General features: G+C 39.3%; 2 protein-coding genes across 3 annotated transcripts; both read left to right on the forward strand.

Annotated features, from left to right (window-relative positions):
• Window positions 1-8,623: 8,623 nt before the first annotated feature.
• On the forward strand, window positions 8,624-25,140 carry znf865 (zinc finger protein 865). Its single transcript, XM_041808691.1, has 3 exons — window positions 8,624-9,028; window positions 12,511-12,613; window positions 19,370-25,140. Exon 3 carries the CDS (start codon window positions 19,837-19,839, stop codon window positions 23,959-23,961), a length of 4,125 nt encoding a protein of 1,374 aa, XP_041664625.1. The 5' UTR covers window positions 8,624-9,028; window positions 12,511-12,613; window positions 19,370-19,836; the 3' UTR covers window positions 23,962-25,140.
• Window positions 25,141-38,501: 13,361 nt separating this feature from the next.
• On the forward strand, window positions 38,502-92,748 carry dbpa (D site albumin promoter binding protein a). 2 transcript variants are annotated; one of them, XM_041808281.1, is made up of 6 exons: window positions 38,502-39,071; window positions 39,181-39,437; window positions 54,854-55,113; window positions 55,487-55,694; window positions 87,815-88,068; window positions 92,117-92,748. In XM_041808281.1, the coding sequence occupies exons 2-6, from the start codon at window positions 39,242-39,244 to the stop codon at window positions 92,330-92,332; spliced, it is 1,134 nt and encodes a 377-aa protein (XP_041664215.1). In that variant the 5' UTR covers window positions 38,502-39,071; window positions 39,181-39,241; the 3' UTR covers window positions 92,333-92,748. The 2 variants fall into 2 exon arrangements, with proteins under 2 accessions (XP_041664215.1, XP_041664214.1); XM_041808280.1 differs by having other exon boundaries at window positions 38,502-39,437.
• The last annotated feature ends 51,431 nt before the right edge of the window (window positions 92,749-144,179 follow it).

Genomic DNA, 144,179 nt, shown 5'->3' on the forward strand with positions numbered 1-144,179 from the left:
ATCTTTTTCAACACACAAGCGTTAAGCTACTGCAGCATCTCCCTGCAGCCACGGTGATATAAAATATGTCCACTACTGCTCCTGAATGTCTTATTTCACTTTAAAATCTCACAGACAGCTCAGTCTAAAGTCATCTTAACCTTGTATTTCTATATATTTAACTTTTTACTGTCGCATTATTTTCTGAAAGATTAAAAGGCCATTAACGGACACAGGCTCTTGATTAATGACTATACAACCCCAACATTTAAAGATATTACTTAGGCTTGTGAGGACAAAGGAGTTAAAGGGATATTTTTATTGTCAGATAATTGAAATAATAGATTATTACCTGAGTACATCCAGTGTTTTTTTAAGTGTATTGTCAAGTATTTTGGTGACCAGGGCTTCTATTGTTGTTGCCGTTGTTTCATAACAGGTAAGGATATCATGTGATTTTTACCAGTATTGAGTCCAACTTTAAAATTCTGATGTTATGACAACCCTAAAAGCTTCCAGCACCAATTATCTTTCAAAGAGGTGCAGGTGAGATTAGCCGTGCCCCTTTCTGGAGTGACCGGGCCTTAACAGTGAAATCCAATCAGCAGTTTGATTTTAGCTAACTTTAAAGCCTTTGTACAGTGAACTCTAGTGGGTGTATATCATCTTTGAAACATTGTGATGTGACCCTTTGCGTAATAATTAGTAAAAAAAAATGTTTTGGAATAAGCTCATGAAGAAGAACTAACCTCACGCAGACTCTGTACGGGTCAAACATTTGAATACCGACCCCTCTACCACTGTTGTCATTGCGGGATTTGTAAAGAGTTAAGGGGTTTTGATTGGTTCTCAGTTAACCCTCCTGTGCTTCTTCGATGCCACATGTTACCTGCAAGTTCAGCTGCTCACCTCGTTTGAAGGGAAGGGGGTGGGGGGGCAGACGGGTTCAAGGCGGGGGACAATGGACACTTCACACCAAGGGCTATACCGACTTATCTTCGTGTGTCTGTGCTCTGTACAGTGTCTGCTTCTCATTTCATTTCTTCTGCGTGTCAATGTTGAGAGGCATGCTTGTGCATATGTTCACTGATTTTTAGTTTTTCTCTTATCGTATAGGGAGAAAATATTTAAACATGCAAGGAAACTCTGCAAAGCAAAAGGAACTTAAGTGTAAAATGTATAAACACACAGACATTATTAGATTTTTGTTAAATACCAACGTTAACCAAATTCACATGGCTGCCGTTTACCCCAGATGTCAGGCTCAAGCTAGGAAATTTAGATAATCTGATGAAAAACAACTCAGTCTTTCATGCTACAAACAAAGGGAATCTGATAAATCATTAGTATTTCACTGCATCTCAGTTGGCTTGCAACTAACAAAGCAGTGGGTGGTGAAAAGCTGAAGAGACATAGGCGCATATTTTAGTTTAAGCAAAATACAGATAGGACATTTAATACTGTTTGTCAACAGCTAATCAGAAAGCAGCCACTTCCAAGCAATACTAGTCTCTATAGCTGTGTCCCAATTCAGGTTAAGCATCCTTCAAAGGACCCAAGACACAAAGCATCCAGTCTTTGTAGCCTATGTAGACCACTCAGGCCAATCTTTAATTAGATGGTCTGGTCTGTTGAGAATTTCCTGCCTGTCAATGGCTGTTCATACCCTGAAAGGCTTACTCCACCACTTTCAGAGCAGATTTTAATACAAAAACAAATGCTCTCTTTGTTTTACCTGCAAGTGAGGCAGAAGGCCCTGTTAGTGCTGCCAAATATCAGAAAACAAGGTTCTTTGAACAATTTCAAGAAACGATAGGTATCTCAAAGTTGTTTATGGTTGTTATGTTTCACATCAAAGACACTATTTTCTTCGGTTTCTCCTCTGCCATTTCCCCCTCCAAAGACATGGCATTTTAAAGTAGGCAGAGACATTTCTTTTCCCCCAAATGACTAACAGTCAGAGAGGGAGGGGTTCACTTGAAAAATATGTATGAAACAGGTTTGAGCCGCTGAGTGGAACACATAAAAGCTAAAGAAAATGCTGTCCCATCAGTGTGAACACAAAGCTGAGAACAACAAACCAGACAGCTTTATTCACTCTCTTAGAAAGCTGTGTCTCAACATTATATTATCATAGAATATATTTAATTTCTGCTTTATTAGTATTCAGAATGCTGCAAATTAATCTTTTGACCTTTCTCGTTAGCACTGCTCCATTTTCCCGACATCCGCGACAGTTAGGCCGTAACTAGCCAACAAAGCAAACGTCATGTAACGTATCCTGTTAAAGATAGTTTGAAGGCCTCTTTGACTTTTTGACATTTGTGTTATTAGCTTTTTTTGATGAGTTAACCAACTTTTTATCAAATTCCCTGCCACTTTCAGGTCCACTAGCTTGTTTTTAGTTGCCATACGATTAATCCCAGGATGTGGTGGGCCACTATGCTTGATCTTTAATCGGAAAAGTAGCACTTGTCAAATACACCGAGGGAGTCGTTGGGAAGGACAGCCATCGATACACCATTATGATGCAGTCTATCAAAGGCAGGGTGGAGGAAGCAGCCCCTGAATTAAGACACAGCTAAAGATACTAAAGGCATCATTTGTGTTTGCAAGGAATTTTCTAGCTAAGAAATTTGCTAGTTAATAGCAACGTTTGCTTGGAATCTAAAATATTTATTTTGAGAGGAAAGCGAGGTTGGTGTTGTAAATAATCAGGGGAAGAGAGTAGGGAATGACGTGCAGGAAAGGAGACATGGTTTGGATTTGAACCTGTCCACTAGGAAGACTAGCTTCCATGTATGGGCATGACCGAACCACTTAGCAATCTGCGCCCCATTTGTTTGGAATTTTTGATGCCAATTTTAGCCTTGAATGCTATTATTATTAATATTATTTACTGTCAGTTAATGCCACTTAATAGTATATCAGAAAAACAGCTTGGAATGTTAGCCTGATATTGAAGCTTTAAATGGACTGAATTTTTGCAAGTTTTTGGGCTTGGATGCTATCATAAGCTTTTGTTATACACCACCTAGTGGTATATCAAAAGACTTTAGGTCCCTCCAGTTTGTGGGTTGGTAACATTTGACAACATCAAATGTTAGCTTTTAGCTTTTTCCTAGCTAGCATTGCCAAGCCATCATTGAAAGAAAGGAAAGGTTAACATTTCTTAGAAAGGAAATTTGCTCAGGATTCTTGAGATTAGCTGGCTCAACATTTGAAGTCTGATCCATAACACCAGAATAATTAGTTAAACTGATGGTTCATTTTGTTTATCTATACAGGCCTGCAGTCCTACTGTGAAGCAGCCAACGCCAAGAGTACCAACTGTAACTCCAGTTAAAGGTTACTCTGCCTCGCTACTTCAACACTCTTTAACCCGATAAAAACAACAGTGAATTAATATCACTGATACCAGTGGTTTAGCCCTATTTTGATCAAGAAAATAGTGATTAACACACTATCTACACAGGATCAGTATTACCTGTGGACCTTTGTGTGTGCTGAAATATGGTCGATTATCTACCCTGGAATTTTTACTTCACAAATGACAGACCTGGTTGATTCACACAGTATTGAAAACACAGACCACCTGCACAATTATTTAAAAAACCAAAGGTTTCTAGGTAATACTAATCCCATGCGAATAGTGATTAAGATGTATGAAGGACGTGTCGGGTTAAAGCCACTTATACCCAAGAATTAAGTGATGACATTTAGCACAGGAAAGTGGGCCTTTACCTGCAAAGAGGGTTGAAGGCTGGCAGTGCTAGCACTGCAAATGTTAGCCACATTGCAATCCAACTTCGGTTCATTTACCCACACTAGCTGTGATCTGTCTTGGATAAATAGTGCTTGGTTTTGACCTTTTATTGCCTTGAATGTTGGCAGTGCTAATGTTTAATGCTGACTGGATGTTTAAGTTTCCCACAGTGAGCCTGATTTTAAAGAAAAATGGCAGCAGTGTGACTTTGGCGAGACATTATAAGAGGAAAGGTAGTCATGATTATGTCATGTTTTGTAATTTTTTAATTTTTTTCTGGCTGTGAGATGGACCTTCTAGCCTTTAACGCTGGATCCCCCTTTATGGGGTTTTAAGGGACTCATGAGGCCTTGTACAAGGTTTTCAGCTTCCCCTTGGAGTTGCATTTTGATAAAGACGACATGATTGATTACTGAGCGGAGCTTCCTGCCAGACGTTTTTAGTCTTTTACTACGACACATGTTGATGGTTTATGATCATGCGTGTAAAGATCCCCTCTTTGATCAGACACTTTATCAGTTTGTCTTTTGCTTAAACATGTATTTATTTTTTTAAATCTGTGAATTTTAATGTATAATCCTGATACTTTTCAATATTCAAACTTTGTAGTTAAAAAAGAAAAAACATTTGAGCTGATGCAATCAACGAGAAAAGACGAAAACCGCATGAAGATGTCAGAAGCCAGTGGTGGTGATGTCAGTGCTGACTCATGATGTCACGGCGTGTATGTGTTAATGTACATGCGTCTGTTTTTATTTGTGTACCTGTCGATGTTTCTCTCTGTGTCTTCTTTGGGAATGCTGAACCTCACTTTTGACCAAACTTTTTTGGGTCACCACATGGAGACGATTTCAAGTACCTGATTTGTGGTCGTTAAATGTTCATATCAACTTTTTCTAGGATTTAAACGGCCTCTTATTGTTAAAAATGTGAAAATTGAAAGGGATTTTGATCAGTCGCAGCTTTTCTTGTCGAGCTACGTTCACCAAAGCTAGGATTTTTCAAAAAAGGCTTCTAATGTGTCGAGTTTTGGTATTTGAATCGCCCTCTGATGTGAATTTGTATCTGCAAAGGCAACTTGTTTTTCACCTGTGCTCGTTTTAAGAAATTTTAAGGGCACCAAAGTTACACATGCAGTGTTTTTAGAAATGTGAAGGGTTAAACAACATGTACTTAAGTGTTTTTAAGCTGCTACTTGAGTGGGTCGTGGTGGAGAATGTACTGGAAGGACTGGAAAACATCTCATTACGTTTTAAAAGAGAAAGGGGAGGTAAATGTAAATGATATGGTAACGATATACGCTGATTTAACGTCTCATTTCCCCCATATACCTTTAAAGGTCTGATGCAGATGTTCTAATCCATGTTTATTTTATTGCTCCCCTGATACAGCTGTGTGCCAGTATGTCTGTCGTGTGTATGCCTGATTGTGTGCGTACATGATTGTTTACCATCAAGAGGGGGGCTGGGAGGGGGGGCATGGGCATATTTGTATTCTCAAAGCTACTCTGCATACCTCAAATTGTATGATACATTTATTTATTACATCCCCTTCTATGTCTATTTCCAAGAATATCCAAACAAAGGTCTCACAGGTGTGCAACTCTTTTGTTATTGGTGATCAATTCTTGCGTTTGTAGAAACCATACTGTTTAATTGATAATAACAATAAAAATAATACCACTACACCTCCTTCTGTGTCCTGTGTGATGACATCTCTCATTTTCTGTCTTTTCTTGTTGACAAGCTCTCATTTTTACTTATTTCTGAGATAACATAATGTTACTTTATGTAAGAAAAGGACTCACCGTGTTTGCATCATCCTTTATCAGACTAGTGTTGGAAATGACTATATTACAGCAGCTGTCGGTATTGATGCATGGCTTGCAATTAATCAAGGTCCATAATAAGTGCATTAATGTTTTTTGATTGCATTGAGCGCAGCCACAGTGGTTCACTTTAAAAAACTCAAAGACAGCTCACTGGACGAGTCAAAACTTGTGTTTCAATCATTCACCTTTTTTAACCGTTCTCGTACAGCCTTAAAAAATGTTCTCATCTTCAGTAAACCTGAAGATTTCTGTCCTGATGTACACTGAGGACAGTTATCCATGTTGTCCATACCAATGCTGAACTCAAAGGTGAACATTACACATTAACACATTAATTTAGATTGATTTATCACAAAATAATGCATTTAAAAAAATCAACACAAAAAAAAATCAGTCTAATATTGTACATCCAAGGCCGCCCATCTGTGGGGGAAGGGCAGTGGAGGTCAGCAAAAATCTGGTCCAGACTAAATCAGATGATAATTACCTTTTATTTGGACCTAAATTCACAAAAAATAGAAGAGAAAATAAACAACCAGTCATTATCCATTATTACATTTTGAAGCAACAAGAAATATTCATTTTAGTTCTTGCTGCTTGTCTCAAAATGTAAACTGCTTTTCATTAAATGTTATGAGCTTTTATTTTGTAATATTAGGTCTTTAGTGGGCCCACTGGACTAGGACAGTAATGTCAGTGTGACCTTTCTCTGCACCAAAGCTGATGGAGCCAGGCCCAGGAGGCGAATGCTAACCATGGGGCCTGTGCACCTCTACAAATCAAGTGTGCATGTGTTGGTATTATTAGATGGCATCTAGGGAGGGCCCATTTACTGGGGGCTTTGAGGGCCACAGCCATGTGTATGTGTGGGCCTGTCACTGCTCGTACAACCCTACACAGCAGCTCTTTAAACTTTACGAAAATACTTGCTGAAAACTCACTTGATTTTTTTTCACTATTTTATCCACCTGGTAATGCCATCAGCACCCTCAGGGAGAGATTAATAAGGAATTAAAGATTGATTAAAGATTCGCTGAATCATCTCAAATAAGAGGAAGAATGGAATAAAATTAAAATGAGATATTTTTTAAACTACTATTAAGAGGGTAACACAATAGGCTCATTTGTAATACAATCCTCACATTATTGATGCAATTAATCAAGATTAATGAATCACAAGCCTGTAATAAATCAGGATCATTATTTCTATTTCTGAAGTGGAACATCTGATTAAACAGAAATGTTAGCCACTTACTTTAAAGGGTGTTTAAATGTGGATTAGCATGCATTTCAAATGATAGAATCTAAGATGGATAAAAACATGAAAATATACACAGGTCAGTATTGATTCACAAGTGGCATATTTTGATAATAAATTCTTTAAAACATTAACAAGATCAGCCCTTTATTGATCCCCAGGGTTCGGTATTTCTAAAGGTTTTATCTGGATTAAAATGACAGGATTTGGTAATCCACTTTTTCTCTATCAAGGATCAGGTAATCCAGCAGTCTACAGTCCACAGGGGGCGCTAAAATCCACATAAAACTGAAAAATTTTCAGTGTTACTTTAAACAAAAAAATTTTATATCTCATAATAGGGTTCATCATTAATGCTTCTTGGTTAAATGTGACGTAATTAAAAAAAAAAGACAGTGTAATATTATGTTCATAATATAATGCACTCAAAATGAATTTTTTTGGTTATCAATAAACGGTAGCATTAATAATAATAATAAAAATAATGGTGTTATAATAATAATAGTAATAATGATGATAATAATAATGACAACAACAACAACAACAAAAATAATAATAATAATGTTAAGTATGGTACAGAAATTTAGATTAAAAAATAAGATATAAAATGTTAATTTCTATTCAATGTCTTTGTTGTCAAGAATAATCCGACTAAACCCCCTGTGAGATGTGTGCGCGTGTTTCTACTTATTGTGGTATTTTGCAGCTTGCGCCTTAATGATCTCTTTAATTGACTCATTAACATTTCACACACTTAGTGTGAAAGCACACACACAAAGACAAACACACACTCAGTGTCAGGGCGGATTGTGATGTCTCTTTCACAGATCCCAAACAAGCATGCACGCGCGCATGCACGCGCTCACAGATCTTTCTCCAGTGTGGATCCATTGATGAGCAGAGCGCTCAGAGATACAAATGCAGAGGTGGGCGTGATCGGTGGGGCTGAACAGAACCAACCTGTGCCTGGTTCTACCCGGAACCTTTATACAGACAGGAAACTACCATTTTAGGACGCGTTCGCGTGCTTCTCTAAAGCTCGGAGTTTCCAGGTTGAAGAGCCATGTTGACCAACCTGCCTGTAAGGACGAATTGTAGTAGTTGTGTTGATCTCTTCTTTTTAAAACCTTTATTTAACAAGAGGGGGAAATACTCAAGTTAAAGATGTTTTCTAAGTATGTCTTGTCCATAACAGACAGGTATGAAAGGAAGGACAAAAAAAGAAAAAAGGAAAAAAATGAATGAACTATGGAATAAACAGACCAAGATTTTGAGATGTGCCTTGTTGTTTGATTGCTATGTGGTGCTTCTGATCGACACCAGGAAGGCCTAGTTTATGATTTATTAATTTGATGTTGACAATTTTTTTTCTACCCATCATGTAAAGTCCTCTGAGCTAGCCTGTAAGTTAAAAAATTAAATTGCAGATGAAATAGGGATTTATCTATAACCTGACTGATCGTGAAAATGCCTGTTTTCCACCAAATATTGTGTTTCCTCAAGTTATTTGTTCAGCTATCTGTTAGCAAAGGTGCTTGGCATTTGGCCTCTGTGAATGTGACTTCTTTTACTTCTTTACAGAAAAATCGAAATATAAACCGTGTAGTGCCATTCAGCCTCAGCTGGTAAGATGTGACTTTTGGTCAATATCACTTAACCTTACCTTACCAGTAGTTTCCCATTTTTTCAGGTCTTGCTTCAGCTTAATAAAGCTCTATCTAAATTTTCACAATGGGAAACTGACTTTTCCCATTTCGGACATCACCTGAACGCAGCCTCAGCGCTAGCAGCATCGGAGGATCCGTCGTCTACAGTGGGGGACACCTAAAACTGACAAGGGCGGAAAACAGCCAACCGTGCAAAAAAAAAGAAGGAAAAAACACGACGGAAACTAAACAAAGCTGCAGTTTGGGTGTAGACGAGCCGAGAGCCGGTGGAGCAGCAGAACCGAAGCGTCAGACAATGGACATACCGGAGCAGGCCAGCGGAAATAGTTTTTGTTAGCGAGTGAAAAGCAGATGGAGAGCCAGCAGAGCCAGCAGGCCTCTCACAGTGTTTTTCCACGGATGAAGAAAAAGGCCCGCTGACAGGCAGGAGGGACCCAGGTCTGACGGCACACTCCCCGCTCCATGTTTTACCACCTTTCTCCCCGTGTTTCTGAGCTTTGCTGCACCCACACATCGGATGCTACAAGGTAAAAACATAAACAAAAGCCCAATCCCAGCAGGAGTAGGATGCTAATTTGTTAGCCGCTATGCTAAGTGTAGCTAACAGTTGGGCTAAACTGCTAGCAGTGCTATCGTGATGCTGTTCAGCCGGGGTACCTCCTGTATGTGAGTTTGAACAGTTTATTTTGAGTCTTTTTTTTATAACGACGCGTTCGTAATTCAGCTCAATTTGAAACACTCTTTATGTGTAAATGTTCCAAACTAACAAAAACAACGTTTTTTGGACCGTTAAAGCACCAACGGTTGGGTTGTCATGGTAGCCAAATTCTAAACTTCGATACAGTACTCATAATAATCAGAACGATATCGATACCTGTTTCGTTATCATTGTATGAAACAACAACAGCCCTTGGCACCAGATATTGGGTATTTCTGACCTTGTCCGTCATCAAAAATGCTAGAAAACTCTGACACACTGTCTTAATTGCACCACAATACTTATCCAAAGTTGCTGATTCGATAGTAGTGACAGCAACAAACACTAACAGTCATGAGGAGCCATGACTGGATAATTTGTTTTCAGATATGAGAAAAATAGAAGTAAACTCTTACACACTATCTCAAGTGAAGTCTCAAATACTATGTTGTTGATTTATATAACCAGTGTTTATAATCTCTACATCTGGGATATTTCCTTGTTGTTAGTTTGATAGTTAGATTCTTGTAATTCTTGAAATGCATTAAACATACATAAAGTATGTAAAACTCCTTACATGTGTTAGTTTTTCAATTCTAGCACTAAACATGGTAATATAGACCATTACTGCAACTCTTTAGGGTTGCCATGGTATTAGAATTAAAATAAAAATCAAACAAAGTCAATCCCCGTTTTACGCCCTTTGCATGAGCCTTTTTTTTTTTAAATTTCTTTTTGCCACCATGCCAAGAGCCAGTGGTTTTTGAAGATTTTATGCCAAAGACACACCTAAGATCAATCACAGTAGATACCATGACATTGGCAGATGCTGTCATAGTTTATGAACTTTGGAGCTTTTTGATGGATAAAACTAAAGCTAAAGCTAAGTATGAGCCAATCACACACTGCTATTACTGGTTTGCAGCACAACTAAACCCGCCTGTAGCTACCGCCCTGATCTGCATGATTCATCGGTCTTCAAATTTCTCACAATCCTCACAATATTTGCAGCTTTGCAAGAAGATGGATCAGTCGACAGATATGGAATCGGGACAGTCCATCTGCTCTCCAAGGTTATTGTTTTACTTGTATTAATAAACTTAGAAAGATTCCCAAGCCACACCTTGACTTGTCTTAAGGCACACTGGTGAGCGTTGCCTCACCATTTGAGAACCACAGCTCGAAGGACTCTCTGTTGAAAATGGTTGAACTCTTGGAACAGCACCTTGCTTGTCAGTGTCACTGTTTTCTCCCTGACCAAACAAAATCATTAGGGTATGGACTTTTAATAGTAGCTTTGTTAACAGCAGAACTCTTGCAGCAATGGCCCAGTGGTGGAAGAAAAAAACAATCTTAAAGCCTGTGTTCACAGCCAGTGCTTTTCCGCTGGCAGCGCTTATTTTTAATTCAAATCCAATGTGGCCCATCATCCTGAGCGCACAGTACCTGAGGCAGGAAAGATGCCCTTTGCATCAGCTGTTTTGGCGCCACACTTTAAGAGTTATTAGTTGAAAAAAGCTCAACTGAAACAGCGCTGGGCTCGTCGATGTCCCTTCTTCCTCATTTGCCAATCAAAATCAAAAAGGGGTGGTTATTTTTGACAATGGCAAAAGAGAAACTGATCTGACTTGTCTTTTTAGGAGGATGAAATTTTCAGGTCAGCAGCTTCCACCCAGGTCAGGACAGGATTCCTTTACCTTGTCTTCATGTTTTCTGTGTAATATTTTTATGAAATACATAAATATGAAGCACATGGCTGTTAAAACAATGACATAGATTGTACAGAGGAAAGTGAGGGTCAATTTTTGTAACATGGCAACAAGTAATGCTGGTTTGAAGTGCTGTGAAAATGAAGTTGTAGGCTGCTAATGCCAGGAGTCCTTTTCCTTTTCATGTTGTCTAGTAATTTTTATTGAATTAAAGTAAATGTTAAGCTCACAGAGCTATTTGAAATGACCTTGTGGTTATCACCTTTGGTTAACTAGCAACAATAAGCACTGGTAAGGCATCACAAAAAAATTGGGGGCTTTGACTGTAGGCCCTTGTTCTTTGTTAATCTTGTCAATATGAAACTAGTAATAATCCAACAATTTTATTTTCTGTTTGGGTAACATGTTGAGCAATCTAGAAACATCTGTGCAATCTAGAAAGTGTTCAGGAGTGAACTGGTCATTTTTGATGGCTTTATCTCTCTCCCGTTTGAATTTTTGATTTATTGAAGGATTGCCCCCAGAGATGCACTGTCTTGTTTTCAATGAAATAGACCGGTATTTCTAAAACTTTGGTATTATTTGATATGATTGCTTATTAAATAATCTATATATTAGAGGTGGTAATCTTTAGGCATCTCACAAATCGGTTTTATTACGATTCATAGGGCTATGGTTTGATTCTTAATCCATTATTGATACGCCTTGATGCACTTGTTTTTTTTTTGTTTTTGTTTTTGTTTTTTTTTTTAACATTTCTGTTGTCATCAGTGTGCCAAACATAATAAAGCATTGCATTTGTGTTTAGAAAAAAGAGATGAATCAAATCTCCTCTATCCTTTGGTGGAAGATGTGTGTAAACAGGAAATTTGCAGTTGCACTGAACCAAAGGTAGCAGCATCCTTTCCTTGTAACATATCTGAAATGACAAAAATAAATGCAGTTTTTCACAGAAGAACAACTGGTAATCTAAATCTTGCTGTTTCCTGCTGTGTGTCAGAGTTCCATCTTTTTGTTCTTGCTATTCCACAGTATGAAATACCTTAATTATCAGCAATTATTGAATTTGGGACATTTATAAATCGATTCAGAATCTTCCACCTCCACATCACGATGCATCTAAGAATCGATTTTTTTTCTCCCACCTCTGATATATAAATATCCTAATAACACCTGGTATCTAAAAGTATCAAAGTGTCTGTAATTTCGACTGCTATCTGACAGTTACTTAGGACAATACATTTTGTCTTATAACTTTTCTTTTTATTTATTGATGTCTATTGCTGTAAAATGCCTTTGCTTGTACATTTGGCACAAACATCCATTCTTAAAAACACATTTATACGTAGTCTTACATCTGTTTGAATGTATTTATTTAATTGTATATGATACAATCTTTGTAATTGTAATGATTTATGGTATCAGAAAGTACAAAATATCTGTAAAAGAACATCAATGTCATAAGAAAGGTGCACTGATGAGGAATAAATCAATTTGCAAGCAGACACTTGCACATTATTCTTATTTCTCAAATTTGCTGGCAACATTACTGTGCTGTATTGATAGTTTCTGATCTTCTCTGTCATTGGTTCATCTCTTTCAGGCCATCCACAAGGCGACAACGGGTGTTGGCAGTGGCGAAGGCGAGCACTTTCCCCTCTCTCATCCGTGGTCCAGTGGGAAGCTCCAGTCCTGCGGATCATCCGGTAAGAAGGAAACAACATGTCTCTAAATGATCAAACTAACTGTTGGTTTAATGAGCTCCAGTTTGTCACTTGTGCTGCTCCTCAGAGCTGTGTGATACTATCAGCACAAAATGTGTGACAATTAATTAAGTGAAGCACGTGCCAGTTAAAACTTTACAGACTGAATGTTTACTGACTGAATGTGCGAGTGAACAACCCTCAATTTTACTTTTATCATAAAAATTTCTGTTTACATTTGTAAGAAAATAAGATTTACCGCTTCATTAAGAGCTTGAAAACAACTTGTAGCTGTAAGATGGAGATCTAACATACAGTACTATGCAGAAATTTTAGGCATGTAGAGCGCTAACAGTTCTTCACAGGTCCTGATGTTCCACAACCCCAGGCTGAAGCAAGTAGGGAGGGTGGCCAGATTCAGTGTCGACACATTTAACATGTACATGTGTTGCTCAGCAGTCAAGGTTGAGCTTAACAGCATTTCTTTAGTCCGGGCCTTTGCACCCCTGGTAATTCGCCCCTCAACCACCAACAGTTTTCAGGTGCTTAGAACATACACACTACAACTAGGGGGTTGTGGCAACTCTCCTACCTGCCCTAACAGTACCCTAGGCTATGTTTAAGCGCCACATCTACCCATAACTCTGCTCTAAAGCTGTGGATTTGTTTTGTTTTTATCAGATTATTTTCCCATGCCCATGGCAATGTACAAAGACATCCAGAGCATGACCTGGGTTGTGTCAATCTTCCTTCCCCCCGATGGGGCCCACAGGTGGGCGTACTCGCCATTACATGCCTTACTTCCCTTACTTACCCTTCAGGGATAAATAAAGTTATTGTATTGTATTGTACTTCAGCCTCAAATTTTGGCCCAAACATGCCTAAAACTTCTGCACAGTACTGTATGAAAATAAACACATTTGAGTGTGACTCAAACCATAGTGTATGCCAGTAATACTGGTATCTGCCTAGCATGTGGTATCACTTAACGTCTCCTCTAGGGTATAGCATATTAAAAATGTCATGCCAAAGATCATCTCAGCATTATGTGGGCTCACTTAAAATGCCACCAGGTTTTGGGGAAACGACTGAAACCTCACCTTTGAAATAAAAAACTTTTAGTATGGTTTTTGAGCTGTTATTCATTTCGAGCCATCCTTTTCTCATGAAAAGTAAGAAAAACAACAATAAGTCATACATCATCTCACATGAAAGCTCTGTAGATGTTTTTATTGTGACATTTAAGGACCTGAAAATAGGAGTCAAGAGCTGTTTGAGAAACCCTGCTGTGCTGCGAGGCTGTAATTTGACAGTAAGACACTTTTTTATTAGTCTGAGAGCCTTGAAGACACGTTTTCTCACAGATGAATGTTGATTCCTTTGCACATAAAAGTAGTGCCATATCATTCAATGTCAAAGGGACTGCCAAATATTAAACATAAAGGTTACTTTTTTCCAAAGCTTCCAAAAAATAGATAGAAAATTGCATCATATATGTTGCAATAAATGAAATTGTTACCTCTTGCGATGTGTATAGTATTGCAATATTGTCAATACACAGTCTCGTAAGCAGACAGTTGTGAAGTAGACTTTTAACTACTATCTTGTGTTAAATACTTTACTGCTTGTCACATTTTAATAACACAGCGCAGAGCTTTAAGTAACACAGGTTTTTAATATTATTCATAGGGAAATAAACATTAAGTTATGGTCCTGTGATTTTTATTTCTACTGCGTTTTGAAGATTCCTCCTCAGACAGTGGATGAGCGTTCGCCGTCTGAGTCCTTGTGTCGCTCTGCTGAGCTTCAGACTGAACGCAGATGTGACAGCACACATGAGGATGTTTAACTCCTCTGGTTTCCGTCCCATGGGAGAGTTGTTCACGTCTGCGTGCAAAGCCAGAGGAAGGTCAGACTTCACCTCTGATTTTAAAAAGAATTGTAGCCAGCCAAGAAAGACGATCAAGAACTTCATTCTCTAATGATTCAGTTTTAGTGGAGAAAGTGAGAGGATTGTCTTTTTCTACAGTGGCAGCAAAAATAAATTCTCACTGAAAATCTGTGGAGTCAACCAGTCATCATCTGAGCATGTTTAGAAGTTTCAGTTGATCAGGACACATTTAATTGAAACAGTGTACTTAAAATACCATAGTGAATATATAAACCTCAGGTGCCCAATGTTTGGAACTTTCAGATGCAAGTATGTTGTTTTTTCATTATAACAATGCAGAGAAACTTTTGTGCACTGTGTAATATTTAGCTAATGATAATTGGTAACATTTCTTTCGGCAGCTTTGGGTTAAAATATGACCATAGAGCTTACATTTTTATAGCTTTGATACCTATTTATTCTGTTTATTATTTAAATGATTGAGATCTTATCATTTTAAAACCTTACAACTCATCGAAGTTTAAACATTTTGACCATCTTATTCAGGTTTGCTGATCCACCTGTGTCCAAAGGTCAATATGACCTCAGTTTCATAGCGGTTTTTTTTTTTTTTTTTTTTTTACCAGCGAGCATAACTAGGTTAGTTGGCTTTTAATTCTCTCAGTAGTATGTGTATGGTCTGTTTTAAATAACTCTGTGCTTAATGTTTTCTTTTATGAAAACCAGGAAAAATTCTGCCTTAGCAGCAGCTGAAGACGAGGAGTTTACACCCTCAAAAAGAGGAGTCAGATCAAATTCTCCTTCACCATTGCTGCTGATATCGGAAGTTTCACCTCTTCTTGAATAATAGTGGTCAGTGAGAGAAAAGAGATATTGACAACTGCAGCACTAGTCCAAAAGTTGGAAACTTGAAGTCTGTTTTTAACTGAGAACATGGAGAGCACAATAACAAAAACAGTTTGACTACATTGATTTTGTATTGAAAAATAATCTGCCAGTGGAGAAAACAGAAGCTGTGAACGACGGCCCTGAGCCTGTGCTAGTCCAGGACAAAAAAGTGTTATATCACCAAATATGCAAACTCTGTATATAGGTGGTCTTAGACCAGAGCCTAGACAGTTGTTTTTTGTAGTAAAATATCAAAATATCCACTGGGCAGAGGATGGGCAGAGGAGTTGCTACTATAAATGTTTTTTTCAATTTCAAGTAAGGCGTATGTCGGCAGAATCTTGTTTAGAATCATAATAGCAGTTTTAAAAACTCACTCATGCACTGGAAAACATAATGTAGAAAAGCTTGGTTTGGAAACAAGTTGTTATGTTTCTAGTTTGGAAATAAATGCGGTAATTGTACAAGGTGAGTGACTCAGTCACTCTGAGCACAAATTTCTATATAAATACTTAAATACAGCATTTGTTAAGGCTTTCATGAGCTTTTCACCTGTTGAACAGGTCTCCCTTTTTAGATTAGGTGATTAAAAAGCCATAAACTTATGTTCTGTTAATGACCGACAGGCATGACATACATGGTGGTACCAATCATCACCACCATTGTGCTTTAATTCATGTGTTGAGCTCATGAGATGTTCCAGATTTGGCCTTGTTTATCTATTACAGCCTTTCTCAACGGGGATGCATTTGGCATCATCAGCGGTGCCTTCAAAATTCCATAAATTTAACTAAAAAACTACCATGAATATGCAGAGCATTAACTATGCTGTCTTTGATAATCAAAATGCTCTAATTTACCCTTTTCTTGACATCATGCCAACGTTGGGGTCAGCAAATGAAAAGGCGTATGTGAGGAAAAAAGCACTACACAAGATTCAAGCCTTTATTTTTCAGGTCTGCAGGTTAACCAAAATGCACCAAATTGTGTTATTAGGGTCGATGTGCCCATTCCATGAAAATTAAGTTTAAAGAAAGTGCCTTAGAGTAGTGGTTCTCAGCTGGATTAGACAGTCTATTAAATGTCAAATCACACACAAATGTTCAAAAACGTTCATCAGTGCAGATTTATATAACAAAATATGTTGCAGTTGCAATCTTGAATAGATTGAAGGTATGACTGAAAAAGAGAAAATACATTTCACACACATTTACCTATAATAGCATGTACATTTCTACTAATTTTTGAAAGATCTTGTGGAATTGCCCCGTTTTATTGGGGAAAAACTGCTTTGTTATCCCAAGAATATTAGCCAAATTAGTTGAATTTGTTGAGAAAATTTTGAAATTTGCCTATTATCTCTGTAAAATAGAAAACAATAAAATATGTAGATGTGTGTCCACTGATGGCCTAGGTACTTCATAGAGTTCTGCCATTGTTTTTTTCCAGGCACAAAGTTGAAACAAACTGAAGAACAGCTCCATATCTCCCCAGTGGGTCCTGACCCACCAGCTGAGAAACACAACTTTAGAGGTTTATCTCATTAATTCTGTTTCTAAATACCGACCTAGTGGTCATAGGGATGTAGAATGTTTATTTTTTTTAATCTGTACATTTTGACTGGGTTGCCTTGTCAGAAAAAGTGGTATTATGCCTTTTGTTATGTTCCAAGTATGATTAAACCTTGGCGTAAAGGTTTTGTTTAAACTGTAATAGTATAGAGATTATGTTTAGAATGAAGGAGAAATCTGATACACCAGGTAGTAGTGACCTATATTTACGTGAACAAATCTCTCATCTTCTCATGGTCAGAGATAGATCAGAGATTGAATAAATGGACCAAAATCCCTATCAGGGAAGTTCATTAAAATGTCAGTCTCTAAATATCAGATTCTTTTTTTCTTTAATCTGAACAGGCCTCCAGAGTCTGAATGTCAGCTCTCAGCAGCAGCCCCTGTTGTTCTGTCACACATCTACCAGACCACCTCTTTTATCTGCCATTTAGCTGTGTGTGTATGTGTGTGGTGTGGACGATAGGCAGCCATGTTATCCAGCAGGAGCTGGACAGGAGTCGTGTGGCATTTTGAGCCACTGCTCTCTCTCCTTACTCTCTCCATCCTCTTTTTTTGTCATTCTGCTCTATAATAGGCACTATTTGATTGGATTTTATATCCACACATGTAAGAAATTCATTAAAAACCACTGAACAGATAAACTGATCTTCTTATTGCATCTTAATTTGATTTTAAGCAAACCAGTGGAAAAAAGCAGCAGTTCTAGTTCTCTTTTATCTGTCCTTGTAGCACTGTGTAGTTAATCTCTCAGCTTTATTCCTGTTCTTTTTTTTTTAAATAAAAATAAAGGCATTAAATCAGCTCTCTAACATTAAAACTGTCACAGCAATACTTAAAATTCAGTGTGGTTGCCCAGCCAAAAGATTTAAAGATTGGTCTCTGGCAGCTGTTGGGTTCATCAGGTTCAAACCGACAGATATTAAAAAACCCTGTCAGAGAATATTATTTTCCCATACTGAAACAATCCAGTGAAGGGAGCTTTCTAGGATTTCCACAGTTGTGCAAAAAATTGTGCAACAGCTGCTCTGGCCCCTGAGTGTGTATTTGTTTTGAAGATGGAAGGCAGTGACACAATACTCCTTTCACTAGAAGTGGACATACGAATGTATTTTTAGCCAGTGGTTACACTTGATTTTCCTGTAGGGTGTAAGCTCTAAAAAGCACATTCATAAAACTCATCATCTCTCAAATTAGATGTCTAAAATCAGAAAAGCTCCAAATATCTCCTGGATGTCTTAAAGTAAACATGGCAGTTTCTCTCTAAAACTCAGAACCCACATGATTTACTGCAGTTAAAAGTAAATGTAAGGCAACAAAATGTGAAGTATTCTTGATGTTTAAACATGATTGTGTTTAGGGGAGGCTTCTGTGATATTCTTTTTGAGAGTTTCTACGCAGAACAACAAATGTTTAAATTTGGGGTTTTCAGGTAACAGCTGAAAAGTGACTGATCCAGGTAGTGTGCTGTGCACTGTGTTCTGCATGCTGCTGATGAAGCCATTAATTGTAAATGAGTTGTGTGACACTAAAGGGCATCTAACCTTTGCTAAGCTGAGTGCTGCACAGTATAAGGTCGTGCATTCTGCCCAGTGCTCTGTGACAGCACCTCGATGTGCCTAATAAGAGGGAAGATCAGATCACAATGATGAAAATGGAGGGAAGAGTCTTGGTGCAGCTCTCCCAAGCAGGCATCAAATTGCTCCTTATGTAGCCTTTAGTAGACTTGGAAGTGGTTGATGTAGAGCTGCAGCTCCTGGATGAACCTAAACTCCCAAATTCTGTCTGGCCATGATGGTTTTTAAAATCCTAACCATTTTCTTCTTTGCTACTCTCCTCCTACTCTGTAGAAAAAATGCCACTGCTTTCATCTGATAAAAGGACAGTTATTTTATACATCCAAAGAATAGTCTACTTTTACTACTGTTACTAGCTATTTCTCAACTATGTTACCAGCTACCTGCTCTACTTTAAAAAAATCATCAGTCATTCTTATTTAGACCAGGATATATGTGGGGGAACTATTCCATAATGTCATAAGATACATTAGGGATGTGCCAGTACCACATTTTTCAAGACCAAGTATGAGGATCAAGTACTTACATTTGGTGACTTACCACTACCACACCTGTTCTTAAAACTATTTTCAAAGTTTGTTTTATTTTCATCAGGTGTTCTTCATCCCTCCTCTTGACAATTTGTCAGTGTATAGTTTTCATTCTCACTTTTTTCATCCTCATTTATGTTCAGATATCACCAAACTGCTCCAACTTTGCCTTAATGCTCATATAATGAGAGGCTGACATCAGGCTTCAAAATGATACTGCATTGTTTTAGGAATATGTGTACTCATGCTTGGTATTGGTATCTGTGAATCACTAATTGACACTTGTTTCTGTCATTTTGCAGACTATCCAGGAGCTCCATGCAGGGACAGAAGGGCTGTGAAGCAATGGTTCATCCTCTACTAAATTAATGGACACACTCCACTTCATGGGACTGCTGCCCTGATTTTAAAACTCCACATATGGTTATGGAACACTTTAAAGAAACACTACAGACTCATTTTTTAGTATAGTTTAGATTATTGCCTATTTATGATCCTTTTTTATAAAATCCCCTCAGAAGCACTTGAAAGCTTCACCCTTGAATGGGGAGTAAAAGTATTAGTGAAACATTTATATGATTAAATGCAAGCATCGGCTTTTGGTGGATTATAGCGGCTTGTTGGAAGTTTCCGGGTAGAAATCCTGGCAGGACTACCTCCGCTCACCTTGTTCGTGTGACCAGGGCTCACCGCTGTTTTCCAGCCTCAACAGACTTAGTGCACGTGGCAGTTGTGGCTTCGTGACACTTTGCCTAAGCTGCATTGGGAGATGTTCCAGTTCAGCAAGTACCCCATGGACATTCTAGAGATGCTAAGTGGCCACCAAGCCCACCAGTTCAAAGGCCTTGGATTAGAGCGGCAGCTGAGCCACCAACAGCAGGTTCAGCTGCAGCATCAGCAGCAGCTCCAGCAGCAGCACCAGCCCTCTGCCGACACCTCTGGGAGCCTCCTGTCCGGCCTCGGACTTGGATCTCTCCAGAGTTCTCGGAGTAATGCCTTCGCCGACTCCTCATCGTTGTTCGCCAAAATGAGTGCCCCACCACCTTCCATATCCCATCAGAGCCAGTCTTCGTCTTCATCTTCTTCATCTCACAGCTCTAGAAAGTCAAGCAAAATGAGCAGCAGCAGTGGGAGCGGGAGCTCCTCATCGGGATACCCTCAGTTTCTACGGCCTTTTCACCCGGCTGAGGCTGCGCTGGCTCAGGAGCAGCTCCACTCTGGGATGGGACGTTTTGACTTTGGTGGTAGTAGCAGTGGAGGAAGCGCAGGGGTCATCGGAGGGGTTGTGACACCTGCGCCACCACCTCCTCCCCTGCATCCTGGTCTGTCAGTCCCCCAGCCTTCCCCTGGCCCCCCTGTCTCTTCACCATCTCCTTCCACCTCTGTTTCAGCCTCGAACAACCCCTCCGGCAGCACAGCAGTCCCTTTAGTTGGCCAGTCCGACCCCCGCAGCCTTCACCAGCAGTTCAGCTGCATGCTGGCCGCTAACCAGTACTTCCTGTCCGGTGTTCCCACCAACAGCAGCCTTGAGCAGTTCCTAGTCCAGCAAGGCACTCACAATCACCTAGGCTTGGGTCTCGGCCAGGGGGCAACTGACTCAAACTCAGCCTTGGCCCCTCCCCCTGCCCTGCACTCCTCCCACAGCCACACAGCACCACAGCCTCAGCAGCAGCAACAACAGCTGACTCCTCATGCCTTATCTCATCCACACAGCCACACTCACCACCCGCACCCCCTCCACCCGGCCCCACAACCAGCCCCACTGGGTGGCTTTGATTTCCAAGGCATTCCAGTGCTATCCTCTAACCAGATAGCATCACTAATGCAGCAAGAGGCCGGCCTGCCCCTCCCCCTCCCCCTGCACCTGTCCCTTTCTAAAGACGAGACGGCAAAGGCAGGAGACAGCTCGTCTACGTTGCCTACAAGTGGTGGGAGCAGGAGGAAGAAAGCTATGGCAGGCTACCTTCCTCAGAGGAAAGCAGACAGTAGCAGCCACAGTCACAGCAGTCACAGTAGTCACAGCCACAGCAGCAGCGTTAGTAACTGCCATAACAGCAGCTCGAGTGGGCACAGTCAGAGCTCATCATCAGGACTTGTAGGAGGGGGATCTGGGGGGATAAGTGGCATCGCAAGTGAGCCCCAACATTCCTCTCTCCTGTCGTCATCTTCCCAGCAGTCATCCTCCACTGTCTCTTCCTCCTCGTCTGCCCCTTCCTCTAACTCCACATCCGTTCTTGTAGCTAATGGTAACCAACATAAACAAGAAAGCCACAGTAATAGTTCATCAGGCCAGCCTGAACCAGAGCCCCTCTACCACTGTGGTGAGTGTGGTAAAACTTTCACCCACCTCTCAAGCCTCAGAAGGCATCTACGCAGCCACGGCCTGACACCAGAAAGCCAAAGCAGGAAATCAGACTGTAACTCCCCAAGCCCAGAGAGGATATTCTGCTGTGGGGAGTGTGGTAAGAGATTCAAAAAGAGGGGTCACCTCATCCAACACAGTGTCACCCACTCAGAAAACCGACCTTTTGTCTGCAATATTTGCCAAAAGTCTTTCAACCGTCGAGAGTCCCTTACCAGACACGAGAAGATTCACGACGAAAAGCCTTTCCGCTGTCCTGCTTGTGGACGTTGCTTCCGCGAGAGCACCTCCTTACTCAACCATGCTGCTTCTGGTGCCTGTGGGAAGCCCCCAAGGAGCGCAAAAAACAGGCCAAACACTGGGGGGAGTGACTCGAACAACCCAACCAGTAGTAAAATGAGAGGCGCTGGAGAGTCGGTGGGTATTTCAAACGATAGCACAGCATTGACAAATGACAACAAATATGCAACTGATTATTCCAGAAACCGCTACCAGAACCAGCCGCCCTACAGCACCGGTGTTGATGACTACAGACGAACACAGCCATCGTCTTTGTACTCCTCAGAAAATACGCTAGCCAATGAAATGACCAACCAGACTCTTCGTAAGGCCCCTTTAGCTCCCACTCTTCATCCCCACCCACAGAACCAGCAACAGCACCACCACCAACAACCACAGCCGCAGCCGCAACCACAGCAACAACCACACCCACAACCACAGCCTCACCTACCCCTGTCTTCCCTTCTGGATGATTCAGAAGATGAAGTTACAAGCAGCGCAATGTCAGCCATTGCTGCTGCAGCTGCCGCCTCTTGTGATATTAACACAGAAAGTCGGGACGGAGAGAGGAGGGATATCATTGGTGGCCTGCTGGGGGGTTTGGGGTTTGGTAATTTAGGTGGACCATCATCCACATCCACCCTCAATGGTTCCACCATGCCTTTGACCCATCCCAGTCAGCCACACATTAAACCTAGAAAACCAAGAAAGCCTAGAGAAAAAAGGGATCCCAACACTACCGTGAGGCGGAGAAGGAGTCCCGCACCACCAGGGGATGGAACAGAGAGGCCGTACGGCTGCCAGATTTGTGGCAAACGATTCAGAAGAGCTGAAACCTTACGGCGTCATAACCGTGTCCACACCGGGGAGAAACCTCATGCCTGTGAAGTCTGTGGTAAAATGTTCCGTGAACCTTTCCACCTCACCAAACATCTAACTGTGCACTCTGGTCAGAAGAACTACAAGTGCAACCTGTGTGGGAAGCTTTTTGCCTATGCTCAGAGCTTGGTGAGACACGGGAAGCTGCACAGAAGAGGGGAACTGGACAACCAAGGGAGGCGGATTAAAGGTGCTGCTGCTGCCGCTGCTACTATCAATCAAGTCCCCAATTCAGGAAACTCTGATTACTTCTCCTCCTGCTCTCAAGGAGATAAATCTCCCACACATGGCACCCCCTCTCAGAGGCTTTACACCTGCACAGTGTGCTGGAAGTCATTCCGTCACTACTTCCACCTGACGGCACACCAACAGACAGTCCATGGTGGCGGAGTAGGGCTGGAGAAATCCTTTCGTTGTGAAGTATGTGGTAAAGCTTTTGCCTACTCCAACAGCTTAGTGCGCCACAAACTTTCCCAGCATGGCATTGATAGCAGCGGCCAGCGAGTCAACCAGACCCAAACTTCTGGATACTCGCCACTCTTCTACGACTCTGGATCAGGTTCAAACTACACAAGTGCGACTCACATGCAGCAAGGAGTGTCAGGACAGCAACAGCAACCACAACAACAACAACAGATGCAGCACCCTTTTCACTACCGCCCAAAAAACTTCCAGAAGTGTCAGGGACAGACGAGAAAGCACAGAAAGAAAAAAAGGCGAGTGGTAATCCACAGCATAATGAGAGATGGGAAGCTGGTGGGTGTCCCTCTGAGTAAAGACACCCGAAGGAAGCTAATGATTCTACGGAAAAAGAGGGGCAAACTGCAGGCACAGCTCAACAGAAAAAAGCTCATGGCTCAGCTGAGGATAAAGGGTGGGGGGATGACTGTGAGATCATGGACTGGCGGTGCTGTCAGAGTCACCGGGCTCACTTCAATGGATGTCCCAATCAAGCGCTTCCCCTGCCCTATTTGCCCCAGCGCCACCTATGCCAAGCAGGGTTTTCTGCTGATCCACTACGCTGTCAGGCACCCACCGAGAAACTCTGGGCGCTCTGCCCGTCTGAGGTGCCAGGTGTGCGGGAGGCGCACCAGCTCACTACACAAAGCCTTGAAACACAGGGGCCAGCATCTAAAACAAGCTGCATTCCAGTGCCACAGATGCCGACACCGTTTCTGGAACCCGAGACTGCTGGCCCGGCACAAATTCTCCTGCCGGGAGTTAACCTCTGGCAGCGGGAGCGGAAACTGGGGACTGCTTAAGATAAAATCTTCGCCGACTCAGTATGATATTGACCATTCATCAATTCAGCTAACAGTCCCGTCTCTGATCCAGCCTGAGAGATCAACAGTCCTGACTGAGTACAGTCAGTAAAATAAACAGTTTTCTAGAATAGATTGTTTTTATTTTTATTTTTTTTAATAATCCAAGAAGCAAGCAAGAGCTAGCAAGTTTTTAACAGAACAAGACGGGAGAATGGGGAGGGTTTAGTGTAACTACCGTAATATCCCCACACTGCTCCCGGGTAAATCTGTGAACAGTCCTAACGTACTGCAGCAGAGGTGGTCGATAAATTAGTGTGGACTTTAAAAAGCCTAAAACCAGAACCACCCTCATTATCGATTCTTTCCTTTCCCTAAGGTGAAGGAAATTTCGACCACCACAATTTTAGTAGCACCTGTTTAAAACAAACAAACAAAAAAACAATCCGGTGTCCTTTCCATACTATTTTTTTATTTTAAACTTCAGATTAGCAGTGTTTGCGCATACATATGGATTTAATGCCTAAAGTAGAAGTGGGGTACCTTTTAGTACCAGTTTATTTTTTCAAATTGCTCTCACATTATCCACTGTTGAACCGTTTAGTCCGTGTCTCTTGCTCTGTACGTGTTTATTTGTTATCCCAGTGGAGAATTTCTCACTTTTTATATCAAGATCTGCCCCCAAACTAAATTAAATCATGACCTGACTGTAAAAAACAAGCTAATCTGACTTTATCTGTCAATAAAGGCAATACTAGTGACGTAAAAGGATGGAAGGAGTAGAGACTAAACAGAAAAGTGTTGTTGACATTGTTTTTAATGTACACTACTTTTGTCGTTTTTTAAAGAGACGTGAACGGAGAGAGAAAGCACGACTCATACTGTTAATGTGTTCAGGATTTTAAAAGGAGAACAGAAATAACCGAGTGTACTGTACAATTCGTATTATATTTTATTATATATTGATTATTTGCTGTTTTTTACTCCAAGTATCATTTCTTTTATTATTGTTGGTATTGTACGGGTGGGAGGGAATGAGTTTGGGACTATCTTTGTAAAACAGTGGGACGAGTATATGTATCAATGTGATATCTTTCCCCCTCCCTGTACCCCTTTTTACCCACTCCCTCATCGCCACAGTTATGCCCAATTTTTGTAACAAAAGCGTGTACACATAGTTCATTACTTAGGTCCTGTCCAGATGTGTTTTTCTTTTTTTCTGTAAACTAAAACATGTAATATTATTACTAAATTACTATCCTTTCTTTGCCTAAAAGTGAGTTGTTGAAAACCCTCAAATCAAATAAAAAATTGAAATGTTACTTTACAGTGGGTTAGTTTATATTGAAAAGTGGCTGTTTGGTTTTTCATGCAAAGGTGACCTACGTGGACATAACATTCATTTTTTTTTATGTTGTCCTGTTAAACTAGAAAGACATCAACTTTTTTAATGTTGGGATAACAATGCTGGTCCTACGTTTTTGGCATCCCTCTGTTGGAGTACCAAGCGTACCTATTCCACTCTGAAGAGTGGAGATAGACTCAGTGCAGTCTGTTGATTGTCGAAAGAATCATTACTTCTTGTGATTCACATTATAATGTAGCTGACGTGGCTATTGCCGTCCCGCCTACAAAGTAAAGAATGGCTGGCTGCAGACATCCAAGCAAAATCAGGGTTAGTCATACCTAAAAGCACTGAATCAGTCTGGACTGCTGGGTGGAAACGCACTCTAGCATTTAGTTCAGACTGGTTCAGGTGTAATGGTGGGGGGGATATTTTCTTGGCACATTTTGGCCCCCTTCTGAGCATCATTCAAACATCACAGCCTACCTGAGTATTGTTGCTGACCATGTCCATCCCTTTTTAACCACAGTATAGCTATCCTCTGATGACTACTTCCAGCAGGATAATGCACCATGCCACAAAGCTCAAATCATCTCAACTTGTTTTTTCTTGAACATGACAATGAGTTCTCTTCTCTTTTCTCTTAAAGGCGTCTTCATTTTAAAACTGACATGGACCCTTTATTAAAATGCTTTCAAAATTAAAAAGTGTAAATCACAACAAAAATCTGATACAGACATATCTATAACATGTGGTCTGTTAAACATCAGGTACTTGGCATCTAAATCTTTGTTAGTAAACGATCTGATAGCACATTATGTTGATTACTTTCTTCCTGAAACCTGGCTGCATCAGAGCAAATAATCTTCCCAGGACCCTGGTGGAAACCCAGACAACAGTGGACCACAGGTTCCTGGGCCACTGGACAAGTACTACCCCCTGAGCAGGGATTTCCAATCGGGTGATTTTCTTAGCCTGGAACTATATAAAGACCCTGGTTACTGTGGTTGAAAACCTGAGATCCTCAGAGGTTCAAAGTTACTGGGCACCAGTTTAGCTCAGTTGGTAGAGCAGGTGCCCATATACAGATGCTGTAGTCCTCAAGGTTCAAAGTTCCTGCGGTCAAAAAGCACCTTATTGTGTGCCTGGCCTGAACTGGACTGTTTGGTAGGAAGTCAGCTTTATTGTCAAAGCACAGAACACTTTAGTAACTAATTTAATTTGTGAGTCTTTGCTGGAAAGCTCTTAACTTTGCCCTAAGATTAGTTAAGTCTTACTGAAACTTGTTTAATGCATTCTCTAAAGTTATCAGATGAAATTAGATTGTAAGCTTTTAAATGAACTCAGAGTAAGAAGTATCACAACACTGATAAAAGTTGAGTAAAAGTGCCTTTAAGTGGGGGGAGTGGGAGTAAATGTATGTTGTAACTTTCATAACTATTGAAAAGGGTTAGTATTTAGATACATAATAGTATCAAGAGGTTGAATATTCACAATAACTTGTTTTATTCACACAACCTCAACTTGACTGGTTTTTTTTATTCAGTGTTTCTCTGAGCTAATTGTCCAAAACAACCTAGAGCAGTCTGACACAAAATCTCTATCTTTAAATATCTTATCTCTGTAAACTCTCAGATTGTCTGAAAACTGCAGCTTAACCACATCTCCCATCCCCTCAGAGCTTGTTTTCAGATAATTAATCCACCGTGTGTATATTTTTATCCGTCCTCTCCTCCTACAGGGACACTGGAGTGCTTTTTCTCTCTCTGACACATGTAGCACTGCCCCCCCCCCCCCCCCCCCCACGCACACACCAGGAGCCCGCTCTCGCAGAGCTGCAGCTCTGCAAACATCAATGACGGGAGGTCAGGTGTGCTGCACCTGGAGTGAGCAGTCAGGTGAGCCATTTAAGCCTCGCTCAGTGCGCAGCAGCTGCCCCCCAGATTTCACAGGGGACGCTCGTGCACCGACACGTGTCTCAAAAAACATTAGAAAGGAAAAGAGTTGTTAACAGTTTAAGTGTTAGAATTAAACCAAGAATATTGACTCAAGATGAAAGTACAAATTCAGGACACTTGTACTGAGTTGGAATATTTGTTGAGCCTTTTTAACATTTAACCAGTCAGCACAAAGTCATGGTAGTGGTCATTCTAGATTGAATATTACTGAAGCCTGTGAGGGCCATGCATTCATACATTTTGTTTTAATTTTTCCCTGTGATGAAAAGTTAAGAGTGGGTTATTTCCTTTGGATTTCGACAAAAGGCTAATTTTCTTATGATCATTTCTCAAAATATCAAAAAAAAACAAAAACAAAAAAAAACAACCAAAAGGTCTTCCAACAACCAACCAAAAAATATTAGCCAGAAGTATTTGTGACTATTGATACATTCATGTAAATAAGTAAAATATTGACAAGCAAAATAATAACGAAACCTTGATTCATACCTCCCTGATGGATCAAGACAAAAGGATTGAAAAGGCAAAAAGCAGCACAAGTAGCACCCATTTGATCTGCTATCTGCTCCATCTAAAGGTCCCATTTCTAAAACAGATTACTTTTAGTCCAACTGAGGTTTGAAGCAACAACACTCTGCTTTTCAAGTCCTTACACATGGAGCTAGCACAGGGATTTTTGTCCATTCAGGGCTTCTGTAGAGGAAAAAGCAAACATGAAAGAAGAGCATTTCAAGGTTTCCTACTGAGTTATAGGCAAGGTAATGATCGTTTTGGATTTTTCATTAGTTGTACTTTGATTTCACTTTTTGTTTTCAGTCAGTTTAGTTTTGATTAGTTTAGACTGCTGGTTTTTAGGTTTAAGTTGGTTTTATTTTGCAAAACAGGTTTGTTTTAGTTGAGTTTTTATAGTTTAAGTGTTGTTGAGTTTTTCAGTAATATTAGAGAGCTGTCAGGGACGAGACCCAAAAGGGCCAGAAAAGGAAACATACAGTTTTTAAAAATACATTCAAATATGTTAGTCTTCACCCCTCATTCTATTTATATAAAGTAATGTTAGAATAAAACTCCTGGTCTAAAATGACAATTATGTGAAGCCTTCTTCAATCGAACCAAACCACATTACTCTCCCAGGGCTTGGGTGTGCATGTCAATCATTATGCTTTAGTCAAAGACTAAAACTAAGACTACTCTTGTCTCTAATTTTATTTTAGTTTAGTTTTGTAAGCACATAGTACAGTTTCTTATATATAGCCTTGTTTTTATTTTGGTTTGTCAGTTATCTCTCCACCACAAGGTCAGGGGTTCAAGCTCCTGTGGTCACATGTTATTGCAGGCAAGACCCAAATTGTGAGGTGGAAGAGGTACCAAACTATCATACTCAAGTAAAATTAAAGTTACTCTGGTTAAAATGCATTCAAGTAGAAGTTAAAATACTGGTCCTTAAATCTACTCATGTAAAAGCTAAAAGTAAGTTTATTCAAAGTACAGAGTACTGAGTCACTACTTTTGAAACCCAAGGGGCTTTTACTGTGAAATATGATGTTTCCTTAATGTGCAATAAAGACAAGATAATATGAATCTCTAACCAGGTTAGTTAATATAAGGTGTGAGTTAACCTGAAGTCAAATTCAACAGCTGTTTTGGGATGAAATGTGGACTCATTCTCTTGCTATGTGCGACTGACCATCACGCACTGTGAAAGTCAGACTACTGGCCCTTTTTTTTTTTGTTGTTGTTCTCAGGAAGATCTGATCTCCTTCTATTTGGCTTACAGTGTTATTTTACTCTTTACTTTGTGCTTTTTAAACTGTTACGAAATACATTTTTTCTCCCAAAATATACTTCAGCAAAATTAAAGTACTGCTTTTAGAAGTTATTGATAAAAGTACAGATGCACAAAAGCCACTCAATTATAGTAATTTGAGTAAATTTAATTAGTTACTTTCTGCTCTTGGTCTGTGGTGTGTGGTAGCCATGCAGTGCTCAACCCTATTTACTAATAATAGGAACATAAAGGAGCAATCACATGAAGTGAAACTGAGACGTTCAAACACAATGCTGATCTTTCACTTTCAGTAGTAGTTCAGCTTCAGTGTCTAATTTTTTTTTTTTAAAAACCTGTTTGTTTCTTTGCATTTGCTGCTTTTTAAACAACCTTGAATCACATCACACTGTACAGTATAGCTTTGGAGACATTTAAATTGCAGTGCTTTCAAATGGCCACTAGATGGTGCCATTTAAATGTGCTTTAAATCATGGCTGCTTCCAAAGACTGGAAGAGAGGAAGGGGGGATAATCTGCATTCGAAATGGCTCATGAGACTGGAATCACACATTAACGGTGTCAAGTTGTTGTTCCTCACTTTCTCTGATGCATGCCGGCATTCACACACCCCTCCTCTGGTGTGTGTGCATGGGATTATTTTAGCTTTACTACTGGCACATTCCTGTCATGTATATTTGACAGCATGCTGTCATCAGAAAGGACTCGCGGGCTCTTCCAGGTCCTTCCAGGAACTGTTGTTCCCTCAGCTGCTGCTTTAGATTTATTCATTTGTTGGTTTAATACCAATAAGAAACACGTGATGGGTCACACGCCTGCATGATTGACTCCTTTATGTCCTTATAGGCTGTTACTGGAATCATACACTTTCTATTTTAACCTTTTAGAAGGTTATCATAAATTATACAATTTCCAAAATCAATTTTTAAAGCATCAGAAAACAACATGAGAGCAAAAATATGATGGTGTATGAAAAGACTGGGGTATTTATTTTTTCAGCAGTGACAGCACACCTTTATTATGTCTTTTTTCATACATGTTTTTATTTATCTATAGTGACATTTCTGAACCTTGGTCCCTTAACAGATGTCATAGGCAAAGGCAAAAGTAGGCAGTCACCTGGGGCCTCGTGCACCAAGATATAGTCATAGGTGTGCATGTCTAAAATTACTAATAAGGGGTCAAGAGTGAATAAGAAGTTTCAAAAATGGAGATTAATTATCCAGGAGATTCCCTGTAGAGGAGCTTTGGCCTCAACAACGAAGCCCAAGTCCCTATAAAAGCCCCAAAAGATCTTCATAACAAGAAAACTAGTCAAATAGACCCTTATAGACCAATAGAAACAATAATTTGGTGGATTACTGTGTGGTAAAATGGCATGCAATAAACACAAATATAGTATCTATGGCAGAAGAACAGATATTGTAGCAATATTGAACAGCTTGTAGAAGTCAGACCTGACCTAAAGTGTTACTGTTATGTGGGTAATTATATTTCAGAAGATTTTTAGTTGTCTGGCTTCAAAGAAAATTTGGTTCACTCACTGTGAATGCTAATTCAGTAGCAAACTTGTGAATGGCTTTATCTTGGACTTTGCCTGGAGCCTTTAAACAGCTAAAACCCCCTCTAACAGGTGTTACAGCACAATACCATTAAAAGACTACAATTAAAAATACCTGCTGAAATAGGAGTTAAAATAATGCAGCTTTTAAAGATAAATATACAAAGTACATTTTATTTTCTATGATTTTTATGGCCTTTGCGTGTTTATCAGGATTTGATGCACAGAATTCATGTTACACAGTACCACAGTAGAAAACAAAAAGCAATGAAAAAGAAGGACAGCAGGAGCGCTCTGGTAGCCCTGAACTAAAGAACCCATGGAGAACTTAAACCAAAAATTATTAGTGTAAATGATCCGGGTCCAGGCACTCAGGATGGTTTGAAAAATTTTAAAAGCCCCTAAATGATAGGGTTAGAAAAATAAAAACATACTTATAATGCAAAACTAAAAAACTCTACCCTGAATAAGGCACAAGCAAAATAATCAAATCAATTCTTCCACAAATGGTTGTCTCTTTTCTTTTTGTATCTTTGTGTAAGCATTTTAAGTCTGGAGCCTTACTCACCTATCTTAGCTAGCATGTAATACACTACCATCTCTCATTAGCCAAGGGTGAAAAGTAACTAATTACATTTACTCAGATTACTGTAATAGAGCAATTTTTTGTGTACTTGTACTTATTTGAGTAAGTTTTGAAATCAGTACTTTTACTTCTACTTAAGTATGTTTTAACTAGAGTAACTGCTTTTACTTAAGTACAATACTCCTGTACTTTTTCTACCTCTGTTGACACTTCACTTTCAGATCTGTGGGATATGTGGGCAAAGTTTCTCATCATGCCCTCGGGCAGAGCGTTTGGATGTTTGGCTGTTTCTTTTGCTCATGTTTCAGAGGACTGTCGTCGTTTTTGACGTAAGACGCATTTGCACCATGAGTGAAGTTATCTACCGAGTTGGAGTTTTAACTGTGACTTTAAGTCCTCCTAAAGGACACAGTGTGTATTCTTCATCAGTATGCACTGCCCTACTCTGAGATTGACTTTCTGCTTTGTTCTTGCTAAAGATGACCCGCCTTGCCACAGATTTTCAAGAGCTGCTGCATCTCTGTCATAATTTATAATAAACACTTTTTAAAGTTAGTTCAACTATATGCGGTGTGGACCAATGAAAACACCTTTCAGTGTTAAATTTATCTCTGTATGAGTTTAATTAACGCTGTCAGTTTTGCTGTATTTTACTTTATTATAGAGATGCAACTTTTTATGAGCTGATCTGATTGGACATCTATTATCTTCAGCTTCTTTTTTATCATACAGCTCCTCAATAGCTGCTCAGTACTTAAGGTAAACCTTTTACTTGAGTAGATTTATAGACCAGGGTTTTTACTTCAACCAAAGTAAGTTTCAACCAGAAACTATATTTTTTGTTCTTCTTGTTCCACCTCTGCATTTAGCATCATGCTTTACATGCAGATAGCTTAAAAACAATATCAGCATGACTGCAGCTTAACAGTTGACAAAGACAAGACGATTTTTACTTCTCACGAGTCTTTTCCAAATTTGCATCCTCTGTCAACAAAGGCATGCAGTCACTGAAAGGAAGGTGTAATGGCGCTTTGTTTTCTGACAGTGCAACCCTAAACCTGAGACCTTCAGTGGGCACCAAAACACCAAATTTAAATCTGATGTGTTGCTTTACTTGCTTTTAGTGCATTTCCATATGGGCTGGCCAGACATAAACAACCCCAGGCAAAGACCAGTATGAGGCTCTTCCCTATTTAATTTAAAGCAACAATAGCAAGTAAAGAAATTAATTCAAACATCTCTTTTCAGCAACACAACTAGAGAACTACTACATGAACCAAATACATCCTTTAGAGGAGCTATACAACTCAAGCTGACATCTAAATCTGTTCACGTTTCTAGGCCAGGTGGGGCTAATAGAAATTAAAACATCTTTGCAAATTATATTTTTTTTATGAATTGCATGTCGTTTTACTACACAATAATCCACCAGTCTTTCAGAATGTCTACATAGATGTACTTAACTATAATTTGATTGGCATGAAGGCAATTTGGGGATTAACTATCAGCACTGAGAATAATTCAGATTCATTGCACGCCTATATTCTATATCTTGTGGCCTCTTGGTGCACAGGGCCCCAGGTAATTATCTACCTTTGCCTTATGGTAAAACAGCCTATGCAGTGAGGTGATAGTGTGCTTTCTGTCATAGCAAGGAGGCAAGTTTTGTTCCATAGAGACAGATGCAACCAGTTAGACAAAAAGCTCCTTTATGTATAGGAAGTCACCTAGCAGAGGAGTTTGATTCCCTTGTTTGACATCCCACTCATGATGCTCCCAGTAATGATATTCTCTAACCCAGTGTTACTCAACCAAGCTCAACCAAAGAGCCAAATTGTTGGAAAATACCTTTGCAAGAGCCACAATGTAAGTGGTGAAAAGTGGCAACAACTGATTTAAGTGGCAATGAAAATAAGTTAAACGTGGCAAGTAATTGTCAAACTGAAGCAAAAAAATGGCAAAAAGGGGCAAAGTAGGAATAAAACAGCAACAAGTGGGTGAAAAGTGGAAAAATGGGAAGAAAAAATGGTAAAATAGGGCATAAAGTGGCAAAAATAGATGGGAAGTTACCAACAAATGAGTAACAGGTGGCGACATATGGCCGAAAAACTGCTATAACATGGCCAAAAAATGAGTGTAAAAGTGACTGAAATGGGCAAAAATGTGGGAAAAATTGTCAAAAAGCAGTAAAGAGTGGCACAAATGCTGAAACAGTGGCATTTAATGGTAAAATGCAGCTTAAATGGGTGAAAAGTGGCAAAAAAGGGAAAAAAATTGCAAATAGCAAAAAGCAGGATAAAAGAGGCAAAAAAAAACTAAGGGCAAAAATGGGATAAAAGTAGTAAATATGGGCTAAAAGAAATGGCAAAAGAGGGTTTAAGGCAGTAAAAATAGATTCAAAGTTGCAAAAAACATGAAAAAATTGGCCAAAAATTGCAAGTAAGGGCAATGGAAATATACAGACAAAAAATAAAAGTTGAAAATTAAAATCATATTCATGTGGGGATTCAAACTGATTAATGTGACTTGTTATGTATAATTTCTGAGGTCATAGTTTCCCATTATAAAGGTTTTCTGTGGGAATAATATTTCAAATTGAGACATAAAAGAGCCACAAATCATCACAAAAGAGCCACACCTTGACTATCACTGCTCTAATCACTCAGTCGTCAGCAGAGTCTTGATGTATCAATTTAGATAAATTCAAACCTCAGAGTTGATACCAAAACAAAGTTTCAGGTACAACCCCGAACAGAATTCACAAAGTCGATCCAGTCGTGGAAAAGATTTGATAACCTGCCACTGGAAAACCACAGTTTCCCAGTGTGGGGACAGTGCATCTATCCATTTAGACATGTCTACCTATATTAACAGAGGACACAGGACAAACATCAGATATAAGAAATACATTTTAAAAGTGTGTAACTGGGATAAAGAAACCCGAGAGAGCTTAAAAACACAAAAATCTCAACAATATTCAGTCACAATGCCATTTCAAGTTTTATTTCCTTATTTTATTTTGAAATTGTATTCATATCTTAGTGATGGGTATCTATTATACGTGTAAAACATCGTTATTTTAATGTGACACATATATTTTTGTTCAGTATTGTTGAATTTATTCCAAAGAAATGTTGTGATCTTTCTCCAGCCCTCAGAATTGAAACACTAATCCACACAATCACCCTCCTCCTCCTCCTCCTTCCTTTGTATTCCCCCTGCCAGCCGGCCCGTCACGCGGCTCTAGCATGGGGAAACCTGTGGGCGGAGACTGTGACCTATTTTTGACCAATAAGAAGCCGAGAGAGCCAGCGAGTGACCTACATTCAGCCAATCACGACGCGGCACAGTCGCCGGTAGGCAACAGTCGGCGCGTGCCGGTTCCATGTGCTTCTTTGGTGTTGAGAGCGCGAGAGGCAGACAGGGACATTTAACAGGGAGAAAAACAGACGGAGCGAGGCTTTTCTGACCACTTTTAACTCGTAAAACAAAAAACGTACCCACTTTAGATACGGTGGTTGTTATATTTCACGTTGTTCACTCATTGTAGGCGTAAAATTCTACTTCAATGATCGAAATGACCGTAAAAAATACAGGTTTCTAATGTTTAGGACAAAAATCCCACATAACGGCTGTATTTCTGCCTGCCATTGCACCAAACGGAAGTGTTAACATTTTAACACAGTAGGAGAAATAATGTGACTACCCGCCCACATGTGAACACCTGATGCCTCTGTGTTTGCTTTGTCTCAGCTGTTTCACTCCTGTCACGTTGTAGCTCGAACAGACACATTTTCCTTTATTTCTGTGATCATATAGAGGTTTGGAAAACAAGACCATCACGGTAAACGTTGTGACGTGTGTGGACCAGGCATCTCACTGTGTTTTTTTTTTTACTCTCAGTCAGTGGTCATCATCATCGCTGTTGTTTTGGCCTCCCTGTTCAAATGACAGCGTGAGAGAAGAGGAGAGGGGCGGGGTGCGCTCACGGTCCATCAGGAAGGAGATCACATCAAGTGGGCGCGGCTTAGAGAGCAACTTTCCCAGCTGCCGTCAGCTATTGGCTGAAACTGATGGGAGGTGGTGTGTTGTATGCGAATCAATGTGGCGTTCAGGAACCACGGGAACAAACAATACTTCTGTTTAGAACAAGAACTAAACACCTAGACAAACATCAACTGAGCAAAATAATATAAGAGGAAAATTTGTTTTTGATTTTTTTTACATTTCTGCAGTGTGCACTTTAGTTTCTTTGGCTTTTTAGACCCCTGTAGACGCAAATATCTGTAGTTGCATTTGTTTTGAGGAGAGGGGAGAAGAGGAGCAAAGTTGGGCTGCTCTGATTGGGAATAGCAATCAGCCTTGCCGGATTGGGATGTTGCTCTACCTCCCTCTACTCCCTCATTTTTACAATAGAGGGGAGGACAGAGAATAACAGAACAAAGGAGTTGATTTTGACCCCCATTTGGCATTAACCTTCCTCATTCAAAACTAAACATTTACCTGATGTTATATAATGACTCATAAAATGGATTAATATTTGTCAATCTGGGCATACATTCTCATTCATTTGGAAGAAAAACTATTTATCACACCAACCAGCCTATTTTATTCATTATGCTTAATGAAAAATTGTAACTTTTTTTTTTTTTATTAAATAAGCGACATGTTATAGATTGCATTTAATCTTTATTTTGACAGTTATTTTATGTGAAATTGTGTAACCATGTGGCCATGTTTGGATGTGGTTACCTATATGTAACACACATAAAGAGGTTAATGATTGGTGATTTAAAGAAAAACGTCTGACCCACCCTTCTGACAGCCAAAGGTTAAAGCCTGTACATTAAGCCTTAGGTGCACCCAGCCGCAACAAAACACAGCCAATATTGATTTTAACACAAGTGGTGGTCATTCATAAACCCTGTTGTGTACGGTGTGTTATGCAACAGCCACTGCCTTTTAAGTATGGTGGGCTTTTAATACACACTGCTGCTGATTGGGCAAACCCTCAGACACACCCACCAAACAGCAGAAAATATACCTCTAAGCTGGTTAGACTCCTTTTTAAATAAACATGCTGTTTATCCTTGTCACTGGAGCAAAATAAAGAAGACTGTTTTCAGACTGCATGAGAGCAAGAAAATATTTTAATAAACTTTTTGCTGAATTTTGGAGGAAGATTGAACTTGATGTATTGTTTATTTTAGATAAAGGGAAATTATTCTTTGACAGGCTTGTGAGCAGGCTCTTTGGGATACCTTTATTCTCCTTCAGCCCTGTAGTTATCATAGAAACACTTTAATTTATCTAATTTGCTTGTGTCTATGTTTTTAATGTCAATACTGTAAAAACCACCCACTTTGTGTAGGTTAACAAACCTGATAGATGACTTCTCATCATGTTTTTTCCCCTGAAATGAACCCCCTGACTACTTTTATTTTGCACTCTTTTATATTCAGTAGTTTAATTTTCTAAAGCTAAATATATAGATAAATATCAAATTGAGTGAATATAAGGCTGATTCTGATTTTATTTTGACAACAAAAAAAGGACTTAACAGATGTCCTTTCTCACATCAGTGGAAGTAAAATACAGAATTACACAATCTGAAACACTTTTACAAAGCTTGAAATAAATTTACATTAACCAAAACATTTTAAATGTTCACAGAAGAAATTTACATTTAAAAGTGTAAAGTGTTAAAAACACTTTAACAAAAATTGACACAAATTTATAAAGTCTGTTTGGAAATTGCGATGTTTGAAACACTCAAAAACTTGAAACAAATTTACACATTGGATAGATAATTACTAAGTCTAGTACAAGACTACAAAACTTGAAACTTGGGTCACCCCTGGCATTTCGTACATTTCCTTTCAAAGAGATACCATTGTGTTTTTTTTTATTTTTTTTTTTAAGTTTTTTGTGTGTGTGTTCTATGACGTACATTTGTCTCAGTTCATGTAAAAGTGCTTCATGTTTTGGTTAATTGCATTGTAAAATTTAAAATTGAAATAAAACGTCTTTAGAAAATTTACAACACAATTTACACACAAAATAACAAAGTCGATAACATTTTAACAAAACTTGAAACACTTAAAAAATCCAGTACAAAAGCATAAAGTCTGAAACACTGACAAAGTCTGATACAAAATTTGATACAATTCAAGTAGGTCTGTTATAAATCACAAAGATACTTTTACACAATACAAAACAGTTTACAAAGTTGGGTATAAAGTTACTAAGTCTGAAACACGTTTACAAAACTTGAAACAATTTAACTCAATATAAAAACATTTTGTGTTTTATACATTTTGAAAGTGTTTATAAAATGCAGAACAAATTTACAAAGTCTGAAACAGTTTTACAAAACTTGAAATACATTTTAAAAGTTAGATTCAAAATTACAGTCTGAAGAACTTTTACAAAATTTGAAATTTGGGTCACCTTTGTCATTTTGTACATTCACTTTCTGTGCGATACCGTTGTTTGTAAATTTGTTTCAGAAATTGTGAAGGTGTCCTATGACTAGTAAATGTGTTTCACCTCCTGTCAAAGTGTTTCTTGTTTTTGAGAATTTTTATTATGAAATTTAAATTAAAATGAAACATTTACACAAAACTTTAAACAAATGTACACAGTCTGAAATAAAAAGTCAAAAATACTTACAAAACTTTTCTTTTACAGTCTGATACAAAATTAAAGATAGTCCCTGCCCTAACTAGTGACTATTGAATACGTCTCACCTCATGTTAGTGTTTTGGTAAAAAAAAAAAAAATTTTTAAGTGTAAAATTAGATTTTAAATGTAGGTTTTAAATTTTGCATTGATTTCATGAAATGTAAAACTGTTTTTTAAAAGTGATTCAGACTGTCTTTTTCCCAATCAGACATTTTGAATTCGTGTTGCACACTTTGTAATTTTTAATTTTTTTTTGTATGAATTGTTTTGAAAACGTGAATTTGTTCATTTGTGAAAGTTTTTTGCTCATGTAGATTTTTTTTTTTTTTTATGAAATGTAAAAATGTTTTTGTTATTGTAAATGTATTATTTAATTTTGTTTTGCACTTCCGGGCCACCATACCATCGTAACTGCCATCCATGAAATCATCAAGCGGAGTTTTATGAGTGAAAAAAAAAAAAAAAAACACATTCTGGTGTGTTTTCTGTTTATGAAGCTCATATTTCCGGGTTTTCCCATGCTCCGTAAAGGCACTACAGCGGACAGAAGGGAACGAGGGCGTTTCTGATCCAAGTAAGGGGCGTGGCTTCCGTATGCAAACGATCCACGCCCCCAAGCGCCTTTCCCCCGTGAGCGGTGACGTCACACGAGCAGCCCGTGTTGGTTCCAGCTGACTGGCAGAGAGAGAGAGGGAGAGAAGACGAAAATAGAGAGAGGAGCGTGTGTATGTGTGCGTGTGAGTGAGAGAGAGAGAGAGAGGGAGAGAGAGAGGAAAATAAGAGCCATCAGTCTCATCTATCTGCCTCTCATACTACTGGATATTTTTTAATTTTTGGGGGGATCTCTTTATTTCTTTCATCCTATTTTTTCGCTCATATTTAATCATAACTTTTGCTTTCGCTCATTTTCCCACATTTGGAGACTTCTCGCGCCGTCTACTGCTTCTAATCCTCTTTCTCCACTCTTTGCACCGGACTAGACAGATCCGTGGTCCAATCTGCTTTATTTTTTCCCTCCTTTCTGGACTATATTCTCTATACCGAGGGACCAGACCCGGCCGTGAGCCACCGTTTTACCTCCACAAACTCACCAGGGGGTCTACTCCAGCGCCTCCTGGATCCAATCTGTCCTCCTGTGTGCGTCTTTTACGCGCGGAGCTGCGAAATAAATAGGTGACATCTACTCCTGAAGGCAGAGAGGATGAATTAATGTGCCATCATGGTGCCATTTTGGAGATAAACCCCCCTTCTTTTTATTTCTTTACACATTTCACTTCATGGGACGGGCGGACCAGGGGGACATCAGGTGGAGATCTTGAGCACACGCGTCACCTGCCAGCGCACCTTTTGACGGCGCGCCTGTCAATTAGCATCACTAATTGGATTATTTTGATCTTGAACTCAACTGTCTGCAGGTTTCTCCTCTCCACCGCCTCCTACCCCTAACCTCCCCCCTCCTGCTCCTTCCTAGAAGTTATGTCAAGGCCTCTTACTCAGCTTCTACCGCCGGATCTCCCTGCCGGGGCAACGAGCCCCCAGTTCGGGTCTAGCAACCCGGCTGTGAGTGGCCCTCAAGGTGGACACCTAACCTCCATGACCAACCTGAAATCTCTGCTCCAAGTGCCAATCAAGGCCGACCAGAGAGTGACCAAGGACTGCTGCGAGATGAAAGGTGAGTTTGTGCACGTGTCTGTGTATGTGTGCGCGTGTGTGAAGGAGAGACCCTATAGGCGAGGAACTTCTTAAAGGGACAGAGCCACTGTTAGCAAGTCAACACAAGAAGAGATGCACTTACCATAAAACACATTAAAACGTACTGGAACGTGCTTTATGAACGTTTAGTGAGCCAGTTTAGTCTTTTTCTTTGCTGTCATGGTTTGTGCAGACCTTTTTGAAGGATAAAAAATCCTTTAACGTGATTGATAGATAGTCTAGTCAGCTGATTGGTCAGTCACAGCTCTACCCAGCATCCAATACTGGACAGCTTTTGAATCACCTTTTGCATAGCCAGCATGTTCACATGCAGCCAGGAAAAGTCACATTTGGCTAGTCCCACTAAAACTGGACATTTAAAATGCATTTAAACACAATAGTTTGACTAAAATCATGTAAAATCGAATGTGTTGATATGAAACGAAAGCCCAGTTCAGAACAAAGATTCATGATGACGAGCCCGATTTTGAATGTGGAGTCAGGCTGGCTGATGGTGTGTCCTGCATTTTCTTCATCAGATCCCCAATCACGCAGATCTATCATTTTTATCTTTTTTAAATAAACTTTCCACATGGAAACCTAAGCCTGGTAAATGTGCCTGTCACCTCCATCAGCTGTGCATGCAAGCAGTACAAGTGGCGCAATGCTAGCTACATGGCTGCACGAGCTAAAGCTGTCCTTGGAAAAACTGTTTTCATTGAATATTGTAGTTATAAGAAGACTTAGGCAGTGTTGTGTTTGTATGTGCTGTAAAAGAGGCTGGATAGCTCAGTGGTTTACACCGCTGACTTATATAAGATTGGTCAGGGCACAGTGAGTATCCAGTGTGGACCCTTGGGCAAGATCCTGAACACCATGAACACCTGTCCCAGATGTATGTTGCTCTGGATGAAAGTGTCTGCTTAATGATATTGTAAAATTCTGCTGCCATGACAGAATTTGCCATTGAATTAAACAGTGAATGTGCAGCACTGTCCATCATGTAGAGACAGATTTATTGCATGACAACTTTTTATAAATTTCTTTAAATTGAATGATGTTGAGAGTCATTGCTATGGACATGATGCTTTGTCTCTTCCTGTTGCAGTGGTGTGAACTGACAGTTGCAGAGCAGTCTGCCCCTGAGTAGTCGTAGTTGTTGCAAATCATTTTGGCCTAACAAATCAAGTTAGCATGGTTGGAGATCGTTTCACTCTTTATGTCTTTATTTTAGGCTCTGTCCACACGGAGACGAAAACGATGTATTGCTGTTTCGTTTTGAAAAGTTTTCCATAAAGGAGTTGTTTCAGGAACCACTGAAACGAATGAAAATGCTGTAGTGCATATACCAAGCCTGTACGTGGCGCTGTAACGCTCCCACGGATATGCACCAAAGGAGAAGAAGAAGATCACAGAAAACTGACACAAACTTTCCTCTAGTTGCCCTTCTGGTTGCTCTCCGTGTTGGATTTAAGAACATATGGTTTATGCGTTTTGCTGTGGTGGTAAAGGAGCATCAGATTTTGCTGTAAAAGTCATAACTAGCTCAGTAGTTTCTGCAGCACGAACACAACCCTGTAGTCCGCCATTAATATTTTGGTCGGACCCGCGCAGGCGCCTTAAGGCAGATACGCTCTGTGTGACGTAATCATTTCAAGAAAGATGCGGATAGCCGTCCATACGGAAACGAAACAGTAGTTGTTTACGGATTTATGCACTCTGGGACCCGTTTTCAAAAAATATCATTTAAAGTCACCTGAAACGCTGTTTCCTTGTGGATGAAACGCCGATCCAACATAAAACTTTTGTGTATACACCTGAATTCATTTCCGTGTTGACAAGGCCTTAGAGTGGCATGCGTACATGATGTGCGACCAAACTGCACGGCCATCTGTGTTCCATGATTTACTCTCAAATGCATACACCTCAGTCGGACCCAACACGACCATTTTGTACATACTCCACATTTGCCTTGTAGAACATCACTACTGAAGTCGCTGAACATGCTAATCATAGCGGAAGTTGCATTGCTGACTGCCTTCAGATGTCACTATGAGCTACAGGGATAGCATTCATCCTACTTTTTGTTTTGCTTTGTCCATGAAAAAATAAAGGCCCATACCGATCGCAATCAAGCTGATTGTCTATGCAACACTTCTTTTGGTCTAACACCCCCACGACGTAAACATTTTTCTCTGTTTGACCATGGAAAGAGATCAGAGTTTGTCAAGCCGGGGACTTCTGCTCAGTGAAAATCTCATTTGGTTTAGCCATTATATCTTTAAAGGTGCAGTGTGTAATATTTAGCCTATTAGCATTTAGCAAAACAAGCTTGCTTAAAATGAAACATAACATTTATAAGTAGATTGATCTAAATTAGTGTTGACATCTGATAACACCTTTTTTTAATTTATGTTTTAAATTAACTCAGAATAAGCCTTTTATTCACACATAGGGAGGGTCCCCTCCAAGGACGCTGCCATCTTGGATTTTTGCATTTTGCCTGTTTCTATGGCACCATAGAAGGAACCAAATAACAGTTAAGCATGTATTGATTTTTAAACTTCACTGGTTCCCACAGTTATCACCAGAAAAATGAGCACCACACTCCAGAATTGACTGTTAGATGTTGATAGTCCCAATTTTACACACTTTACCTTTAAGATGGCAACTATTGGACACAACACATGCATGCCACATTACTTGCTGATGGCAGACGTTTGTCAGTTGGATCTATATTGTCACTGATATTAAACCGATGCATCAGCCCATCCACACATTGCCATCTACCTTAGCAAAGTCAGACATACTTCTACCAGTTAAGTGATTCTGCACCCAGTCTTGTGCACTGGGACAAGGACAGTAGAGCCATTAATCAAAGAGCATAATTGAGCCATAAGTGTACCTTCATTTTAACCTTGCAAAGCAGATGGATACACCCGTTTCCATGTTTTTCACTGGCGAATCCATCTTGCAAAGCTCCCATCTGATGCGTTTGGGCCCGGTTAAAAAGTGGCAGGACCAATCGGCAACGAGGGCAGTATTTTCAGGCGCGGCAGAGTCGTGACGTAAACAAGCAGCAACAAGAGACCGGTGCAATTATGGCGGAAGAGATTGGCGTGGATGCTGCTAAAGCGCCAGTTTTATCAGAACTTAACATGTCTTTGTTAAAAGAAGTTAAAGAACAGCAGTGAGTTGTTTTCTTTTCAAAAATGAGAAAAGTCAAGTACTGACATATCTATAGTCGCCATGTTTCACGCTAATCCTCGGTAGCGGTGCACGCGCCGCTCAATAGCAGCTACGTTATGTGTTTTGTTGCTCTGATTGGCCCGTAGATGTGACAGACAGAACGTTCATCCAATCACACTACGAGTTTTTTTCAAATCCTCTGCCTTTTCTCAAACGTTTCCTATTGAAGCTTTCCCAGATGGATGTGGGAAACACATCCATCTGATGTGTCGGGTTACTTTGAATTAGTGGTGCATGAAAATGTTCCTGGTGTAATGTAAGAAGATCTGAGTGAGGAAATTGTATGACACTTTATGACAAGTCCATGTCAGACAAGAAACCATAAAATCCAACTGCAGCATAATAAAACCAAAGAGAGGAACCTGATCAGCAATAAATGTCTGGATTTGGGAAATTTTTAATCATTACTGCAGGAATTAGATTTGGACTGTGGAACTCTTGTCTTTTGAAAGCACGCACAATGTCATTTTGGCTGCACCATTTATGCAAATAAAAACATAAAAATGATATCTATAGATAAAAAAATCACAGACTGTAAAAATTACTGGACAAAGTCTGATTGGAGTCATCCATTTGGATACTGAAGACATCTTTTTAAGCTAAATGTAGTAGCAACCATACTAGCAAACGCTAGCTCAAAGAAACTCAACCTAAAAACAGAAAAAGAGATGGATCTGAGGGTCGGAAGCCTCCAACACCACACTGGCTTGTTTATATATCAGCCATGCCCCTAATTATGTATGACTTGATGTCCTTATTTTAACCAAAACACAGAAGTTATTAAAAAAATCAGCCCCTTTGCAGTGCATGCCCACAAAGACATGAAGTATTCAAACCAAAATTGTATTTTGGGCATGTTAACATGGGTATGTATGTGACTTCTGGTGCTTTTGCAGGCAGCCTCAAGTGGACACTTGAGGAACTGCAAGTTTTAGCCCAAAGACTTCAGCTTGTTATAAATACAACACCACCTGAAGCTTTACAGCAATAAAAGTGGCATATTATTGCAGTTTGATGTGAAATTCAGCTGAATTCAAACACCAAATGAACAATGAATTCATTTTGTTGGATTGATCAGAAAATAGTTCTTTTTTTTTTTTTTTTTTTACATAAAAAGGCTGTGAATTCTTTGTTTCAGCTCCTCTAATTGAATAATTTCACTTTTTCTTTTTTATATCTGATATTAATTTGAATAAACTTGAGCAAAGCAATTTATTTTCAGCCATCCAGCACTGTAAGAAGCTCTTTTTATTGTATGCTTTATCATCTTAATCAAGAAAATTAGCACTGGAGTAATTGGTTGTGACAATATTCATTCGCTGCTGCACTAAAGTGCAAAACAAACATCCCTACAGACTCAATATCACGGGAATATTGCAGTGAGTATTCACTGGTGCCTGTGTGTGTGCATGTGACTGAGTGGGTAGGTGTGATTGTAAAAGACAGAGGCTCTGCTTATCCAACACACACTTATACACACACGTTTTCCCCTTAAGCTCCTTCAGGCGTGCTGTATTTCTTATACTCCATTAAACATTTCCTTTTATGAAATGGGTAAGATGAGGGGTTTTAAAAGGAAAAGTAACCTCCCTGCATACACAGGGATTGGTTTGCGTTGTCTCAGAATCTCTGGTGTGTTTAAATAAAGGTTAGTGAGTGGGTTTGAATTGTTTCCCATCCACCAGCTGCCATGACAAACACTTACCAGGCTGCCTCTTCTTCCTCTCTCTCTCTCTTCTCTCTGTGTGGATGTCATAACTCCCAGTCAGCTGCTCTCACGCACTCACACAATGGTTTTGCTATGCCTGTGAGAATGTGGATTCAGTTCTTAAGCTTTATAAAAACCACAAAAGATTTAAAGGTTTTTTGACAATATGTTAGAATGTCCTCATAACATTTAAACATCCCAATTAGAACAAAGGACTATCGAGAATCAGCACTCATGTACAAGGACTGAAAAATACTACTGCCAAAGTTCTCCCTGCAGTTTGGGGACCCCTGGTGGCCTCCCAATAAAACAGCATTTTCTTTTTGTACCTATTTTGTTATTTTTTCCCCTTACAAAGCTTAAAGAGTAGCAAAACCCCTGAACTCAAAACTTAAGTTGAAGTAAATCTACCCTGGAACTTCAAACAATGCTTTTAGAAAATCGTTGACAGGACTCCTTCCTACTGTCCCTCATCAGCCACAACATCATCCAGTCTAGACTGCTTTTCAAATGTGATTGCTAGCCATAATGTAATTACCATTCAAGGTAGATTTACCAAGAGCTACCTGAGTGTGAAACAATGATACATGATCACATAGAAGGCATAAGAATGCTTACTATCCACTTAATTTGAGGAAAAACATGTTTTCTCTATGATCGCAGTCAACTGCACTACATTCCCCACAATCCTCTTGTGTCTCAGTAATGTCTTTGATTGGTGGAGCTTGAAATTCGGCTGTTGGTGAAGTTAACCGTTTTGGGAAAAGTGGGCAGCTACTGTTGAGCTCTGTGGTGACGGCACCACATGTATCACTGGGCACTGGATCAGCTGATTGAAAATTTTCAAAATAATTCAGTTGTAGTGGACATTTTCAACCTGTAGATGGTAGTCGCTCTGCATATTCCATCCATTTTCTTTACCGCTTATCCCGTTCGGGGAACATGCAAACTCTGCACAGAAAGGCCCTGACCAGGGACCTTTTTGTTGTGAAGCAGCAGTGCTAACCCCTGCACCACCGTGCAGCCAAAAATATAGAGTGTAAATACTCTGAGCGAAAATTTGGACCCTAAATGTTCAACAGTACTAAATCCACTTAAACATGGATTTTCATCTAAAAAAAGTAGTCTGAGGATTTTTTTTGACTCTTTAGATATCCTCTTATGAAAAATGGACTGTCAATTATGAGTCCACAAGTTCAGATGAAACTCAACACCTGTTCAAAGAGAGAAAGATGGAAGACAGCTCTGTCCAGTTTCTCGCTGCTGTCAAGTGACCACTGCTGGTTTCTTGGTGTAAATGCACCCTCTTATTTGTCCCTTTGCACCTCAAAATATAGATATCCTCATGAGAACAATTAAAAGCATTCAGTCATGTGACAGAGGCAAGAAGGGCAAAAAGAGTCTAGGGAAGCAGCAGCTTCCAGTGACCACGACGTGGAGCTCCAGCCTTTAAAGTGACGCATGTTTACACGCCATAACAGCCACAGAAAACCCTAGATAATAATTTAGACTATAAGTTTTGGGCTCTTGTGACATTTATGCAGCACAATTTAAGTCACTAAAGATCTATACATTGTGTAGTTTTGCAGCACAAGGCAAACTAGTTTCATAGTTAGGACAGGTTTGGGAGCATATGCCAGTTCATCGCTCCTGTGCAGATCCAACCTACTGCTGGCCATTGTCCAGTACTGCACCAGGCCCATGCCCTGTCCCTCCAGGTATCTTCTTATTCTTATACTGCAAGGAAAAAGAAGCAGTAAGGATCCAAACCTCTTTTTTTATTTTTTGGAAAAGAAAACACTGGGTCTGCCACTGACAGAGACTTTCATAGGGGTATTTGCATGAGCATGTGAGTCATGGCGCTGTGCCAAGTAGGAGAAAAAGCACATCTTTTCAATTCGGCCCATTTGTTAGGTGGCTGTGAGTACAAATTTGGGGCTTTATTGTATTTTATTGTCAATATCCGCATAATACATTGGTAGAGAATGGAGTTTAGAGTGCGAGGTAGAAAGAGGGAGAGAGAGAAGAGGGCTGTAGCGTAAATCATCCATTTAAATGACTTAGAAGGATGCAAAAAAAGAAAAATTCAAACCTGTTCTGAAAAACGAATGACCATTGAAAGTTTTGGAGTCAGTGCACAACATACGATTGTACTCTTTTTTTTTTTAAACTGTGGCTATTTGGGTCAATAATCCTGCCATTTGGGAGGAGAATAGGGAGGAATTGTTCATGATGAATTTTAGATGAGTGCTGATTTGCTCACATTAGGATGGATGTTATTAAAGACAGACATATTTTGCTCAACACAGTCTTAAAGTGGGATTAGGAGAGGTCCATGTAGCAGCGGCAATGGAGTATAGATTAGCATTATTTCCCTATTTCCTCCTTTCTGGGTTTTCTCAGCCTTTTCATTGCTTCTGGGTGCATTAAAATGAATGAAAATAAAAATAAAACAGGTTAAAACATGTTAGACCAACTTCCCCATTCTGTACGGGAGGGACTACTTCCCAAGTTTCCTCTGCAGTTTGGCAACCCCTAGTGGCTTTTAGGTGTAACTGCACCCATTTCCTGCTCATGTTTTTGCTCCTTTGCATGAGGAGGAAAAGATGATGGTGAGCACTGATGACAGGCTCTCCAAAGGGAAAGAAAGCAGCTCGTTGTGCAGAGTGCATACTCTCCTAGTGAAGCATGATGGATTCAGGGGTTAAGAATGACAGAAAGGTGTCGATGTGCAGGGTTTTTTGGCTCCCTCTCCTTCCACAATGCACAGTTGATGTTTCACTCCTCCTGCTTTTTTTCCCCTGGCTTGCTTTGTTTGACGCCTTCACAAACACCCACTCCTCCATCGAGCTCCATCTCTCCCTCTCTGTCTGTCGTTCTCTCTCACACGTCCCTGAGCTTTTCCTCTCACTCGCTCCTGTCTTGCTCTCTTCCCTCGGTCCCTCTGCTGATTTGCATTTTTCTCAGGCTTTGTTACAGTATGCACTCTCATCTCTGTGCCTCTTCTCCTGTGCATGTTCCCGTCGTCCTCTTTTCATTCCGCTCCTAACAAAGGGATATCCCCATTTATTTTTAAAGTCATCTTTAGTTCTTCTCTTAGGAGCATGTAAATTGAACTCTTGGTGATACACTGATGTAAATAATTCAATAAATGTTTGTACATATTTGCTCAGTATGAACAGATCTAAAAGAAGGGACATTAAAGACAACAACAGCCAGTAGCTTGCAGCTTCAAGCTTGCACATTTTAACATTTCAAACACCATTTTCAGGCACGCCACTGTTTTTTTTATCAGACCTTATCAAAACTAACCAAACTTTAAGCTTATTAGTAAGACAGTTGCATGTCAGCAAGGTTAAAAATGTCTCGGAAGCCACAGCTTGTGTAGAAACTTGTGTCCACACAGCCCAGCTGGTTAGATGTGGGTGTCTTTAAGGAACGGGTGTCTCCACCTCAGGATTTACAGTCGAATGTTAAAGCCAGTCAGCTTCTGACTGATCGTGCACATCTTTCTTTAATTTCACACTCATTGGTCCATGTTCTCAATGGCAACATGTTTTTCCTCTAGACCTGGAATAAGAATTCATTATATGATAGGAAGTGATCCATTCTTTTTCTCACTCCTTATACTTTTCAAAGTTGACGAATATCATGTCTGTCAGGGAGATCCAACCTGCAAATCTTCAATCTGGCACATCTGTGCTTGGTTTGAAAAAATCACCAATCAGCAATTTTTAAGTTGAATAAAGTAGAAAAGATGAGCAAGATTTCATTGCACTAACCTGGCATGCCAGGTAAACTGTTCTATAGATCTACTGTATGGATATATTTCACATTATCTGGGAAAGCTCCCATAGGAAGTGTTTGGGAAGGGCAGGACTTTTCAAAACTTTTCTGGAAGGTGATTGGACGAATGTTCTGTCACATTCATTTCAAGCCAATCAGAGCAACAATATGTGCAGCTCCAGTATGAAATAATTAGACTGACGTTGTCTCAGGTTATGTTTGGTAGAGCTTGTTGGTGGATAAAACTCAAGGCTGGTCGGTAGAGGTACAAAAACATACTCTAGACCTGAGGGTCCCACTTTTTTGGCACCCTGTCAGAGGGGTACCAAACTTACCTATCTGTCCCAAAAATGTGGAGCTACACACACAACACTGACTAATAGATGACTGATTTCAGCTTAAATTTAAACTTTTAACAAGATGGGAGGAGGGAGAGAGAGTAAAATTAAGTCACAAGTAAGATAAAAACTATCTTTTCCTTTGCTTAAGGAAACCTGACCTCAGAACATTTTAATTGATGACCCCTGCTCTCCACCAAGAGAAGCTTTCAGTGTGGTTCTGTGCTCATGTTTCAATAAAAAATGTGGCCAAGTTTGGCTAAAACTGCAGCTATGCTATAGCTTCATCTGGGTTAAATGCTACACTGTTGACAGCCGTTGCATCAGCTTCCAGTACAACAAAGAAGAAGACAAAAAAAAAAAAGAACACACTGAAAGCTTTTCTTGGCAGAGAATGTTTTCGTTCCTCTCCTGACCAGCTTTGGTGTGAGGCCTTGCCTGCCTGTTAAGCTCACGTTATGTAATCTACATACCGGAGCAGCACATACCCACTACATCACTATGCCTTGTTGCTCTGATTGGCCCGTAAGAAATGTGACAGGCAGAATGTTTGTCCAATCACCTTCTGAGAATTTTTTGGAAAGTCCAGCACTTCCTAAAGACTTTGTATGAGAGGTTTCCCAGTTGGATGTGAAGCTTTGGATTTTCTTCTTTTTAAGTTACTGCAAGTTGGTGCAATAAATCAAAAGGAAATCTGAATAAACACACATGCAATGAGCAAAGGCAATGCAAAACAAAAAAGTACAAAACAAAGGACAAACAATTTACAAAGCATCAGACTTGACACAGTAAAACCTCCCATTTTCCACCCAAAAAGGCACCATGCTCACTATAGCACTCTTCATATTGATACCTTTGCCCTGTTTCTTCTTCTTTGTCTCCATGCAGTTCAACCTCTGGTTAAAAGCCTGGCTCAGGATCTGTGGAGCACGGGCTGAATGCCTAGATCAGTTTGATTTGAATGATGGGGTGTATGCATTCAAGAGTATATCAACCTCAAACCACATTATATCTAAATCTAAAGGGCTGACTTTGACTGTTCACAACACTCAGACTGCTTCAGGCCTTGCTGGACCCAAATCACTGCATTTTAATTTGACGGGTCCTGTTTACAAGGCATGATGGGGAAACACTTTGTGGCTTAATTTGAGTCATTTCTGTCAGATTTTGGACATTATTGTCGAGTGGCATGGTCGTATCGATTATATGCCATGTCCATGCTGTGCATGTGTGCATGCATGAGCATCCATACTCTAAAGCGCCCCTCATCTATCTGTGCCCGGGCCAAAGAAAGTGCGCTGTGATTGGACACAGTCAAACAAACTGAACTTCTGGGGCTTGGGTGTGCTCGGGCACAGTGTGCATAGTGTGAGTGCAACCCTGCAGGATATCAGTCAGACTTACATGTTTACATGCATTTTAAAAGCATAGTTTTAGTTGGCTTGATGCAATAAATACAACATAAAAGTGCAGACTTACTATCTTATTGTTTTGCCTTCTTGGTTGCCAACAAATAATCAAGTTGCCACGAGAAAACAAGCTTTCTTTTACAGAGACTGTGAGGAAAATAAACCAAAATCTTGCGAAAATAACTAGAAATAACTAAGTTTCATGTTAAAATCACTGTTTTTACCTTAAGAAGGAGAGAAATAAGTAAAAGTCTTACAAAACCAACCAGAATGCAATCTTTATCTTAAGAAAATTGGAGTATATTAAAAGAATGGATTGAACCTGTTTAGGGTTTCTGTATTAAAGTAATATGGACAGTTTCAGAGAAGATTCCTTATTGAAAGGCTAGATTGATGATTTAGAAATCGTCAGCTGCTTTCTCTGTTAGTTGAGGTAGAAGAAGGCAACAGGGTTTCAGCTCAGCCCTTAAGTTCTAGTATAAAAAGCCTTTCCAGAGTTGTAAACCCTATCTTTACAGTTGTTTTTCCCTCCTCTAAATTGACTCTACAGAAATATTTGGTTGTTTTTCTCATGCATTAACCTCTGATTGGTGTGCACGTTCTACCAATTTAGCAAATGGAAACACGTTTTTGAACCTGGATGTGGTCAAGGCTCTAAATAGCACAAAGAGAGAACTACTCTTTTAATTTTGAAGCTGATTGCTATGTCTGTATCACTCTTTCTCACATTCTCATGTTTCTGATCCCATCTTTTGAGCCTCTTGATGAACCATGCCGTTTAAAATGAGCTCCCAGGCTGATGAGGAAGATGATGATGATGCTTGCAAAGAGATTATGAAGGCCATGAGCATGACGGCGTTGACTCTCTCCCTCTCTGCTGTTTTTCATGTCGTAATCTCTCGTGTCTTTATATTCTTTAATCCTTTTAAATTTCCGGCCGTCGCTCAGTCTCTCTGGCATCGTCCCTCTTTTATTACTCTCTCGTTGTGACATCCCAGCCCTGTCAGATATGCTCTTTTATTACTATTTCATTAAGTTATGTTATTCACTCCGCCTTTATTCAGTATGCACTAACTGTAGAATAATATTGTGAAAGGATCAGCATACTAAACAATCACGTCTTTCCACTCAGCGCTGCAATTACATTCAGTTCCCAGTTTACTTTTCATTTATTTTTCTGCTGATGGTTTATTGATGCCTGCAGTCTGTATCTATCTTTCCATCAGGCTCTCTCTTTCTCTCTACAGGGTCAGAGTGCAGGGTCGGAAAAGTCAGGGTTATTTTTAGATGTTTTTTTTAATGATTGGAACTAAGTGCTTCAGAGGAAACAAAAGGACAAATCAGCCAGACAGGAGAGGAGACCTCCGCTGATGTTTGTCAAACAACAATCCTCTCTCTGAAGCCATTGACATTGAAAGTCTCTTTGAATTATTTAGTTGTAAAGTTTGTGATGCAGGAATCTTCTGACAGATCTGAAAGAGATCTAAGATAATCAGATCTCAGCCCTAGATGCATAAACATATTTTTGGTGTTTAAGTAAACAGTACTCAATCATCCAGAGTATTCTTTTTCATTGTACTCAAATTATTCCACAACCATCCCTTAATCTGCATAGTTTTCCCAGAATGCCTTTGGACATTAGACATGAGTGAAGTCGCCCACTGAGTCCCGCCTATGGGGAAAATGATCACATATTGAATCGCCATCGCAATATAAGGGGCAAAAAAAAAAAAAAAAAAAAAAAAATCGCATTGAGATTGTTTTTTACAAATCATTCAGCCCAAATTCCCTCTGCCTCAAAACTTTCTGTACCTTTTTTAGTTTCTCAGTCTGGTTTTACAGTGTTCAGATGCACCAAGTGCAACTTTGATCTCTTTTTAGTGGGTCAGCAGTACACTGAGAAAGCCAGCAAAGTTGTGAAAATCTGTGTTGATTTTGATGCTCAAGGTAAAAATTTAGCTGAGGGTCAATTCCAGTACCAATGTCACTTGACCATGTCATACAAACTGCACGCCTCTGTTCTTCCTCAGAGATGGTGTAAGACTCCCAAACTGCCTACATTTTCATTCATGTTTGATGATGAAAAAATACAAAGTTGGGCCAAGAATTAACCACTAAAACCTTTTTTATTTAGTGAGCAGATAAATACAGATATACTAGATTGTCAGCACTGGATGTATTTGATGTTTTTATTGGTTGTTTTGTTGGCTAAACCTAACCTTCAAGACAATTTCACATCCGCCATAGTAACTTTTCTATGAGAGCTTCTGACAGTTTTCAGACAATTTCAGATCATTCAGTGCCTGAGATAGTCTGAACTGTCTTTTACATGTTCCTCAGACCAGGAGTTCATTGTAGCTCAGGAATGAGAACTCATAACAGTCTTGAGTCCTTTGATGGCTTTTGAAACTCAGTGAGTACCACATGATACATTTACATATAATAATGCACTATTATGCTATGGCATGGCAAATTTGGACACACCAAATGTGGATTAGATATACTATAAATCACTAGCCTAAGCATCCATGGATCCATCCATCATCTATATCATTTACTCTGTAAGGGTTTTGAAGTCCAAGCAAGAGAGGAGCATCATGTTTTGTTGTCATCTTTTGACATATCAAACTATGTTCATTTACAGTTCTTATGCAGTGAGATTAACCATCCAGTCACTCATTTCATTAAATGGCTGAATAAACCTTTTACAGCCAGAGATACCAGTCTTTTAGTTTACGTGTTAAGGGTGAGTAGAATCCTCCTGTGTTAAAAAAAAAAAAGAAGCCAGTGTGGAAACACAAAAACTGCAGCTCCATGTGTGTCCACTTGAGGCTGGCTGCAAAAGCCAAAGAATCCCTGTAATGCCCCTCATTAAAACTGATAAAACCAGCCATCTTTTTGATTATAGGAAGTATGAGAATAATGCATTACTTTGCTGAGCTGTTTGTCAGGAGATTCAAAGCTCACCTCAACTTCTCCTCCTGTTCTGTTTCTAGATTGATCAAAAGATTTGTTAAGATAGCATTTTCAGTATGGGGAGTGCTATGACTTGGCTTCAAAATGGTTGTCCAAAAAAGCAATGGGTGATGTCACTGAGGCTATGTCCATACAATGGCCATAAAATGCTTGAATTAACAGGTGTTTTACAGTGATTTTCCATAACAACGCTGTAACAAACCTCCAGCATCATTGCACACTGAGACATTCCTATTGATTCCAGGATGGCGTAATATTTAAAGTCCCCATCTTTCAATTCTCAGATGAACACTAAAAGCACTGAGCTCCCCTGCTGGCTCTGCTAATTCTTGGGCTGAACTATTTGCAAAAATAATCTTGTTGCGATTTTTTTTCCCAGATATTGTGATTGCGATTTAATATACGATTCTTATTAGGTTCCTCAACTTATGCGTTTTTCAACAAACTCAAGCAATAAATCTTTCTATATTATAACCTACAATCTGTCAGGAACACTCTCATCATAAGTTTAACCATTTTATTACAAAATGGATCTACATTTTATCTTGGCAGAGAAGGCTCTGCTGCTAAGATGCTCCCTTGGTTAGTCAAGCAGCATGCTTTGACTTTTCAGGGAGTGCTAGGCTAAAAACCCCCATATAAATAGACACATACATTACAATGTGCATTGAAAACAAAGAAATTATTTTAGAACTGATTAATGTACAGTAGCCGAATCTGAATATGAAGGTGCAACAAGCTTTAAGCTATAAAGGAGGCGGCTGGGGTGGAGGAGTTGAGGCTGGCTATAAGCTGACTGCAGCTGGGGTTATGAACTACTGGCAAGCTTTGTCAATATTAGATAGAATAAACTAGTTATTTCTGCTCATATTGCAAATTTAATACCCATTGCTGTATTGAAGGGGATTATCATTTTTATGTCACTCATTTTGGCTAAAACAAAACGTACATGAAACACAAAAAGAAGGATTCTTGTACACCATTTTAAAAAAATGACACTTGAATTATTGCATAATGTGCTTAAAATCTCTGCTGCAGCAAAAACTAAATGTATTAAACAGCTATTTTGACAAATTTCAAGCTAAAGGAATATTGCAACTTCTGCGATTTGTAAATTGCAGCAGGCCATATTGTGATCTAATTTGTGATTAATTGTCCAGCTTTAGCTGATCCTGTTTTTATCTTTGAAGTAGACACAGAGGAGTGTCTTTGTAGGTTCTCGTTAATCCTAGTCACGGTTATCCAAAACTTGAAGGCTTCTTTCATTCAAAAACTGAAGAAGCCTTTTGGAAGAAACGCTTTCAAGAACTTCTGTTGGGTCCAGTCAACCCTTTTGGACCCAATTTTAAAAAGGGTAGATTGCTTTATCGCCGATTATGCCTCTGCCTGTCTCAACCATGCAGAGGCAAGAGCGAACTGATTGGTTCATTATGTTCTCAATGTTTTCCTCTGTGTTAACACATGTGAGCCAGTAGGCGATGAGCATCATATGCCTCATGTGCGTTTTAGGGATTTAAACTAAAGGACATCTGGGCAGCAGACACCTGAAAACACTTTAATTATGTGCTGGAATATTCCTTGTTTTAAATTGTCTCAGAAGCTTGATGTTTCCACAGTGTACTAACATGTGCTAGAGCATGTGCTTGCAGCATGGACACCGAGTCATTAGCTGTGAAAAATGCTTTGTGTTGCGTTTCATTCAAACATCAATAAATCATTATCACATTAGTCTGAGGACAGCTTAATTACAGTAAACAAATGAGACCAATGTGAATGAGATTATCAGCCTCTCTGCTGATGAAACTGTAGCTCCTATTGTTCTTTTTCCCCCTTTCACATGAACAGGCAGAGAGAGGAGGTTTGATTACGCACCTTCTTTGGTATTAAGAAGCAGAAATCTGACAAATTTCTCATCATTTATTCCCTCCAGACAAAGACAAGCCCCTGGACTCTGATGAAGACTCATTGGGTGTCAACGTTGGCCCAGGCGGGCTGGGAGGAGCCCCTGGCTCTTTGCGCTCAAACTCCCAGTCGGCCTTCCTGGGCCCCCTGCTGTGGGAGCGGACCCTGCCGTGTGATGGAGGTCTGTTCCAGCTGCAGTACATGGACCTGGAGGAGTTCCTGACTGAGAACGGGATGGGGATGCACAGCAACGGACCCAGCTCCACCAGCGCCCAGATCCCCTCCCAGGTAAAAAGGCGGGAATAATTCAGGCAATATTCAGATCTGAAATTAAAGGGGAGGTAAAAATTAGTTTTAAAAGAAAAATATAAATCTCAGCATTGAAATGTTGAACCTATGTAAACCATTCTCTTCTTGGGGTTGAGTGGCTATTTACTGTGATTCAAACAGACCAATAATAGCCAGGCCTTCATTAGGAAATTATTACCACAGACTGATTTGGCGTGTAGATGGTTTGAGTCGCCAAGCTGGCTGGAATTTAATTTAGATTATATGACAAATACACAAACCTTAATAAGAAATAACTTTTCTTAGCCTTGCATGTATAATACAATAAAGATAAAGTATTTAATAACCATTTCATTCTTGTTTTTCCTCCCAGAGCTCCCAGTCTGCCATTCCCAACCAGAGCTCCCAGTGCCCGCCGACCTCTCCCCCACCCTGCTCCTCTTCTTCCTCCTCCATGTCCTCTTCATCCTCCTCATCTTCACTGCTTGGGCTGGAGACCGTCCAACCACAACCACCGCCACCACCACCTCAACAACAACAGCAGCAGCAAGGCATGATGGGAGGCCCGGAGTGTCTACATGGTGAGTTAAAGTTGATTTCTTCAATAGGCTACCACAAGACTGGAACACAGTAGGGTTCCATTAAGAAGTTTGAGTCCAGTTTGAACCAAACTGGTGGAGATCTGATCGGGATTGTGGCAACATTGACAGCTTAATGTAGCAGTGGTTTTCCTCTGTTGCCCTGTTCCTATTTTTCTCTCTGCTGCCTGCACTGAAATAGGCAAGGAACTAGGAAAGAGGGAGATGATAAGGAACCAGGAGTATTTGATGGAAAGACACTTTCCTCACAATACAATAAGATAAGATATGATACAACACGATAAGGTATAGTTAGATAGATACAACACGACAATACGATACGATAGTGTACGATACAATACAATACTGTACGATACAATACTGTACGATACAATACTGTACGATACGATACTGTACGATACAATACTGTACAATTCAATATGATACGATACTGTACAATACAGTACTGTGTGATATGATACTGTACGATATGATACGATACTGTACAATACAGTACTGTATGATACGATGCAATACTGTACGATATGATATTGTACGGTACGATACTGTACAATACAATACTGTTATTATGATACGATACTGTACGATATGATATGATACTGTATATGATCAGATACTGTACTATATGATATATGGTACGATACATTATGACATGTTGAGATACTGTACAATATGATACTATAGGATATGACACGATACTGTACAATACAATATGATACTGTACAATACGATACTGTACGATACTATACGATAAAATACTGCACGATATGATACTGTACGATACAATACTGTACAATACGATACTGTACAATACGATACTCTATGATATGACACGATACTGTACGATATGAAACTGTACGATACTCTACGATACAATGCTGTACAATATGAAACGATATGATACTGTACGATATGATATGATACTGTACGATGTGATATGATACAATACGATACTGTACAATGCGATACTGTACGTTACGATATGATACAGTATGATACAATATGATATGATATATACTGTATTATACGATACAATAGGATATGATACTGTTCTATTCAATACTGTACGATACGATACGATACAATATGATATGATACGATACGATACAATACTGTACGATACTGTACGTTATGATACAATAAAGTGCAATACAATACACAATGGTGGGATATGATACAATACACAATGACGGGATATGATACAATAAAGTTCTGTCCAGTACAATGCACTACAACCCGTTATGACACCATACGACAAGATGATAAGAAAAGGTACAGTACGGTTAGATTTGACCCACTATAGATACAATATGATATACAACAATTAAGCACTTTACAATAGGATATGATGTGTTAAACCATGATAAGATAAGGTACATTATGGTTGGATGCGATATGATAAATAGAGAGAAACACCGTCCATCAATTATTATCCTTTCCCAGTCCTTCGTAAGACTCCTAAGCCAAAGAAGGTGAAAAGAATAGACATATAAAATCTTAAATCCCTGAAATGAACAGAATTACCAGACTTTCTTGATATAAATGAGAAAATGTTTGCATTTGTTGCTCAGCAGTTAGATTAAAACTGACTTCTGTGCATGAGTAGGCAAAATTTCTGCACAAGCTAATGAAGCTGCAAGTACAAAGACCTCGATATGATCTGGCACTAATAAGGACACATATCCACCATGATACATTACATTACATTTCAACCATTAGACTCTTTAACCAGCACTTGGCCTTGTCTAATTACATCTCTGAGCATGTTAAATGGCTTTAACCTCTCTCCGGCCCTCCTCATCTCTCTGTGACAGCCTTTTCTTTTCCTTTATATATTCATAATTTATTGTTCTTGCTGCTTCTGATGTGAACCAGAACTGCCAGAACATCAGAGGAGCTTTTCTTACTATCTTCCTTTCAGTCCCTCTCTCTCTGAGATTTCACAACTGACAACTTCAAACTCTAATTGAAACCACAGAGCTCGTTCCCTAACTGCTGACAGCCATGTTTTTTAATTTTATCCTGTGAGCCATCACATGAATCATCACAGATAGTTTCACAATGATTTATTGGTGACAGATTGCACATGTCTTTGTGGATGTTCGGCGGTTGTGTGAAAATCAAAAGGGATGGGAAAAATTGTGATTACTTTAAAATCTGTAATACAGTTGCATGTTTTTGTGTTTTTTAGTGGTTCAAGGTGTCATCCTGTGGGACAGTTTCTCTTGTGTTTAGCAAAGCCCTAAATGGGCAGTAGCTTTCCGGAAAGCTTCTATCAGTATTGATAGTTGTGGCATCCAGACCCTTTGGTCCCTTGCTGTTTTTAACTGACAAGCCTTCAATCAAACTAGCACTCTATAAGGTTCATTTACTTAGCAGTAAAACACTGTTTTCTTTCAGTGCATAATTACGGGGGAATACCTATAACTGGTGCTGCCAGCATGGGTTGCGTTGCCATACCAGCAGGTTTCGTGCAGCAAAACAGCAGCTTGTAAAACAGTAAAAGAAGGTATATTTTCATGCATGTCAGGTCTTGTTCCATGGATGATTTCAGTGGCTAAACTTGAGGTAATGTTGGTACCTGTCTTTATACTTTACACTGGTATGTTTTTCATCTCAGTGCATGCATGAGATGCCCACAGCTTTTTAGATTAGAAAGCAGTGCACCTTAAATGGCAAGATAATCCTGCTGATTTTCGGTCTGATTTCCCCCTATCGCCTGAAGTCAGCAAAGGCCCACTTATGTGATTGTTTGTTAGATTATGTTGCCAGATTTTCCTGTGGTTTGAGGTGTGTTAAGTGTGATTTTACTGTACCTTGTCTGTAAGGATCAGGCTTGAAATTGAAGGTATGTGACATATTGAATATTTATGATAGGAAATCCAGTTGTGTGTGGAAACACTGCCAAGCATGCTATCTGTTATGTAGAAATAAATGATAGCCAATCAGGAAGTAAGCTGACTGAAGGAGGAAGCACAACAAACTAGTCCTGCACTACTACTGTAGTACATATTACAATGTCATGCACAATCACATAATCGCAAAAAAGGCTGCAATTATTTTTAAATTACGTAGTACTTGAAAGATTTAGAAAAATGCATGCAGAAAGGACTGTAAGTTTACAATAGTGCCACCATTGCACTTTGTAGAAATACTACTACTTCAGGAACACTTTGTCAAGAAACACATATGATTTGTGTTTTTTTTTTTTTTTTTTTTTCAGTTATCAATTTGCACTCATTACCATTGTTCATATTTGGCGGTGTGGCTGTTCTGGGGTCTCCTCTGCCCTTCCATGATCTACAGTATGTGGAAAGCATCAACGGGAAAAAGTGCAAAAAGTGGCATGCAGCAAAGCATGGCCAGGCTAGAGCAGCTTAAATATGGCAAGTTCAGTGCAATTAGCCAATAGCGTGCTTAGAGTGAATCATCTGACATTAGTTATATGGCAGCTCTTGACCACATGGCTTGCCTGAGCTAATGCTATATGCCCATTTTAAACCTGTTAGTGTGTACCAGGCTCTGCAGACCAGATTTTACAGTAGGTGTTCAAAGTGTTGTTGATTTTTTTGGATGCAGAGTAAGAGCGACGCCTTTGGGTAAAGTTACTATTGATGTTGCATCACCTGAGGATGCAAAACTGACCTCACAAAGGGTTTATAAATCAGAAAATGTTGATGTTTTACTCCATTGACTAGGCAGCCATATTTGACAAAATTGGAGTAAGAATCTGTTGGGAAATGACAAAATCAAAAATCACAAAGGTGTTGTTGATACTGGCTCAGATCACTGTTAGTTTTTCAGGTGGAAAGGAAAATAAACAAGTGGTTCTTCTGTGTTTCAGGGTTTGTAGAGAACATTTTGCTGTTTGTTTCTTGATAAAGCCATATGCACATTGGCTTTAGTGTCACTTTATACACTTTATTAAGAACTCTGTAAAGGTGGCTATGGATCAGTGGCAGAGTTGGTTGTCTCTCACTTGGCCAGGTTTGATGCTGCTGCATCAGTGGTGTGAATGAATGGGTTGATTAATAATGATGGACATATATGTAGCATCCTCCGCCATCAGTTTATGAATGTTGTGTGAATGGGTTAATGTGACCTGTGGTGCTTTGAGTTGTCAGAAGACTAGGTGACTTCGGGACGCCCTCTTATTTAGATGTATGGTTGCAATGATCTTGACTGTACGGGGCTGGAATGAAATCTGTCTTAGAAGAATCTGGCAGAGCAAAGAAAAATTTGACTGTAGATTTGGTTTCCAAGCTCTTAAAGTCCATGCTTTTAATAGATAATGTAGCATAAAGGGTTTATTTGAAGCTACAGGCATGGATTAAAAGAGGAAAGAGAGAGTCCAAGGAGGGGATTTTTGAAAATAGAAAGTATTAGAGATAAAGAGTCCTGCAGGATGGGATTGAAATCACACTAGAACATTGTGCTTGTCTATTAATTCTGTTGTTTTTCTGCTCTGAAAAGGAGAGATATATCAGTGTAAGAACGAGCTGTTGAGCTGCTTTATGTAAAATAAAATCAGAAAACACTGGCTGTATTCGAAACCACCCACTAGAGACTAATGCCACAGACAGTTGTACCGTCAACTGCCAGTTGGTTGGTATTTATTTTCTTGGTTGGTTTCCTGTCTTGGAAAAATTGAAGTAAACAATAGGCTGTTTAGAGTCGTGCGATCCCAGTGATGTGTGAATGTCAGATGAGGAGCAGGGAGTGAAGAATGATGGTTAGTAATCAATGAGAATGGAACAAAGTTAGTGTTAAAGCTCCTGGTGGACCTGCACGCCAGAGTTATCATCAGAAAATGTCATGTAGTCCTGCGGACCTCCTACCGCACATCTAGCCAGATGAAGTGAGACAAGAGTCTTTAGGAGTCTTAGCTAAGAGGCTAGCAGTGGCTTTTTAGCAGCTTTTCCCCTTTATTTTGTTGTAAAGGTTCTTTTAATGGAAACACTGATAGAGTAGTAAGCAAATAAACCTTGTGAGGTGAGCAACCTAGAAATTGTGTTGCTCGCAAAAGAGCTGTCACTTTTATATAAACAGCAGAAGTTGGCTATCTTTTCTCTCATTTTTATCATTATTTAAAGCACATTTAGAAATCCCAACTGGTACCAAATGAAGAGCCATTTTGTAGCCAAGAGAGACAGATTTCCCACTGCCACGGTCTTTGGATGCACAAGTACAAGCAAGACCAGGGTTTAGCACAAGTAATTGTACTGAACCAAATTAGACCACCTGGGGGAATTGGACTATACGTAAAGTGCTGTCTGACACTTCTCTTCCAGACTTTAGATGGAGGCTTTTAATTCATGCCTGCTGCTATTTTCAACTTTCTAAATGTTTTTGCTACAATGTGTCACTACTTTCAGAGCATAAAAATACCTAGGGTGGTTTTGTCCCCAGTTTGAATGGTTGGCACAGCGGTGAACTGCACATTTGATAGAGCTTTTCTAGTTCAAGTTGTCTTGGCAGCATAGTCCATCGATCCTCTGACTGCAAGGCTGAGATCAACCCCATTTTTGGACTGGTGCATAGGATGACAGGTTCGCTGAGCAAGACAGTGTGGCATACCTGGTGTCTGAGCATGTGGACGAAATATAGACCCGTTTGGAACTTGGTCCTCCTGGTCTTACTATACTCTTGTGAGGCCTGGATGGTAATGGCCAGAGGCGCCGACTGGACAATTTCTCTTTTGCACATTTTTTTGGGTGTTGCTGGCAAGACTGTGTATCTAATGCTGATGTGCTCAGGAAAGCGGGGATGGGAAGGGTCAGCTGCCTGATATGGGAACAACAGCTGCACTTTTACAGGCCTTTCCTGGGCCTGATCCAGCTCATTACATACTGTGTGCCCAGGACCCAGGAGGGGTCAGCTTGGAAGATACCTAAAGAGATGGGACATGGGCCTGGTGCAGGGTTGGAGGATAGCCATGAGGAGGCCAGACCAGTACAAGACCAAAGTTGATACAGCCAAGTGCCAAACGGTATATGCTCCTATGCAATGATTTGAAGGCAGTAGTGATGCACAATATTATTGGCATGATACTGGCTAAAATGAGGTTCGAAATAATGGCATATCAGTGAAAATCCAATGTTATGCATCCCTGGGAGAAAGTAAATTCACATGCATTTGATTTGCATGTAACTGAGTTAATGCTAATGCTAATAACGCTTATACTATTCTGTTGCTATGGATACATGATGTTGTCGTCTGCCATTTCAACCTCTTACTGGTCGGTGCTTTGCAGACTGGTCTGATGGATACTGGGTATGTTTTGCACACAGAATATCTTGCATTTGTTGCATACTGCATCCTGCATGTTGGCTGAATCAGAACATACTGCTAGTATTCAGCGTTTTTGAATACAGCCACTGTTAAAAAGAGAAAAGAGCTGCAGCAGATCCTCAGCTGCTATAGAGGAGTGAATACGGCTGAAAACTGCTGCGAGGCTCTGAGTGTGTTGATAATATCTGCCTGAGTGCTCCTGTGAGTGTCTATGAATATCCTCCATCTGTGCGTGTTCGTGTGCATGCTTTCACGTCCTCGTGTACGCTGAACTCTGAACATGCATATGAGAGTGTCCTCTTTATTTCCACATTTGCATGCAACTGTTCAGGCTCTAATGCGAGCACGCTCTCATCTGTGTGTGTGTGTGTGTGTGTATGTGTATGTGAGAGAGAAAGAGTGTGTGCTCTTTATTCTGAATTATAAACACGTGACTGGATTGAGCGTGATGCATCCAGCCAGAAATCCCTCAGGTCGCTGTGGAGCTGAAGTGTTACTACAAACCTGCAGAGAGAGAGAAAGAGAGAGCGAGAGAGAGGAGGAGATGGAAAATAGACTGGTAACAATAATCTGATCCACATGCACGTTTGGTTTGATTGTAAATCATTCTAGGTAGACAGAGAACAGCTTAGGGAGGTGGAGAGATGAAAAATAAGGACGTAGGTGCATTCTTGGAAGGTTTAGATTACCATTTTTCACATATTTGACTCTTGAAGTGGATTTACACTTTAAACAGTGGTGGCTTAGGTGAATACAGGAACTTGAATCATGTGTTTTCTCTGTACTTTTGTTACCTAACCAAGCTGACTTTATTTTAGCTGCATCATTTTACAGCCAGAAACTCATCCTGTGAGAATCAGCTGAGCAGACAGTGCCTTGATGTCAAAACCACCAAATGTCATGGATAAAGCATATCTTTCTCAGTTTAGCCTGAAAAACACTTCCATTTTATATCACTAAAGGCCCAGAATGGTTTACACCAATTTCCTACAGATTGAACATCCTATCATTTTCTAACTATCAACCATTAGAAGAACAAAGCAACAGCAAAAAACCTAATTGGATGACACATTTCCATTCAGCTCATCTAGTCAGGGCTGGTCTCTCTTATGTATCCTCAGAAAGATGAAGAAGGTAGTTAAAACACTGACATTCAGTAAGGCAGAGAACTCTGGATGGAGAGTGATGCAGGCTGTAGGCGTCTCTGAGCCCCTATCCTCCATCAGATATGTCCTGAGGAATTGTTGTGAAATCCGAATCATGACGGCAACTCTTGTGGGCATGGACTCCCCCAGTTTTGACACCTAAAGCCAGCTAGCCAGTCTCTACTAAAGTTTTCCTCCCTCTCTTTTTTCTCCCACCAAGTCCCCATCTGTAAAAGTTCTGCTGTGGACTCTGGCTCATAAAAGTATCCCCTCATATCCACATTAAACGGCACATCATCCTTTTGGTCAAAATAGCTCATTTTATTGTCCTCTTAGCTTGATTATGTTTATTTTCCTCTGCTGAAGAACACAGATGCAAACAGCTGTTCAGATACACCAAGGCAGAAGAAAATGTAGCCTCATACTGCATTGCATTTCCAAAATGATTTGTGTGCAGCCGGAAGCACTAGCTGGCACTTTTAAAACTGCTTTTCTCTCTCAATATGTGAAATTAATCCTTGAAAACTAAACCAGGCTGCACAACGGTGCAGTGGTTAGCACTGTTGCCTCATGAAGGTTCCTGGTTCACTTCCCTGTCAGGGCCTTTCTTTGTGGAGTTTGCATGTTCTCCCCATGAATAGGTGGGTTCTCTCCACCAAAGACATGCTGGTTAGGTTAACTGATAACTCTAAATTTGCTGTAGGTGTGAATGTGAGCGCGCCTGGTTGTCCGTCTCTACATGTCAGCCCTACGGTTGACTGGTGACCAGTCCAGGGTGTATCTCGCCTCAATTCAAAGAGTGGTCAACAGGGCTAGGCTGAGCAGGATGCTCCCTTGGATTGCTGCATGGACGTATCCAGTGAAGCCATGACATTTGTCCTTGCCTGCAGGGTCTGTTTCTAAAGCATAGAGCAGCTGGAGACGAGAGATCACAAAATCATGATACAACTGCGCATTCATGCAGGACTTGCGAGATCTAATAACAGATCATTATTCAGTTTTTTTCTTGCATCATGGGTGAGCACATAAGGAAATTAAAAGGTTTATATAAAATAAATCCTGTGGTTTTCCACCTCAAAAATTAACTTCTCCTCATCTACTGTGTCATATTACCTCTGTAAGCATCTGACCAACTGATAACTTGTGGCTTGTGCCACTTGTTGAGATGTGATGTTGACATAGTGATGAGATGTAAAATCAGGAGGGAACTGTTAGACCTCCAGTGCTTATAAATGTGCATCCCTAAAGCAGGATACATTTATCTGAATGTGAATGTTTGCATATGCATGATGGCTTCTCTGTGTTACCTGAGCCTGTGAACTTCCTTGGAGATTAACCCACCGTCATTGCAGCATCTGCAATATAATCTTTCTCACTGCTCACTAAGGATGCTCTTTAACCAGGCAAATGCCTACAGAGCTGAGAGAAAATCAAGTGAAATATTTGGGCTATTTTTGTGAAAGAAAAGGAGGAAATGTGTTGTGCAGAAACCATAAAGGAATGTACTTAATTCATGATACTACACGGATGTTTTCTCCCCTTTTCAAACAGCATCTTCCCTTAAAAATCCCATTTTTTATTTTCTTGGCAAGCAAGCCTGTATTATTTTAGTTTTTTGTTTGAATCAGCTGTTATCAGGCGGCAGCTTTGACACTTCCAGGTCAGAAACCTTGCTGATCAAAAGCAGAGCTATAAACCTCAGTTTCCCATGAGTCTGTGCCTGCTGGAGGACGCATGAACTCACTGACCTGCGATGAGTTTGAGAGGAAGCATCTGCTGCAGAAATACTGCACAGCTTTTTACCAAGGCGGTCTGAAACGATAATCCCTCGCTAAACTGGAGAACACGGGGAGAAGGCTGTGCGTCAAATATACATGAGACGTAGGAGATCGACTCAGCAACATGAAATCGTCAACAGTTTGACATGTGATAAAAACAAACAAGACAGATGAAGAGAAATCCTAAATCGGAATAATCTGATCCTCGTTCCATCGCTCCGGGCTCATCTGTTCACAAAACCTCATGCAAATCTGTTTGGTTTTTAAATCCAGCTGAGAAACTGACACGAGAGGAGACCGATGGTGAAAGCAGAAGCGGGGAGGCTTCGGTGGGAACTACAGAGGAAAACAAACAAGTCAAGACTCGAATACATGATTAGTACACGAACATTTTCACAGGAAACTAAACAGACAAACAAACCAGAGTTAACTTGAAGCGTCTAAATTTAGAGCTGGCTGTTTGCCTGACATTTACATTTGACTGGTCTCACTTACTTGTACTGTAGGATCAAATTCAGCTGCTGATGATCATAAACAACCATGGTAAATACATTTAAATGGAGTCCAAAACTAAAGAAATAAGTAGAATGAGGCTGTACTGGAAATATCACAACGTTAAGATAGATATAAGAAAGCATGTTAGACGTCCCTCTACATCAGTATTTTGAATCACACTCAAAGTTTCCTGTAAAACTGTCCATATGACACACTGAACAGACATTACATAATATTATAAAATGTTGCTTCGGCTTGCAGATACTTCGCTTCCCTTTTCAGAACGTCTCTACAACCATCATTAATGCTTCATTAGAGCAGTGTAGGATGTTTTTCATGGACTCATTTGAGTCCTAAACCTTTCAAACAAACAACTAGACATCAAATTTGCCGTTTTATCCATGTAGCAACGTCCATGGAGCAGATGGGAGTGTGCAAAAAACTGCAGTTCCCACTGTGTCCACTTGAGGCTAGCTGCAAAAGCAATGAAAGCTCTGTTAACATCCATATAAAATGCCCATGTTCATCTTTTTGTTTTCTCTGAGCAACACGACACACTTTTCACATCGCCTTGTTTCTGTTTTCCTCTCTGTCACTCATGTTGCCACGGACCAAGGAGTGAGGAGGATTTACAAGGAGCTGGGAGGTTTTCTTTCACTTTTGTTTGTTTTATCAATGACAGGAAGTGGTGCCATACTCTCTGTGATTCTCATGTTGTGCTCTGACTCTTGTTAATTCAACAGAACTATTCAGCTCACTGCCGCCAAAAGCTTGTCAATACAAATATTAAAAGGTGTGGCTGTTGACTTTCAGGTGGGTTTATTATAGCCAGGAGGCTAAAAGCCTACTCCTCTTTTGTTGCCTCTGTCTACATCAGTGGTTCTCAAATGATGTGGCCAAGCACAATGGTGTGCCTTGTAGAAAGTTTAGGTGTGCCGTGGGAATTTGTACAACCGTGTCTTATAACTACAGCTATACAACTGTCAAGATACTTTGACATGTGTTAAAGAGGCCGCTTTTCATGGAAGTGGACGTAGTGGCCTTGAGATTCTGGCTTGATCTTAGGTGAAAAGTGGGAAAACTACTCGTCTAGATTGACAGAAGAAGACAGGCCTGCCCACAGACATGGCTGGGCCCCTAAAAGGCACAGAAAAACAGATGTCATGTCATATAATAATATCAACACCGTCACGTTGGATTAGATGCACCAATAAGGAGGTAGCTTCCTGGCTAATTTCTTAGCACTAGCTGTAGATTGACTATAACACATTTTTAATGGTCCTAGCCAACGCTAACCTTGCTTGAATTTTGGATGGGCCATATCAATCCTACTACCATATATCTAGGCCCTAGAAAGCCCCCACCCCCCCCATTAGGGAGCCTTGAGTGGAGATAGCACAGTCAAACTATTTTTGCCAGCTACTTTTGGCGGTAAAACCTCTTATCTGGTCTACTTCAGGAGATGCTAAACATGTATGTCACTCATTGTTTTTTTAAAGCCACATTTTAAAGACTCAAGTTTGTAATTTTTGTCATCACTGTGATAAAGAAATGACTGTATCATGACCATATTATGACCACAGGATGTACAGCATGGAGTCCTAGCAGGGATATCCACCTCTAATACAAACCAAGCTTTATCATCTCTTTCCCAAGGGTCATTAGAGCCTGTGCCCACACTAGCACTGGCAGCACTTTCGGAGTGTTCTGAGCGCTCAGCGCCCTAGGTGGAAAAAGCGCCTTCAACATCACCTGTTTTTGTTGCTGTACTTGAAGCACCCTCAGATGAAAACTGTTCAACTTTAGGAACAGTGCTGTGCTCATCAGTGTCACTTCTCCCTCACTTGCCAGTCAAAATCAAGAAAGGGGTGGGACTTCTGATTATAACTAGAGAGAAACCAATCTCACTTGTCTTGTTTTGTCTTTTCTTGTGGGTAGTTTTCAGGTCTGCAGCTGCTGCCTGTGTCCGGTCAGGATTCCTTTACATTTTCTGCACGTCTTCTGTGTGATATTTCCACATATCCACATAAGAAGCACATAAAGCTACTTTAAAACTTTACAGATTCCACTGTGCAGGATACATTTTGTGTAGCAACAATAAGCGCAGGCGGGAAGCGGTCTAGAATTGAGGTCCTGAGCGCTGCCAGTGTGAAAAAGACAACTTAGCTATGGACACACAGCCTTATTCATGAAAAACATCATGCATACTGGAGATCAAGAGCATAAACTCACCTGCAGTTGTTTTTTCTGTATGCCCTTTGAATGTATTTTGCAACCAGTGGAGTCTCCCTCTGTTGGCTGGTTGAGAAAATGCAGGTTAGATTCACAATCTGGCATTTAATTTTCTATTGGAGCTTAAATGATACAACCACTTCTTTTACATGTATGTTCTGCTACAGTGGAACTACTAAAAAATACTGCTAATAGACAAAGAAATAGTTATTCATGTGAAAAAAGCAACATTTCATGTCTAGAAGAGAATGCATCATTTGTAGGTGAGAACAAATGATGGAAATCCAGCACATTTTTATGCTGGGAAATCCCCAATAAGTGTCACTGACGCTGGGCCTAGATGCAGGGTACCGTGCAAAAGCATGACCCCCCCCCCACTGGTTTGTACTCACGTTGCTCTAAGCTTTGAGCACAGTTACTTTCTGTATATGCAGCATCATGTCATAATAAAACATATGTGGCTTTGTTTACAAGGAGTGCAACCTCAGAGTAAGCACAGAACAACTGCAACTTTACGTCTCATTTTTGGATCTTTTGGGCAGTTATGTCCCTCAGACCCTTCCAGATTTGCTTAGATCATATAGTATAATTATGCCTGTGCTTTTGGATCTTCATGTAAAGCAAAACCATGCAGGAGTGCACCACCAATCAATGCCATGTCTGAAAAAGTGTACCATGCACCATTAATAGTCTTAACATACTGGATCTTTGTGAGCCAAACATGCTTGGGCATGGTGCAGATTGCTCTGTATGAGTGCCCCCTGAGTCAACCAGTCTGCAAGAGTTCAGTTTTAAGAGGTCCCACTGTTTTCTCCAGGCATGGTTAAGCCTAAAGCTGGTGAATAATCTTTCTCTTTATCTGGAGATGGATTAGTATTTGATGTTGGCCAATACAGTCAAAGTCCAGGTATCAGAGCCACAAGGTTTTGAGCATTGACATCCAAGCTAAAAGGTGTGCCAGCTGCCTCTCTGTTTTGCAGGAAAGATCAGATGTCAATCTACCACAGTCCATTTCTCTGCAGTCACTTTGTCTTGCAGAAACAAACAATCTAAGCCGTGATGAGGCCGTCCTTCGCCTCAGGAGCTTCGAATATGACTTCCACAGCTGCTCTGACCACAGAGCCGCTTCACCTCGCAGTGAAATACCAGCGTCTAGACGACAAGAATGCCGGATAAATCCTCCAGGAATCATCATCCAGTCAGATGAGATACATGAGGGGCTTTAATACAAATATAAAGGTATTAAACTGTCAAATCTGGCTGTGCATTGATTGAGCAGGGAGTGAAAGGATTCGCTGTTTCTTTAAGAGGAGAGTGGTGAGATAATGCCATGCTGAGGCTGTGAGTGATTTAACATTCAGGGCTGTGATTAATCTCAGCAAGTGAAGGGTTAAACAAGACACTGACTCTGCACTCTGTAACACCAGAGAGAGAAAGAGAAAGAGAGAGAGAGAGAGAGAGAGAGAGAGAGATATGCCGGAGGGGGGGAGTCAAGAGCGTTCGCTTTGCATGTTTTGAAATCTCTCTCTCCCTCCGTCTCTCACACGCTCGGGCCATGTGCGGCCGCCACGTCACGTGCCGCTGCAGAAAGCATCAGAGCAAGAGAGTCAGCATGCAAGACAGAGAGAGACAGGATGAGGGAGGGAGGGGGGGAAACAGAGAGGGAGAGAGAGAGAGTGAGGTAGGAGGAAAGTGGAGGGAGATAAAGAGAGAGGGAGAGGAAACTGAAGATTACAGAGAGAATAAACACTGGAGACGAAGCACGGAAGGAGAAAAGCTGGAGGATGGCAGAGTGAGCAATGAGCAGCAGTAAACAGAGGCTAAATACTTCTTTTTATTGTCTTATAGCTGCATAATTCACATATTTATCATGTCAGCAGCCCAGAAGTATGCTCCTGTCTGCAACCATCTGAATTCAACAAGTTCTCAAAACAAAAACACCCTCCCTCCAGCTGTTTACCTATTTAAATGCTAACTAAATTATTCTGTATGATGTGCTTTTGAATCTTCCACCCCTGCATTTACCTTGAAATGAAACACCACATCTTTTGTTTGCAGTTAAGTGACTTCTTCAGAAAAAAAGCAATTCTTCTCAAATTTGCAGCTTCTGTGCTCTGACTAATTCTTTTGTCTGTATTACACCTCTTCCCCAACATACAGCGAGCGAGCGAGCTGCAGCAGATGGAGCGTGAAAATTTGTTGAGATACACTAGAGCAGCATTATCATGAGGAGGGGATGAGATTGTGTTTCTGTGTCCCTTGTGATTTCTTAATCTGCAAAATGGAATGCACGCCTGCAGAACTGCACATAATACAACCAGTGTAAGAGCTTTTACAAGCAAGTTACATGTCCCCGAGTCTGTTTGGAGACTGTGGAGGTGATGAAGACATTGTCATGTCGAGAGTCTCAATGATCCTTTGCAGAATCATTTATTGGAATCTGTTACAAAACAGACTTTTTCGCAATGCTCTCTGCTGTTGCTGATGTGTTTTACACCGAATGGCTATGTTCACACTGCCAAAAATCTTGTGCAACACGGGTATGTGCAATAAATGTGGGTTATGTGGTTGCATCTTTTACTGGTTTGTGCAACTTTGTGTACATGTGGATTATTGCTAACCTGACACACCAGAAGCATTTGTTTCACACGTCCATCTGGGAAACCTCCCATAGACAGTGTTTGGGAAAGGGCAGAGCCTTTGAAAAAAAAACTCGGAGGGTGATTGAGTTCTCTATGGAGTAAACTCCATAGAGAACTGCCTAACGCAAACCATGGCAACTGTTGACATGTCAGTACACGACTTTTGTCGTTTTTGAAAAGAAAACAACTCACTGCTGTTCTTTGTTCTTATTTTAATGAAGAAATGACGTCAAGTTCTGATGAAACTTTTGTTTTGGCAGCATCCATGCTAAGCTCTTCCGCCATAATTGCACCGGTCTCTTGTCGCTGCTTGCTTGCGTCACGACTCCGCCATGCCTGAAAGTACTGCCCCTCGTCGCTGATTGGTCCTGTCACTTTCTAACCGGACCAAAACAGTTCAGACGGGAGCTTTGCACAATGGATTCACCAGTGAGAAACACCGAAACAGGCGAATCCATCTGCTTTGCAAGGTTAGATTATTGCTGCTAATTTATTTCTTATTTTATTTGGCAGCTTAATGTGTGCTGAACTTACTATCTCCCATACGAAGCAGGTCCACATAGCTCTGGCGCCTATGCAGCAGCCTAACTGGCACGCACCTTCTCAATTATGTAACTTGTAATTTAATCTATGAGTTAATTGATTATCACTCTTGCTGATTATGAGGGTGATATCAAACATTTTGTCAATTATCTCTATTGGTCTGTCTCCCCCTCTGGTTCTGTTATCACTCTCCACTGTCTCACCTAATGTCCCACCCACAACATTGTCTGATTGGCTCAAAGCTAGGGCTGAACAATTTGTGAAAATAATTGAATTGTGATTTTTTTTCCCCCAAATATTAAAAGTGCAATTTGATATGCAATTATTTTTAGATTCTTCAAATTATGTATTGCTCGAGAAAAGTGATAATTTATTCTTTATTATTACCAGCACAATATTAGATAAATTAAACTAGGGATCAAAGATTTGACAAAGAGATCTCATTGCGATTTTGGCTCATACAGCAAGTTTTATATCAGTTGCTGTTCTGAAGGGGATAATCATTTTTTGAAAAGGAAAAGTAGGATGTTTGTAAAATATTCTAAAATAGGCACTTAAATATATGCATAATGTGTAGAGAAAAAAATCTGCAAAAAAATTGTCTCAAACTGGTATTTTTGACACATTTTAGGTTAAGAGAATATTGCACAGTCTGCAGTTTGAAAATTGCAGCAGGCCATATTGTGATTTCATCTAATTTGCGATTTATTTCCCAGCTCTACTCAAAGCCACACAAGTACTAGCCAATCAACATAAGGGCCTGAGTGCAACTGACCCATTTCCTGTTTTCCAGCTGCTCTCTGCTGTTTCCTGTCTTAACTAAACTAGTTCTAAATTGATCATTTGGCCTTATTATTTTTGATTATGCAGCGTTACTTTTAGTCACATCAGGTACATTTTATTTGCACATTGGTTCCAGTGATATCAGTTATCGGTCTCATGAACTACTAATAATAAGTGTCTGTATCGACCCTGAATACCCAATATTGGTCGACCCCTAATCAAAGTGACTGTCTGCTGTGTAGCACAGGTGACTGCCATATAGCATGTGTACTATAAGGTGAGATAAACGGCTGTAGTTGGCGATAAAATTAATCAAATCTTCTCACCAGCATCTGAAAATACCAGGCAAGCATTTCCTCATACATGTCTCTGTCAGTGGCTGAACAAGTGCCTCAGCTGAGTCAGTGGCCATACCTTCTCTCTCCTCCTATGTCTCTTGTCTTCTTTGCAATACCTGCTGCTGCTCAGAATTGATCAGCTATTCAACAATATGTTTGGTTATGATGGTTTCCTGTACACAAACAAGCAGGAAATGTAGAAGCAGCAGCCAGCATATAAACTGCAGCACTGGTAAATAGCTGACAGTCAGCTGCTTTTGCTTTTGACTGCAGTTGCATTGCTTTACTTGAGGTTTTGCGTGTATTTTTTGCACAACCTGTTCAAGACAGTGACAACAAACATAATGCACTAAAACAAGCTATCAGTGCTTTAAATTTTCCCTGTGAAAGGAGGTTTGAACCAAAGGGAACCCTGAGCTGGAGCTCCCTCCTTAACTTATCATCTTTTTTTTTTTTAGCAAAGTAAAGGAGTTCAGGCAAAAGTAGGGATGTCCTAATGAGATAGCGTTGCATTATTTATGTAACAAAGCTGCACCGTGCATACTAAAGTAAGACTTCTAAATGTTTAAAGTCAAAGAATCCTTGCAAAGATGTTACTTGCATGTATACTTCAGAATTTTGTGCAATATTTGTGCAGTCAGTGTGTGGTTTTGGTGTCAGGAAGTTAGAGTGTGGTGAAAACACTGGAATTCTGATGCATTTATGCGAAATCTGCATTTCTCAAACAACTTTAGGGTCTTCTTGTGTCTCATCATGTTGTGTGCCAAGAGTCTGATAATCTGATCACTGCAGAGCGTCAGCAGTGATTTACTAAGACGAGAGAGAGAGAGAGGAAGAGAGAGAGGAGGAGGCGGGGGGGTGCATTTCACTACTATCTGCTGTGACATAACTCCCAGTCACTGTGTTTACATTATGAACAGGACTCCTGGGGTGTGTCACCTGGACTGGATTGTTTCTGGTCTCTGTGTTAATGTGTGCATGCATCCGCTGCTGTTGTTGCGCTCTCATGTGAACGTGCACGTGCCTGCCTCTGTGTTTATTTGTGTGCAGAGGCGAGTCACAGCCTGCTGGGGTGTGTACATGGACGCCCATGTGGGCTCTCACAGTGTTATCGTGACAGTGATGGATAGAAAACAGATGTTACAGATGATGTCAAGGCAAAAAAATCATCATATTCAATTTAAATATTATAATAATATGACTTTTTTTGAAATAAATAGAATCAAAACAACTTAAGGCTAACATTTGTTGTTATCTGTTTATGCTAAATACACAGAAACAGACTTTATTTTGAAAAATAAATGCTTTTACTATTGACTCATCATTATTGCTGTTTTACATAAACTTCAAGTGCACTTCTACCGCTATTCAATAGCAGCAGAACCAGCACTAACCCGTTTACTACAGCCATTTTGTTTGCATAAACAAATAAAAAAGCAAGTAAAAGCAGAAGTGATATGACCAAAACAAATGTGTAAGGATGTTTAAAGGCAAAATTATCTCAGTTGATTTGAAAGCTGAATTGCTGACCTCTTTTTGGAGAAAAAAAACATGCCTCATCAGGTACTAAGAGCTGGCTTGTGGATTAGTTTGATCCATGTCACTCCTAAAACACACCTTTGTATAATCAAGACACTTGAAGGGAAGCCTGCAGACCCAAACAGCTGATCAGAGCTGAGGCGGAGGAGCACGTAGCCGGTAGCCTACATTGCAAAATAGTACCACAGAAGCTTTCTGGATGTAAAATAAAATGCCTCAAAAATGATCGATATGGTGTGCACTCGAGCTAATTTTACCATTTTTACCTAAAATTTTCCAAATGAGCCGTCTGTAGCACTGTATTGCCTAGCTTCCCCAAGCACTTTGTGCTTAAAGGAACAATGCTCGAGGCTAATGCCACGTTATTGCTAGGTACCTTATACAACCCAACTTCAAAAATACCAAACTATCTATTCTATCCTCTGTGTTCTGCAACAGGATAGTGCACTGTCAAGATAGCAAAGTTTAGACCCAAACTTCTATCTGCTATGCACCATAAAGATTGTGCAATCAAAACAAGGCCCTGTATGTTTGCCATGATCATGTTTAATGTCCCAAAATAACGCTTAGTCAGAGTTAGCTTCTAGCTAGCAAGTAGTTCTGTTAGATGTTAAAAAGCTTCGAAATTTACAAGTGAAGCACTTTAGGCATTCACTGTGGAAAAATACCCCTTACACTTTGAGATGATTGCATCTTACTTGCTAATTCATTTAAGACTCAGTACTGCAGCTATAATGCTACTAGTGCTAATTCTACCACTGGTGCTATTAGCATGTTAGCTTTGCCATCTTACATCCATCAAATACTTAAATACAATAATGTTTCTTTTTATTTTTTTGTCTTATTTTTTTCAAATGTTATTTTGAGGGCTTTTTCCCCTTTATTGTAATAATAAGAGATGAACCAAACAGTCCTCGGATCATGGATTAATCCTACAACCAGTGCATGGATGACTCTAGCCTCTTTATTTGGGCGCCTACTCCAACTCAGGCAACCTGGTGGCTGTTATGACCAAACATCCATGACTTTATGAACCAGTGGTCTTAATTGCAACTACATAGGCTTGCAACTGGGCTTATATTGTGGTTTCATACTGTTTCCTATAATTTAAGTGAGGTAAATGACAGAATCTGTGAGGTGTCTCAAGAAGGAATTTACCCTCCATGGTTTTGATTTATGATTTGAAATCATAAATGTTGAATGCTCAGTATTTGCAATCAGATCCTGTTTTTGTTGAACACCAAGGACAGTTGAGGAGGCACGAGTGGGATTGCCACCAGCAACCTGATGCACCAGCTATTCTGAAGTCATTTCTTAAGATATGATGTCAAGTCCATGCTATGTTAAAACCAGTTAAGTTATAACTTAAGTTGTGTCATAATCACCACAGTGATGTAAGGTCTATCTTAACTGGCAGAGCTTAACATCCAAACTAGCCAAAATACTGTCACAGATAGGACATTTTCACTTCATCTAACCAATCAAAGGAATTTTTACCATGCTGTTTGTTACAGCGCTGCCTCTTATGTTGAATTGTCTTGAAAAAGGCTGAAAAAAGCTTCTGTGTAAAGCCGTTTATCCTCGAACAGTGCTGAAAGTTATTAAAAATACAACAAAGCATTTTGCAGAAGTGATTCCCGAAGCCTGCAGCCTAAACCTAGCCAGTATAAAAGTAGTGCACTGACATCGAGTGGTGCAATCGTCAATAACACAAGATTATATAACAGTGCATGTGCAAATTATCTCGACTAATGGAAAATGACAGTGTTATTGATCATGGAGAATGCAATACTAAAATCCTCAGTTCCACGTCATCGCGAGTTATCCCACCTTTTCAAACGTTCACCATGGCAGCCACATTTTACAGAGGACTTTACACCTAGTAGGGGGAAAGTGTGATATTTAAGTTATAACTGAAACCTTTGTTCAAACTATCTCACCTTTAATATTAGTAGAGTGTGAACTCCTTAAGAAAGAAAATTATGTTCAAGCAAAGCTGTGTTTGAATTTAGCTGAAAGCCAATCAGGAAGTGAGCTGACTGAAGGGGAAGCACAACAAACACCGCCATGGTGAGGATAGTAAACAGGAAGCAGTGGGTTAAGTGGACATCAGAAATAGACTTGTTTATCTGGCAACAACCCAACTGCTTATAGCACATAAACCACAATTCAGCTGACTAGGAGAGGAGCTGGACCAAAATTTGCACCACAATCAATGAACCAGGAAGCAAACAGCCAAACACAGTTAGCTTTCAAGATCTGGAATTTTAAGAGTGTACACTCATGAGTTTATCTTTATGTTTTGTGCATTTTTTATGCATATTTAAATGTGCAGACTTGTGCAAATTTGTTGCCTTGCACGTGCAGGCCAAAGATTAATTTCTGCCTTTTTTTCTGCAAGATTGGTCAATTGATTGATTATTTTGTTGTTTTATTGTAATTTATTTATTTCTAAAAGCAGCCTGATTCATATAAACACTGTTAATGATAACATGGTTGATGCTGACTGAACACAGAATGAAATAGTTCTGCAGTTCTTTTATTTAAACATGATAAGCACATGCAGTACTTCTGCTTTTGGTTCATTTAGTACCTGGTTTGACATTTTCAGAACCTCTGATAAAGACCAAACATTTAATTAAAAGATTATTAATCACAGGATCTGATAGTGAAAATAACTGTCAGCTGCAGGCGTGAAGGAGCGCATGGACCTCCATGTTGTTTTTTTGTACTTTTAAATTAAATGAGAGCTTACAGTTGGTTGGTCAGTTTCTGCTGTGGAGGAAGTTCTTCATTTGTTTTAGGCAGAGAGGAAGAAGCCGAACATGGCAGCAGGCACTCAGGGCGGTGAACGGTGTTTACGTTACAGGGAGGGGAGCCCTCTTTATGTAACACACTTCCTATATCACATTCTTCTTCTGTATTGTATTTCCACTCGGCCACTGTTATGTTTTCTTTTTTTCTGTGTTACAAACAGCTGCTGGCAGAGCTCACAGTTCATCTGCATGTCGACCGCTCAGAGGACAGAAACGGAGCAGGACAGGATATGAAGCTCTGCTCTGACTCTTTATCTGATTACTGCTGGTGTAATACTAATACTGAGACTATTACTGCTGTTATATAATACTGATGTTGTAGTTCTGACTCTAAGGGGCAATGGACACTGCATGCTACATTTGAGTCTTCCAGTATGACTAGAATGGGTCCTGTCTGACATGGCCTTTCTTTGCAGAGTTTGCAAGTTCCTCATGTATCTGGGCTCTCTCTAGGTACTTTGGTGTTCACCCACAGTCCAAGGAAAGGCTCATTAGGTTAACTGTAAATGTGAGCATGGCTGCTTTATTTGTCTCTACGTTGCAAGAGGTCCTGGGTTCAGGTCCCGGATGAGCCCCCAGTTGTCACGATCAGCTCAAAGGCAATGGCAAATAAAGGGACATCCCCCATAATCCTCTATAGTGTGGGGCAGGAATGAGTCCTAAAATGCAGAAGTAAATTAGCATTTTAGGATTTCCGGTTCCCTCGTCTGAAAGTCTATGGGATTTTTGAATGAGTTTTCAGTTCAGCTCAGGGGAGTTTAACGTTTTATTCTACAACATAAAATACATCTGAAACGTGCCCCACCTTTGAATTGTCTATCTTTTCACGTCTTAATAAAGGCGGTTGCTAAAAGACAGCTAACAAGGACTACAGTGTACCATACTATGTCATCATCCCAAGCGTGGCAACTGAGCCTGCCGTTCACTTGTTTCGGCAGGTGACGTTAAATTCAGGTGACCGTGTTGTAGTTCAATATAGCATGACATTAGCTTTTTACTTTCCCCAGTCATATTAACAATCCAGATATATTAGATATATATTATCAATTTGTGAATATTATCTCTATGAACATTGAAAAAAAGTTGATTTGTAAATGGCTAAGGAACCTTATAGGTGGTGCATGCAGAGGTTTCCCTGAGTAGACTGAGGGGGCAGCTTTTAAATTGACTGGTAGCATTGGGCCCATGGACTCTCAGTCAGGCTGATTGAACAGCCACAACTGCATCACAGGAGAGAAGGCAAAACCAATCAGGCCACAGAGATGTCATAATATGCCTGACCTGTGTTTGAATGGTGACCAATTCAGGGTGTACCCCACCTCTCCCCCAGTGACACCTGGGATAGGCTACAACCCCACCATGATCCTGAACTGGCTAAGATCAGGTTATTAGGGTCCCAATAAGCTTCAGCATTGCTGTGCCAGGACCCAACAATGCCTTCTTATTAGCAAATCACAACCAAAATGTCCTTTCTCAAACCTAACCAAATATTTTGATTGAAAAATGTGGTGTTTTTTTTTTTTTGGAACAAAACACTTGAAGGAAAAAGGACATTGAGACTTCTTCAAAATAAAAGCATCTGCGACCCATTAATAATGACTTTATGGCCCAACCAGCTGAGAACCAAGAGTATCTCAGAGTAATATTAGAGGAGAAATCAGCCAAGTAATTCAGTCAGTTGTGAAACCTATACTAAAGCATGTGAGTCATTCTTTGTTCACATAATTCAACATTAAATTTGGATAACACTTATCATGTAACTGCATCTATTATGAAGTGGTTGATGACTAAATATTACTGTGTGTCATCTCATTGCATCTGTTGCGGTGTCTAAATATAATCCCTTCTTTGATAACCCAGTCCACTGGTACTGCAGCTGCTACCTGGACTTCTAGTGATAATTCTGATAGGTACAGTGCTAGCATTACAAAATCCTTTATTACAACATCTTCAGGTTTCCTAACAAGGTACGATTTTTATGGTTGTTTTGAGTTAAATTTTATTGTTTGTTTGGAGGTTAAACGTGTTACATCAGCTTAAATCAAAGAGATTTAAAGGGAATTTGGTACTTGAACCTTGTGTTGAATCAAAACGTGTATACTATCCTAAACCTAGGGGTTATAAATTACCACTTTATCTACCAAAAGAAAGCTGCTTAATTGAATTAAAAACACAAAATCTATTTTGCATGAAGAAACAAGCTGCTGATCATCACAAACTTTGTGAGTATTTGTTATTTTTACTCTTGAAAGAAACTACAATGAATCAGTGAAACCATACATTTTTATGACAACACTTCTGTAAAAATTATTTTCTTTATGGAATAAGCATTTTACTAAAATTGTCATTATTCCTCACGGTACTGCATATGTTTGGCTAGAGATACTTTTTCAGCCTGAATAAGTTGCAAAAAATGTGGAAAAAACCCCCCAAAACTTTTGGGCGCGATACTTCACATTCCCTTATACTTTGTAGTTAAATGTTACAATTCAGCTATGTAATACCTATCTAGTCAAGATTATGTGTTACTTTTTCTAATGTTGGAGTTAATTTTTAAAAAGTTGTAGAATTTTAAAAAGTATCTATGATCAGTTAAGAGGGTTTACCTGTTGTCAAAGTTAATTTAGTCATATTTGCACAAGACAACACAAGGGTTAGGTAAGTCACCTTTAAGTGGCTCTGTTAAAGCTATATTTGATGGTAGAAATATGAAATTTAGCACATACATTCAACATTATATTGAGAATATTTCTGCCAAATTTTAGACTTGTGAGCAAAACTTTACAGGAGTTAGTGGGATTTAAACACAAAGTATGTAAAGCTTGCTACAAGGAAGCTCTCAAACAAAATAACAACAAAAGATACAAGTAGAGACACTGCTCAGCTCTGCCCACTTAGTTCTTGTACTATAGTACAAAAAAATGAAATATATTGCCTTGCTCATTGTATCGCAATATACAGCAAACTAGCAGGCATCTTAGGGCCTTTTCTGTTGGGATATTGTGGATGCAATTTTAAATTTGTATCAGTTTTTGGCAGTGTATTAGATATTTTTTGTATTGGTTCTGGGATGGCTAGGGCCTTGAAAGTAAGGGGTAATCTGTCATGCCAGATGGACTCTTTTAAATCACCATTGCATAGGATATAAATCTTACATTCACCTGGGAAACCTCCCACACAAAGCATTTGGGAGGAGCAGAGCTTTTCAATCAGAGAGATTCATGCCGAAGCTATTTGAGAGAAGAGCAAAACATCTTTTCAGTGTTCTCTTTGCTCTTGTTTCAATAAAGAAATTTGGTCCAGTTATGAAAAAAAAAACTACCACTGTGGCTACATCCGAGCTAATCACGCCACCTGAAGCCATTGCATTCACCAGCTCAAACAACAACCCCCTCTAAATCTTTCAAAATCATGCCAAAGCAGTGAATGAGGATGATGGTGATGGGTCTGTGAAGTCCACTTCATTCAAAGAGGCTTTTGGGCTCTAATATCCATCCTGCTCCTGCCACTTCCTCTCCACTTTTCAGGGTTCCTACATTTCCCAAAATGCTTCTTTCCTCGACCCCCTTGGGGAGCAGCGGAGAGTTTGTTGCACTCAGCTGTTGGTTTCATGTGTAGGCGGATAAAGTGAAAGTATAGATAGATCAAACAAGCGATTAGTCAAGAGGAAGAGTTGCTCACCTGACTCTCAAACCTCAACCTGTGTTATTTTTTCTGCCTCTGTGGGCGTCTGTGCCCACTGCAGCTGATGCCTCCCCGTATGCTTTCTGAACATCGGAGCAAAATGGCGGCTTAAGAGAGGATATTTTTGATTCTGAAGGACAAACTGAAACCCTTGCCTCTGATTTTTCTTTGAAATAATCATGACATTTCCCCCAATCACAGTCCTTTTGAGCTTTGGAAGTGCTTTTTAACAAAGTTTCCAAAAGACAAGTTTTCCCAAAATTCATCAGCATGCCTCCGGCTGCTCCGGCTGAGGATCAACTTTTCACGTCCTGAGGCGAATCCTGTGATGGAGATTTTAGATGATGCAGCAGTCGAGTTAAAATGAAGGATTTCAAACAGGATTTGAGGACTTGACATGACTATGAATAAGAAATGAAGGCTCCAATTTTAAAGCACTTGAAGTACTCAAAATGAGACCTTCAAAAACCTTGAAGGATGTTGAAGTTAACGAAGGGAGTTTTAGTGAATTTGGCATCAAAATTCAAGCATGATAACAGGAAAATAATTGCGTATTAGTGGTTTAATCCAAAAGTATTACTATAAACAAGGCTTTCATGGAGAGACTGTTGACCGATGGGAAGAGAGAAGCTGAGATTGACAGTCCCAAAGAGAAAATCATAATCTCAGATAAATTAATGAAAGCAGAGAGAGAATCTGAGAGTCAGCGGCTGCTTCATCCAAATGGCTCCAGACAGGAAATGAAGCCAGGCGAAAAGCTGAGTTTGGCGGCTGTTTTTACCCAGCATGCAGCAGCGGGAATCATGTTCTTGGATCAGTTTCAATTTTTTGCCCAAAATGGTTGTTATTAGGCCGGAGCTTTGGGAAGACTTATCCAGGATCAGCCCCGTCCAGCTGCCAGAGAGTCAGATCAGAGCGGCAGAGGCTCATCTGATGGAGTCGCTGCTCCACAGACAAACAGATGGACCAGGGGACGTATAGAAGGGATAAAGAGGGGGATATAGACTGCATAACATTATGGGAGGTTCATGATGAGATTTATGATTTTATGTAGTTTGCAACTGCACAGAATTGATTCAAAGCTGCAGGATGGATCAGATGTATAATGTACTCATATATAAATGCCTTATAAATGAAGATTTTCAACCCTTCCTCTCAAATCTTGAAATGCTCAGCTCATTCTACCAAGTTTTAAATGACCAAATTAAGTTTTTCTTGCTATAAGAGTCTTAAAGACAAAGCAGACGGCTGTTCTTCAGTGAGTCTGGTTCTGCTCGAGGTTTCTGCCCATTTAAAGAAAGTTTATTTCTTGCATCTGCTGCAAAACGGCTTCTTCATGTTGGATCTACGTTGGGTCTCTTTGAAGCACATTGAGTTTATTATGAGTTTAAATATACAAAAAAGCAGATGAATTGGCCAGCCTGTTGAGGTGGATTTATCTTACAAAGCTTCAGGCTGAAACATTTGTTCTGTTGGCATCATTTGAGGAGAAAGAGGTGGAAGCAGGTTCTGCCTTTCCCAGACTCTGCACGTGCAAATGAGATCATACCATTCTGACTTTCCTACAACAAATGTTAGTTTCTGCTATTAGGACTTTTGAGAAAATTGAGATTGTCCATTGAAGTTTAAGTAATTTGCTTGAAATGTTGGAAGAATTTGCAATGATATCTTCAGGGAACTTTAAGGGAATTTTTCTTGATATTTTGTGGAATTTGCTTAGGATTTTTTAAAAAGTATTTTCATGGAAAATTTTTTATCTTTTGAAAAGATTAATTGGAAGTTTTTGGGGAATTTTGCTTTGGAGGTATTTTCATGGGAATTTGGGAAATGTATCTGTAATTTTGGGGAAATTGCTTCAATTTTTTGGGGAGTAATGTGCATTGAAATTCGAAAGTTTCATGGAAATTTGGGGAATGTTTATGTATAATTTGGGGAACTAAATTGGGATTTTTTTTTTTTTGAAGGGGGTTGTCCTGTATTTTTTTTAGGATATTTATGTTGTAATTTCTTTGGAAATATGGGGAAATATGCATGGAAATTTTTTTAAAATAATGATTTTAAGTATTTTCATTGAAATTCGAGGGCATGTTTGCATCTTTTAAAAGTTTGATATTTTTGTTATGAATTATTTTTTTTTTTCGTAGAATTTTTGGAAATATTTATGGATGCTGGGCGATTTGCAAATTTCAGGCATTTTCATGGAAATGCTTGAAATGTATTTTTAATTTAGGAGATTGTTATTTGAAGAATTGAGGCGGGGCTATGCATTAAAATTTGTTGGTATTTTCATGGAAAATCTGGGAATTTATATGTACATTTTTGGGAATTTGATTGGATTTGTTTGGGGGGATGTATTGATATTTTCAAAGAATCTTCATGGACATTTCAAGGAATTTATTTGGATATTTATGGGCATTACTTTTATTCTTATGGAAATTTAGGGAATGTTTTTGCAAATTTGGGGGGATTTGGAAAAATATGAGAGTTTGCTTTGAACTTTTGGGGAATTTGCTGGAAATTTTAAGTATTTTACTTGGAATTTTAGGGGAAGTTTTTGTTGGAATGCTTAGGCTTCATGATAAAGTTTCGCTGAAATATTTGGGGGGATTTTAAGTGTATAGTTTAAGGATATGTTTAAGAATTTTCTAAGAAATTTTAGGTAAATTCTTTGAAATCTGAGGGACCGATGGACTGTTTCTTATACCTGTTGCATGGAATACATTTCACATTCATCCGGGAAACGTCCTATACAAGGGAGGGGCAGGACTTTTCAAAAACTCTCAGAAGGTGACTTCAGTCTATCTCATTCATCATTGGCCAATCAGAGAGACAGGACACAATGGCATAGCTGATATACTGCTGTATTTTATGAATGGTGGGTTTGTTGCTGGATAAAACTAATGCTGAGGCTGGTTGGGACTCGAGAGAAGTGCATAAACATTTTCTCTTCCAATAAAAGCTTTCAGTTTTGCTCTTTGCTTTCATCTTAATAAAGAAATGTGGCCCAGTTCTGTTAAAACTGCTGCAGTACTACAGCTACATCTAAACACTAAACTGATGAAAGCCATTGCTTTTGGCTTCCAGTGCAACTAAACCCACCCATTTTCCATAAATGACGCTGATTGGTCAGGCCTGTTCTCAGACCTGGCACAACTGCTTCTGATTGGAGCTTTGCACGATGGATCTGTCTGATGACAGACGTGGAATCTGGCCAGTCTATCTGCTTTGCAGGGTTAAAAATTAAGGTTTTTGGGAGTCTTTGGCAGGAAGTTGCCTCATTCTTAAAAAGAAAATTAATTCAAAACATAAGATCAAACAAAGACAGTGAAGTTGGTGCTTTAAAACCAAAACAAGAAGGTGGATGATGGTAAAATGCTCTGCAGAGAGGGCTCTCTATGTTCTCCAGTGTTACTGACAACTATAAAGGATGATATCACTAAAGGAAGGAGCTGTGTGATGCATTTATGTCACATTGTTCATTGTAAACATCTGAGCTTTAAGTTTAGGAAGATAGTGATGAATAGAAATAGGACTTTTGGATATGTTTTTATTTTCAATTGTGTTAAAAGTAGTACAGTGTTTGATTCATTTACTAACTGATCGTTGGTTTAGTGGTTAAAATCCTTCCAGGTGCACAAAGAAGTCAGTTTTTCTACCCAGTATTCAACAACGGCTGTATAGACAGCTATGAGAGGATTTTATGTCAGAGTCTTGACTGTAGTTTGAACCTGAACCCACCATAAAAAGAGTTGATATATTTGAGTTCTCACTCTTGTACAGCAACCACACGCTCAGTGTGAAGTCGAGTGTTTTCAGCTGGTGCTCAGGGGGGGAAACATGGGGGCATTTCCTGTCCCGTCGCCTGCGATGGAGTCTGATTTCTCCGCTGCTGTAAAGAGGATTGGGTTGTGGTATTGCGGTTGACACGTGTGTAATAAAATGATTGATGGTGCACAGCAGCAGCCAAAAAATCAAATCAGTGTCAGTTTTCCTATTCTGAGTGACATTTACAAGTTTGCAAACAGATTCGTCTGCACAAATTTCGATCATTTTGCTGCTTCCTGACACATTATTAGAAAATAAGAGGCTGAATTGTGTGCATTTCTTTAACATTTAATCTCTGCTGATAGAAAGGATCTGCAGAATTTTGATTCTGTGCACATCTCTTTCCTGTTTTATCCACTCACATATCTGAGATCTTTCCACTACTGCTCACTCGATATTGGTCCTCGGCACTATCGTAGTTATTTTTAATCTGTGGCTCTGCGCCTGGAGCTCCAGAAAAAAAAAAGAAGAGAGTCTTACAAATGCTGCCACAAACCGTTCAGACTGCAGTTGGATGATTGCTCGACAAACGCTTGTATTCCAAAGAGAAAATTGTAGAAGAATCAAGCATTTTGCCTTTTATTTCTGAAATTTGCAGGTATCTTAGATGGGGAAATATGCTTTTTTTTTTTTTTTTTTTTTTGGACTGGAGATAGACTCTCAGTGTAGTTGAAAAGAAAAGCAGCGCTAATGCAGAACAGCTTCAGGGTTAAACCATCAAGAAGGAGTTTTTATATTCACCGCCACACAATTTACTAACAGCATCCCAGAATAACCTGAACTCATTTGGCTTTAAGTCACACTGAAGCTGGGCCATCATGTTATGTATTTTCCATCCCTAATGCTTTATTTCCTGCACATTTTTTCCATTAAATTGATTTTTAACTTAATTATTATTCTGTTTCTGCACAGAGGCAAAATGTCAGACTAATAAATCATGCAGGAATCAAACAGGGAACAAAAACATCTTGAACATGATTTGTTTTTCTGCAGTGTAGCTTTGATTTCCTCATAATGAGGCAGATCAGGTGAGTTATTGGTGTTTTTTGGATGCTATCCAGCACCATAAAGGGTTAACTACAACATTTGAGCTCTCCTGCTTGTTGTAAATCCTGCTTGAAGTGAACCCGCTGCCCCGTGGAGCGTTTTTTTTGGCTCAACACTGCTACCTGGTGGTGAATTACTCTCACTGCAACAACAGTTTGGAGTTGACTGTTTTTAATACTTTTTAAATTCATGAGAGTTTTTAAACACGCAGGACAAATAACAAAGAGTGAAGGACAGAGAGATGGCCTTGATGGGTAAAAGAATCCCATTCCTCCATCACTCTTCTCCATCTTGATGTGAGATTGAACATATTGTCAGCTGTCTATAACATAATCCTCTTTATGGTCATCTCGGTGGGCCTCATTCTTGGCTCTCTGCTCCGTGGATGAAGCATGATTGAGACACGTGACTCTGCAGACAGCAGACTGTAACTCGGTTCAGCACACTCGAGCTGCAGGGTTTCACCTGAGGAGGATGTAGAGGCCAAAAATAATGAGATTTTAAAAAAGAAATCACCTTCTTTAAATTCCCTTTAATGTTAATTTGTATGTGTTTTATCATCTCTGTATTTAATTTGGTTCAAACTGTGTTGGTTTAATAAAGCATCACTCAATCTCAAACTTTTATCCCTTTAATTCAAACTTGATCCATGTGCTGTCTGCTCATTTTTACTCTTTATCTGTTGCACAGCACATTGTTCCATCTCTTTTTTTAAGTAAGCTGCAAAAATAAAGTGATTTAACTCTAATAAAGTAGAAGCTATGACAATTGGCTTGAGTCTGGTAAAATAAAAACTCTGATTTGAAGTCGAAGTCAAGGCTCTGTCTGCTCTGACATTATCAAAATTAGGCATGCATATATTTTTTAAAAACATGATTAGAAATATAATGTATGATGGAGTATTAGTGCAAACTGAAAAAATCGAGGATCTGTTATATTTTTAGAAAGAGTCAAAAATTTTAAAGATTACAACACTGTATATTTACATGAAACCAAACTCAAAATGCCTGAGTTTGAAATGTCAAATTTGTGAGATAAAAATTGAATTTTTCAAGTTTAAAAGACCTACTTTTTGACATGATAAATTCAACAGTTTAAAGTTTATAAAGTTACATTTTTGACCTGTAGTCATCAATCAAACTGAACGGCTGTTAACTTCAATGTATCTTCTACATCCAGATGATTGCGATAAAGGAATGATTCTGGGCTAAAATCACAAGTATTTCCTTAAAGATCAGTCCCAGTAAAAAGTTTCATCTAAGCTCTTAACTACTGGACTTGTGAAAGGAAGACATATTATTCGTATAGTGCCAATGTAAAGTATATGCATTGAGTAAAAGTGAATAGATAAATTACTTGTAGGATCTGAGTTTGGTAAATGTGTTTAAAAGTTATTAGCATGGAAAGTAGATTAATTAATGCAATATGCATGAGGTGAGGCATTTTACCAGAGAGCATTCTTACAGCAATTACCTGCAATGTTTTAGTCAGACAACTCATGCTGTTTCTGTCACAATATGTGTTACCATGAAACATCATGCTAATACTGAAAGTAAAGAAAAAAAACTAAAAACTGAGTTATCTTTTGCGATGTTAACGCTATTATGAAGTCATTGCATTCCCATATTGGGCCATTTTTGCTAATCCCTGAAATATACTAACAGTATGAGTGCATTCTGCAGGAAACTGAGGCTGGAGAAGCTATTTTGCATAAATCAAGTAGCAAATAAGATCGAGAGGTATTTTTGGACGTCATGATTGTATGTTGTAGAGCTTAAATCTACTCCATGCATCCCTTTCATAAATTATCTTAACACATTTTTCACAGGAGATCATTACAATGGAGGCAGCTTGAGTCAGATGTTTATCATTTTTGCTGCAAAAATCATCTTTTGGATGCCATTTTTCCACCTTGTTATGATTAAGACTAATGTACTTTAACGTCAGACATCATCAGATGTACGCCTCCTGGCTTTTCTTTTTATAAAAACTTCACACAGAGTTACTTTTCCTGAAAGTATGGGGAAAATCATGCCTTTACTTTTTATTTCTGTTGCTTATTAAGAAAACCCTTCATTATTAAAGCACTTTTTGAACAGTTACAACAGTTTTACCCAGAGAAAAATCTGCAATGAAAAAAGACAACTTTATGTTTTATGCAGGATTCTTACAGCAGCGTCCACTGACAGAAACCATCACCGTGTCATCATGAAGCTCGTCTCCTCTGGTGTTTGAAGCCTTTCTGTAATCGTGTTATCAGAAGTTCACGTTACATTTGATCAGATCTGTGCGGGGGGGATTGTCTCATCATCCTCTGCAGCGTGCTCGCCCTCGGCTCGGCCGCCGCTCTCTGACATGTGAGCGTCCTCAGCGCGGGCAGATGGGCTTTAATCTGCAGATAAAACTGGATGATGATGATTGGACGGCTAAACGAGTAATTAAACCAGAGTTTATTGCTGTGGGCAGATTTGACCACAAATGGGAAGACAATTAACCAGCACGCTGTCTCGTCTCACCTGTGTTGAACCCTTTCTTTCTCTTTTTTTTAAATTTATCTGACATTTTATTGGCTTAGAAGTCAAAAGCAGTCCCTGCTGTTAAGCCTCTATTCCTGTTTCTGCAGCTGAGCCTGACCTCTGACCTCTATAACCTTCCTTTTTTTGATTAACTGCAGCTTTGACCTGGTGTTAGAAATCTCTGCATCCACATCTGGACAGAAACACTGAACAACAAATACAAACTTCAAATAAACTGATTGTGGATTTTACATGTTTGACATTAGAAGCTCCTGGAGTCACAACAGTGCTGTTAAAGTCAAACTGTGAATGTTTGACACCACTGCTTCTATAATTGAATCAGAAATGTCAGGATGCACTAAATTCCCGTATTGATATTCCTTACCTTCTTAGAAAAACGTCACAAAGTCTTTGTTTTTCTTCCTCAGGTGGTCAGGCGGTGCCTCAGGACCCGTCACCCTCCTCCACCTGCCCTCCTGGACCACCTGGACCTCCGGCCGGAGCCAACGGCAGCAGTGACATTATGGTGAACTTCGACCCGGACCCTGCGGACCTGGCGCTGTCCAGCGTGCCCGGTCAGGAGGCGTTTGACCCGCGACGACACCGGTTCTCCGAGGAGGAGCTGAAACCTCAGCCCATGATCAAGAAGGCCCGCAAGATGCTGGTTCCCAACGAGCAGAAGGTACTACATCTCCCACAGTTCCTTGCTCTCTATATGACTAGTTTCACTGTTTTTATTCATGCAGACTGCTCACTGCCTATCCAGCTATGGCGACATTTACCTTTCCTGTGGTTTTATTGGCTGTTCAACCTCCTAAACATGCAAAAAAAAAAAAAAAAAAGAAAGAAAAAAAAATCTTTAATAACGTTTAAAAGATAAATATTTTTCATGGCTAGTGAGCAGGCTTGTGGCTTTTTAGGTTTTTTTTTAATCAATCAATCATTGATTCATAAATAATTCGGGAAAAAATTGTTAGAAGAGTCAAGATTTGTTATTATTTTAAATCTATTCATTAAAACTCAAATGTTATAGGAGTTTAATGAGATATTATAATTGATTTTTGTTTCAAAGCTGCTCAAAATAAAGTACTATTAGTTCATCAAGTAATACAAAAATAATAAATAAATAAATAATACAAAAATCTGTCAATAAAACAAAAATATTTCAACTTTTTCCCATCCAAGTTGACTGCTTTCTCCAAATTCACTCTCCTGATTTTGGATTTTACTGAGATAAAGGCTCTAATTTCCAGTGAAGTTAAAAATAAATGGAGTTTTGCGCTTAAGTTTTTAACAGAAATTTAAATTTGATCAAGAAAAGTCAGGAAGAAAAGAGTTAAATTTCAGAATAATGCTATAAAAACTGACTCTTAAAGTTGCATGTGAGCATGATAAAGGCTTCTGCATATTAAAACAAAGAGTCAAAGAGGTCAGTATCTTTGGCCCAAATCTCAGACGGTTAAACTCACTGTAGACAAAGGCTGCTGCACTCTTGACTGTTCCTGTACTGATGTTGAAAAAAAAAACAGAGAAATGTGACGCCCACGTGTATTGACGTCTCCTGACGAGAGTCCTAAAATATTTTCTCTTCAGCTCTGATGAGTGCGTCATGTTTTCATAGTTCAGCTCGGAGCAGCTGAAGCTCCTGATTCATGAAGAGATGAAGGCGCTCACCTTGCTGCCTTCTGACATCGCCGGCTTTATTATTCATCCGTACGCCGGTTTAGGGGGAAAATGATCTCTGAGTAAAAGTTAAAGATGAAGCTTAGACCGCTCTGCGGCTCCTCTTAGGTTTAAGACTCAGCTGTTTTTTAGAGGTTATTTTCTTTCCCAATAATCAGTTTAAATCCCTCGAAATAACCCCAGAATTATTATGGATCCATGTCAAGAAGGATCATGATTTTACAAGATTATGCCAAATGTAAAACAGACTCTCTATCTCAGTCACAGTAAATTTTGTTGATAGAGACACCAGATTTTTCTTCCAGTTACATTTCTATCTTTCTCTGAGTCCAAAAGTTTAACTCGACAATCTCAGCGGTTTCCAATCTGCACCTCATGAGACTCTCACTGGCCAACAATTGCCTTCATACTGCCCTAAAAACATGCAGCAGACTTAATTTAAAGCTGTCGAGCAGTAGTTAAGAGGAATGATTTATTCAGCCGAGCAGCTCAATAGAGCAGGACTCAGTACCTGCTTTTTTAAACAATAGTATTAATATTTCATCCACCTGAATCATTATAGTCCTCCATGTTCATTTGATTTCATTTTCTATGTTACAAGATGCTTTTTATTGGGCTTAGTGCACAAATGCACATTTGATTGCTATAGCAAGCTTTGGTGCCTGTGTTTTATCTGTGTGCATATCTGTGAGCTTTAATGTCTGATCATTGTAACCAGTGTTGACTCATATTAATATGAAAAGACTATAGAAACCGTCCTGCCAGTCTTTACATCTAAAAAAATGTAATTCCAGGCCATTAAATTCCAAATTATGTCCCATATACAACTTCTGTTTTAACAGCAATATCAGTTTTAATGTAGCTTTTAGCGTCCTGTACATATTCACTCATTTGTTCTTTGTGGGTAACATAAGTAAACATAAAAACAGTAGCAATGACTCCTCAGGTATAAAAAAACACAAATTTGCCAGCGAATATTTGGTAATTTGCTGGAAATCTCACAATACAAACCAATATTAAAACTGAAGCTTATTAAACCAAGCTTTGCATTTGATCTCTGAGCTGCTTACGAAGGCTAACACCGTCTGATCCACAACTTATGTTTTTATAAAGTCTTAAGTATTTTGTTATGTTTAACCAACTAGGAATACCAGAATGTCTGCAGCATTTCCTGCTCTGTTTAATAAAAGAAATATGATTAGAATAAAACTGTATTATTGGGTAGACATGCAGAGAGTTTGACTCTGGTTAACATTAGAAATAAAGAATATGACACTAAAATCTAAAATCTCAGAAACATCAGGAAATGGCCACTGTTCAGACACTGTGACCTGAAATATATCTTGCAGGTACATTTCAATCATCTGATATAAAAACAAGATTAATAATAATCGTTTGATAAATATCGGTTAGTCGATTGTGGCATGTCGTTTTTTTTAATAGAACCTCTCCATGACATCCTGTTCTTTTTTATTAGAAAAATGTTTTAGGTCTCTCAGAGTGTACGGAGCCCCTAACAACACAACATAAAGCAAATTTTAGTATGAGTTATTTTGAAAGTAGAGAAAGGACAAAGGATTAGCACTTGCTGTTAAACAAATGCATTTGTTTTTCATCTCTGTTTAAGTAAAAAGTTCTGTTAATACATTAAAGCTGAATTTCTTACAAATGTTTTCTTTCCAAAATCAAATAAAATCAAAATCTGTAAAAGTTCCTAAACGTTTTAAATATCTCCAAAAAGTACCCTAAAATTTCTTCAAATTTACCTAAATGTTTTAGTGAAATTTATCATAAAACCTAAATATTCCAATAAAAATGTACCCTAAAATGTCAAAACTTCAAGCAAACCCACCTAAATTTTCAACCCCCCCCCCCCCCCCAAAAAATACAAATACATTTCCCAAAATTTCATGAAAATGGAAGAATTTCTTTCAAACATCCAAATTCCCTCAAATTTCTAACATTTTTAAAGACACCCACAAAAAACCCAAAAGACATTTCCAAAATTTTCATTAAAGTACCTAAAAATCTTCCAGACAAATTCGCCAAACAGCCCAAAAATTTTCCCTAAAAATTCCATGTAAATCCTTCAAACTAAGTTCACCAAAGTTTCAAATCAAATCCCTAAAAAATGATATTAAATTAAAATTACAAATAAACTAAAATGTAAGAATTCTGAAAGTTTGAGGGAATTTCTTTAATTTTCATCAAATTTGGGCAGAGGACAGCACTCCGCATTTTCCCATTAAAAGTAAAATAAAATATTTCCAAACAAATTTTCCCACAGACTTCACATAAATCCCTGAAAAATTTGGAGCAAATTCGCCAAAATTTCGAAGCAACCACTGCCCCCTAAAAATTTTTTTTCTCTTTTCTAAAGAAATCACAAAATTTATGAAAGTGCCAGAAAAATCCAAACAAATTCCTTGAAATTCCATCAAAAATTCCCAAATACCCAAATACATTTACTAAATTTCTGTGAAAATACCTAAAATTTATCCAAATTCCCTAAACATCCAGAACAATTCCTATGAAAATGCCCCAAAACTACATAGCAAATTCCAATGAAGCACCAAAAGATACAAACAAGTCCTCAAAATTTCCATCAATATACTTTAAAATTTCCAAGCAAATTCCCCCAAATACCCTCACAAATTTCCTAAATTATCCATGAAAATTCCTGAAGAATGAATTGACAATTTTCTTAATATTTCACGCAAATTCCATAAACTTGAATGACCAAAAATGCCCCTCTTTAAATTTTCCAGGAGTTAAGTCAGGGTATAGTTGGTTTTCCTGCTTTGGTGTGAAGTGAAATTCGTCTTTAGTGCCGTGCCGTTTCCTGTTTTGCTTTTGTGTTCTGTGGCTGCAACTATTCAGCTGTTACCACCTTTCTTCCTTCCCTTCTTCCTCTCCTTTCATTCTCTCTCTCATCACATGACTGACCCTTCTCATCCCGCGCTCTCCTCTTGTTTTTGTCTCTCTCCTCCCCCCGTCCTTCTTCCCCACACACCCCAACATACCAAACCGGCGCCGATGACGAGCAGGACGAGAAATACTGGAGCCGGCGTGTCAAGAACAACGAGGCGGCGAAACGCTCGAGGGACGCCAGACGGCTGAAGGAGAACCAGATCTCGGTGCGTGCCGCCTTCCTGGAGAGAGAGAACGCCGCGCTTCGCCAGGAGGTCGCCGACATGAGGAAAGAGCTGGGCCGCTGCAGGAACATCATCAACAAGTACGAGAGTCGGCACGGAGACTTGTGAGGCGGCGAAGGACGAAGGAGATGACGATGAAGGAGAAAGGGTTTGGGAGGGGAGAGAAAATAAGAAAAGGGTACAAGGCAACCCAACAACAGCAGCACTTTAGTTGAAGTGGTGAAGGGGAAAGGCCGGCGTAGATCTGCAGTAAGCACTGTGCGACACCGGGCGCAAACACGAGAAGTGTGTTTTTAAACGTGCGCGCTGTGCTTCAGGATTGCACGACAAGAAAGCACAGCGACGCCATCTTTTTCCAGTTTGACTCTCCTAGTCTCTTTGCTGCTTCGTTGAACTCACGACGTACTGTATCACCTTGTGTCACCTCGGCAGCTCGTCACCCTCGGTGCTGTGCTTACGGCCGGTGTCGCATGGCGTTTTTTGCAGGTAGTGCGTTCCGGCCGCTGCTCCAGCCAGTTCAAACAGGGTGTTGAATTCACATTATGCCAGTGAAATCTCACTTTTAAGCTCAAGGCACGGATACAAGCCAGGAGACGTCAGATGTGTAATTTTTTTCTATATATAGGACAAAAAAACATGTATATTTTTGAACTGGGCAGGAAGGCGAGACTAGTCCAGCAAAGAGGAGGAGGGGGAGAAAGAGGTGCAGGGTTTTCGTCCATAATGCAAAGAGATTTTGACATAGGATTATTGTATATTTTTCTATTAGTAAAGATAGTCAGGAGGAGGATTTTGGAGATAATCTTTTGTATATTTTATATATGGGGCGGGGAGGGGCTGTTAGCTGGACAGTCATGGGGCCACATTTACGCTTTTCCTCCCAGCTGTTTATTGCTAAAACAACAAATAATCTATTTTCGATTTCACTGAGCTGGTCAGTCGTAGGCGAGGCGATTCAGAGAATGTATCACGGTTGAATCAGGTATTTCACACGGTGCGAGACGAGGAGGGGCATCTTAGTAACGATTGTTTTTGGCGTCGGGGCGCGTTAGTAGGAAGACGGTGAAACAAAAATTGTATAGTTTTGAGACATTTTTGTGTTTGTTTGTTTTTCTTTGTGGGCTTGTTCAAGCACTTATCTTCTCTTTGATTCCGTGTCTGATTTTGAAATAATCGCAGGGCTTTTATTTTGAAGGCGAAGGAGAAAAAGAGAGATGAAAACAGGAGTTAATTAGCCATCAGAACAGTGAGCAGATGTTTGGAATTAAACAAGGTGGAAGATTTCGCTGGCAGGTTTTGCATTTGTTTGTGTCTTGCTCACACATGCACTCAGACACACTATTTCTGTTTTTTTAACAACACAACGTGGTCGCAGTCTTTCTCTCTCTATTTACTCCTGAATTTGTCCAGGACGTGCAAAAATGAAACTGGTTTAGGGTCGATTTGCCCAGCTTGAACAGTGACTGAAACCTTCAGCATGCAGACACACGACAAACACATACACCTCACCCAGGTTTAAACCCTTATTGTTGTTGTTGATGTTGTTATGGACTTCTATGGTGCTGATCTGTTCGATCCTTCACCTGACGCACATAAATACACAAACATGCAAATGCACACATGCAAACACACATTTTAAAACACTTCCAGACAAACAAACACAGTACTGAACTGCCTATACCCTTTCTTTGTCTTTTATTCTCTCTTTTAAGTTTATTTTTCTTTCTTTTGTTGCATATTGTATCGATAAATCGTATATAGATTTACACACAAACACGTGTCTATACCTCTCCTTCAAACTTTACCCAATGAGAAATGCACCCTACTGCTACTGTACCATAAAACTGTACTATTGAATATTGAACTATTCTCACTAGATATATATGTATATGATATATGCTTGAATTATGTGATTATAGTTGTAATATACATAATTGAATATATTACAGAAAAACCCGTTTGAATCATTTTGTCAGTTTTTTCTCAGGTGTTTTTGTCTGAGGTATTAAATACACATAAAAAAACACAAAAAGTCTTTGAATTGATGACAGAATTTGTGGATTATGTTTCTTTGGGGGGATTTTTAGTTTATTTATCCTGTTTCAAAGCATTTTTGACCTGATATAGTTCTGTTTTTTACCCACTTTTAACAGGAATCTTACCCTCAAGTCTACTAAACATTCACTAAACCCCACCTCCCTTATTAGGATTAGCAGTCTTGAACTTAACGCACAATATAGATTTACGAATCTTCATATTTTTAGTCCACCATCGGGGATTTTACTGGTTAAAGTGACAACTTTCTATTACAAATCACGTTGGCTAATCAGGCTAAATAGACATGACAGATCCGTGTCCACTCATTGACATAAAATACGCAAAAATATCAACAATGACTCTGCATAAGTTATGTCTCTAGTCATTTAAAGTCCACACTAATCCCTATACTGAAACATGATAAGTTGTAATTTGCATCTTTGTTTGGCTGCTCTGCAGAGAAACACGTTTCATCTGAAAGCTGGATCACACTTTACAAATGAAGCCATATTCAGTTGGTTGCTAATATGAGCATCAGGAATGATGCTGACAACAATGTGTCCAAGACACCAACCACCATTCAACTAGTCAGGCATTTCAGATTTTTTTTTCGCATCTTCCATCTAGTTTGACATCCTCAGCTGATGTCAAAGGATAGAACTGAGTCTCTGTCTTTGTGGCATCATTTATTAGAGTGACATTATAAATTCCCATCCATCTTATTCCGCTTCTTGAGGCGGAATGGATATATAATCTCTCCAGGATCTTCTGTGAGATCTCCTCCCAGCTGGACGTGCCAGAAGACCTCCACAGTGAGGCGCCCCCGAGGCAACCTGATCAGATTCCCAAACCGAACCCCACATCGAATGTTTTTCCCTCCCAGGGACCTTCAGTGAAGCTAGCGTAGCTAGGATAACGAGCTAAGTTTCTTGACAGGTTATCACATTTGTTCTCCTCACAGGCCAGTCAGTCAATATTGTTCTCTTTTTTTGATGCATTAGGACGAATCCACATCTGTTTCTTCTTTGTCTTCTTCTTTTTTTTTAGAGCACAGGACTGTTAGCATCACACTTGTAGTGTTGCTAGTCTGTCAGTAAAGACAGGACAAGATTTTTCTTGCATAGTTTGTCAAACTAATAAAAGAGAAAATAAATTGCGCTGTCAGGTCCCACCATTAACAAATAAAGCGTAACATCAAAGCTAGCTTAATGTTGTCAGGTGTGACTTCTCCAGTTTGTTTGACCAATTAGTGAAAATAATTTTTTACTGCATTTTAACGTGTCAGATGGTTGTGAACAGATGAACCCAATGGCTGAAAATATTACGCTAACTACTGCTAATCAACAGTGACATAAGTGTTTGCAAATTATGTCAAAGCATTAAGATTTGGTGACAACTAGTGATGGAAATTACGGCTCATTTTAGTGAACTGGGTCATTTGGCTGAGCTCACCAAGAAGAGCCGGCTATTTTGGCTCTCAAACGGCTCTTCATTTGGGTAACAGTTTTTACCGGCTTGTACAGAGATGACACATCTCCAGTGAAAACCATTATCTTAAACCTAGGGCTAGCGTAAAATAAGAGTGAAGAGGAAGCAAGAGTCCGGAGAACATCATCATACATTTATGAGGGTTGTTATCAATTCCAGGAAGGTCCCACTCACACTAAAATCCAGTAAAATCCTTAGGTCCTTGTCATCCTCCAAGTTAACCAACCTTTCAAAGTTATCACTTGGACAACCATATTTTACAGTGAAGTTTACATCTAGGAGCTAGGTGCAAGACTGAGGTTACAGCCTGCACTAAAACCATCTTAAGTGGAACAACAGCTGAAATGTTGGTAGAGAGTAAACTACGTCATAAGTCATTAGTCATAAGTAAAAACGTTCGACCTATGCATAGCTGGTGAAGCCCATAGCTGATACTCTCTCATAAGCCTATGTTCAACAGTAGCAGCCACTTTATTCACAATTTTAAAAATATATCCTAAATTAGTTCTTCAATATTGGTAGAAAGAAGTGGCTTTAAATCTTTCTAGCTAAGTGTCAGTTCTACTGGCTAAAATGATGCTAGCAGAATCTGCTAGCTCTAAAAAGATAGCAAACAACAACAAAAGTCAGGTTTTGTTCTTTCTAAGAAACATCAGGAGTTTTAAAGTGACTGCATACATTATTTTGAGGAAATATGAAAAAAAGAGGCAAGAATAACAGCAACTCCCGCAGATGGAGAATCACGTTTAGCTAGCTGGCTAAATTAGCGAACAGCAGCTAAATGTGATTATGCTTGATAATTTCTGTGATTGATTTTTAGAATATTTTACATGTTTTACAGTGACAAAGCAGAACAAATGCGATTTTGGCAAAGATAAGTTTATAAATTCCCCTTTTAACAACAGGAAGTTGGTCATGCTAGGCTGATGTTAGCTCTGTGCCGTCAGTGATTTCAATTAGCCTGTTTAAATGTAAGTCATTGAATGTAATTTCATCCAAGGAAACTTCTACTTAGTAAATAACAGTACACAGCAGGCCTAATGATATACAATTAGCTTTAGTGGTTGCCAAAGTGAGGGCCTACATCTTTCTAATTAAATTATGCTAACATAAGAAGCCTGTTCAAGAAATCCGACACTGAACCAAGCAAAATAAAGCAATGACAGACTGTTAACGTTGGTGGAGGGGTTTAGTGAATGTTTCATGTAATAGATAGCGACTAAACTGTACTTTTAAAAGAATTTCAAGACCTTGTTACAATAAAACAGTCATAGTTGCTAGTATTACATAATGACTGTTGTTAATACTCTTTCAGTTGGTTTATGAATCTTGTGACTTGATTTTCACATAATTCCTCTTTTAATTCCCAAGAACAACGCACACCTGATTCCCCACCACCTCGTTTGCAGTTGACACCAATAACAGAGACTTCTAAGCTCACTCAAGGTGTATTATGGGAGCTGTAGTTCTACATTGGTATATATTTTTTTCCTTTTTCTTGTCTTATTTTTTGGGAATATGTTGAGACATGATACACAAACACAAACTTTTGAATTTAAATCCCTGGAAGAAAAGTCTCAGAGCTGCTTATGTTTCCATCGATGGATGGGAGAAGAAAGCCATGTGTATTTTTTCTTTTTGATACCTGGGATTTTTGGATTTCCTCACAGACATTTCAGAAACTTTTTGACAGTGCTATTTTTCTATGTAACTGTGTTGTTGAGCGTGTTACAACTTTTTCTGGTGGGCCATTGAGGCGCACTCTTCACATGGTGGCAGTGACAGTTTCCTGCTGTACGGTTAAACAGCATTGCGGGTAATAATGACAATAATAATGATGAAAACAATAATGTACACAGCCTTGGTATTTCCTTCAATTTTGTGGATTCTCAGCTAACTTCTCCATGTTGTGACTGACTGTTATGAACTACAAGTCCCATGAGCGCAACACTATCCCGACTCCCTCACCAGTATTGTGTGCTGTCCACAGGGATGATGGCATATGTGGTTTGGCTTTTTTCCCCCCAAACACCAATAAAGGCTTATCCTTACTCACCGACAGCTTTTCTGGTGTCTTGCTGTGTGATCTGAGGTGTGTAAAGCCATTACACTGCTAAAGCTAATGTGAGAAAAGCTATTACCTGGTGTTCTTTTGATTGATGGCCATTTAAGACAGTTACCTTTTGCCTACAAGAGTAAAAAACAAAGCAAAAAATCTTAATAACCAGTTTTCATTTTTAAATACCACTTATACTTTATGTTTTGAAAAAATACATATTTATCTTCTAAGAAGACTTGGAGAAGTCATGCCTGTCCAGAATCCCATTATCAATAACCAATGCATGGCATGGAGGCCAGAACTGCTTTAAACATTTTAAAAAGTAAAGCATATTTGTTTTTATTATATTTTCATGAGTGTTTGCCTCTCTAAAGTTGGCCACAACAGTGCTACTTGTACAGCTTGTACCCAACGTTTTTGTTTGCTTATTTCAATGTCTTTCAGTATTTGCATTTCCACTGTGGGTGACTGTGAATGAACAATTACAATGTGTGCAAAAGGTGGCACAGTCATTACTTGAACTTTTCAAAGGGATCTAATCCACTGGAGCTCTATGACTTCCTTTTAGGAATGACAACTAGCCCAGCTGATGTTAACCAGAAGGCCCTATCAGTACGAATACTTGGGCTAGTTAGTGATAGCCACATACTAAGATTATTTGGCACATGTTCAGACTAAACAGTGTGCTGAAATTTTCACTCCTGGTATGTTTATGTTTTTCAATATGTTCAAACTGCACTAGCCTGGGAAACAACATTGATTAGCATTTATACGGACAAATCAGTGTTGCAAAGCATCCATGGTGTATTGTTTTGGTTTTTCATTTCGTTGATAGGTTCATAACCAGTGTATATTAGTATTTGCAAGAAATCTGTCAGGACATGGGACAGGAAGTTTGGATAAATTGTAATGAATGGTCACCGTATGCAACAGTCAAAAACATTATTTGGCTAATTTAAGTTTTACATGAAAATTTCCATCCGGTTGAGTTCAGTAATTCTAACAAACCAATAAACACCTCTTATGTCATGAAATTTCATAAAACTAAGATGAATATACTCTGAGAATTTAAGTAAATATAGCTCAGAGAATTTATCTTATTTATTTAAATTAGGTTTATGAAATATGGTAAATGGACTTGAGCTTGTAAAGTGCTTTTTTATTTCTCTGACAGCTCAATGTGCTTTTACACAGGTATCTGTTCACATGGAGAACTGGACATCAGTATCGGCTCATCCCATTCATAAATATCCATACACATTTACACACCACCGTTGCAGGACTGGGAACAAACTGGAATCGAGCCAACAGCCTTTCGGTTACAAGAAAACTGACCCAACGTACTGGGCAACAGCCACCATGCCTCACTAGTGTTGGGCAGTAAGCAAGTATCACTAAAGCTACAGGATTTTTGCAGCATCATTATCATTGGTTTAAATGCATGTGCTGTGTAAGTGCACTCATGAGGCATAACCAGTGCCACCAACCATGAAACATGTGCTCTCCCTTCTCCAAATTTGATGCGTGTGGCAACATACAGCGAGTGTCCTCACTTTGCAAAGCATCTCTGTCAGGCCGTCTGGTGCTGCAACACAAACTTTGAGCTGCATTGGATCATCTCAGTGTGTCTTGAGCCGAACGCTGCAGTGAGTCATCATATAATGGCTTGAACATCTGTTTAAAGGTTTATTCATGATTTCTCTGTTTCAGGTCCAGGGTGAGTCAAAAATCAAGGCTGTGTCTTTAAATGAGATCAAAGCAAGGTGGGACAAAATGCCAGGTTTTAATGCAAATGCTCTTCTTCTTTGGTTATACCTGCTAACCACAAATCGTTACAGAAACATGCTGCCACCTACTGACTGAATGTTAATAATCCCAATTTCAGTTGTTTTATGTGCTTCATTTGAATTGCCTCTAAATTAGAAAAAATGATGTTGATTTTATTCTTATGAATAAATGTTGAAAATGAATTTGAGTTAAATCAAGTAAATTTGTTTTTATAATACCTACAACAGTCAATAATTATTTTTTAGTGTACTGACCAAACCTTTATGAAACTCAATCTCGTTTATTTTATGTATTTCACTTGAATTAACTCTTAGCTGAAAAAGTCATGTTGATTTCATTAGTTCTAAATAAAGGTTGCAAATATGTGTGGTCTGGTAGGCTCCGTCTGCCCCGTCAGCTGACGTAATCAGCAAAAAGCATGGCTCAAGTTTGGCTATTAGCCTGTTAGCTTATACCTGACTGGACTTCTGACTGTTTTTTTCTTATTGCCAGCTTCACTTCATGCAGGGATACTTAGCCAGGAGCAAAGAAGCTAGTGAGCTAGCTTGCGCTATTTAGTGTAACATTGTGTGACAATGGAAACAGCCTGCCATTGGTTGTCACGGCCCATTTGCTATGCATTCTGGGATTCAAACAGACAATATGGCAGCTGGCTAACAAGCTAACTGCAGGAACGATTGAAAAATAGATTATAAATGGATAAGAAGATCTCATTATCACAGTTACTGGTGTGGATTGAATCTTTAAAGACCCCGGAAAGTCACTCAAGTTTCAGACTCAGTAGAAAACGTTCTACAAGAGCTACGAAGGTGTGGATAGCGTCATTAGAATGGCACAACGGTGAGCTTTAGAAGGAAAAAACAAATGGCTACAATTTATGGTTCAAGGTTATTTAACTTTGTCGTATACGACTATGCTTTCCTCAGAGGGCTAAATGCTTGCAAATATGTTGTTTGTCCCTCATTTTGTCATAAATATGCTTAAGAGGGAAACAGCAAAAGACCTATATATTAACACTGTATGACACTGGCTAGATTACATATTGTTAATCTAAAAGTATTGATACATGCACTAAAATCCAGCAAACTAGGTATCTGATTACCTGCCACAGATATTAATGAGAAAATGTCAATGGGTTCTTTTTGAACAGTCTATAATGGCACAAAACACTGTATCTACTAATACGCCACAGAAAATAGTCCCGTATTGAAGCACTTTTTCCTCTTGCTTGATAGATCTTTGCTTAAAACTACAGTGATCTTCTGTTTTAGTAAATCACCAATACTTTTTAAAGAAATCTAATGTAGACTTTGACCTGTTTTAGTTGTCATCATTCAGTTGGAAAGATATTTGATTTTTATCCTCGGCCAGTTTAGTCACCACGTCCTCATGCCTAATTGCATTGTTTGCTGCCATGTGATTGACTGATCAGGTATTTGCATTAATGAGCAGATGAACAAGTGTACCTAATAAAGGGACTGGTGAGTGTACATCAACATTTATCTGCAGTATAATGCTCTATTATGTTCATTTTAACTGCAGCCTGTAGATTTCTCTCCATTCAAAATAAATGTGGTAAATCAAGACAAATCTGTTGGTGTTTTGTATCGAACTGTGAAGCTTTAACTGTTTTATTTTATAGTTAAAGTTTTGCCTTATCCTGTCATATCTGATAAAAGTGCCCCCTACTGCCAGTATGTGTGGAAATTTGAATATTAAAATAATGTTTTGCACAGAAAGTACAGCAGTAGACCATTGGGAGGCACTCAGACCCTTCTGACAGCTTTTCTGCTCACACATCAGATCCACAATGACAGAGTGTCTCATTATTTCTTGTACAGAGCTTGCAGTTAAGCGTGTGCCTGAGTAAGTGTTCGTCTTCATGTGTGCGTGCTCTGTAGTCTCCCTGGAAAGATTAGACAGCGGAGCCCCTCAACCTCGGTTATGTAACAGACACAAGCATGGTCTGTGGATCCACCCGCCAACCCCCCCCCCCCTTCTGTACGGGTGCATGTACAGTATCTGTCTGTGGGAGCGGATCGTCTAACCACCTGTATCTGGTGGGTTGTTTCAGCTGTTGGGTGATGTTTGACTCACCAGCTCCCCCTTCGTCACACCACACACCATCTGCCCAAGCTGGTGCTGATACTCCGAGCCAAAGCGTGCTACAACAACCCCGTGCCACACTGTGCCGAGCTGTGCCAGGCTCTCTAACCCTGACTCTGAATGTGCTTTCAGTCTGACTAGATGGGGAGCAAGTTTAATTAACTACATTTTCTTAAATTTTGAGGGACATTCAGATCCCTCTATGACCAACAACAAAAAATATTCTGGTGTGGAAATCACAAGGTCATACAATAAGATACATGATATGTGGTCAATGATAACAATAGTAACACAGTATAGTGTAGTGGTTCCCTGCCTTTTTTCTTAGAAAAGTGTAGTAAAATGTATTATCAATGTTAAAGCTTTTTATTGATTAAATAAAAAATTAATAGGCCCCAAACACAGATATTTTTACCCAAAGGCAATTATATGAACTACATGTATTCATATAAGTAAATCTTATGGCAACAACCGCAAAGCAGACAGAGCCTCACAACCTCTCTATTGCTGGGACAGCCCGAGGGTCCCAGGTTGGAAACCATGGATACACTCAAAAGAACTCATTGTTCTCATTGTCTTAAAAAGCCTGTAAAACATCAACCCTGTCTTTCACAGTCAAGCTCTAAACATCCTTTTTTTTCAGGACAACCTGGCTAAAACAATGTTTGCTGCAGTAATGTTACCGGAATAAAAAAAAAAAAAAAAAGGAATCGGACTATAAAGACGAAGATTGTTTTTTCATAAAACATAGTAAACATTAATGACTAAGGGTCTTGTGCCCAAACTTATTCGCCAATCTCTTTGGGACTAAAGAGTTAAAAAAATAATAATTCTCGGACAAAAAGTCTTCAAAATATTCACATTTTTATAAAAGAAGTCCTTGTTCTTATGGGAATTTGAGTCATTATTTAAAGTGCAGTAACTCTGCGGGACACATCACAGCCTCTCTGTGTCTTTTTCTCACTGTTATGAGTCACTCAGGCTCTCTTCTGCAGTTCCACAACTCTGCACATGTGCAGTTCAGCTTAGCATGATGTGACGACGGAACAGCCTGCCATTGGTTGTCACGGCCCAGGCACTATGCATTCTGGGAAACAAACAGACAATATGGCAGCTGGCTAACAAGCTAACTGCAGGAACAAATGAAAAATGGATTATGAATGGGTATGAAGATCTCAATATCAAAGTCACTGGTGTAGATTGATTCTTTAAAGACCCCAGAAAGTCACTTCAGTTCCAGACTCCGTAGGAAACATTCTGTAAGAGCTATGAAGGTGTGGATAGCGTCATTAGAATGGCACAATGGAGAGCTTTCAAAGGATAAACAAATGTGGCTACAATTTATGGTTCAAAAGTTATTTAAGTTTGTCGTATACGACAACGCCGTCCTCAGAGGAACACATCGCTAGTGTCAACCGAGTGGATCCAAAATAAAAGTCTGCACAGGAGTGTGGTGGGATGACTTCAGAGAGCTGATTCATGTGTCCTCTCTGCTAATAAAGTAAGTCCACTCTTAATCGTAAAACCATGTACAGATATATATCGCTTTAACTGTCAAATGGAGTCAGGACTGACAGATGAATGCATTTGTACAGTTATGATGGATGGTAATGGCTTTTTGTGCTCACCATGCACATGTGGGCTATGCAGATTATTGACTCATTACTGCCACCTAGTGCTCCGGAGTAGGTGGCAAAAATAAATTTTTTTACTGACGGTTTTACTTTGACTGAACGTAAAGTAAATACATAAATTTAAAGTTCTTGTATTTTATGTAAAATTAACATCATAATCACGTTTGACCTTAAAATTTTGTGTAAAATGAATCTGTGTGCAAAGGAATTTGCAATAAAAGACCAAGTTTGACCATTGCTCACAAAATGTATTTTATAGCAAGATTTTTCATGTTCCTGGTTATCCTGCGGTTCATCAAGACTTTTTCCCACTCATTTAATGCATCTGGCTTACTTTTCTGTATTCCTCTCCTCCTGCTTCCTCTGGTTTTCTTCCACCTCAATGTGTGTGAAACAACTGCAACGTAATCATGACGTCTAACTCCAAAGTGGTCAGTTTTCCATCTGACTTAATTCATTCTGTTCCATCCAGGTCCACTCCCACCTGGATGGCCAAAAGAGGCGCACTAGTAATGAATACTTCATTTTCCCTGTGGTAATCTGTGAGGTCACATTTTGTACACAAAAGGGTCTCATGCTTGGGATGATGGACATAAAAATGAACATTAGGACAGGAAAGTATAGAGAAATCACACTGTTGTGTAAGTGTGTGTTGTCATCAGACTTTGGAGGGAAAATTGGGTGAAAGGTGAGCTTGATGTTCGCCCTCAGGTCTCAAAGGGAACCAGATGGCCGACCTCCCTAAAGAAGGGACACAAACAAACAAAGAGGCACGCCAAACACGTGAGGTTTTGTCTTTTTATTTCTCTATGCTGGTCTTTGTCTCAGTCTCAGTCTAGTTTATTCATTAAATCTCGTCTATATTCAAGAAAAATACACAAAAGTGCACATAAATTTACTTATACATATTTAAACATTCACACAGCTTATTTGTACCAGGGTTGTCATGATTCTGTACAGGGATGATGACACAAACGTTTAGTTTTATTTTTGCATAAAATGACAATTTAAAAAATGGTACAAATGGTGATAAAATCACTACAGATGAATAAATAAACTCCTGTCATAAGGCTTGATGGATTATTAAGTGGGAGGCACTCAGACCTCCCCAAACACTTTCCTCTCCTCTGCTTGAAAGCTCTGTGTCACCCCTTTACTACCTCTTTGTTGCCTTAGCAACCACACAAGCATCACATACATGTGTTTGTGTGTTCAAATGTGTCCTGGGGGTCAGCCTCCTTCCAGTTCCTGGAAATGTTTTCCACACCAGTTTCCACTCACTGTACACCACGGAAAAGCCTCATCCTGTGACTAAAAAATCCTGCAGGGGAGCTGCAGTGCCCCCTTGTGGTCAACTGAAAGAAAGCTAATCAGCAGCTGCAGGAAAATTAAAAATAATCACACAGAACCTGAGAGTAAAGGAGCATCAGAAACACTAAAAACTCAGATTATCTATAAGTGACACATATTTTTAATCCCTCTTAATTAACTTTTTTTCCTCTCTGATGTTCTGGAGTTGTTTCTGTGTTTAAAGCAGACTTTGTTTTAATTGAATCGACAAACTGGATGTTGAGGATGCATCTGTTTTAAAGGATCTGATATCTAAAGCTAATGAAGCAGCAGGTATATTACAACTAAAGGCAGACTCTTTGTCTTAAGTAATTGTGTCTCCAGCCCCTCGTTAAGGAAACTCGTTAAAGCCAATAAAGACACTGAAAAATCTCAAAGACAGTCTAATACATTCTACTCTGTATTCACAAAAATAAATAAATAGATTCCAAAAAGGTAGAGCGTAACTTTTTAAAACCATTATTCCTGATAGGTTTTGTTATTTGGAGAGAGACCTGTTTCTTTTCAGTTTCAGTTAATGAACTGATCCAGTTATTTTACAGAAATCTTATAAAAACATGTTGTTTTTTTTTTGAGATTCAGCAGAACCACACTGTTCAAAATTATTTAATTTTATATTTTTTGTTTAATACAAACGTCAGTATATAAAGCTTTCATAGGAGCTTCAGTCTTTCACTTGTGATTGTGCATATCTTTGTTTAAAATGATTTAGAAAACCTGAGAAAACATAAACCTCATTAAAGCTGCATAATCCATGGAAAGCATCTGTTGATCTAGACAGAATTTAGACTAAAATTGAAAATACATCTGGTGCCTGTGAAATGTGATCTACCTAAAACACCTCAATTTTTTTATTGTTTCCTTAGATTCAATTTATCAAGAAATACTCTCCATATTTTTACCGTCAGATTTCATTATACTCAATGTATTTTGTTCGAGTTTGAGAAAATTTGATACAAAGGATGCCTGATTATGTGCTTTGCTCTCAGAGTTATCACACAATTTGATTTTTCATTTTATTTGTTTTATTCAACCAGCAAAATCTTAAGCTTAAAAATCTTTTTCAAGAGTGTCCCTACCAAGACAGCAGCTGTTAACAAAGTTTCATACACAGCAAGCATAAAACAAGATATGCAGTCTGAGTACAATCCCAATTCCAAAAAAGCTGAGACTCTGCGTAAAATGTGAATAAAAACCAAATGCAATGATTTGCGAATCTCATAAGCCCATATTTTACTCACAGTAGAACAAAAATAACATCAGATGTTGAAAGTGAGACAATTCATGAAAAATAATAGCTCGTTTGAAGGGTTAGGGCACCAACATGTCTCAAAAAAAGTAGGGACATGGCAACAAAAGGCTAATGAGAAACAGCTGGAGGATTAATTAGATTAATTGGCAACAGGTCAGTATGTGAGTTGGTATGAAAGGATCATTTTCTCAACATAAAATTGCAAAGATTTTGCATATCCAACCAGCTACAGTACAGTACATAATAAATACATCAATTAAGAATGGGACAACACTCCTCTCCCAAAACTCCACCAAATGGTTTTCTCACTTCCCAGATGTTTACAGGCTGTTGTTTTGCTCATGTCCCTACTTTTTTGAGACTTCAAATTCAAAATTAGCTAATATTTTTCATGACATGTTAAAAAGTCTCATTTTCAACATCTGATATGTTGTTTGTGTTCTATCGTGGCTTTAAATATAGGTGTGAGAGATTTGAAAATCATTGCAGCGCCCCAACTTTTTTGGTATTTATGCTGTTCATTAAGTGACATAAGATAAATATAAAAAGATATCTAAGCATCTGCAGCCAGATGTATCTGCCTCTAGGTTATTTAACTTCCTCTTAAAGTGTCCAGTGAGATCAGTTCATGAAGTTTCAGGACTTATTAGTTTTAGCAAATTAAGAGGTTACCTTTGGAACAGACTGTAAGAAACCATCCTGAGATCAAAGATTAAAAGTTCCTGTGCCTTTCTGACTAATGTAGGTCAGACTAAGACTGAGAAAGTCTTGAAACCAGTGTTTTAGTCTATGTGTGGACAGAAAGGATCATCCAGCACTCTTGTGCAGCAAACAGTGAGGAGTGATGAACCTCAAGCTCTGTGATGTTTGTGTTCATTAAATCTGCAGAGATTCAAGTTAAGATGGAGCTTGTGAAAAAATATCAAAGCAGGAGACTGATGGACAACTGCTGTAGAGTTTTAATGTTGCCAAACTGTAACAGCTGTAAGAGTATGCAGCGTCTGGTTGGTGGGGCTACCTAGCCTGCTCGCTCTCACTGGATAGCTCTGGTTTTTTGTTTTAGGGAGTTAAATCAGACATGTTTTTTCATATTTCTCCAATCAAAGTTAAGAGCCTTGTTTTTCATCCCAATGGTAATTTGTAGAGGGGTGCAAAAGTCATCTGATGTACCAGGTAAACAGAGAAAACATCCTGAAACGAAATGATAAAACTGATCATTTGTGGACACTGGTTTTTGACTGAGTAAACATCCAGTTTCCTTGAAATGTGATGAGTTCTTACAAAACCCAAACTTTCCTCTGATGGAGGTTTTGTTCTAAACCTAAGTCTTTCAGATTTGTCGTTACTTTTTGTGACTGTCAAGATCATCTTTTTTTGCTTCTTTTATGAGCGATCCATTTCATTTTAGGTGGCAGAAATTAAATTATGGAAAATTAAATTTTCCAGCATTTTTAAAGCAATAACAGTGATGATTGTGGTGCTTTAAATGCACATCCAAAGCCAGCTTTAATGCACAAACACTCTGAGAAATGAATCCAATGCACATTTTATAAAACTAGAACCAGAAAAAAATACCTTTTGCAATGTTTCTTGTTATGTTTTTCACACTTTTTTCCATCACCATTATTCAAATACTCTACATTTTGCCATCTTACCTGCTTTAATGTCTGTGAGCGTGAGCAGACAGCAGGTCAGATCGGTGTTTAACGTCACATCTGTCACCGTCCCTCTCTCTCTTCCTCTAAACGTCTCTCTCGGCTCTGTTTGCCCTCAAAAACCTTCAGCAGCGCCTCCACCTGATCCCAACCAGCTGTCAATCAGACGCCACCTCCTCCGGCTGTATGAGGTCAGACGCTCAGGTGTGTGTCTGTGTTTGTGTGTTTGTAGGTCAAAACTGTGCAGTGACTCAACAAATCTGTTTAAAACTTACAGACCTTGAATTAACCTTCTCTGCTCTCAATTTTTAAATTCAAATCAGTGCCTTAAACATACGGCTGTACCAGCAGGCAATTATTATTAGTATTAAAGAATACGGTCTGAGGCCCACTGACAAAATGTGAATATCGTCTAAAGACTTGAGTCTAATCCCAGCACCATTTCCTTGAATGGGAGTTCTAGCATAAGACATCAATTCTGATCAACTTTAAGCATTTTTACTCCATAATGCTGTGGAAAAATATTTAATTTTTTGGCATATTTTTTCAAATTTAAAAATCTCAGATCAAACCATTTTTAATATTAGACAAAGATAACCTGAGTAAATACAAAATGTAGTGTTATATGATGATTTTTGGGGTAAAAAGCCATTCAAATCTGCCTGGCCCTATGTGAAAAAGTAATTGCCCCCTCTGTTTAGTCATAAATTTATGTGATACACCACATTTTTGGAGCCAGGTCTGATTACTGCCAGACCTGTTGAATCTAGAATAGAAGCTTTTCTGACAAAGTGAAGAAACCTTAAGATTTCAAAAAGCAACACATCATAGAGACATGTAAAGAAATTCAAGAACAGATGAGAAACAAAGTGACATTCATCAGTCTTGAAAGGGTTACAAAGCCATTTCCAAGGCTTTGGGATTCCAATGGACCACAGTGAGAGCCATTGCCCACAAATGGGGAAAACTTATAAGAGTAGTGAACCTTCCAAGAAGTGGCCAGTGTGGAAGTAGAATGTACCCATGTATCAGCTTGTGTTTTAATAAGAACCTATATGTTATCTGATCACTCTTCACACTTTATAGTTAATCTAGACTCCCTGCCACCTTGACCAGAAATGCTAGCCATCCCTCCTAGGTAACAACATACAAATGCAAATGTCGAAAGTTGATTGAATGTCTTCTCACTGATTGCATCCTGTACCCCATGTAACCAAATGTTGTCCTGTGACTCTCCTTTGATCCTGTGAGTCTTTTTGATCAACCTGCATAAAACCCCATCTCATACATGCTCAGGGCAGAGAGAACCTTACCAGCCATGCTGTGAGTTTCTTCTCTCCACTGTGCAGTGAATGAAGCTCACTTGAACCCGCCACAGAATTTGGACCTTAAATTTTTCTTCAACACCAGCCTACCAAAATGACACCAAGAGCGCATCAGCGACTCATCCAAAAGAACCCAGAACAACATCTAAAGACCTGCAGACCTCACTTGAGTTCAGGTCAGTGTTCATGATTCAACAGTAAGAAAGAGACCGAGGAAAAATGGCATCCAAGGCCAAAACCACAGCTGACCAAAACAATCACAAAGGCTTGTCTCATATTAGACTGAAATCATCTCGACAACCCCCAAGACTTTTAGGACAATATTCTGTGAACTGACAAGACAAAAGTTGAACTACCACAGCATTTTAAAAAAGGAACATCATATCAGCAGTCAAACATGGTGGTGGGAGTGGGACTACTCTTCTGCTTCAAGACCTGGACTTTCCCTAACTGATGGAAGCATGAAATCTGCTCTCTAATGGAAAATCCTGAAGGAGGATATCCAGCCATTAGTTCATGACCTTAAGCTCACTTTGCAACACAAACAAAACAATTCTTCAAAGATTTGAAACACTGTCAACCAGCTGATGATTTGCATTCAACTTTAACTTTATACCCACTGGAATCCAGCAGACTTGAAAACCATCTCACTAGAATTTAGAGTATGTATGTGCAATTAACCCCAACCTTGCCACATTCAAAGTCACTTAAATCCCCATTCTGATGCTCAATTTGAACTTCAGCGAGTCGTCTTGACCACGTCTACATGCCTACATGCATTGAGTTGCTGCCATGTGATTGGCTGATTCTCATGTTAACAAGTAATAGAACGGGTGTACCTAATGAAGTGGCTGGTGAGTGTAATGCCTTCTATCGTGAATGTTGGAGACAGTTTCACATGTGAACTGTGTGGATTCTTAAAGTCAGAAGCTTTGAAATGAACCTAGAGAAGACAGACGACAAAGTTTACTCATCCCGCATTGACTAATCTCTCCTGCGCTCACTCACCTCCACATAGATCACAGCTCTGCTGTGTTTCAGTGTGTTTGGTGTGTGTGAGACGATGAAGCAGGCAGGGAAATGTCAGCAGCAGCATACTGATGAGAGAATCAGTCTCTCTGATCTAATTGTCTCTAGGATGCTCTCTCCAGGTTTCCATGGGGTCTCTATTAGACTGAAATGCATTGTGGGACTCTGGTTGTGCATATTTCAGTATGAATTTTTAGCTGAAGAATGCTGCTGTGCATGTATCATTAGAAACTTGGCAAAGTGTTGTAGTATTTTCCCATAAATGTTGATAATATAGCTGAGTTAATCATCAGCATCAAATCCTTAAAGATTTTAGCCCCCATTTAACTTAGGTTATGCTCATTCCCATTCAAGGTTGGCAAAGCAAACATTCAGTGGTTTATTCAGTAGTTCATTTAGGGCCCTAAATATTTAGAGCATTTGTATTAGGTTTTAAAAAGTATTGAAATTAGTCTTCAAAGACAGCTCAGTGTGTAGAAATGAGGCCCTATTATGCTATAATATAAAAATCAGGGCTTCACAAATCAAAAACTAATCATAACATCATCCATTAAGTTTTTTATTTTATGTCAGGATGTGGACTTCCCGTAGAGTTTCATGAAAAACTCTTCTGATTGAAGTTTCAAGAATGGGAAATTTCAGCATCACATAAGCCCTGTCAGGACCTGCTGACATTTCCTGGTTTCTCTGTAGGGGATGACAGTTAACAGAAAGGTGAGGGATGATTAATGAAAAGGTGGACGAGGGAAGATGTCAAAGAAAAAATGAAAGATGAAGAAGGGGACGGGGGAGAGGGTGGTTTGATGTCATTCAGCAGCGTGGTGCATTTGTGACATCTAAACGCTCAAAGGATGAAAAGTATTAAATTATTTCACTGAGGTTCAACCAGACAACTCAAGTTTGATGTTTTCAGCATTTATTTAAGATGCAAAACGTTACAAGTTTGGCATCTAGGCCCCAGCTTCATCACTCCTAGCTTATTTTATATGCAGGAATTTAAGGAGTGATGACGTATCTCTTACAGTGCCAATGAAAAGTATTTTTCCCCTTGGATGTTTTACCCTTCTATTCCATTCACGGGCAATATAATTTGGCTTTTTGACAAAAAAAGGCATTGCATATTTTTTATCCCCTTTAAAGTGACTGACCCAATTCAACAAAGATCCAGTCACCTGGTGCTGGTAGTCTCACAATAAGTGAAATGGGGATCACCTGAGTGCAGTGAATGTGTCTCAAGTGATTGTAGTATATAGACACCTGTGTCTGGAAGATCTTGTCACTGGTTATTCAGTATTCCTGGCTACCATTACACCATAAAGATAAAGGAACATCCCAAGCAACTTAAAGAAAAAGCTATTGAAAAGTAGAAGTAAGGAAAAAATTGAAAATCACTGAAAATCTCCCAGAGTTCAGTTAAATCCATCATCAAGATGTGTAAATCTGCCTACATCAGGCCATCCTCACAAACTGAATGAGTGTGCAAGAAGGAGACTAGTGAGAGAGGCCACTACTCTACAGGAGTTACAGTCTTCAGCAGCTGAGATAGAGAGACTCTGCAGACAACAACTGTTGTCTTCATCAGTCAAAGATTTATGGGGGAGTGGCAAAGAGAAAGTTGCTGTTGAAGGAAACTTCAACACCAAAAGTCATGTGGGCGACTCCATGGTTGGGTGGAAGAAAGTTCTTTGATCTGATGAGACCAAAATTGTGCTTTTTGGCATCAGACAAGATGCTGTGTTAGGCTGACACCAAACACACCATCCCTACTGTGGTGGCAGCATCATACTGTGGAGATGCTTCTGGGCAGTAAGCCCTGGAAGGCTTGTAGGGTAAATGAATGTGGCAAAATATAGAAAAATCCTGGAGGACAGTCTTATTCAGTCTGCAAGAGAACTACAGCCTAGGAGAATTTTGTTTTAGATCAGGAGCAGCAATGGTAAAGGCAGCAATGGCAAGGGAGGCAGAAGAATTCTTGCTGTCTAGATAAGCCGCCAATAAAGGAGGATGTGATAATGTCGTATGTTGAATATGAACTGGGGTAGTTTGAGCTGACTGCCTGAACTGGCTTGCAGATTTTGCTCCATTTTTTCAGATGGCATAAATAAAGTCAAGGGCAAAAGGGATGCAAGTGCATCACATGCAGAAATGACAAAAGCCATACCAAAGTTCTTTGGCTTATCTTTGGATTTAATGAGCAGGTCAAAACGATATTGTCATGTTTACTGCAGACTTTGTCTTTAACCCTCTCAGCCCAATGCTGTTGTACAGGAAAAAATGTGTCCCAGGTCATTTAAATTTAAATACATTTTGAACCATAAATTGAAGCATCTTACTTTTTTCCTCTCAGGGGTTGTGCCATTGCAGTGACTCTATCCATGCTTTTGAATCCCTTATAGAAGCTTTTATAGCAGAGTTTCAGGAGCACACCTCAACCACGCCTCTTTCTGTGTTTCCATAAATTCAAACTCCTCCCTTCATTCTTCGATTTTCACCCCTTCTTCCCATTCTTTCCTCTCATTCCTCTTTTCCGAGATTTATGGTTGATCCCCTAAGCTTTCCATGCATCTGTCAGCAAACATTTCACATCAGTGACTCAAACAAATAACTCCATCATCAAATAATTATTGTCAAATTGCATTCTGTTATTGTTTTGGTCCTTGATAATCAGAAGAGAAAGGGATAAGGCCAGGACAGAAAATCCAACAAACTAGAGTCTTAGAGCAGCTGGGAATGATGAGCCGATCTCACAGAGAGATTTTTAGTGGGGTATCTGCAGACTTGCAAACTCCTACACAACAAAACACTGAATAAAAAGCTCTCACTTTTCTGATTGTGGGATGAGTCAGCACAGAGCTGGAACCCAAAGGTACATATAAGCTTCCCACAGATGCTGTTAATCAGAGCTAATTAGACACACACCTGATACCGTACTATGATGATTCCCTCACCAATCAGTAGTAAAGTCTGGCACATACTAAACAATATTAAAGATCTTTTGAAAATGTGAGACCAGAAACATGATCACATGACAGATTTAACTGTGAGATAAGCACACCACATCCTAACAGATTCATTTTACAACAGCCACAGTCTCAGCTCTCAGAACTCCAAATCTAACACGGTCAGACGTGACTTTAAAGGTGCATTGTGTAGAATTTGGAATTTTAGCGACATCTAGTGTTCAGATTTTAGAAGGAGCCGATCTGTTACCAAAACATCACATCACTAAGCGATGAGAGCCTGTGAAGACCAAAAAGGATCGTGAGCTGGACATCATTTACAGCAGTGACGAGGTGAGGGTTTATTCATTCATCTTTGTTACTATTATTTTTATAGATTATAGGTCAGTCTTCTTCTCCACCCACCTTCCAGGTAGCTTTCAGGACCGGCGGGCAGGTTCGTATTTAAAAATCGTGTTTCTCTCTTTCTGTCCCCAAAACGTTGGCGTAGACAACATGGCGGTTCGTTATGTCAGCCTCTGTGAGGGCGGCCCACGGTAATGTAAATTTAAAAAGCTTTTTTCTAATTTTGTAATTTGTAATTTTGTTAAAGGGGATGAATGTGCACTTATTTTAATATACTTCACATGAATATATAAACATTATATCCCATTTACACCGTTTCTGTTCGGCGAAATGCAGCAAAATTCTACACACTGTACCTTTAAAGTAAACGAGCTAAATGAGCTGTTAGCTACATACATCCATTGAGATAAAGACTTGGGTCAAACTCCATTCCTGTTGTCCATCTAACTTTACTCTCTGCTTTTACTGTCGCTGCCTTAGCTGTGTTTGTTGTGCTTCCTCCATAAGTTAGCTTGCTTCCTGTTTGGCTGTTGTTACACATGACAATCCGCAGAGAGCATGCTCAGTTGTTCTCTGTGTCCCCCAAACATTACAGGATTTATGTGGTAAATATTGGGCATTTCTAATATTTCAAAATGAGTAATAAGGGCACCTAGAAAAATACATCCATGACTCACTGCTGCTTTTTTCCAGATCGGTTACAAAAAAAAATCTTTATAAATCAGAATGTCATGAAAATTAGATTTATTTTAGTAGTTCAATTTTAAAAGTGAAACTCTTGTATTCATTACACACAAAGTGAAAAATTTAAGTCTTTATTTCTTTTAATTTCGATGGTTATGGCTTATAATTAATGAAAACCCAAAATTCAACATCTTAAAAAGATAGAATCTTACATAAGAACAATAAAGAAATGATTTTTAATAAAGAAATGTTAAACCCTCTGAAAACTGTAATCATTTATATGCACTCAGTTTTTGACCCTGGCTCCCTTTGCATGTATTACTGCATCAATGCAGTGTGGCATGGAGGCGATCAGTCTGTGGCCCTGCTGAGGTTTCTTTGATTGCGGGCTTTAGTTCGTCTGCATTTTTGGATCTAGTGTCTTGCATCTTTCTGTTAAAAACACCCCACAGATTCTCCACGGGGTTCAGGTCTGGTGAGTTTGCTGGCCAGTCAAGCACAGGAATATCATGGTCCTTAATCTAGGTTTTGGTACTTTGGCAGTGTGGGCAGGTGCCCACAATGAAATCAGCATCTCCATAAAGCTGGTCAGCAGGAGGAAGCATTAAGTGCTCTAAAACTTTCTGGTAGACGGCTGCCTTGACTTTGGACTTGAGAGAACACAGTGGACCTACAGCAGAAGATGACATGGCTCCCTAAATCGCTACTGACAGCAATGGTCCAGTTCTCTTTGTCCTTAGCCCAGGTAAGACAGCGATCCAAACAGCCACCTTCTTTGGCAGTAACCTTCAGTGGCTTACCCTCCTTTTATCCCGGACAACAGCCAAATCAGCAGTCTTCCCCATGATTGTGTGGGCTACAGAGACCATTTAAAGGCTCAGGAAAACATTTCAGGTATTTGGAGTTGATTAGCTGATTAGAGTGGGCGCCATTAGTTTTCAATATTTAAGTTTTTCCACAATATTCTAATTTAGGAGTCACTGAATCCTGGCTATAAGCTGTAATTATTACAATTAAAAGAAATAAACACTAAAAATATGTCACACTGTGTGTGATGTTACACGCTTTGAACTGAACTATTGAAAAAAAACCTAAACTTTTCCATGATATTCTAATTTATTGACATGCATTTATAGAACCAGAAACAGGGACGAGAGTGAACTGACATGAGGGATAGCAGCCAAAGGCAGAATTTAATGGACGTCAACCTCTGTACATGGAGCATGCAGACGTAATCACTACCCTACCAGTGCCCCAAGCTGCAGTTATTGATCAAAAACTTTTAAAAAATCTGTTTTTTTAGATGGTTATCAACAGACTCAGTAAGATTAGTGTGTTTTCCCCGACAAAGACTCCTTCCACAGCGAGTAAAACTCATCCGTCGCTCATTACTGCCTCAGCCTGGTCAGACTCACATAGACTAAATAAATGTCACATTTCCATACAGTCTTATATAATCCATAGTCCTTCCACTGTCCTCTATAGAACCGCAGATAAATCTATCGTCCCTCTCTGTCCTTGTCTAACTTTTTGCCCTCGGGCTTCATAAACAACGCTGACTCGGTGTGACTTGGTGTGACTCGGAGTTCACTAATGATGGAGCGCTCACTTGTTGTTTCTGTGACTGTGGGAGTTTTCTTCTGCTTGATTTACCCTCATTATCTGCACTGCTGAGACACAGCCAAGGAAAATGCTGGGAATCTGCAGTGAATATTGCCAATATTGGTTCCCAGCAGGATTTTTATATACAGAAAAAAAAGAGTAAATTAAGCACAGCTAATATATTTGTGCAAATAACCTGCAGAGTTCTCTAATTACTCGTGTTTTTCTCTAATAAGAGAGCAATAAATTAAGGCTGATTTAATTTATGTATTATGTAATTTGATTTGATTCAGTGGTTGTGAAAAATAAATTCCATAACAAAAACCACAGCAAAAAGGCTCAGGACATCAGACTGAAGGACATCAAGCACTTTTATTTGGATTGTCTGTTTGTCTGTCCATCGGTCCAGACCTTTCTTTTTAAATGCAATATCTCAGTAAGAGGGTGGGAAATCTTATTCAAACTTTGCACAAATATCAACTCCAACACAGGGATGAACTATGAGAATTTTTAAGGATTTAGGTCAAAAATCAAGGTCATTAGACAACATGTTTATGATATTGTTAACTCAATATCTCAAGAATGCTTTGTGAGATTTTTTTTTTAAAACATTTTCACAAATTTCCACTTTGATTAAAGGACGAATGGCTTAACTTTTGGAGGTCATGGGTCACAGGTCAAGGGTTGACATGGAGAGCCCCATGGCTTAAGAGTTGAGGTAAGGTTTGGCTACTGAAAGTTGAAAGTGGAAAACCTGACCTCCAAAACCTGATTGCAAAACACTGAATAATGCAGAATAAGCAGTCTGTTTACAGGAAAAAACATGAAAACATCTTTACACAGCTAACAAAGCTACATTTTAAAGTAATGAAGCTAAGGCTAAAGCGTAGCTATGCTAACTACATAGGTAATGTAGCATGATAAGTAACATAGTTGTGAAGCTAATATACCTAAATCTAAAGCTAAAAAAAATCAGTTTGCTTGGTAGGTAATGTAGCTATGTAGAGAAGATTGCTAAATCTTAAGCTAATAAATCCACTTTAGCTACATAAGCTACATAGATAACGTAGCTGCAATGTAAATCTAAAGCTATAGCTAAAGAAGCTGCATTAGCTATGATATTATGCTATGATTGCTAAAGCTAGCCCTGCTTTAGATGTACTTATAAATGGGGCCTTGCTTTAGCTTTGTTGGCTTTAGATTAAGCTTATGTAGCATTTTTAGCTTAAGCACTATGTAGCTAGCAAAGTTGTGTTAGAAATAGACCTGTTTTAGATGTCACTTTCTCTAAAACCAGTCATAATGGAATTTAATCCCAGATGACCTCTGACCTTTTTCTGTTTTATTTTAGAAATATTTAGTCTGTAAAGTTTGAAATGTGGTTATTTCAGACTTTGTTTTGAATAAACTTGAATAAAAATAAAGCGTTTTAAAATGTTGTATTGGCAAATTAAGTCCCTTCCGTTCTGACAGAGGCGCCATCTTATGGTAGTGGTCTGCGAGAGGGGGCATCTGAGATCTGTGGTCAGGCCCCCTTCAAAAAATCATCCATCACACTCACACCTATGGGCAATTTAGAATCCCTGAGTCATATGTCTTTGCCCTATGGGAGGGAGCCAGCGTATCTGGTGAGGACCCATGCTTACATGAGGAGAACATGCTCCAAACAGAAAGGCCCGGTCCACAACAGGAATTCAAACCAGGATCCGTCTTGCTGTCAGGGCACAGAGCTAAACCAACTCAAAAGCTGTTGTCAGTATTTATGGTAATGTTTTATTATTCCCTGTAAAAGATAAAGCAATGAACTTAATATTGCACAGTATTTTTAAAAAAAGTTTATCTTTACTGTATTTGATCTAGAAATGTGTCAAAAAATCTTAAACCTTCCTATTTTAAGGCTGTTGACTCATAGAATGCCAAACATCCCGTTCCTCCAGAGGTGAACCAAATAAAACTCCCAGTGTTCTTTGTAGCAGTCTCAAGGTTTTCTTTTCAAACTGACCAACTTTGGAGAACAGCTCCAGGGGAATCACTTTATAACCGCATAGATTATTCTGGTAAAAGGAAGTCAAAGTAAAAAGGGCCGGTGGGATCTATCTGAGCAGAGAGGGAAGAGACACTCCCAAAGTTTAGGTCTAATTGGTCCACAGAGAGCTGCCAAGGGTGCTTTAGGTGAAGAGGAGACATTTGAACAAGCTTCAGGGAATAGAGGAGCTCAAAACAACATTTAAAGCATTTAAATACTTCCTTTAACTATGTTTAGGATATTAAACACTTCCTTTAACTATGTTTAGGATATTAAACACTTCCTTTAACTATGTTTAGGATATTAAACACATCCTTTAACTATGTTTAGGATATTCAACACTTCCTTTAACAGTATTAGAATTCTTGAAACTTTGACCACTTTCTTTAATTGTTCTTTCTAAATTTACTCTCTAAAAGCTTGTTAAAATCGTCATTCTCCACAGATAAGCTGTTTCAGCTGTTTGTTTTCATCAAAGCTAGTTGTTTGAAGTATTGATAAATTAACAAGTCATTTAATTTGAATTTGTTTAACTAAATGGAGTAAATTTTAATGCAACCTGCTGGCTGTGTTTGCCTCCAGGATGAATAATTACACATCTAATAAAATGAGTCATTAATGGTTGGTGATGGAGGTTAGGAAGATGAACGCCTTCACAGCTGTTTGAGTCACGTTTGAAGACGTCATGCATCCTCTACCTGGAGGCTATGAGCAGCCCAGATAATCTTCTCTTTTTCTGAAACCAAACTGTATCTTTAACCTGAATTTCAACATTGAACCAAATGTTTATCCCAGTCTAAAAGCTAATCATTTGGAAGGCTACTGATTACCCAATCATCTTATTTACTGTGATTTTTAGCCACAAAGTCATCCCTGTGTACATGATACATGTTAATATATTTATTGCACAGGTGCCTGTGATGTTAATTTTTACAAAACAAGTCCACAAAAATTTGGGGAATCTGAAAGAAAAGAACAGTGTTGCTTATTGCAGGGATTTATAATAAAGAAGTCCTGGGTTCAGATCCCGGCTGAGCCCCCAATTTAATATGCACCAGTCTAGGAGCTTAAAGGTGTAACACAATAACTTTAAAAAAAGACTAATGTTTCCACCCTGGTCCTCAAACTAACATGCAAGTCTTATGGCCACTTTACACCTAATGACTGAGGTCAGGGGGCGCAATTTTAGCAAAAGTCCTGTGATTTTACTTCAGCTTTGTAATCTTGTCTGTGACATCATAAGAGTTCATGTGGGAAGAGTACGGTGCTTAACAAATTTATTAGACCACCCTAACCCTAACCAAAGTAAGGTTTATGCCACAGCCGCCCTAAATTAACAGCATTGCTAATTAGAAAACTAATGAGAAGGAGGCATGCACCCAGAAAATTTTGAATGCAGCTCCAAATCATGAACGAATCACTGTATTGTCATTTTCGCAGCTCCTCTTTCTGCTCTGCTTGGCTCAGCCACTGTTTCTCTATCTCTCTCTCTTGCATGCTTGCAGCCTCACTCCCTCTCCTTGTGTGCACGCTCACTCCACAAGAAAAAATGACCGAGTGGCTAAAAGCATTAACTGAATGTTCTAATCGTTGGTGATGAAGATCGACCAGAGGAGCAAATAGAGAGCTCAAGATGTGTACAAGTTTGTTACATCATTTTTGTCAATGCTTTTATATCTATTCAGATCTCCTCTCAAGTATGAAAATGGTCTTCAGCAGCAAAGATCATCACTCATGGAGATGTGCAACTCAAGATGTGAAAATGGTTTTCAGCAGCAAAGATTGTGGATTGTAGAGATGTTCTACTCCAGATGCGAAGTCTCAGAGAAACTGCAGGTAGCTTTAGTCTGTGTGTTAGCTCAGTTGGATAGGTAATTGCCTTTATATCATGAGGTTGTTGGTTCAAATCTTCTGTGGATTTTTGAAGCTGCTGGTGTAAATCTCGGACTCAGGAGTAAAGAGGACTGCCACAGAGTTGGAAGGTTGTGGGTTTGATTCTTGGTGCATTTTTAAGTCCAGTCCCCAAAAAGCAGAGATCAGATCCTCTGAGAAACATGAACAAGTGTGTTTCTCAGTGGATTAGTGGAAAAGCCAACTGACTTTGAATTATGAGTTCAAGGGTTCAAATCTTACCATGGGTTCATCATCTATTTTAAAAGTCTGAGTCCAAATATAGACTTCAGGAGACCTGGACAGGAGTTGGCCTTTCAAATCTAACCAAAGTCTTTAAGTTTTCAAGATTTGAGTCCAAATAAAGAAGGAAAAGCCCCTCTGCTGCATGTCTGGCTCTGTAGCCTAATGAGATAATGAACTGACTCAGAGTCTGGAGGTTCCAGGTTCGATTCCCATCTTGGTCTCAGTGAATTTTAAAGCCACATCCTGAACAAAGAGGATAAATGTACCAGGAGAAGAGATGGTGGTGTGAAAGGTATGGCGGCGGCGGCACAGAGGACTGGACTAGACCAATTCTGCAGGGGATGCTGGGGTTCAAACCCCACTGTGGCCGGTACCTGGATCAAGGCATGCCTGATGGGGAAGGGGGGATGCAGTGTGGCACCCCCCTGGGGAGCCGTCAGAGATGTAAGTAGGGGGTTATGCAACAAAAACGTAGACACAGCAGGAGTTTTACAGGATGGAGTCTTTATTTGCATGCATGGATGATCACTCATCTCTTCCACTGTAGAAACAGGAAATACTTACCACACTCTCCTCCAGGGTCAGGGTACCAAAGTATCATTTATTTTGAACTGGCATTTGAACATACGGAAATCAAGAAAACGGACAACGTCACTCGTTTTTCGATTTGTGTCCAGAATCGAAAAACGATTAAAGTTGTCCGTTTTCTTGATTTCCGTACGTTCAAATGCCAGTTCAAAATAAATGATACTTTGGTACCCTGACCCTGACCCTCCAGGTCCTCTCTGGCCTGCTCCCTCTGCTCAGTCAGCAGCCTGCAAACAAAAACCACATGAACTCACATTCAACATAAATAAACGTACGGGTGAGTCCTTTACTCACATGAGTTTCTGCAGCTTGGTGTCCTTCTCCTGCTCTTCTGTCTTCAGTTTGTCGTAGTCTGACATCAGCCTCTCCTGCTCCAGCAGCAGACCCTGGTTCAGACTGAGAGGAGACGCTCGCTAAGCTTTGATTGGGCACTTTTTAACGGCGGAGTAACTGTCTAGAGAAATGTCAACAAACCACATCAACACATATTCATTCTAGTTTCTAGAAATTTCTCCAAACAGTTATTTGGCTTCAAAAATGGTACAAGGCAGAACATTTCTGAAATGATAGACCTTTACATCAGTGGGTCCTAACCTTTTGTCTTTGGGGTCCCTCTACTCTAAATACTCTAAAGCCCTCCAGGACAATCTCTGAGAAATTAAACATCATTTTTAATTGTTTTACTGACTAAATCCCAGCATAACAGGCCTGCATAAACGAGTTCTTCATAAATATATGCATATAAACTATCCATCATTACAACGGCATTTAGAGCCACAATAAGAATACAAAAATGAGAAGGTTCAGTCAATTTTTGAATAAAATCTTGAACATTTTAAATTTAACAAGTCATACATTTACCAGAAAACTGGAAATTTATTTCAACTAAAAGGTAGAATTTTTTGACATTATAAAATCCAAAAGAGCCGTGGAAAAAGAAAATGACAAGAGAAGTGTGAATGATGTGAATGATCACATTATCATTATTCCCCAGACTCTGCAGAGACATTTCTATTAACTGTTTTCAGTTTGGATCCTTGTAAATTCACTAGTTTAGAATGTTCAATTCTGACATCACAAACTTGAAATTTTAAAGTGCATGATGTAATAATTTAGGACTTTTGAAATAGAAAATTCTGAGTTCAGGTTCTTGAAAAAATACGACCTTATAATCTCAAAAATGTGCTTTTAAAAGTCACCTTTATCCAAGAAATGTACAGATCCTCTTTTAATTATTTGACCTTTCAGAGGGCTCTAATACTTCCTCTTACATCACATTTTCAATCATAACTCTATAAACCCTAGGGGTGCCTGGGCCCCAGGTAGGGAACCTTCACATGACAACAATGTCACAGGTGTGTGTAGACTTTTAGAGCCAGAGTAAAGCCAGACTACAGTCGTATGCAGCTAAAAGTTCCTGGCTCATAAAGAGGGGTGGTACGAGGATTTTACATCCTTCCTCATGAGGATCACACACAGTAGACAGTCGTAATGACTGTCACTAGTTTGGTTTGAAAAACCAATAAAAAACAAACTTTAGGATAATTTAAACCAGCATAAAGTGGTTCAATGAGAACCAATCAAATCTGTGGAAATATCCTAGATCTAAAAAACATCAAACATGAATAGGTTTGTTGATTTTTCTACTGCTTCATTTGTCTCTGTCGACTTGAAGTCAAAAATTTAGGCCCAGTTTAGACAGTTTTAGACTAAATTCCTGATCCAGTTCAAGTCTTGTCACAAACCGTTATTAATCTGAATGAGTAAAACTTAACGTGTGGCTTCATTGGGGTGGTTTGTGGCTCTTTTATGTCTTCATTTCAAATATTTTTCCCCAGAAAACCTTAAAAAACTTTCACCTCAGGAATGATTCATATCAAGCCACATGAATCAGTTTGTTTCCCACTCTCATACAGGAGGCTTTAATTGTCAACCTTTATTTTTCATCTTAGTTTTTTTCATTACCCTTATTTCTAATTCTTCTCCCTTTTGTCCTCTTTTTGACATTTTTAATCAATTTTTGCTGCTTTTAGCCCATTTGTGTCACTTCTTCTCGCCAGTTTTGTAGTTTTTGCCACTTTCATCCTGCTTTTTGCAATTTTTTCCCCTTTTTGGCAATTTTTTGGCCACATTTCACCCAATTTAAGCTGCTTTTTGCCATTAAATGACACTTTTTACATTTTTGTCACTCTTTGCAGCATTTTGCCCATTTAGTCACTTTTCACCAATAATTTACCACATTTTTGCTACTTTTTGATTATTTAAATCAATTTTCACCATTTTTTTTAACCACATTTTTGTCGCTTTTTACAATTTAAGTCATTTTTCACATAATTTTTTTTAGCCCATTTTGCCACTTTTTGCCCCTTTCAGTCACTTTTCACCATTATTTTACCACATTTTTGCCACTTTCTGACCGTTTCTATCATCTGTATCTCCTTTTTTATGTCACTTCTCACCCATTGTAGCTACTACTACTGCTAAACTGTCACCTAGTTTTTGCCATTTAATGCCTATTTTTCGCCTTTTTACAATTCTGTTTCTGTTTTTTGGCCATTTTAGTCCCTTTTTAGTATTTTTTGCACATTTTTTGCTGCTTTCTGACCATTTTTGTTATCTGTAAATCCTTCTTTGACACTCTTCACCCAGTTTTTGACATTTTATTCCAATTTTGAACCTTTATACCATTTTTTTCTGCTTTTTGACCATTTATGCCTCTTTTAATCCATTTTTGCCACTTTTCATCACTTTAAATGTGGCTATTGCAAAGGAATTTTTCAACAATTTGGCTCTTTGGTTAAGCAGTTTTCAGCAACACTGGTCTAAATAATTAGTGTACTTATTTTACTGCATGACTTTGATTCAGATATCTCATGCCATGCGTTTCTTCTTATGTCTGTGGTCTCTAACGTCTTTAAAAGTGTAGTTTGATTTAAAACAGTCAGACTTACTCTGTGAGCTCGTCCAGCATCCTCTGCTTGTCTTCGATTTCATCTCTCAGTCAGCTCAGCTGTTTATGGTGAGCATCTCTGTGGTTCTCCAGCTGCTCCTCCAGAGTTTTCTGTGCCACACAGACACAAAAACATTCAGCTATTCACATTTCTGTAAAAGAGATTCTCAGTGACATGTTTCCTCCTCACTTTTATGTCCCCGTCCCCATCGTGTCAGCCGATGTCCTCTTTCTCCTTCTCCTCTCTTGACATCTCGTGTCTTTTCTCTGATGAAAAACAAAGATGAAAAATCAAGTTAACCTGTTTTTACTTGAGCTAAGATGTTTTAATGGTTAATATAAATGTGAAAACCGTGAGCCTGCAGCTCAGCAACTTCCTTGGTCAGAGCGTCCTGGCTCTCCTCCAGCTGTCTCTTCTTCTGCACCATGTTCTGCATGTTGTCCGTCAGAGACTTGATCTTGGCCTGGTGCTGCACAGTTGACACAAAAATGTGCTGTTTGTTTGTGCTGCTCACTTCCTGCCAACGTTTATATGTTCCCACTTTTTAAATATCTATTTAATTTGTAGTTGGCTGTCACTAGGAAGCATCCCGACTTCTTCTGTCCACACAAACATTTGTGTGTCAGCCATGTTTGTCTGTTGACTCCACCAGGAGGAAGGAAAGATGTGCATGCATGTGTTTCATTGTCAGTCACACTGCCAACTACTGGCCTGGCATGCATACTACAGCAGTTTCAGGCACTTTAGTGGATCTTAATGACATTTAAACACCAAACCTTAAAAAACAAAGAAGAAAGGGATTCTGTTCTGTTGTTTTTGTGTAAAAATGGCTGTAGTGATAATTATGCTAAATGTGCTGCTTTTTGACCACAAAAATAAAAATGGAAGACTTCCTGTTTGTTTTACGGCATGGGTCCAAGAGGCTTTTTTGTAGAACTTAAAATGATGTATAAGCTCAACAATTTTGAAAATCCTCGGATAATCCTGCTGCAGGGGCCGAATTTTCAAATTACTGGAGGGAGCGTTACTGAGCCAAAAAGCCATGCCCACCGACAATCATCCTATCAATCATCTCGTTTTGCTACTGGGTGTTTTTCTGCCAAAAGGCGTGGCCATGGCGATTTTTTGTTTGCCATGAAACAGGAAGTATATTTTTCAAATGGTCATAAGACATCTAGAGCGATGAAACTTGACAAAAAAAATCTCACTGTCATTCAGAGATGATTGATTTTAATACATCATTTTAAGTTCTACAAAAAAGCCTCTTGGACCCATGCCGTAAAAAAAAAAAGGAAGTCCGCCATTTTGATTTTTGTGGTCAAAAAGCAGCACATTGTGGACTTCACAATTTTCAAAATTCCTCATTTGGAATTCATCCAAACACCTTCATGTTATGAATATTGTAAGAAGACATCCCATGGTTAAAAATGTCATTGAAAATTTTTCATTTTATTAACAGGGTGTGGCCATGATGAATTTTTCTTCGCCATAAACAGGAAGTAGAATTATCCTAGGCTTAGAAAACTTTTAAAGCCATGAAACTTGGCAGAAAAATACCAATTTATGAAATGAGATGATTGATAGGACAATTGTTGATGGGCATGGCTTTTTTTTGGCTCAGTGGCGCCCCCTACAATATTTGAAAAATTCAGCCCCTGCAGCAGATTTGACCAAATACTTTGAAAAGTCTTGATCTTATAAAACATTGTAAGATCTACAAAAAAGCCTCTTGGACCTATGCTGTAAAACAAACAGGAAGTCTGCCTTTTTTATTTGTTGTTCTGGTCAAAAAGCAGCATATGGCAGGCGTCACAAATTTCAAAATTCCTCTTGAAGAATTCATCCAAACAACTTCATGTTAAGGATATTGTAAGAAGACATGTCATAGTTCAAACATTCATTGGAAATTTTTCATTACTGAAAAATGCATGGCCATGGTGAATTATTCTTTGCCATGAAAAGGAAGTAGAATTATCCTGGGCTTAGAAAACTTGTGGAGTTGTGAAACCTGACACAATAATTCACAGTGGGAAGTTCAGATGACTGCCCTTTGTGTTTTGGGTGGGCATGGAATATAGGCTCATTGGTGCCCCCTACAATATTTCAAAAAAACAGCCCCTGCAGTGCCTGTTACCTAGCCATTTGAAAATACTTAAGCTTATCTGTCATCTCAGGACCTTTTAAGAAGCCTCTTGGACCCAAATTGTAAAACAAAAGCAAGTCTATTTTTGTCATTTTTCATGTTGAAATGTTCAAAACTCAGTCCTTTCTTAATGGAACCAAATTTAAGGCTATTCTGCCATCTTTTCATGATGCACAGTATTGCAACACAATTAAGGACAGCGTCCACACAGCAAACAACACAATACAAAGTTGACTTCTGTCTATTTATCCATGAATAAAAGGTAAATTGTCAAATTGAGATAAGATGTAAAAGCACTGAATAATAAAATAATGAAACAAACTTGTACACATCTGTACCTCCGTATTTTATGCATCTATATCTGTTTATTTTACACATCTGTTGCCATGGCAAAACATTAAAAGTAATGCAAAAAAAAAGGTGGGGTAAGTAAAAGAATGGAAAAAAATCTTCAAAAATGAATGATTTAGAGCTACTTGCTTGTTTAGACAAAGGTCAAAACCTTCAGTGACCCACTAGATGGCAGCAAAGACCACATTTCTGTAGCTGTGCCTGGTGCTGTTTCAAAATGATGGGAAGACATTGGATTATCACTTACAAGTGGTTTTATTTGACTGGGACTACCTTTAATAACAAAAAAGAAAACTTTAAACTTGATGAAATCTATTGTTCTGATTGGTGAAATGGGATTTTTGCTTGGTCTGGTTGTCTGCTGTTTACTCCTTGAGTTTTGATCCCAGAGTGACAAGAAGGATACTGTTGGAATCTGAGGAGTCTCATCTTGTGTTGCAGACATGAAATATAAAGTACTGAGGATGCTTGGTTTGCAGTCAAGTACTCTTTGTATCTGTCTGTTCATCCATAAATACGTGGTAAAATAACAAACTGGGAGGAGATATAAAAGCACTGAAGATAATTATGAAACAAACTTGTACACATCTGTATCTCTGTATTTTCTCCTCTCTCTTTCACACTGATGATTGCAACAATCTGAAAACAGTTAATGCTTTCAGCCACTCAGTCATTTTTCTCCTGTGGAGTGAGCTTGAACAAGATGGAGAGGGAGTGAGGCTGCAAGCATGCGAAGGAGAAAGTGAGAGAGAGCAACTGAGCCAAGCAGAGCAGAAAGAGGAGCTGTGGCGCTGACAATCCAGTGATGTGTTCATTTTTTGGAGCTGCATTCAAAATTTTCAGGGCTCATACCTCCTGCTCATTTGGTTTTACTGCCAAAGTAATGGCAAGTTCTGGAAATTAATGAGGGGGATCCCCCTCTGTTTCTGTGAAACTGTGAGTGTTGCAAAACCACAAACCCTATGGGCCCATCATTGCTGCTTGCAGCTTTAATTATTATTGTTATCCATGAATGTTCACATTTACGGATTTACAAAAAAACTGAAAAAATAGTGAAGTATATTAATATTTCTTGATTAATATGTCAAATGATAGTTATTTACTTGCATTCCTGAACAGAAAAATGAGTTTGAGTGGTTGAATGTTATGCTTGATTAATTTCTGCCTTCTCAGAGAAGCCCAGTGAGCTGGCTCAAATTTGAGTGAATTCAGTTTGAAATCCCTCATTCCTGTTCAAAATGGAAAAACGTGGCGAGCTGACTGAAAATGAAAGAGTCCACATTAAAGCACTTCATGATGCTGGATGGTCTTTGAGACAAATATGACAGGTGGTCTAATAAATTTGTTAAGCACTGTATGTAAAAACCATATTAGTTTTCCGAATTTGAGGTGATTTCCCTGATTTTATCAACACTAGGAAGTTAAAAGGAATGTTTATTCAAAGGATGTGTGATGATTAGAAAAATTCTGTGGTTTTCCACCCCAAAAGTTAACTTTTCCTTAATGGTGCTGTAGAAGCTCTGTGACCCACAGACTGGCTGGTAGAGAGGCATCTGCCTGCAGACCTCTGTGGTGGGGTGTTTTGGGCCCATCTGTTGCAGACCGCTACAGTGGGGCGACCTCGAACATGGGGTGGAAAGTGACGTACTAATTCTTGTTGGATTTTCCTTTGTTTGTGGTGTGTTATATTCAAATTTGTTCCCCTACCTCTTAGCCTAACCTTAACCATATTTGGATTTTCCTTAATTTATGGCATGTTAATTTCTCTCCCTCCCCCTTACCCTAACCTTTAGTGTTTGGGTGCCTAACCCTAACCCTAACCCTCTTCGGGTTTTCCTTAGATTGTGGTGTTAAATTTAAATTTATCCCCCTCTGTAAGTTTTCTATTTTTATATATTTCACAGTGAGCAGAAAATATATGTCATTCAGTATGTCTTTCTGGTTCCAGCCTGGGTAATGTAGGTCACTTCCCACCCCATGGTTGAGGTTTTCCCATTGTCAAGGTCTGCAACAGATGACCCCAAAACGCCCCACCATAGAGGTCTGCAACAAGATCCTTGTGGGAGAGGTTGGCTCATTTTAGACTGGTGACCTGTTGCTTGTGCAACAAGATTAGATGTTATGTTGATAAAGTGATGATTTACTATCATGAGTCCATGTAATGTGTCGTATTTTAATGTTTTCTGGATGCTTTGCAAGTTTTTCAGCGGTTTGGTTGATCTGCTCTACGTAGACTGATGCGGTATGGCAGTGGCCGGCGCTGAAAATAGACCTGGTGCATCTGGATCAGGGTGGAGCAGCTTTTCTGGGTTAGAGACAGATTGAAGTATTCAAAGTGGAATTGCTCAGACTGACTACAGAGGGAGAGATTTTTCTTTGCAGTGCACTCCACTAGTGTATCACTGCGCAGACGGAGTATATGGAATTTTTGGGTAAGTTTTCATCCTGGTTTATGAAATCAGTAAATGATGTTTATATGCTCAAACAGAAAACAGGATTCTTGAAAAAGCATTTAAAAGTCCTTGCTCAAGTCCATGTAATAACTCTAAATATGGCTTATTTAAGTACCAGCTGAGGCTTTTGCATAACAGTGGACCTTTGTGGCAAAGAGTTTACGTGTGTAATTTGATGCATCATTCTGAGCCGCATGTTTAAGCTGTGCTGTTTTCTTTCACACAAAAATATCAAACACATTTGAAAAAGATGAAAATGTGGGCGTCTGGTTTGACCTGTGAATGACTTCCAGGAGAAGGTTGTAAGTACAAGAGAAGAAAAGACCTAAAATCATTCATAGCTGGAGTTTAACAAGAAGAGAGATTAGCAAAAGTCTGTTTACAAGCTCTGACTCATTCTAAATTAGACAGTAATTAGACTAACGAGTGCAGAACAGAAATGTGACAAAATAAATGTTTCCCTTCTGTAAAACAAAGTATACAAACACTGTGATTGCACCACAAATGTCTCCATTTGGAGGTCATAAAAGTTTGCAAACTAGAGCTGCAGCACTGGCTGAAAGTATTTATTTAATACGGCATTTGATAGATTTTTAAATTAAATTGGAGACTCGGGAATCGGGCGGTGATGTGGAGTGTGAAGAGGCTGGGTGATCTGGCGGTACAGTAAGTGCTCCTCCTCTAATGACTGTTTATGGAAGGCTGCCTGTGTGAATGAATGTTAATGACTTTCTTTCTGGGAAAAGCTTTTTGAAGAAGCTGCTTCCTCCTACAGAAGCACACAAGGGCTCTCTCACTAGCTTGACTTGTGCCTCGTTTACCCACTCACTCACACGTATGGAGCGTACATGCAGCATATACATAGCACTTTCACACATTTCCACACTCTCAGATAACAGGAGGCTCATGCATATGGCTGTCTTTTTGTGGATTTACATAAACGCACATGCCTCCTTCCTGCACATGCACAGATGCCGAGTATTCTTCATCCACTTTGGTACGCCCCATTTGCCGTCTCATTTGCCCACTGAACCGCATCTCAGTGTATCGTGTTGTTTCTTTCCACTCGCTCTAATTAACGTTGTGTTGCCTCTCGGAGTCGTTTGCCTCTACATCACCGCTGCGTGTTCTGTCGCTAATTACAGTGCTCGTAATGGCACAGCGATATAAATGAGGAGTCAAGCAGGTCAGGGCTTTGTAGTTCAAAAAAGATCGTACAATCTCATTTGCTTATTGCTGACGTTGTGAGTTGAAGCAGAGGGAAAGCCAAAAATGTGATCGGACTGATTAATACAACAGTTTCTCTGGCTTCATGAGAGAGCTTAGTCGTATAAACTCAATTCCAAAATAGTTGGGACGTTATGTAGAGTGTGAATAGAAACAGAATACAGAGATTTGATACCTTTCAACCTACACTCAACTGAAATCAGCATGAGCAAAAGACATCTAATTTTCAAACCGATAAACTTTTTTGCTCTATGGAAATATAAACACATTCTAAATGTGACGCCTGCAACATGCTCCAAAAATGTTGGGTTCAGGAGGATGTTTACCGATGTACATGTGAGGTTGCTTGACCGTGTATTTTCCATACAATTTCAATTGGTGACAGGTCTGGGACATGCAGGCCCATACTCTTTGGCTGTGAAGCCATGCTGTTGTAACTTTTGCAGAATGTGGCTTTGTATTGCAGGGACATCCCTGGAAAAGTTGTTGCCTGTGTGGAAGAACATGCTACTCCCAAACTAGTATGAACCTCTCAGGATTAATGATGCCCTCACAGATGTGCAAGTTACCCATACCATGGGCACTAATACACCCCCACACCATCACAGATGCTGACTGTTGAACTTTGCATGGATAACAATCTGGATGGTCTTTTTCCTCTTTGGCTCATCATATCTGTTATTTCTAAAAATAATTTGAATTATGGACTTGTCAGACCACGGTACATTTTTCCACATTAGGTTAGTCCATCTCAGAGCTCAGGCCCAGAAGAGTCACATGGCTTTCTCTTTGCATGGTAGTCTAAACTTACAGGAAATTGTTTTCTGAAGTGATTCTTCACGCAATGATATTGGGTTTAAATGCAGTGCCACCTGAGAGGTCAAAGGCCATGGGCATTTGTTGACTGTTTTGCACTTATGCTGCCTTATAAGATTCTCTGCATCTTTGGATGATATAATGGACTGTAGATGGGAAAATCTCAAAATTCCTTGCAACGATACATTAAGGTGCAATGTTTAATAATCAGCTTAGTGGCATTTAGCAAAACAAACTTGGGGAAAATTAAACACAATATTTATAAGTAGGTCTGCCTAAGGTGTTTAATCTTCTGAACATAAAAAAAATATTTTTTTTTTTTATTACAATGCTATAATGTCTTTTGGCAGATGCTTTTGTCCAAAGCAACCTACACATGGGACAGGTGTTCCTGGCATTAAGGACTTTGCCGAAGCACTCACACTGGATATTTACTGCCATGACTGTTAATCAAACCCTCAAACTCCTGTATCAAAGTCGGCAATGCAAACCACCAAGCCGTCCAGCCATTACTAACATGGAAACCTTACAGTCATACATTGGTAGGGCCCCTTCGGGGAGTCCGCCATCTTGGATTTTTGCATCTTGCTTTCTACAGTACCGTAGAAGAGACCCAATAACAGATACCCATTTTTCTTAATAGCACTGATTACTATAGTTACCACAAGAAGTGAGCACTGCAAACTAGAATCTGACTGTTAGATGCCTCTAATGCACACTGCACCTTTAAGGTGCTCTTGCAAAGCCGATGGATTTGCCAGATTCCATTTCTGTCATCAGGCAGATCCCTCTTGCAAAGCTCTAATCTGGTACGGTTGTACCTGGTCTGAGAATGGATGGACCAATCAGGGTCATTTGAGGAGGATGAGGTGGTTGCTAGGCGACTAGCTTGGCTGTAGCTACAGTAAATTGGCAGTTTGCATCAGAACTGGACCACATTTCTTTGTCACTAAAAGAGAAACAAATTGCACTGAAAGCTATTCATGGTGGGAAAGATGTTTTTACTCTTCTCCCAGCTGGCTTTGCCATGGGTTTGTGTCATCAATTGACTCCACCAACAGTTTGGAATAACGGCGCTGACTGTGTTGAGTTCACACTGAGCTGTGCATACCTACTATGCCATATCATTAGTTGCTCTGATTGGCCCATAATGAATCAGACAGACCAAACATGTTAGAGGAATGTGAGACATATCCCATGCAATGAATATGTGAAACAGTCTGGAGTGCATTAACTGTTGGACTATTTGCCCACTTAGTCTTTCACTGTGGAGAACAGCTTCCCATTAGACCCAATCATGGTCCTATCACCTGTTACCAATAATCATCTTACCTGTGGAACTTTCCCTTGTCCCAGCTTTTTTGGACATGCTGCACTCAAACCCAGAATGTGAGGTTATCTCAAAGAGAGAAAAAGATTTAACAGTTAAACTTTAAAAATCGTGTCTTGGTTGAAAAGATTTTGCAAATCACTTCTCCTGTTTTTATTCACATTTCAAATGACCATGCTAGACATGCAAATGTGAAGATAGTGAGCAGATTTTTAAGGGTCTTTAGAGGAAAAGGCTCTTCCTAACAGGAGTCAGAGTGTGGCATTTAATTCAGAGGCTGATTTTGTTAATGCAAAACTGAGAAAATCTTCCTTGCAAATCCTTCATGTTCTTTTTTTGTGTCTGCACAAGCAACATTATGAAAAACAGAAACAGATTATCGCAGTTAAAACGGAGGTTAGGACACATTAACAGAAAATGATGAATTTAAAGTGTTTTTAATGCTGACGCTTGCTTGTGCCTCATGCTGTTAGGACATGCAGCCATGCAGTCTGTTCTAGAAACTAGGGCCTCAGTTAATAAAGGCTGACTTCAGAGTTGTTTACTGTAGAAATCCTTGAGACAACAGGGGCGCCATCTGCAGAAAAGCTGAGGACTCTGTTACCACACATAAAGAGAGAGTGCATGCCCTTTCACCAAGTTAAGAAAAGCAGGCAGGATCATTTTAAACTAACTCTGAAACTGAGGGATTACCGATGTTATGACTGTAAATTTGTCAGCGGACAGGTTACTTCATCATGTTGCATAAACTGCACCCTAACATGGGGCTAAAATGCCTGGTGGAGACGTGGTGTGGTTTTTTAAAGGACTTGAGATTTTTTAGCTGAAACACAGACTCTCAGTAGGTCAAAGGTTTGTTTTCCTAGAATACTTTTCTGGGAGTACAAGCGGCCATAAGCTTTCTGAGAAAAGGAGACCCTACATATTATCAGTGTTACATCACAATGCCTGCCACACAGAAGAGCCTCCTGTTTTAGCAGTCACAGGTCTGACCTTTTATTACCCCCTCTCCTTCATCCCTGTAACCGTCTCCCTCTTCTCCTTTACTAAAGCCCTACCTGACCTTTAACCTCACATTCCTGTTAGATTTTTCTCACTCGCCTCCTTCCTGTCCTAGCTCCCATTTTTGCTCATTTCAACCAAAACTAGCTGCACTTTTCCTCACATTTCCCCCCCACTGCCTGTTGTTTCTTCTTTCCTCCAGAGCTTTACTTCACCAGAGGACCATCCTTTCCTTCTTTAAACTCTTTTTTCGACTTTTTTATTCTTTACTGTCTGATTTTCCTCCACCGTTCATTCAGTCCTGCAATATCTCAGTTCAGTGTTTCATCTGCTTTGCATACTCCAGAGCAAACTGTAGCCATTCATCAATGCTTGGATTTCCATGCACCATGATCCATCAACATTGTGCTAAAACAGGAAACAAATGGGCAGGAAGTCGACCTCAGGCAAAGTAACGTGTTTGTATGTTTTCTTTATTCATGCATGACCGTGTGAACTCCTGATTTAGTACACTAACATACGGTTTGATTTGATTAAAAAAAAAGTATAATTTTGATTTTATCTCAGTTTTCTGACCTTTTAAAGTCATTATTGTGACTTTTATCCCACGTTTTGACCCTTTTCAACTCCTTACTTTCACTTTTATGTCATTTTTTAACCTTAAAAACTCATGATTATTATCAAATCAAAATTAAAAATCAAAATCAAGATTTAGATTTTTTCCTCAGTTTTTGACTTTTAAAATTTATGGTTTCAGTATCCTATTTCATATTTTGACTTTTTAAAAGATAATTTAGACTTTAAATTTCATGTTTTTACCTTTTAAACTTCTAAGTTTGACTTTTTACCTCAGATTTTGAGTTTTGAACTTATCATGTTCACCTTTTAATCGCAAAATCATTTATCATCAGTGCCAAGTTTTTTACCCCCATAATTCATTTCTGATGAAAATAAGGTTAGCATTTTATGGTTAAATATTGATGCTGTTAGGCCCTCAGATTAGACCCATGTTCAGAATCCGGTCCCTGCTGTGATTGAGTTTGACACCCCTGCAGTACAACCACTATGTTGAACAACAGAGGGTACAAAGTGTCCATCATACTTAATTCTTGGACAGTTTAAGTGCACCAGTAGTATACTCCAGTTGAGTATACTTCTTAGTTTGAATGCACTTATTTACTAATAATACTTAGTACATAGCAGAAAAATTGGGACATGTTGAAGGGCTTTCAGTGAAGACAATTAGCTCCGATGTAGCTATAGTGGCAGTTTAATCAGAACTGGACAGCGTTTCTTTATCATAAGACAAGAGAAGAACCAGAACTAGGCCTCCACCCCTGCCTGCCACCCGATCTCCATTGCCCCTGACCTTTGTGCCTACCACTGCAGCTGTGGTGGGCCCACAGGGTGAGCTCTGGGTCATCACTGAAAGAAGGAGATTGCAGGTTTAAGCAGACAAAATGAGATTCTCAGGAGGGTGTCTGGGCTCAGCCGTAGAGATAGGTGAGGAGCTCGGACATCCAGAAGGATCTAGAAGTGGTGCACTCCTATGTTTGTTGCTCTACTTGACTTAGGATGATGGTGACAGAACATTTTTCCTGTCACCCTTGAATTTTCATTTTGATTCATTCTGCTCTCTTGAATTTTTCCCTTTTGTATCCATGTTTTTTTCACTTTATTCTTCTGTTTCTTCATTGTTTTGCCTCCTCTGACTTCATCCATCTTCCCTTCACTTCCTGCTTTCCATCTGTCTTCCTTCAACTCTCTTCTCTTCTTTATTTCTCCCCAGTTCCTCTCCTCTTCTTCCTCTTTACCATCTTTTCTGTCCTAATTCTCATCCTCTCTTTATTGGAATTCATCATCATCTCTCTGCTCTGAAAGGTGACAGGCTGTGTCTCTGTACCTGCTTGTTGTCATGGAAATAGCTGCTGCTGAGGGCCTGTTTGTGATTGGTGGAGGGGAGGGGGGGTGAGTTTCATCCTGTAGGGGTGGAGGGGTGATGCTCTGTCATGCAGGAGCACGTGTGCGTTTGTTAACAAGCGTGTGTGAAGGATTAAGTGCCGGGGAATGTTTTTAGTTAATGAGCATGTAAAACTTTGCGGTAGTTGTCATGCATGTGCGTGTTCTTCAGCGTCTGTGCGAGGGGGAGATAATGAGAGAGGGTCCTGTTTGTTCATTCTGTGAGTGAGAGCCTTTGAAATCTAATTCTGCCCTGTCTGACAGCCGCATCTCTTCACATTCTGCTCTGTTGTGAGTCTGCAGGGCTGTTCTCGGCCTCTTGCGTCTGCAGCGTTTGTGTGACAGCGGCCCACCTGTCTGTGCATCAATATTCACGCATGTCGGTGACGGTGCAACAACAATATCCACCTAATCATGCTTCCTGCATGTCTGCGAGAGTGTGCGTGCATCTGCATGCATGTTTGAGGGGCATTAGCAGGGAACAAGATGAGCTTAAGCCCCCTCCACAGAGGTCTTAACTAGCTACGTATGTGTTTTGATGATCGTGCTGCCAACAAAAGGCAGGAGGAAGAATGAGGTGACATTCTGCGAAAACACAAATCTGTCTGAGAAAGGATTGTAAAGTATTAAAGAGAGCATGAAAGCAGTTCTCATGCTCTTCACTGGATTAAAAACATATACTGAAGTGCAACAACAACCATAAAAACATCTGTAATCCTTAAAGTGAGAAACCATCCACCCACGACAAATTAAACACAAAAGCAACACATTTTATGGAGTTTATCTCATGCATTTTTAGACCGCTTTGCAATATTAATAACCCCAGAAACTCAATAAAGTGGAAACACTGTGAATTGTTATTCCACAAGCGCCTGCGTGTGTTTAAGAATAGAAGAGGATGGCCTGGAGGTAAACGAGTCCCCTCCAAACGCTGGAGTCAATGTGTGAAATATTTAGATTAACTTTATTGTTCCCCTGCAGGCATGTCTGGTCCGAGCAGCAGTGAAGAGGAGAGAAAAATAAAGCAAAAATAGGATTTAAGATAATCCTCTTAATCCTCTTGTTCCTGTTTTCATCTTTGTAACTGTGACTGAGTCTTCTCTGAGCGCGGTGACTTAAAAACACAGTGGAGTGGCCTGATAGTGGGCGCAGGCTGAGTGCAACATGTGATAAAGGATGGCTGCTCTAAACTCAAGCTGAACTTAAACTCACATGGTCCAACTTAAGGATGACGAGTCTTTTAGGGTAAAAAAAATGCCTCCTATTTTCTATGTATTTAAGCGTTTATCAAAAAGTAGTTTTTTTGCAGTCATATGGCTCCAATGATGAATAAAAGTCATGGAGGGCAGGAAGTGAAGAACAGCTCAGAAGCAATGGGAATGGAGGAAAGGGCCTTAAAACTCTTGGTGGACCCATACTCAGCAGTTATCATCAGAAAATGCCAACACTTGACAAAAAATTTTTCTACAGGTTGACACATTTTCCTGACATGTGGGCCGTGGATATGACACATGACTTATTCTTACAGACCTACATCTCGCCAGATGAAGAGAGACAAGTCTTAAGGAGTCTTGCACTGAGCTACAAGGCTAGCTGCATCATTTGAACAGCTTTTCCTTTTATGTTAAACATGCTTTTATGCTTTTTTAACAAATGAGGCAGTAAATTCTGCTCCAGGATGGTGTGGGCGTGTCTGTTGAATGAGCTGAACTCAGGAGAAATGCAATTCTCTGAGATTTAAAAAACATGTTACAGTCTGAATTGAGGAAAGCACTCACACATAAGCCTGCCTCTTGACCTCAGGAGAAGAGACCAAGTCTTTTTTATGGCTCAAATCTCTGTTATGATGCTTTAAATGATCCATAGACCACTGAGGCTGATAGATTTGGCAATTTAACCTCACAATGAACAAAAAAAAAAAAAAAAAAAACAGCATCTAACTGCTCTGTGATTTTATATTGTAGTGTTAGAGGGGCGGGGTTGTTCTCCACTGGGCTCATGACATCATGAGCCCACATTTTAGCCCCGCCCAATTTAAACCCAGCCAGGAAAGAGGAATATTTTTTTAAAGGTCTAAATCCAGAATTCAGTCGCATGTAGATTTTAGTGTTTCCAGCACATGTTTACAGTAACCGTATTTCAACATATCTGGTGTGCTAAGACATAAACTTTGTGTTTCACTTTACAGGATCTTTAATAAGCATTTAAAAGCAAAACTGGCACCAAATAAAGAGCCATTTGGGAGCCATCAGAATTTCCTCTTTATCCAGGACCAAAACCGCTGGAAGCGTTCTTCTCACCGCTGTCTTTTGGTGGCAGGGGTATCTCCTTTTCCTCAGTGTTCAAACTAAACACAAACACATGAAAAGTTTTAGTCCTGTTACTTTTCTTAAAAGGAAATCCCATGATAGATAAAGCTCTCTAATCTAGGGCTGAGTGACAACACCTGTGATATACAGTGCTTAACAAATTTATTAGACCACCTGTCATATTTGTCTCAGAGACCATCCAGCATCATGAAGTGCTTTAATGTGGACTCTTTCATTTTCAGTGAGCTCTCCACGTTTTACCATTTAGAACAGGAATGAGGAATTTTAAACTGAATTCACCCAGATTTGAGCCGGCTCACTGGGCTTCCCTGAGAAGTCAGAAATTAATCAAGCATAACATTCACTCACTCTACTAATTTTTCTGTTCAGGAATGCAGGTAAATAACTATAATTTGACATATTAATCAAAAAATCATAATGTGCTTTACAATTTTTTTTCAGTCTTTTTGTAAATCAGTACATTTGAAAATTCATGGATAACAATAATAATTATATTTTAGCATTAAAAATATCATTTGGGTTAAAGAGCTTCTACATATTGGTGTATTAACCATTGCAGAAACATGTAAAATGATTTTGGTCATTACTAATGCTGTTAATTTAGGGCAGCTGTGGCAGATCGTCAAACAAATGTTGATATTGACAAAATAACTAGAATGAAAACAAAATGTAGTTTTTAAGTGATGATTTCATCTTTCAAGGGAACAAAGTCATCAGTGACAGCCGTGACAACAGTTCCTTCGCTCCCAGGAAAAAAATGTCTTATGTACACAGTCCACTTTTTCCATTTTTAGATCCTGTTTATGTGCAGAATCAAATATTTTATGGTCATGTGTCTCTAGGTGGCTTGGTTCCAGGAATAAAAATATTGGTGTAGAGAAGTGTGTGGAATGAGTTAAGTATTTATGTAACCATCATAAGAGCGTGCGGTACTTTTGAACCTGGCTGTGACACTCAGTATATCCTCTCTGCATGAGTATGCACCCAGCCCAAACACTAATAACCCCAGGGTCTCCCACTTGGACATGCCTGGAAAGCATCAAGAGAAAGTTGTCCGGGAGTCATCCTAATGAGATGTCCAAACCATCGCGACTGCCTGACTCCTGAAAGAGCAGTCCTAATCCGAGCCTCTGGCAGAGTACCTGCTCTCAGAACTGGAGCTGCTCATTTTAATTCTGGACACCTCATACTCTGCATAAAGTAGTAATCCAATTCTTTGGACATTCTCCATCTCCTGAGATTGGGTCAGGGAAAATCATAAACAGAATAGGTGACAAGGTACAGCAGTGGGAGAGCTCAACACAGACAAACAAGCTCTGACTCTGGTTAAACAAGGATGGGGTAACAAACAGTCACGGCAGCTAAAACATCCCCGCAAGATACCCTGAGGGCAACCTGTCCTCATATAACTGTTCATATAAATTTAATCAAGAGCCATCCACCATCCCACACTTTATTAAAGAGGCACATCATGATGCTTTAAAAGCAACTTTTAATGTTGAGGTAGCCTATAGAGCAGTGATACTCAACGTGTGGCAACCATTTAGGCTGCACTTTGCAGTGAAATGCCTCCTATTGACCATTTTTGCCATTCTGATGCGATTGCCCATCTTCCTAACTTTTTGCTGATTTTTGCCCATTTTAGTCACTTTTCACTCATTTTTTGGTCACATTTTACCACTTTTGAACCATTTTTCCACCTGTAACTCATTTTTTTGCTACTTCTCACCATTTTTTTCCACTTTCTGCCCTTTTTTTGCCACCTTTCCCCCAGTGTTTGCCCATTTTTGCTTATTTTTACCACTTCTTACTCATGTAAGCTGCCTTTTGCAAATAAATCCCACCTTTTTCTGATTTTTGCCCATTTTTCCCACCTTTTTTGGGATTTTTGCAACTTTTTGACATTCTTTTGCCACCTTTATTTTTTAGTCATTTCCCACCCATTTTTGCCACATTCTGCCCTTTTTCAGCACTTTTCTCCTGGTTTTTGCTGCTTTTGGCCCATTTTTGCCGGAACTGGCAAAAAGAAATGTCACTTTTTGCCCATTTTTGACACTTTTATCCTGCTTTTTGCATTTTTTTGCCCCTTCTCACCCATTTAAGCTACCTTTTGCAGTTAAATTCCACCTTATTCCCATTTTTTCCACCTTTTTTCTGATTTTTGCCCATTTCAGTCACTTTTCAATATCCTTAGTCACGTTTCTGACACTTTCAGACTATTTTGCCATCTGTAACTCATTTTTCTGCCACTTCTTGCCCATTTTTGCCACTTTCTGCCCTTTTTATTGCCACTTTTCCCCCAGTGTTTTCCCATCTTTACTTCTTTTTGCCACTTCTTACTCATTTAAGCCACCTTTTGCAATTAAATGCCACTTTTTGCCAATTTTCACACCTTTTTTCTGATTTTTGCAATTATTTTGACAATCTTTTGCCACCTTTAACTTATTTTTTGGTCATTTTCCACCCATTTTTGCCACATTTTGCCCTTTTTCAGCACTTTTCTCCAAGTGTTTGCTGCTTTTGGACCACTTTTGCCACCTTTAGCTTATTTTAATTGCCACTTTTCACCTCTTAGATTGTAACTCTTGCAAATGTATTTATCAACAATTTGGCTCTTTGGTTGAGCAGGGTTGAGTAACACTGCTTTAGAGTCTTATTTAAGGTCTTTTTTCCTTAATTTAACATATTCAGACGTAGTTCAAGAAATCTTTAACATCTTTCATAAGGCAGCATCTGTTTCATGGTATATTTGAATGTTTCTAGTGAGAGTCTGCCATATGGAACCCTTTCAGCTCCTCACCTATGCCAGCTTGTGTTTATCTTCTGATTTCTTCTTTGTACCATAGGTGACTGTTTTAGGTACCCTTTTACATCTTACTCTGTGTATATTTAACCTCCTGAGACCCAAGGTTTTGTTTGCAATGCATTATTAGTTTCTCTCACCTATTTAGGATCATTAAGACCTGATAAGTAAAAACCTAAGCCTTGTCTTTGGACAGGAAGAAGTTTTGACAAAAATATGATGTCTGCCTATGTGGACAACAGGCTTATGTACAACACACACATTTATATATATATATATATAATTATTTGGAGAATTTTGAGTGTGTGGGGCCAGTTTGTAGGGGGGCTTTTAGTTAGGCCTTGTAAGAAGTAAATTTTCCACCAAAAGTTCTGGAGGTCTTTGAAAATTCCCTTTAAAATGATCAGAGTTCCAAAACATGAAAATGACCCTAAATTCTCAAAGATTTGAAGACATTTCTGTAAAATTCTGGAAATTGCTTCACATTACCCTAAAATGTCCTCAAATTTTCTCTTTTTTCCCCAGAAAAAGCCAAAAGATGAACAGGCAATTTTCACCAAAACTTTCATGAAAATTCCTGAAAAATTTCAGTGAAATTATTCTAAATTCAATAATTTAATAAATTTCACTGAAATTCCAGGGACAATATCCCCAAAAAATCCCTAAACGTCCAAACAAAGTTGCTAAAATATCCATGAAAATTCAGGAAAATTTGAAATAAATTCCCTACCTAAGTTTCCAATCAAATTTGCAAAACAAAAATCCAGAATTCTCATGAAAGTAAAAAAGAAATTAAACATTCAACATTAGCTATCTGCAACACTCAAATGTCCTCAGATACTTCCCTAACATTTTAGTTAATCTTTCTGGAAAGCATAAACATGAAAATTTTACCAAAAAAATCCGGAAAAATCTCAGGTAAATTCCCCAAAATTCCAAAGCAAATATCACTTTAAATTTTTTAATAAAATCCCCCAAAATATACAAATAAATACCTCCTAAATTCTCCCCCAAATCCCCCAAACATCCAAATAAAATCCCTTTAAAATCCTGATTTTGAAGCAAATTTCCTACCAAAGTTTCTGATCAAATTCCTGAAACTTAAAAAAAAAAAAAAAAAAAAAAAAATTCCAATGTACGGAAGAGTATTGGGGCCACTGAGAAAAAAAATTTTTGAGACGAAAATTTTTTTTCACTTGTGAGAAAAAAGTCAGAATTCTGAGATTAAAGTCAGAATTCTGAGAATAAAGTCAGAATTCTGAGATTAAAGTCAGAATTCTGAGAAAAAAAGTCAGAATTCTGACTTTATTCTTCAAATGAAAAAAAAGTCTCTTTTTTTTTCAGAATTCTGAGATTAAAGTCAGAATTCTGACTTTAATCTCAGAAGTCTGACTTTTTTCTCACAAGTGAAAAAAAAATCATCTCAATTTTTTTGTTTCAGTGGCCCTAATACTCTTCTGTACCAATGTTCTCAGGAAAGTACAGAAAAAAGTAACAATTTCTAAGCCACACTTCCCACAAGAAAATGTCTGAAAATTTCAAGGAGAATTCTCAAGACACCTCATGCAAATGACACATTTTTATAGAAATCCTGGTCAATCATTAAAAAAAATTCCAGTGGTAGAATTTAAAACTAAGTTGTAGGACAGCCAAAATGTAACTATGTGCTCATATGCTCAAGCAGGGTCTCAGGAGGTTTATATAAGTTTGAGCATGAATTTTAAAGATATCCTGTAGCATCTACTTTAAAGTCACCTTTCTTCTTTTAAAACAATATGTCTGTTTTGAGGTACCTGTTTGGCATCTTACACATGATTTGGACATGCTTAATGCTGGTTTTAGGGCACATAGGTCACCAGATTAAAATAATATGTTTGAGTGTCTGTTTTGGGTAAACTTCCTTCTGTTTTTGTACACTAGGCTAGCTCTGTTTTACAGGACTGTTTAGTATTTTTTACATAGTACAACCTGTTTAACATTAGTGTCAAGGTGCCCTTTGTTTATTCATTTATTTCTACAGATATTAGTTCTATCTTCCAAAGACAACAGACTATGAAGATGGCACAGCAGGGAGTTGTTGTTGGTGGTGGGGGGTTTGTGTGCTTCATTAACTTGCTGCTTTAAATGCCAAACAGTTCTGTGAGCGTCTAAATTTAGCCCGTAGAGGGAAAAATAAGCATATTTTATACTAAACCTCAGTGAACCTTTTCAACTCTTCCCCCTTCACTCCTCCTCCTCTCCTCGTGTCTTTTTGTCACTGTGGGGAATCAAACAGTGATTAGAAGGCGGTGATGTTTCAGGTCTCAGCAGCCCAGACACCATCATCACCGCCATCATCGTCTCTGTGAGCAGCGGCGGCGTAACGCGAGGCTGCCGGGGTTTAATTTGCTGCTCTGCTACACGAGGTTAGCCTCATTTGCTGGCCTTATTATCTAGCTGAGACTTTGTGTGTGTGTGTGTTTGTGTGTGTTGGTTGTGTTGCTGAGATAAAGGCGTAACAAGGTTAGCTGTTAGACAGACAACCAGATCAAAGAGGGGCCATCTGGCTTGTTGGCTATGGTGGTAACTGACAGGCTAATGGACTCACTCACTGATGAGATGACTCAGAGGATAGGCCGAGACCTCACAGCGGAAACCTGCAGGTTTTAACTTAAATAAAATGACATGCAATTACTGATTTGTTGTTGGAGGCCTCCCCCAAATAGATTATGATGCAGCTTGCATCAGTTGGTGCTTCCAGAAGAATGACAGCATACAAGGAGTTATATTTGGATGTGTTGAATATGTGAACAGATTCATCGCCCTGAAAACAAAAAGTAATGAAGCTCTCCTCGAAGAGATAAAGTTGCACAACAATCTACCTGGGTGCTGTTAAACTACATGTTATTCCTCAGCTGTAAACACGACTCAAGGCTGGAGAATGGGGAATTAAATAAGGGTTGAACTAGAGGAAACTGTCCATGAATCATGGGTGCTGATCCTCATAAAACAGACCCTTGGCTTCAAAACACCAGTTAGCTCATTCTTTAGTCTTAGTGGATGTCTGTGCCAAATTTGAAGCTATTTTCTCCATCCTTTCCTGAATTATGATATTCACAAGAATGAGACGACTATTTACTGATTGGTAATCATGACTAAAACAAACATCTCTGATGTAGTGAGGGTGGTTTCATTTTAAGGCTCCAAGTCCAAAAACAACTGACCCCTATAAGTGGTTCTACTTGATCAGCATCAACACAAAAATATCATACTCGACTACAGTGCCCTAGTCCACTTCAAGAAGAGGTCAGGAGCACGATTCCTGGGCATGACACTCAAGAGATGTGAACGCAATCAAGCCCAAGTCATTAGTGGGACGATGACTGATCTAAAAAAAAAAAAAAAACTAAAAAACTAAAATACTTTCATGTACTTTTATTTGCATGATCCAAGAGATCTAATGGAGATTTAGCATAACATTACTCAAAACTTAAATTACTCTAAGTGTATAAATAACAGGCCTACTAGAAGAATGCACAATATTGGCATAACACTGTTTTAAGGGTTGTAGCTCTAAAGATAATTGATATGGACAAATATAAAGATATCTGCCAATATTTACATTCAAGATATTGACCGTACATATTGGCAGACTATCAAAATAAATTCAAGCACTCTGTCAACCCACCCTGCCTCTCACCCAATGACAGCTGAGGTAGGCTGCAGCCCCCCGCAACCCCCAATGGTATAAGTGGTGTCAAAAATGGATGGATGGATGGACTTTGTCAAGCTTGACTCTGTGTTCTTCACAAAAAAGTGTTTATAAATCAATATTGATTTCAGTATCAGCAAAAATGAGTTTAGTATACAGGACATCAGCAAAAATCCAACATTCTGTGTCCCTGGAATTTTTGCATTTGCAGGGTTGTGTTACAATAACATACACTTTATGGACAAAAGTATTTAGCCACCTTACCATTACACTAACTGGGACTGTGTTGATTGTATTCAAATACATGTAGATATGGAGTTGGCCCCCCTTTTGCTTCTAGATAGATAATCGTTTATTATCATTGCATTGTAAAAACACAACGAAATTTCGTTTGGCAGTCTCCCCTGTAGCAGCAAACACGGTCGTCCAAGAGGTGGTTAGAAATCTGCAGCCTCACGTCGTCCATCCTGCTGGGGATGGAGCGGGCACCTGGGAAAAGGACGCACAGTACGACAGGTTTGTGTGGGGCTGCTCTTAGCCTAGCCTGCAGCCTGGCTTGTTTGCCCTACTTCAACCATTTCGCACAATGCCGTCTCCGCCTCCTCACCACCGGCTGTAGGTGTCGTGCTGATCCGTGTCCTCTTCCTTTCAGTCTCAGAGCACCCAGATAACATATAAGCAATATAACAGCCTCCACTGTTCTTGGAAGGCACATCCATTCTGTAGAGCACTGATGAGGTCAGGCATGGATGTTGGATGTGAAGACATGGCTGTTCCAGTTCGTCCCAAAGGTGCTCGATGGGGTTGAGGTCAGGGCTCTGTGCAGGCTGATCAA

This window comes from Cheilinus undulatus, linkage group 16 (assembly GCF_018320785.1).
Source record: "Cheilinus undulatus linkage group 16, ASM1832078v1, whole genome shotgun sequence".
Taxonomy (NCBI): Eukaryota; Metazoa; Chordata; class Actinopteri; order Labriformes; family Labridae; genus Cheilinus; species Cheilinus undulatus.

Excerpts from the sequence above, each read along its gene's own strand:
- znf865 (XM_041808691.1), top strand. The coding sequence starts at position 19,837 with ATGTTCCAGTTCAGCAAGTACCCCATGGACATTCTAGAGATGCTAAGT.
- dbpa (XM_041808280.1), top strand. The coding sequence starts at position 39,242 with ATGTCAAGGCCTCTTACTCAGCTTCTACCGCCGGATCTCCCTGCCGGG. Across the intron at positions 55,114-55,486 it reads GCGCCCAGATCCCCTCCCAG|AGCTCCCAGTCTGCCATTCC; the intron begins GTAAAAAGGCGG and ends TTTTCCTCCCAG. Across the intron at positions 88,069-92,116 it reads TGGTTCCCAACGAGCAGAAG|GACGAGAAATACTGGAGCCG; the intron begins GTACTACATCTC and ends GATGACGAGCAG.